The 103,586-nt window shown below is 45.9% G+C and overlaps 5 protein-coding genes and 1 pseudogene across 11 annotated transcripts; 3 read left to right on the top strand and 3 right to left on the bottom strand.

Moving 5' to 3' along the window:
* Positions 1–3,853: 3,853 nt before the first annotated feature.
* Positions 3,854–28,285, bottom strand: LOC111840365 (calcitonin gene-related peptide type 1 receptor-like). 2 transcript variants are annotated; one of them, XM_023805111.2, is made up of 14 exons: positions 27,992–28,285; positions 27,682–27,783; positions 12,391–12,473; positions 12,172–12,316; positions 11,006–11,113; positions 10,524–10,636; positions 10,247–10,338; positions 9,978–10,104; positions 9,553–9,706; positions 8,627–8,687; positions 8,008–8,074; positions 7,493–7,711; positions 6,461–6,502; positions 3,854–5,864 (listed from the first exon to the last, which is right to left on the bottom strand). In XM_023805111.2, the coding sequence occupies exons 3-14, from the start codon at positions 12,439–12,441 to the stop codon at positions 5,622–5,624; spliced, it is 1,422 nt and encodes a 473-aa protein (XP_023660879.1). In that variant the 5' UTR covers positions 12,442–12,473; positions 27,682–27,783; positions 27,992–28,285; the 3' UTR covers positions 3,854–5,621. The 2 variants fall into 2 exon arrangements, with proteins under 2 accessions (XP_023660879.1, XP_023660878.1); XM_023805110.2 differs by having other exon boundaries at positions 27,682–28,285.
* Positions 28,286–30,395: 2,110 nt separating this feature from the next.
* Positions 30,396–36,254, top strand: LOC111840357 (PTB domain-containing engulfment adapter protein 1-like; the record flags this gene model as incomplete). Its single annotated transcript, XM_023805090.2, has 8 exons — positions 30,396–30,557; positions 31,090–31,154; positions 31,281–31,352; positions 31,592–31,693; positions 32,416–32,553; positions 33,364–33,468; positions 35,985–36,074; positions 36,234–36,254. Coding segments are annotated over exons 2-8 (576 nt in total), but the record flags the coding sequence as incomplete, so codon positions are not given.
* On the top strand, positions 34,320–35,299 carry LOC140591730 (uncharacterized; annotated as a pseudogene).
* Positions 36,255–39,244: 2,990 nt separating the features above from the next.
* On the top strand, positions 39,245–46,244 carry tmem106c (transmembrane protein 106C). The gene is made up of 8 exons (XM_023804947.2): positions 39,245–39,405; positions 39,852–40,134; positions 42,742–42,805; positions 42,911–43,070; positions 43,160–43,300; positions 43,469–43,518; positions 44,018–44,071; positions 44,219–46,244. Exons 2-8 carry the CDS (start codon positions 39,921–39,923, stop codon positions 44,337–44,339), a joined length of 804 nt encoding a protein of 267 aa, XP_023660715.2. The 5' UTR covers positions 39,245–39,405; positions 39,852–39,920; the 3' UTR covers positions 44,340–46,244.
* A 1,028-nt stretch (positions 46,245–47,272) lies between these two features.
* tns2a (tensin 2a) lies at positions 47,273–83,723 on the bottom strand. 4 transcript variants are annotated; one of them, XM_023804944.2, is made up of 28 exons: positions 83,144–83,722; positions 68,143–68,248; positions 67,848–67,885; positions 60,074–60,112; positions 59,937–59,978; positions 59,696–59,745; positions 59,007–59,190; positions 58,758–58,808; positions 58,409–58,531; positions 58,145–58,209; positions 57,962–58,045; positions 57,741–57,853; positions 57,147–57,207; positions 56,957–57,032; positions 56,741–56,870; positions 56,563–56,628; positions 55,386–55,502; positions 53,894–55,276; positions 53,530–53,698; positions 52,428–53,365; positions 51,906–52,037; positions 51,729–51,821; positions 51,518–51,595; positions 51,207–51,284; positions 50,944–51,112; positions 50,552–50,620; positions 49,184–49,213; positions 47,273–48,833 (listed from the first exon to the last, which is right to left on the bottom strand). In XM_023804944.2, the coding sequence occupies exons 1-28, from the start codon at positions 83,258–83,260 to the stop codon at positions 48,692–48,694; spliced, it is 4,743 nt and encodes a 1,580-aa protein (XP_023660712.2). In that variant the 5' UTR covers positions 83,261–83,722; the 3' UTR covers positions 47,273–48,691. The 4 variants fall into 4 exon arrangements, with proteins under 4 accessions (XP_023660712.2, XP_072569917.1, XP_072569919.1 ...); XM_072713816.1 differs by having other exon boundaries at positions 51,729–52,037; positions 83,144–83,723; XM_072713818.1 differs by lacking the exon at positions 83,144–83,722 and adding an exon at positions 77,350–77,652 and having other exon boundaries at positions 51,729–52,037.
* Positions 83,724–88,373: 4,650 nt separating this feature from the next.
* On the bottom strand, positions 88,374–99,865 carry eif4ba (eukaryotic translation initiation factor 4Ba). 3 transcript variants are annotated; one of them, XM_023805107.1, is made up of 15 exons: positions 99,734–99,865; positions 96,821–96,958; positions 96,075–96,280; positions 94,016–94,132; positions 93,561–93,615; positions 92,904–93,041; positions 92,698–92,826; positions 92,363–92,533; positions 91,921–92,161; positions 91,513–91,601; positions 91,150–91,399; positions 91,014–91,057; positions 89,863–89,992; positions 89,301–89,373; positions 88,374–88,658 (listed from the first exon to the last, which is right to left on the bottom strand). In XM_023805107.1, exons 1-15 carry the CDS (start codon positions 99,744–99,746, stop codon positions 88,578–88,580), a joined length of 1,875 nt encoding a protein of 624 aa, XP_023660875.1. In that variant the 5' UTR covers positions 99,747–99,865; the 3' UTR covers positions 88,374–88,577. The 3 variants fall into 3 exon arrangements, with proteins under 3 accessions (XP_023660875.1, XP_023660876.1, XP_023660877.1); XM_023805108.1 differs by lacking the exon at positions 89,863–89,992; XM_023805109.1 differs by lacking the exons at positions 89,301–89,373; positions 89,863–89,992.
* Between the last annotated feature and the right edge of the window lie 3,721 nt (positions 99,866–103,586).

The following is a 103,586-nucleotide window of genomic DNA, read 5'->3' as shown; positions in this document are numbered from 1 at the left end:
GACTTATGAACCAAGATGGTGGCATGCAGGTGCTTTGAATCTGAGCTCTTCAATGCTACTCTTTTGTTCTGTAATATCCCTTAATATGGCATCTACAGGCATGCTCCGAATGACATCATCGTATTTGTACAGTGTCAATAAATCTTATCTAAGATTAAGCTTACCACCTAATCCATGTCAGGGAGGACACTTTGAGACAGACTTCCTCTACTTACAAACGAGTTACATTCCGAATGGCCGTTCGTAACTTGAAATGTACATAAGTGGTTATTCAACATCATTTTAAGGGTAATTCTGTAAGATAGTGAGGAGTATAACCATGGAGTGCTTTACATGTAAAAAGAAGAATTTTATATTGAGTGAGATAAAGAACAGAAAACCAGTGAAGGTCATGGAGTATAGAGGTGATGTGTGCTGAAGGTCATGGAGTATAGAGGTGATGTGTGCTGAAGGTGCGATGGATTTAGCTGGGAGACCAATGAACAGGGCCTTACAATAATCTCGATGAGATGCATGAATGAGCATTTCAGCAACCTTGGTACTGAGTAAGGCGTGGAATGTTGCATAGGTGAAAAAAAGCTGTCTCAGATAGAAAGTTTATATGATCTTCAAAGGTGAGAGCAGAATCGAAGATAAGACCAAGGTCACGTATAAGTCATCCAGAGTCCAGCTCCACCCACCGTTTTCATGCTTCCCTGGAGAGTGTCGGCGACCTGCCTCTTCACTTCCAGTGTTTTCTGATCAGTTTATATTCAAACTCCCAAATAAAAGAGATAGTTCCACATGCACCATTTTACTTTACACTTTGTATGAGTTTAGGTATTGGTATTTCACCTACATGAATTTTGCAGAGTGTCGGCCAAATTTAATATAATGTAAACAAGTGGTTTAATATTGCTTGTTTGGGAAGCTACAGGGCCTCTCTGTGTACATCAATTCCCTTAATATATTGTAGGACAAAAGAGATAAGAAACAAATTATTCTTTACCTTAAGTGTGTGGGGTGCCTTTCATCATCAGTTTACCTGCCGTTCTTTCTTATACACCAGTGTCACCCAATCCACTCCTCCAGAACCCACAGGCAGTCCAGGTTTTTGCTTCCTCCCAGCTCCACTGGTACTTGTATATTGTAGTGATGGGCACCAGGAGGTGGAAGCTCACAGCTTTACATCTTCACGGACACTAGGAAGGTATGCCATGTCAATGTGGCAATGTATATCTGCTTGGTCACTATGACTAGACAAAGGACACACATTGTTTTTGTGACTAGGAATGCAGTTCTTGTCATTTACACACAGGGAGTGATGACGTGGGGCTTATGGGGGGGGGGGGGGTGTTAGGTAAATGGGCCATCCATACACTGGATGATATTCTGCCAAATTCAATTGAATATTATTCTTTCTTCTTGAGTCAGTAGTGCTTTGTTTTGCTTTCCCTCTTATTGACCACATTCACGCTTAGCCTCAGTGAACCTCTGTGGCATTGGAAACTTGGGGGCCTGTAACATGAAGCAGGATTTCTTGTGCAGCCAGATAACTTGTCAGATTTAAGGCAGTCTGGGCTAAATGTAAGCGAACAAAGATAAAGTCCATTTCAACTGAGGTACCTTAAATCCGAACAAGTTATCTGGCTAAGAAAGTAATCCTGTGTTGTGATACAGGCCCCTGGTCTGCAATAAACAGATTTTTCTCTGGCTCATCCCCACATCAGGTGATTCTGTTTGCTGAGAGGCCTGTAGTCATTCTCACGTCATTTACACTTAAAGTCCTTGCCATGGCGGCACTCAAAGCCTAGACAGACAAAGATCTCTGATGTTAAAGTGCATTTGCTTTCATACAGTACTGTGCAAAACTATTATCTGTATTTTGTACTCAGAAAATGTGAATTAACATTAGAATATACACTCACCTAAAGGATTATTAGGAACACCATACCAATACGGTGTTTGACCCCCTTTCGCCTTCAGAACTGCCTTAATTCTACATGGCATTGATTTAACAAGGTCCTGAAAGCATTCTTTAAGAAATGTTGGCCCATATTGATAGGATAGCATCTTGCAGTTGATGGAGATTTGTGGGATGCACATCCAGGGCACAAAGCTCCCGTTCCACCACATCCCAAAGATGCTCTATTGGGTTGAGACCTGGTGACTGTGGGGGCCATTTTAGTACAGTGAACTCATTGTCATGTTCAAGAAACCAATTTGAAATGATTCGAGCTTTGTGACATGGTGCATTATCCCGCTGGAAGTAGCCATCAGAGGATGGGTACATGGTTGTCATAAAGGGATGGACATGGTCAGAAACAATGCTCAGGTAGGCCGTGGCATTTAAACGATGCCCAATTGGCACTAAGGGGCCTAAAGTGTGCCAAGAAAACATCCCCCACACCATTACACCACCACCACCAGCATGCACAGTGGTAACAAGGCATAATGGATCCATGTTCTCATTCTGTTTACGCCAAATTCTGACTCTACCATTTGAATGTCTCAACAGAAATCGAGACTCATCAGACCAGGCAACATTTTTCCAGTCTTCAACTGTCCAATTTTGGTGAGCTCGTGCAAATTGTAGCCTCTTTTTCCTATTTGTAGTGGAGATGAGTGGTACCCGGTGGGGTCTTCTGCTGTTGTAGCCCATCCGCCTCAAGGTTGTGCGTGTTGTAGCTTCACAAATGCTTTGCTGCATACCTCGGTTGTAACGAGTGGTTATTTCAGTCAAAGTTGCTCTTCTATCAGCTTGAATCAGTCGGCCCATTCTCCTCTGACCTCTAGCATCAACAAGGCATTTTCGCCCACAGGACTGCCGCATACTGGATGTTTTTCCCTTTGCACACCATTCTTTGTAAACCCTAGAAATGGTTGTGCGTGAAAATCCCAGTAACTGAGCAGATTGTGAAATACTCAGACTGGCCCGTCTGGCACCAACAACCATGCCACGCTCAAAATTGCTTAAATCACCTTCCTTTCCCATTTTGACATTCAGTTTGGAGTTCAGGAGATTGTCTTGACCAGGACCACACCCCTAAATGCATTGAAGCAACTGCCATGTGATTGGTTGATTAGATAATTGCATTAATGAGAAATTGAACAGGTGTTCCTAATAATCCTTTAGGTGAGTGTATGCAAATGACCTATTTGTCCTGTATTTGCGTGCATGTGCATGGTGATGCCAAGCGTGTTGTGTGATGCAGTGGCTTGGAGCCCAAGACCAGCTTTCTTGGGGACAGTAAAGTATACCTTACCTTAAATGAACAGTAACACACACAAAACAGAAATTTAAAAAAGTTGCTGAAATCTTATAGGGTTGCCATGAAGAACACTTTGCTTTTTAAACCTCTCCTCAGGGGCACCCTGGGCATTCAATGTTTTTGTTAAATTTCAGTACCAGCTCATCGAACTTAATTAAACTCAGTGAGGTATTGATTAGGCAAACATGGTGTGCCGGTAGTTGAGTTAATGAATACTTGGGTATAGTGGATGGTTATTGCAAGTCATAGTTTTATACCAACAAAGATAGCCAACAATTTTCCTTGGCAGGACTAAGTCTTCTGCACAGTACTGTATGTGCGTAGGTTATTCTACGCAGTGTATTGATTACCAGGGCAGATATTTGTTGTGCTTTACTGTAAAAACACTGCTTCTACTGTGGTTTCTGTGGGAGTCTTTAGTGTCCCTTTTATCCTGAGAAGTTCCTTAAATCGCCTCTGATTGTAGCCTTGAATCCTTGAGTAAAACTGACTAAAATGCCCGCTTGGGCCCTCTTTACCAGTAATGAAGCTGTGAGAACAATATGCCCCCCCATGTCTTCCTTAATGTGCAAATACTACAAAGGAAAGTCACTTCTAAAAACTTTTCAGGCTTGAACCCTTTTATTAAAAAATCTTCTCCTTGCTGCAGTACAACCTTAAAGTGAAAAAGTATATATGTTATACCATTTTACAGTTATATGAGTTTGAATTGAGTGCATATAATGTTTAAATGCAATTAAAGTCATTATCAACTGGAATGTCTGGGTGTAACATTCTGGAATATTAGATTGATGTTCTCCTATTGCTGATGATTTGTCTAGGCAGTAATTAATTATCATTTATCCACCTGCCCTGCAAGGGTTTATTTTATAACTTGGCACACATACATGGGTATCTACGCTGCTTCTCCAACACAAATTGCTCTGGCTCTTCCTGCAAATGGCCAGTTTCTGCAGAGTCAGTTTTATTGTCCTAACTCTGACACTTTGTGTCGCGTGTTCCTCTTAGACCACTGATAGCTGCCTTTTAGCTTGGTTTAATGCATGGCTCTTTCTCTTTGGGTGAAAAGTCAGTCCCGGGCTGGACACTGGCGCCACCCAGTCATACAGCTCAGATGCTGGCTGTCAAGGCAGCCATCCTCTTCCCCGGCAGTAATATCAGACCACAGTGAGTACCTTCACAGTGGCATGGTCTGTGCATAAAACCCAATGCCAGGCCTTCATGGCTCTTCCCCTCTGTCTGCTTCATCACTGCTCAGATTCGTCGGAATCAGGAATCAGTGGCTAGACAAGCATACACTAGTGGCCAAAATTCTAGCATTTTTGGCATTACGCTTTAAAAATTATTACACAAATATTGGCGGTAATGTTTATAGACAAAGAATGTTACAAATATACACTAGACGATTAAAATAAGTAGCTGGAACAACAGTTCAATAAAGTTCTGCAATCTCTAAAAATTGGAAGTGTTTCCCCAATTTTGTCCACCAGCGTATGTCATGCCTCCTCCTCCCTTGCTATATAAGCCCCCTGATTGGTGGATGAGGAGACTGGTCCACCCCCATTGGATAGGCTTTGAACCTCTTCGGTCATTAAGAACATCACGGAACATCAATTGTAAAAAATAATAATTGAAATCGAATAATATACGCAGGAGTAGCAAATTGGGCATCAAACAGTTCGGGTAGAAAGAGCCAGGTTACACCACACCTCCCCAAAACAGGCTTTTCTGGGATACAGGATGTTGGTGTTACTGCAGTCTGTCTAAGGCTCTGGTGATGCACAGCTTCCTGTCAGAACAACACCCCAGGGAGCAGAGAGACTGGGGGAAAGGGAGGATCTCTACGGAGGCGAGGTGAGGGTGCGAGCGTCTGTATCGCTGAACTACGGAGAGCAGAGCAAAGACCGGACAAACTGCTGTGCCTGCGAGCGTCTGTATCGCTGAACTCCGGAGAGCAGAGCAAAGACCGGACAAAAAGCTGTGCCTGCGAGCGTCTGTATCGCTGAACTCCGGAGAGCAGAGCAAAGACCGGACAAACTGCTGTGCCTGCGAGCGTCTGTATCGCTGAACTCCGGAGAGCAGAGCAAAGACCGGACAAACTGCTGTGCCTGCGAGCGTCTGTATCGCTGAACTCCGGAGAGCAGAGCAAAGACCGGACAAACTGCTGTGCCTGCGAGCGTGGCCTGGCTGATCATCCCATTTCAGTGTGTGCTGCTAAATGTTTGTATCCACCTTCTGTGGACAAACAGAACCTAATGTGATTTAGCATTTGGCAGTGTCATTGTGAGTCACCATCTTGATGTGTGTGTGTGGGGGGGGTGATGCTGCTGGAACTGGCAGTGGTGGGTCGGGGGTGGTGGTGGTGTCTGCTCAGATGACAGACGTCTCCAAGCCCCCCCCCGGGCCCTCCCGGTCGCCGCTGGAGCTGTGGCTGCCGTTGCTCAGCCCGTTGACTTGCGTCTCAGGCCCGGTGGGTTTTAGGCTGATGCTGGCGCGGCTCATCTCAGTAATGGAGGAGTTGGTATGGTAGCTGGAGTGCCAGTCGACTCCCATCAGGCGTCCTCTGCACTGGACCTTATGCCGCCTCCAGTGCCGTTTCAACACCGCCTGCACCTGGTGTGAACAGGATAGGGTTCTGAGCAGAGGGAGGGGTTGAGAGAACCAGAGGCCTTCCTGGGTCACAGCCCCTCTGTGTGCTTCATCACTGCTCAGACTCTTAGGACAGTAGCTAAACAGGCATATGTCATGGCTCCTCCTCCCTTGCTATTCAATCCCCCTGATTGGTGGATGAGAAGACTGGCCCGCCCCCATTGGATAGGCTTTGAAACCTGCCAATTACCCTTTCTGTTCTGTCATTAAGAACATCACAGAGCTCACTACACACCACACTGGCTCACAAAATACATTCCTGAGGGAGAAACATAACATTAGGCACTGCCAGATATCAGGAGGGGGTAGAAATTACTCATCCAGCACATGGCCATGCTGTCAAAGAATCACCCCGCTGCCCCAGTGAAAGGTTCAGGATACATCCAAATGCTTCAAAACACATCCATTCGTAAATAATCCTTTGGTTAAAAGGGGATTTTTTTTTAACCACTGAAAAACAACCACTTCACTGACACAATGTCTGAGCCGCACTTTGGGGCGAGCCCTGTAATGACCCAGAATGCTTTGCTCTTTCCATGATGTATCGCAGCAGTACTAACCTCTCCATTACAAAAACAGAATATGACTGCCACCAAGAAGCCCTGTGAAGAGATGCATATAAAAAGAATGAAATGATTGGGGCACACATTCATAACATATTCAGAGAAATTACATTACATGCATAACCAGTCCAACTGTGTAAGCTAAATGTGGAATTATTGAATGATTGAATAAGTATATACAAATCACATTAAACATGTCAATTATTGAATATTAAAATATTGAACATGTTTACATGTATATTCCTGCTGTGTGTTTATATGTATTTCTATAAAATTCTTCTTCAGTCTTACTGTAACTGAGTTACTGAATCATTGAATTACTATAATATTAGTCCATCCATCTTCCAACTGCTTACCTAGGTCTTGGGATGTAATATTAATAAATCTAATTGATTCAGCATAACATATTTAGGCCCTCATGATCTAGGAAATGGAGCTGAAACATGGGCAGGTGGGTGGATGGATGGATGGATGGATAATGCACTTAGATGCAAGACACTCAGAACACACAGGCAGAAGAAGTGAATACATTTATTTCTGTTACATTTCTGTTACTATTGTTGAGCTGCGCGACCTACTTAATGCACCTTGCTTTAGAAGACAACAAAAAAAGTTTTCAGTATCTGGTCCTTGGGGATACACAGTGCAGGTTTTTGTGGGCTGTCTGGCAAGGGAGGGAGCAGAAATGCAGACTTTCTGTGGGTCCCAGAGGACTGGGACGGGAAACGCCGGGCTAAAGGGCCCTGTCTTTATTCAGTCATCAGCTTTGAGAAGTATGCAGTCATTAAAGGCATCTGACAAGAAGCTGCTGCACATGACATTTACAATAATGGAGCGCAGGTACTAGCAGGAACACCCTCAACATCGCAGCACGCATACACAGCTCAAGTCTGCCTGCTGGGCCTGAGGCCAACAAACACTCCAGGGCAGGAAAGTCAATTGTTGCGGTTTCCGAGCCAAATTCATAACGCAGCAGCACTGCATCACCATAAAGCAAAGCCTCGGGGCGACTGGATGGGGCCGACACACCTGGAAGTGCATGAAGATGTGCATGATGAAGTCGTAGACGACCAGAGCCACGCGGCCCTTAGGTCTCCAGGGTACCAGGACGAACTGCACCCCAAGCAGTGGCACCAGAATGAGGGTGGCTCGCACTGCCTTCATGTAAGCGTTGGACTCGGCACTGTGGGTAACCTTCAGTTTGGTAATAAGGACCCGCACGATATTTAGCAGGAAGAACAGGTTCACCTGGAGGGTGGATGGATCGGAGAACAGAAGGGGAAAGGGGGGAAAAGCAGGGGAATGAGTAATCTTGGCCTTCTTGATTATTCCCTGGTGAAAAAAAATGCATGCATGGAAATTTAATTCTCAGCATGTATATGCAAAGCTGAAAAGACAATAATGACTAAATTAGTCAGGTATTTGTGTATTTGTGAACATGAATTTCAGCTGCTTGCAATTATCTTGCACCACATGTTCAATGTTTTCTTATTTTCAGTCCATTTAAAGAAAGGAAGAATGTTTTATGCAGTTCATGCACTCACCAGCAGGGCGGCGTGAATGGGCCCATGGATGATGTACACCAGGTGGGTGTCTGAGCTGATCCAGCAGCTGGGGGGGAATATCGAAAACACACACACACATACTGCTTGTTTGCATGTACAGGAAACGCTTCTTTTTCTTAAGTGCTGAGGGAGGACTATTTGCACATCCCTAAATATGCTTATCACGGGTGTTTCCATTCCCAGAGAATACGTTCAAGGACACTCTGAATGTACCTAGACCAATGCTTCCCAATCCGATCCTTGGGGACCCACTGACAGTCCACGATTTTGAGGAGCTGGGAGGGAGCGAAATTGTGGACTGTCTGGTAGGGAGCAAAAACAAGGACTGGATTGGGAAACACTGGTCTAGACACTAACCGCTCTAGAGAGTGTACTGGCTTGCATAGCCATCAGTCTACTGCTGTGCGCTTTTATGCTGAAAAGACAGACAGCACCATGTTTGGATGCAAAACTGCAGAACAGCTTTGATGCCACGCCATGGAAACTACAGGGGTGCTCTAAAGAGTGCAGTGAGAAGTGTGCAGTGGTGCGGAATGCTGCGTACGGCCTCAGAGGTGTGCTGACGCATTAAGCGATGCTGTCCAAGCCGGTTCCTTACTTGTCATTGTAGAAGAGCCACCGAGCCACGGCGTGTGTGACAGCAGGGATGATGGGAAAGCCTGGAAGAGTCCAAGTAGGTAGGGGGTGCGTGTTAGCATTAACGTTAGCGGCTCACGTGACCTCGTTCAGCATCCTCAAAGCTGCCTTTTTTCATTCAAGGGCGCCCTTCATGTAAACGTTCGTAATTCGGAACACGCGGTTTTCAGCGAATCGCCTTCAACGTGCAGCTCACAGAATGAGCCGCCCTCCTCGTGAGGTTACTCTCATTGGCATTGCTCTGTGTCAGTGTGTCTGCTCAGCTTGTCAACATAGCTCCCAAACATGACCTATGAAAAGGTCAAGAAAAATTGGCCAGATAAATCAAAATGGCTGCATGTATATGGGCCGAGAGAACTCCATTTTCAAGCTTTATTCTTCTCTCCTTCAGGAGATTAGGCAAGGTAAAAAAATATTCCACTATCCAACTACAAAACTTCATATGACACAATAAAAATTATGATAAATGGTATAAACTTGCTGGTGAAGGTAATTCCATTGAAAAATAAGGATAATAGCTTGGCAAGCCTTAAAGCCTAATTTTATGTTGTTTTAAAATGTGCTTGAGAAGTTTCCTTGAAGTTGCAAAATCAAGCTTCTACACCAGGGCTCTTCAAATCTGGACCTCAATCCCAAATCCAGGCCTGGTTTTCAGTTTTCACAGGTAGCTAGTTTAATAATTACTGATTCTGATTGGCCAGAGGCTTCACACCTGGCTCACAGGTAAAGGAAGGCTGGAAAATCAGCAGGGCTTGGTCATTGAGGACTGATTTGAATAGGTCAGAGGACCAGAGGACAGAAGACTAATTCTTCATCCTAACTGGAACCTGATTAAGTGTTTTGGGGTGGGTGTTTTGGGTAGATTCTGGGCCAGCAGAGCATACTCACCCCATCCCAGGACGTAGTACCAGCCCAATTGCTGCTCCCCAACAAACACGGCCACGATAATAAGGGTGTGCAGGTAGATACCCTCACACAGCATCCAAAAGTAGTTGGTTCCACAGATGTACAGGTTCAGGACAGACAACACTTTGCAGCCTATCTGAAATCGACATATAGACACCACATGGGCAGCGTCCTACACACAATTCCATTTTGTGCTTACATACATTCCTGTGACCGGCTGAAGTTATTCCTGATGAGGGAACAACAGGAGGGCCCTTTCTGAAAATATTTTGATTATGGGCCAGCATTTCCTCACCAAAGTATAAAGGTGAGACAACCACTATTTACTCATATTCCCGAGGGCCGAGCACCTGTCCCTGGGTGCCATAAGCTCTCACGACTGTTCAATGTTTCTCCAGGAGACTTACAGGGTTTCGTTCCACCAGCTGCTGGTTGTTGGCCACAGCGGAGAGCCAGATGACTGTGCAGATGGAGTTCAGGATAAAGGAGAGGAACATGTTCTTGTGGAGTGAGATCCTCTGGCAGCTGAGACTCCTGAGCAAGCACCAGAACCACAGGTAGAATGTAAGCCAAGGCAGGAGACCTCCTACCACTATCAAAGTACATGGACTCGTCACTAGGGGGAACCAAAGAGAAGCCCCTGCACTACACCAACAACACATTAGGGGGCACTTACTTGAAGCAGGAGAAGATACCGAGCGAAATCAGCAAGGACACCACTGAAAGGCCATGGCCCACAATGGCCAGGTAGTACAAGCTGAAAGCAAACTGGAGACAGGGAAACATAGTCATGGCCAGTCACAGCAGGCGTCAGACTTCTACAAGTCTGGAGTCTTTTCTGTAACGTAGATCTTTGATCAACAGCATGCAATAAAATTTGAGGCTTGAGAACAATAAGAAAGTTAGTGGCCGTTATTTACGAATGTCTCTGCAAGTGGGCTTTGCTCAAGTACCTTGAGTTTCTCGTGGATGTAAGCAGAGCACTGGGTGTAGTTCGACCAAATGCGATCGCTTTCTGGGTGACGGAACCACTGGCCGTTGGGGTTGCACACTTTCGTCACCTTTTCTGAAACAAAAACGGAGAAGATTGACCCCTGAATGCACACTGCGTCCAATTCAGCTCATATTTTGGGGATGGTCGCTATCCAGACAGAGGTTGCACGGCACATTCTTGTCTGAGTAGGTGGTTAAACGGGCATGTCTTGCCTTTGCTCTGTGTCTCCTCAGTGCCATGGCAGTTTCCCCGATGGTCCAAAGACACTCTATCAGCCTAACTTCTACATTGCCTGCTGTGTGGCCGTTATGATGGACCAGCACCCTGAGCTAACTGGGACCAGATCCAGACCCACTCAACACAAGTAGTTAAGTATCTGGAAGATGAATGGAGGAACAGAAGCTTATGAAACACATGCATCCATGAAGGTGGGGACCTCACCAGTGGGATCGAAGTCCTGGAAGTACTCGGGACAAAACTGCATTGCTGTCCCCGGGGGGGAGTCGCCCCAGCACAGCCAGCCGTCCCACGTGCGGTTGCAGTAGGGACCTGCAGCAGAGACACATACATGAGGCACGGTGCAGACCTACAGTGGATACAGACACAGTTACTCTGTCACTGCTCTTGGACTGTCAGGGACATCAGTTTGCCGTTAGAAATACAGCTCCAATGGCTGCAAAGTCTCCTGGATCATACGTGCAAAATATTTTTGTGCTAGTCTCATGCTGTGCCTTATTGCTACATTTATAGGTAAGGTAAGGAGATACAGTGTGTTGCTGCACCCACCACATGACAAACCACCTCAGGGATGAGAACCTGACATCTACGCACCCTAATAGTCCAAATGGACAAGTCTGAGGTTTTTTTCCAGTGGCTGGACTGCCAATCCTGGTTAGAGGACCTCCTTATAGGGCTGGATGTAGATTAACATCATACCCAGGACGAAGCAATTGCAGGTTAAGGGCCTTGCTAAAGGGCCCAATGGAGTAGAATGACTCTGGGCATTCATGGGATTTGAACCCACAACCTTCCAGTTACTGGCAATCAGAGCCAACACTCTACACGTGTGCATTTATAGGAGGACTGTATAAAATGAGACAAGCTCCAGAGACCAATGGAGCGCTATATATAAAACTTCAGGATGGAAAATGTGGCCTTGGGAGATTACTGGGAATTTACGGTCCTTGTTTGGGTCCCAGTGGCTTTCTCTGCTGCCCCTTGCAAATATTCCCTATAAACAATGCAAGGAAGTCTGGATGTAGAGCACGCGGGCAGTCAGGAAATACTGCACAAAGCAGCCCCACACAGTGGCTTATTTAACATGCCGTCGTTTCCTACCTCTGTCTTTTTGCTGAGGAGCCCACAACACACACACTCACACCAAAACAGACCGACCACACACACACACACACACACACACACACACTATACTATGAAAAACTCTTAGCCAGCCAAAGAAAAAGTCTAAATGATCTTCATGTTGCAGTAAAACTACAATGTCTGTCAAAGTGTGCCAGCTTAGCCATTTCAAAACCTCCCCATAGGATGTTTTCTTAGCAGTATTCATTATATAGGTGAAAGTTAAATGTAAATGCGATGCCATTCACCATTCTCAGCGTTGGGAGGGTCAGTGATGATCTTCAGGTAGCACTCGAACTGCGCTGACAGGATCTGTCCTCGGGAAACCTTCAGCTCCAAGCCGGTTGGCACCACAAATGACTCCTCTGTCCCCAGGTCATCGCAGCGGCCGTCCTGTGGGAGTTCACAGGTGACCGACCCGCCTGGAACCATCCCAAAGAGGAAACAGGCCAGGGCTTGCTCCTTACCCCGGCAGCCAGCACAAACAGCAGCATCCAAAGAAGCTGTTCCCTCCCCATGGCTCCAGCGGGAGGGTCAGGGCATGGATCAACTGCGGGAAGAGAAAACGGGAAGTGACTCCCTGCACTCATGGGGGGGGGGGGGGATACGGGAGAATCCAACCGGGCAGCTTTTAAGCGCTTTCTGCTGCCTCTCGACAGTCTTTCATAACGAAACGTGCCATGCGTGCTTCATGCTTCTTGCACGGCTGCACGTGTGGCATGTGCTGAAGATTAGGATGCAGTTCCACTTTCCGTCATTCCCCCGTGAATCCAGAGGGCACGAGGCTGACCGCGAAGCAAAATGACGTTCAGGGGTCGGGGAAGGCATTTCAGCGTGCCACTTGAGGCCTTTGCTCTACTTTGGTGCCACTCTGGGGATGGGGGGGGGGCACATGTGCGTTTATAAAGCGCCTGTTTCAGTGTTCCTGTCTGGTGGGTAATTAGCATATGCGTAACTCACTCCCCCGGGTGCTTTTCTTGCTTCTTGGCTCTGTTTGAGAATAAGGCAGAAGCACAAACAGCTCCAGCCCTGAATAGGGGAGCCGGTGGGGGTGAAGAGGGGGAAGAGGGAAGTTCACTGGAGGCTGATGAAAAGTATGGGAAAAAGGCGTGATTTCACTACGGTGGGGGAGGATGCGGTACACTGCAGATAAGAGGAGCGTGGCGGGGAGACACACCGATGGCTCGGTAAGAATTCACTCTCCAAGCCCAGACATCACCTGATCCTGTAGACATGGGGGATCCGGCCAAGACACAGAGACACGCAGTGACTGCGCAGTGCTACACAGCACATACACTTCTGGGCTATGCCTTTCTTTGTGGGAATCCACCACGGTGAAAGAAAATGCAGCTTCCAAAGACGGGTGCAAAATACTTTGGGCTCATTTTCAAACTGGTCCAAGCAGTTTCAGATGAATACAGTGATACATAATCCATAATATTAATGGCCAAAGTTTACAGATTATAAATAGTGTATTATTAATGGTCAATGTCTCATTATTAATGTACCTGAACACTGTGTACATAGATGCATGTATAAGCTGCATGGCCATTTTCATCACATTATTGGCAGGGCATCAGCGCTGCTCAGTTATTTAGACACAAAATAGAACAGTACTGCAAATCTGAAAATATTACAAGCTTGTGGTGTTGGATCCAGCTGGGTTTTGGTCACAGGCCATTTGCAGAGAACCTGGCGACCTCTGCATTAAGGCATTCCAGGTTAAGTTTAGCTTCAACAAAAGCTGCAGATAGTAACTTGGATATAATGCTGAATTTAAAACTCTCCTGTTTTATATTACTGTGTAGCTATCAGATAGCTTAACACTTCCCTTATACATGCATGGTAGTTCAGATAATTGGTATGTTCTACAAGGGGCTAAATGGATGATTAAATGGTACGAGTATCAGGATAAGCAGGCCCTAAATGATCGTCCTAATACGTGCTTTGCTTTCATTTGGACACATCAGAGTCCTTCTTTTTGGCTTTAAAAGACATTAGTGCTGATATTATACAGTGTTGATTTCTTAAATGTGACATTTACATGTTTCAGATCAAACATATTTTAATAAGAGGCAAATATAACCAGAGTAAATACAAAATGCAGTAAAAAAAGTAAAAAAAGAAAAGAAAAGGTAGAATGAAGCACAATGAGGTAGATGCTTGTCTTCATGACTTTTGGCAGCATATTTGCTACTCTGGTGAGCCGTAGGGCCCGCAGAGCTGCAGACCATTAAACTACGGGTATACAGATTATTATAGCTATTTTCAGCTTTCATATTTCTCACCGGTAACCAGTGCAGTGCAGCAAATATCGGAGAAATGTGATTCTGCTTTTGCTCTCCCGTTAGCAGCTGTGCTGCTGCATTTTGGACCAACTGTAGATGAGAGATAGAGGTCTGACTGATTCCAGCATAAAGAGAATTAAAATAATTGAGACGAGAGGAAATAAACACGTGTGACCCTTTCAAAGTCATCAAAGCTCAGAAAGGGCTTGACCTTTGTCAAGAGACTTAACTGGAAAAACGTTCTTCTTGACCACAGAGTTTACATGTTTATCAAGTTTAAAATCACTGTCCATAATTACCCCTAGATTTTTTACAAAAGGCCTGATATGAGGTTTCAAGGTACCCAGGTCCTTATTATATCATGTTTACTAGGGGGGGAAATCACAGTCTTAGTTAGTTCTAGTGAAGGGAATTCTTAATGCTTCAGCATACCAAGACATTTTGGACAATACTATGCTTCCAACTTTGTGGGAACAGTTTGGGGAAGGCCCTTTTCTGTTCCAGCATGACTGTGCCTCAGTGCACAAAGCAAGGTCCATAAAGACAAGGTTGGGTGAGTTTGGTCTGGAAGAACTTCATCGGCCCACACAAAGTCCTGACCTCAACCCCATCAAACACCTTTGGGATGAACTAGAATGGAAATTGTGAGCCAGGCCTTCACGTCAAACATCAGTGTCTGACTTCACAAGTACCCTTCTGGATGAATGGGCAAAAATTCCCACAGACGCACTCCAAAATCCTGTGGAAAGCCTGTTATGAAGCCTGTTTTTCTCAGTACTGCATGTATATCACATGGGTGCATGAGACTATATACTAAGCATGTATAACATGCAATGTTAATATCAATATTGCATGTTATGCACATGCAACTGTCACATCGCAAAGACCAGAGTAGTCAGCTAGGTTGAGACCATCAATAATGCGGAAATATTTTTACTCTGCCATGCGAAACAAAACTTCTAAAGCTTTGCAAATTTGATTGTTGCTTTTCAATATTATCTAGTATATGTTTAAACAAACAAAAAAAGTTTACATGTGCTCTCAGACAATCATGGTCATTTTCATCCTTGCTGTAGAGCTTCACTCATAGAGAGCGTGGTGAGTGAAACGCAAACAAGAACTGGTCACCAAAACACAATCGTCTTCTGCTGTATGGAAATACTTTGGATTCAACAGAGATGATAGCAAAAGCAATTTGTTTGCACTCCTTAATGTCTGTTGGCACGACGGATGGTCATTTCAGGCAGAATTACTAGCCAAATTTCACCAGTTATTATTCGATCAACCCCACCCCGAAACACATTGAGAAATGTGTATGGCAGGGGTGGGCAATCTTATCTGCAAAGGGCCAGTGTGTATGCCCGTTTTTGGATAACCTTTAGGTCAGCTGTTCAAACCCAGATGTGAGGATTCAGCCAATCAGTCCTCTAATTAGTAATAACATTCTGGGCATGCTTTCATCATCACTATGAAACTTTTTTGTGTTGAAGAAAACAGAAGGAAAGCGCTGTCGCAGAATCACATTTCATGCATGCAATGCAGCTATTTTTATTTATTCGTGCTGCATGTATAAGAAGATAGTCCAACATTTTACCAAATATTTCACTTATCTGCAACTGGTACTGAAATGGTACAGTGGAACCCTATATCAGTCTTAAAACTAGGGCTGAACAATATTGGAAATATTAACACTGCAATATTTGAAACCTTTGCAATAAATATCATGATATTTATAAAAACAAAAAGGGAGTAGTTGAAGATTTACCCAAAATAAACTATAGCCATATAGAACTTGTTATTACCTACCAATAGTCTGTCTTTACTGGGCATGTCCGTAGTTCACATTCTGGTCAATTCACGAAAAAGTGTGTACTGGTACACCAGCAATTCACTCATTTAAATTTTTATTAAGAAATTTCACTGAACACGAGCTTCAAGAACATTTTAAAGGACAATCATGAGAACCTAAATGTACATATAAAACTAACAGCAGCAGCAGCAGAAGCGGATTCTCTTATACCTGTTGCTACAAATTTTCCCAAACAGACACAAAGCCAACAAATTACTAGATCATTGCACAATACTTTCTTTGTGGAATCTAAAATATTTCCATACAGTGGGAGACTAATGTCTTCTCATGATCAGTTGTTGGTGGCCTCAGTCATTTTTGAATTTCTCACAAACGCACCATAAGGAGGGAGCAAGGACACAAAATCATTATGATTGGCTCTGAGTGCACGCAGCGCTTGTGCAAAAACAAGGTAAACTTCAGAACAACTATACCGAAAAACTATTACAGAGCAGGTAAACTACAACGAATTATACTGCTGATAAATATTTAACATAGCTCATTAATATGTTTTAAATTTTATTATTTTATACGCATTCTTGAATATTCGACAATGCTGACTCATCCTAGTTGGCACAACTTATAACACCATCACCGACTGGAAAGAATTTATTAGTAGAGTTCTATTTGTTTATTGTTTATTTTGGGTAAATTTTTTACTCATTTTGTGTTTTTGATCCATTTTGTACCTCTATCAGGATTTTGCCCATTTTCATACCGGTGTTGAACTGTTTAGTCCATATTGGGTATTACAGCTTACAGTTATTTGCCCAGTGGTCAGCAGAGTGTACACAGAGCCAGGAGGGAGCCCGTCCGTGACTTTTTAAGGAGGTTTAATTCTGGGTTTGCCTCTTGCATTTCATGGAGGAGGGACTCCGTTGCACGCACACACAAGCACCAGAACACAGACAACAGAGTAACAAACATCATCTCTTGGGCAGTATTGTCCTGTGCGTGTGGTTGAGCCTAAACTTCCTATTGCAAGTAAAATGTTGGCCCACTGCCGAACATGTATAAATGTATTTAGGATATCAATCATATGTAATATGGAAGAAAGCAGACAATTACCTTTGTTTTAATTTGTTATGGTCACAAAAAGTAAAAAAAGAAAGAAAAAAAGGTAGAATGAAGCACAATAAGGTAGATGCTTGTCTTCATGACTTTTGGCAGCATATTTGCTACTCTGGTGAGCCGTAGGGCCCGTAGAGCTGCAGACCATCACACTAGGAGTATACAGATTATTATAGCTATTTTCAGCTTTCATATTTCTCACCGGTAACCAGTGCAGTGCAGCAAATATCGGAGAAATGTGATTCTGCTTTTGCTCTCCCGTTAGCAGCTGTGCTGCTGCATTTTGGACCAACTGTAGATGAGAGATAGAGGTCTGACTGATTCCAGCATAAAGAGAATTTAAATAATTGAGACGAGAGGAAATAAACACGTGTGACCCTTTCAAAGTCATCAAAGCTCAGAAAGGGCTTGACCTTTGTCAAGAGACTTAACTGGAAAAACGTTATTCTTGACCACAGAGTTTACATGCTTATCAAGTTTAAAATCACTGTCCATAATTACCCCTAGATTTTTTACAAAAGGCCTGATATGAGGTTTCAAGGTACCCAGGTCCTTATTATATCATGTTTACTAGGGGGGGAAATCACAGTCTTAGTTAGTTCTAGTGAAGGGAATTCTTAATGCTTCAGCATACCAAGACATTTTGGACAATACTATGCTTCCAACTTTGTGGGAACAGTTTGGGGAAGGCCCTTTTCTGTTCCAGCATGACTGTGCCTCAGTGCACAAAGCAAGGTCCATAAAGACAAGGTTGGGTGAGTTTGGTCTGGAAGAACTTCATCGGCCCACACAAAGTCCTGACCTCAACCCCATCGAACACCTTTGGGATGAACTAGAATGGAGATTGTGAGCCAGGCCTTCACGTCCAACATCAGTGTCTGACTTCATAAATACCCTTCTGGATGAATGGGCAAAAATTCCCACAGACACACTCCAAAATCCTGTGGAAAGCCTGTTATGATGCCTATGTGAAATCTGTTATAACTGCAAAGGGAGGGACCAACTCCATATTGATGCCTTTGGATTCAGAATGGGGTGTTTCCTGTAGATGTAATGGCCAGGTGTCCCAATATTTTTGTCTATATAGTGTATGTAAGGCCATTCCACTAATCTACGCCAGCACGTTTGCCAAGTTTCACCACTGGCAACCCCCCCCCCCCTTCCCCAATCATGTACCACTTACTTTAATGCGTTTTATTTTTTTCTGTACAGTTCAGTACTTGGCCTTTTAGAAACAATAAAAATTTATGTTGAGATTCTACTTTCTTTGTATACCATTAAAATGTGTAATTAAGTTAACATGGCAATATTTGTGATTTGAATATAGGCTAATCAAAGTAATCAATTCATCAAACAGAATTGTGATAAAAAATGCAGTAAATTGTAGGCATGGAATCGATACCTCAATACCTACAATTGAAGCAAACTGGCAACGATTTACACCCCTAATTTACATCAAGTGAGGCTTGGGGATCAATTTCTGAGAACAATTCTCTGGTAAGAATAATGTTCAGCCACTTCCACTCCCCAAGACACACTTGTGGGTGGCCAGTGGAACATGCAAGGAGCATCTACAGAGTTAATAATAATATTAATCCAACATAAACATTCAGTGGTGTAGGAAGGCTTCATTAACTGGTCTACAGTGCACTTTGGCCAAACCTCATCATACAAATTTCATTAAAAAATTTTGTTGATTACCTACATTATAAAAATATTAGTTTTCAAAATATCAGCTGTGATTTGATTGTTGTAAAGTTATTTATAACTGTATACAAAATAATCTAGTATCGCAAGCATGAATCAGTAACTTTATCTCCAGTAGGACAATTTTCTGAAAGCTTTTTTCATAGGTAAACAATCTACTGCTTTTTGTGTGTGGGTGAAGTGCTCCCTCCTGACAGCAATACACATACAGTAGTACTACTACTGTTAATCAGAATAAACAACACAAAACACAACATAACATTAGTTTTAGATAGTTTGGCGCTCTAATGCCTGCCACAGTTATAGAAACGACAGCGGCGCATTAACTGAGCCACAGTAGTAAAATACCGGAGTAATTCTCCTATTTCCTCCTCTGATGAGCGTGAGAGCCTGTGGATCCCTGCCCCATGACAAGCCCAGCTTCAGAGCGAGCCGTCCTGACAGACAAAGGCCATCCTTGGTGTTCCCTGGTCTGTGAGCCCTGTGAGACGATCTGGCAGCATCCTGCAGTTGCTCTCTGGGGTGATCAACTAGGCTCATGTCAGCTTTTCTCACGTTTTTCTATATCCTGCCTTGCAGAGACTGGATGAGAAACTGTTGACTGCTTCAGTTATTAAAAGTATGACATGGTTTAGAAAACCATGTTTACTATTTTAAATGGTGTGTAAGACAGTACGTTTTTGAGATGAAGAACAGTCTCTTCCTTTGAAGTGGAAGCAGGGAGATGGAGAAAAATAAATAAATATATATATATATATATATATATATATATATATATATATATATATATATATATATATATATATATATATATATATATATATATGTTTACATCTTAAAATACCAAGTGTTTAAGAGATTGAAATAGCCTTCTTATAAATGAAAAGATGAGTATTAAATACAAAAACTTCTTAAAACATTTCACATAAGTTATTACTATGACTGTCTTCACCAGTAAAACCCAGGTAAGTAGACTCTACAGTACAATCTTTTAGATAGATAAAAACAGTGTGGCAGTACTGTACAAAACTCTAAAGGTAGATTCTGTCCCATCATCACCTTCCCTTTGCATTAAAGGTGAACTGCATCAATAGGTGCCCAATGCTGAAAAAACCTAAATGATTTTGTATATTTATTTTCTGGAGTACTAGAGCAGTGACTGTGAACCCATGGATCACAACCCAAATGAGTTCTTAAAGGGTCGCGAGGCAGAGTTGGAAATGTAACCATTTTAAAACCAGCAAGCTATTATGCTGATCCACGATCAGATTTCCCAGCCCCAATCTTCGAAGTAACACATATAAATGCGTCTTCGGTCTGCAAATTCTTAGCGCAAAAGTAATGCACACTCAGCCAATCCAAGAAGTTAGTAAGCTTCATTTAAAATTCACTGGTACATCCAACCAGATTTGTTCGATTGGCATTGATTGGCAGAAATAGCAGAGTGCACTGCGTGCTTGATCGTAGCGTTAATTTAAACCTATACTTGATATAGGGTTGCAACTGGGCTGGCATTGTAAAAATTGGATCGCTGTCCAAAAAAGGTATCAATAGGATTTTCCAAAAGGACCACTGTACTAGAGCATCCTTCATCGGTGCGGGATGTTAGTGTAGCTTCATCACAGAGGAGATTACAAGTGAAATTTAACCTACACATTTTTTCGTGTCTCCCATGCTTATTTAGCACAAAAGTCACAGTCTGTTGCGCGGTAGGAAAGCACACATGAAAGGGGCCTGGAATCACAAAAGCTCCCAGTCGACATGGCTCAGGAACTCGGAACCTGGTTCTTGAACTTCGGTGGGAAAGCACCTACAGCGAAGCTGCTCAATTTTGGTGCCATGTATCTTGAAATACAATCAGGTATACATCTTCATCCATATGTTTTTGTGAAGTGGTAATAACTCAAAGTATTTGATGGATCCTATCACATTCATAAGGTCAAGTGCTGTCTGCAGTCACCCTGCCATTTGCTGCCATTTGTCTGCATTTGTTTAAAAATTTGAATATTTGGATCAGTTTCATCGTTACCCATAGAACACCTCTGCCAAGTTTGAAAAGGACCCATCAAATACTTTTTGAGTTATTGTGCTAACAAGATAAGTGTCTGTGGTGGCAGTGGACCAGCCCCAAAACCATATGTAATCTCTGGAAAAGGCGTACAATTATACGATCACTATGGTAGGGGGTATGTAGCTCTGGTCTTTTCATGGGGGGAGAGGGGGTCATACTTTGTTTAGTGCTATATTTCATGGGAATAGTTTTGCCAGCCAGTGTAAATATTTTTATGGAAACCAATCACTGCTTAAAATCACAAGCCCAGATGATTATGAAGTCTTCTCCTCCTAATGTACTTCTATGATTTCAGGGCACCTTACAGTAATTTTTTTCGCTAAATGTATTGTACACTGCTCCAATTCATCAAGAAAGAGCCACTAAATATGTGATGCATTTGGTAGAAAAGACGAGGCATGAAACTGAGAAAAATCAATCTTGAACATCACAAATCTGAAAATGTATTCACTTGGCAACAGTTTGAAAAATAATAACAAAACAGGTATAAAACATACCTTTGTCATCTCATTAAAACTTCTCAAGGTCATTTTAATACCAAGTTAAAAACAGAAAGAAAATACTATACCGATGTATTTTTGGCATCTTGTCGGCTGCACTCATTGTTTTATTACAGCCCAGATTGTCTAGCCTACCGAGCCAGAGGCTGCGATGAGGGTCCTTGTTTTTCAGAGGAGCACCAAGACCCTGCTGAAAGAGGAAGGGGCGGTTTCCACTCTCCGCCTGCGCTTCCACATTCCCAGCAAGCGACTGTTAAAAATAAGCCATTGTTGCCCCAGCACAAAAGCATAGGATTCAAGGACCCGGTGCTTCGCTGTCACAAAGACAGCATTGCTGGCACGCTTTCAGGAAAAACTAATAAACACACGTTCACAACAAAATCACTTTACAGAAATGAAACAAATTCGGTTCAGTTACTCCAGGGCCATATGGAAATTCATGTTCTATACCTAGCAGCAACAGTGAAAGTCTTACATAAATAAACACATCTGCGTCTCTTCTGTAATCTGTGCATTACACAGACGCTGGTTCAAATACAGGAGGTGAACTTGGGCATCCGGCATTTAGTAGCAGTATTGCAGAGTGAATTTTTCACCCCCCATCTGTCTTTCTCTCTCACACAGAGAAACCAAATCATTAAACGGATACTATGCAGACTACTCACTAGCAGCACCTGGACCAGTCCTATTTCCTTTACTTAAGGATGATTCATACATATGTCATTTGGCTCTGAGAAAGGCAACTCTTGTAAAATACTCAGACGTCATGTACGGAGGATGGAAATTGACAGATGAACTGTTACAGAAAAATAACCTCCTCGACTAGGCAAAACAAAACCACAAATTGCCTCTGTGGTTGTTGACGTAAACCTCCCAGTCTCACTATCATTAATCAAAAGACAAGGAAAACGTACATTCAAAAGAGCTTAGCTATAAATGGCTCATTTAATTGTGTAACTTAATCCCGGCTGAGTGTCCAGTGAGTGGTCTGACAGGGGTTGAAGTGGAGGCCGTGTCTAAGGAAAAGGGAAACAGTGAATCACAGATTTCTTTTTTTAAACTTTCATAGTGCTTTGAGCCAATACCCACTCAATTCGCTTTATCCAAAGGAGAAGATGCTGTTTAGTAAGTGGTAAACTTGTAGTAGGGCTGCACAATACTGGAAACATTTCAGATATCATGATGGGAATTTTATTGCGATAAATACTGAGAAATTTAAAAAGCAAAAAAAGGTGAAAATTTATTAAAAATAAACTATAGACAAATAGTACATATTCTCTACCATTAGTCTGTCAATCAAGTCACTGGTGTTCCTGTGAGTTGTACAGACACAAAGCAGTGCCGACAAATTATTTGCTTTTGCTCAATGTAGTCTCTATGAAATCCAGAATATTTCCATACAGCAGAATGTGAATGTCTTTTGATTAACACATGCAGAGCTAATCTCAATGCAGCTGACTATAGTGGTGTTTCGACTGAAAAATTGCACATCACGTCGGCCTAATTTGTAGCAATGCTTTTTCATGTCAACCTGATATCGGCTTTAAGCGAGGTCACATGCCGATGTGGCCAGCGCTGCGTGTTCTCAAAGCAGCGATGTCCCCCGCGCAACCCTGTTTGAACCCCTGTACACATTATCTTGGTACACCCACTGTGCCTGCCCAAAAAAGCGCAGGAGCCGGGGGTCCCAGACCATGCCACGGGTTGCGAAAGAGTCCAGACCATAGCGGCAGAATGTGGCACCTATTAATACACCCCGACAGCTGCAGAAGAGGAGCACCGCGTCCCCTCGGGATGTGCGGCGCACAGCTGCCACCTGCACGTTCACATGATGAGCCATGAAGCACCGACATGAGTTCAGGGAGGCCCCACCGTACTAGACGGGATCTAAAACAAACAGCTAACTGGGGTTAAAACGACACACAATATCCACATGGCATGGATTAAACCAGATGCTGAGGAACTAATCCACGTCCATCACACACTCGCTTTTTACTGGTCTGCCACAGAAAATGTTTAACAACAAAATGCAGCAACAGAAACATTTAAGGTAAAAATGTATAATATTATATCTCTGCTATTATATGCACATTGGCTGTCAGTAAATTATAATGGTCATCTCAGGGAACATTTGATGCTTTTTAATGATTTAGCATTTTACAAGCTGTCAAGATACATACAAAACTATTGCCTTTCGTAAGTATTCATCATTGATTTGCTAATAACCAAATTCTTTGCAGTCTTTGAAATTGATTTGTGTTATTGGGTGTCCCATTATATGATTTTAGTTTATGATCTTATGGTGACGATAGTTGTACTGGGAGAGCTGGTTGAGCCGCATAATACTGGGATGGGTAGGGAAGTGTGGGTATACTGGGGATGGGGTCACTATGAGAGGGAAACAGGCTAAACGCTAAACAGCAAATCTGACATTTTGGGAGGGGACCCTTCCCCCCCCCCCCAATGCACGATGCCCTTGGATAGAGAACCCAATACACAGAAGGCAAAACATAAAACAAATAACAGCCATTTCATGACGATACAGAAATACGTGTCAGATTCAGGTATGACCTGTGCAGGATGAGCATCAGCATCTCATTAGGCACGCCTGAGAGAGAAACAGAATTCTTCAGTTTACATCAGTGTGCACACCTGTACTGGGGGGATCCTGTTTGCATTTCTAATTTCACTGTCTCCCTGATGGTCTGGTACTACAACTGAGGGTCAGGCTTACCAGAATCAACAACAGCTAGTGATGCACCCATCCAATATTCGGATCCGTAACGGCGCAGATCCAGGCCTGTTTGACGGATCGGGTATCGGCCATACGTGACCAATCCACATCCAATACTTACTTATTTAGGTTTTGGCAGCCTCTAAAAAGACAGATTTAACAGGAAATTGGAGTTATCTGTAAAATCAAACAGATTTTAGATGTTTTTGCGTCATTCAGGTTAAATGCTAACACTGCCTCTCACCACTCAGTAAGAACTCAACGTAAGAACATCAGATAATAGGGTGACGATCTGGAAGTATTTTACGTGTCTAACGGCAACTAGTAGCACAGCAATTCGCAATCTTTGTAAAAACAAAGTTTTCAGAGGTGGGAGTAGCGTTTACAATAATTCTGTATGCGCAAAATCCCACTAAACAAAGCACGCGTAATTGTGCGAGACAACACCATTAGTGTGAAAAATGCAATTCATGATTTGGGAGTTGCTGGCTGGGGCTGTTCTGCTCACTTGCTGCAGCTTGATGAGCTGCTATTGCAATGAAGTGTAAGTGACACTGTTGCCAGTAGGAGAAAAATTGTGGGACATTTTAAACATTTGGCACTTGCATATACTCTCTTTGAAAATACTGAAATTGAACTGAAAATGCCTCAAAAACGCTTAAAACAAGATTAACCCTTAAAACAAGTAAGGTTGCTGTTGTTAGGGATGGGCCGATTCACATTTTTTCAGTTCCAATCCGATTCCGATACACAACTTCCCATACGGATACAGTATCTCATACAAGATCTCTTTTTACTTTAATATTTTAATACTTTAGATATTATTCATATTTTCCAACTAGTAAATACAGATTAAAAAAAATAATTAGGCTACCAGAAACATACATAACGTACTGTTCCTCACAGGCAATTTTCAGGAAGTGCCCCAAAACTCTCACTCCCCCATTTTAAGAGAAGTTAGGGCATCCAAGAGCAAAACAATGGAGTCTTATTCTCATCCAAATGTCTCATTGCAAAGCAAACTTGAATCAAGACAAGACAAACGGGAAGTAGACTGCAAGGCCTCTGTCCACTTTCAGTGACTGTCATCAAAGTTGACCAGAGCTGCTGGTTATGAGGTCAGGCTGACGGGGTCATTCCATTTTAATTCGACAAAATGGTCTGTGCATCAACATTTTTGATTTGCATGAAATCTGGCATGTGAATTATACTTCCAGGGCTCAGAAATGGTTTTTTGATACTTTTAATTTTTGAGAATGTATTCCTATGGGCTGTAACTTTCTTATTATTACAGCTACATGCTCGGCTGTAGCTCATTGGGGAGTGCAGTGAGTTCTTTTTCATGGGATAGCTGGAAAAGTGAAATCTGCCTGGCCTGCATGACACTTCTGATAATGGGAACAAAGCTATGGAACATCTGGGTTTGAGGGACCGGTTGTGCCATTTGGAATCTGTACTGAAGCGTCTTTTGTCTGCTTAATTTTCTTCTTAAATTTCTTCTTACTTTAAACTTTCACATGAGTCGAAGTTTCTTCAAAAATGATGACGCCAAAACTATTTTGAAATTTGCCATATTTAAATGGAATGATCTGGTGGTAACCACACATTTGGAACTACGGCCTTCCTTCCGGTCATTCATACCATTGCACCTGGATGCCGGAGGTGGATAGTTTAGGTCCAGAAAGTAAAAATCCAGCAAAAGATCTTGTTTCAACCAACTAGTTGAGTACTCTGTGACTGTTACTCTTTATACTCACCTGGTTAGCTGAAACAAAATCTTGGTCTGGACTTTTAATCTTTGGACCTGAACTATCCATCTCTGCAGCATGCAATTCCCTATCTGTCATTCCAATATTACTGTGTCTTCTCCGCATCACCCTCAAATGCATACCAGTGCACACACCTCAGAATCGTCCAGTCAAACTTCATTCTATAACAACACTTAAGTGGAATTTCTTGGGTTTACCCCATTTAGGCAATACTTGTTTACACAAGTAATACTCCACAGCCGTAGTTTCTTACCTTTCCATAGTATGACTTCATTGAAAACCAGCATGCTTGTTAAGGACAAAAACAAGCAGCATCATTTCTTTTCTCTGCGAACAGGTGTCTGTTGCATGACATCTACTAGTATTGTGTGCCTCCCCCCCCCCATCCCCACCGTGCTCTCCACTCAATGATGTTGTTTATAATATGAGCTCATGATTTGAGGAATACGTGTGACAAAACACTGCATGGCAAGACTCCGCATGCCAGCCATCCATGCAGATTAACCTGCTGGCATCCACTGGAATGAGTGTACCAGTTACACTGAGCACCCCACGTCCATGACGCACCATTTGCTGGGACAAAATCACATTTGCTTCCAGCATTTGGAAGGTAACTCTGATTTACAACTCATTCAAAGGTATATGGTTTATTTCCATTGGAAACTCCCTAGACAATGGTACACAGAGTAGTTGGTTATCTGCCTTGGCCCTTGGTATGTACTACAGGTGTTAGCACCATCTTTCTGCAGTCTCTTATCTGGTTTGGATGGTACTTACCAATCTCCTCTACTTCTGATCTAGGAGCACTGGATACTATTAAGGGTCTTATGTCATCGACATATGAGACACATTTATTTAACAGACCCAGAACACAAAGAGGTTCCACATTCTAAGTACTGGGCCATTTGGAATCACAGTCAAACTCAGCTTTTGCATAAGTATAATATTTTAATTTCTTAGCTACTATGATTTCTGATACAAGTATTTCCTGAGCGTACAATAATTCTGTAGGCGCAAAATTTCTTTCTGCATTCTTATTTTTGTGTGTTCCCTCTAACTGTAACGGTTTAAGTTTAAAACATGCCTTATTGTTTATTTGTTTAGCATCTTTTATACACTGTTTTTGTCTTTTTATTTTCTTTGAAAATCCTATGCCTCATATTCCAACATCTTCCTTTTAACTTGCCCGTATCTATGGCGTACTGAGGGAAACGCTGCCAAATACAAGAGTTTCCCCATCTACTGCTAAAAAGCGTTCCACGTTAACATAATATATAGGAATTAAGCCTGTAGTCCATCAATAACTTAATAGTTTCAGAGTTTCCAACTAATCTCTTTTCTTTACAACTGAGTACATACATTAATATTGACTTGGAGGTTTACACGAGGTAAAGCTCCGTAAAATAAGACTGAAAAGATTTCAGATCATAGAAAATTAACTCGACCCTGCAATTTACACCTCAGACGAACACACAGGTGAACCAGTTTGCAGTGGTTAAAATAAATGTAAGACGAGTGACATGCTATGTACTGATGGTATTGTGGGACTTTAACAATGCATTTAAATAATTCCCACCATATTTAACCTAATGAATACCCTGGCATTTACACGAAACATCGCTTTATATTGACAGGTTTTGTGAAAACTGATTTATAGATTGTTCATCCAGTAAAACTGTTTGCATATTTATTAAAGAAACTGTTTTTCTACCATGAAAGTCATAAACAACTCGAATGTAAGCACAAGGTTTAAAAGCACATTAACCTACCTTAAAATATTTTGGAGTCCGATGACAATTCTTTTGTTTTAACGTCTTCCTTACATTTTTTTATACGGAACTCGAGGCGGTCACCTCCCCGAACCTCCTCTACTAAAGCCGAGGCAGAACAGCCTTTAGTCACAGTTTCTTAAAAAAAAAAAATAGGACTCGCGAAAACGTTACACTCTTCTCAAATTTTCATCCATAACTTTTCCTTCAAAAGATATTTTAAAACCGTGTCATATTTGGGAGAATCGTTTTAAATGCCACGCGCATAAATCGTTGCGCGTGAAGGAAAAAAAAGTATAAATAAGTTCACCTGCAGCGTTTCACTGATTTCAGACGTGCAGAGCCGGACTGAACAGCCCTGCTCTCGTCAGTACCAACACCAGCTCTCCGATATCTAATGCACACCTATTTACTGGATTGCACGATATCCAGACTGTAGCTGCCATGCACGGCTTCGTGACCCTGCTCTGCAGGCGAGGTTAGCGTGTGTTTCTCGTAGGCGGCCAGTTCGCGTCCAGCGGCATCTCGCTCCCGCGAGCACTGACTGCGAACGGACACGCGCTTCGGCGGCGCTCTCAAGCTCGGGCTCATGGTGCCTCCAAGACCGCTTCAATGTACAATCCGAGGCGGGTCTAAGGCGATCATGCTGAAGGCGTGATTTATAGATTGTTCTTCCATTAATACTGTTTAAAAATTTATTAAAGAAATGTGTTCTTCCATGAAAGCCATAAACATCTATTAAAATAAATATTGAAAAACAAATATCAGCACAAGGTTTCCTGTAAATACCACGGTATTGATTAGGTTGAATATGGTGGGAATTATTTAAATGCAAAAAAGTTCCGCATTATCAACAATACATATAATTTCACTCGTTTTACATTTACTTTGACCACTGCAAACTGGTTCACCTGTAAATTACAGTGTCAAGTGAGGTAATTTTATATGTTTTGAAATCTTTTCAGTCTTACGTTATACGGGCTTTTACCTCGTGCAAACCTCCAAGACAAAATTCATGTAGGCCTATGTGTTCAGTCGCAAAGAGAATTAGAGAATAGTTTAACATCATTATTCACTATATATATGTGTATTCGATGGCCTATGGTAATTTGAAAATTGTTATGCGTCATTTTCCAGTGAGGCAGCGTTAAATTACTTCCAATACAACAAACAACCAAGTAAACAAGAAAACAAACCCTTTTTTTTACCCCAAGTTTAATGTTGACATCTCACGACTACTTAAACTGCTCCTTTATGTAATTTCTTATATCTTTTGTGACCGTACAATACTATAACAAAGTCATTTATACTTCTTAAAAACGATCACACATGATAATTTTCATATTTTACTGTAACTTTAACATTTAAGGCAGAAAACATATTGCAACAAAATATTATGACTCGCAGTTGGTATTTATCATGATCCCTATTCTCTTTAAGTACAGAATAAATATTTTTACGGCGTTTTAGGTCGACTGCGATTAGTATGTTTAGTCTTTTACGGATAATGTATTTTTTCCTTCCTGTGGCTGAAGAAAATGCATGTATTCCATCCATATATCTTTCGTTACCGTTAAGCGAAGTGCAGGGCACGTTGGACCTACGTGTAGCTTAATCATGGACAGGAGACACCGTAGACGGAATGGATACATTGATTTTTCGTATTAAATCTGTAATCCATTAGTCCTGCTAGTTATACAGAAATAGTTATACATTATTAGCATCATGCAACAGCCACTGCACGATCATAACATTCCCAGCTGAGTTAAAGAGGGCTGCAAACGTCAATTTAACATAAGTGACCTGTCTTTGCCAAAAGGGTGTGTTTGTGTCTGTGTGTTTAGAGGATTTAGGATATATTTAGATTTTTTTACTTATTTTGTCTAAGGCGACGTACAAACGTGAGCCAAATGGCACATACCTTATCAACTTGGTATAGGTTTGAGGTCAAAAAGGAAAAGAACGCTCCCTGCTGGATATTTAATGTCAACTCATAATATTTATAGTACATACTACAAATGAAAATGAGATAGAAAGTGGTGCAAATTAATGAAGAGATATGTAAGAAATGTATATTTATTAAGATGGATGTATATTTTAGTATATGTGCTGTGCGTAGCTGGACATTGACAGGTAGTATGTTGTAGTTGGTTTAAAACGCTGTGCAGTTGTGTTTTGTGGCTGGGGTAAGTGTGAGCTAACTGGCAGGTGCCATTGTAGTCAGAAATTACTTTTTAGCACACCATAGTATAACAAGCCAGTGAATAACAATGATCCAAGATAGCACCCCATTGAGCAGATGGGCAGAATTGTTCATAATGTTCTCCAATTTTGCCACCATCTTCTACTCTGAAAGTCCTTCAGGGGTCCAAGGCCTCTCTTGAAATAGAGCCACCTTTCCTAATGACTTTGTTCAGTCACATGTGGCAGTCACATGCTGGTTCAACTGATCTTGCCCAGGAGATAACAGTATAGAGAAGCACATTGGTTTGTGTGGTGTGGTAAAACATCTTCATACTTGCTACATATGTTATTAGTCCCACCCAGACCATTTCCTTCCCCTGAATGGTGATCATACTTCTTACTGTGCATAACCCATGGAATACGTGTGTGTAAAAAGGTCTTCACACTGCATAACCTCATGTCATCACACCAAAGCAAACTCATCACGATACATGTGTAATTATATTCACAGATTATTTCCGCACAATGTTTCAGTACAGTTCATGGGTAATCAAATTCCAGATTTGCACGTACTTGATTATATGCGTCCGACACAAGGTTACTCATTAACTTTTGTAGACTTTAGTCTACACTTAAGAGAGAAAGGACATCACACAGAAATACAAGACTTACTTCACAAATAGATTTTTAAGGTAAGAAATTTTTAAGTAAAATTGTGTAAAATAATCCAAAAGATAACAGTAGGCCTACGTCGGTAATGATGATGTGGACCAACTTGACCATACAATATATATTTAATCAATAGAACTCCACATTTTGTAGTGACAAAACTAGAAAATCAAAATCAGCATCTGGAAATAGTCTCCTGAAGGGTGTTTTATCTGGTATAACAAATGTTGGATTCAAGCTCTTAAACGTTGAAATCTATATAACTGAATGACCTACCATTAAAGATCAATTACTCTATGCCTGAATGAAATATATTTGAATAGAACTACATAGGCCATGTAGTCTGAAGCACGCAAAGCACTGCATGGGGTGAAAGTGACAGTTCAGCTCATCCTAGACTAGAGTGTGTCCGTAGCCAGAAACATCATTTTAGTGCTACTAGTATATAGACCACTATGCCAAGTAATTAAATACTCAAATAATTAAAATTTCCAGAAATATTGTATATTCACCTCTGCCCACAGATTTATAGCCTAAGCATAAACCTAATTTCAGATCGACACGGGTGAAAGATGAACGACATTTATGAGAATGACAATGACATTTCATTCCCAGTCAAGGTAAGCTGCCAGTTTCCTCCTGAAGGACAGAAAGTTTCTTAAATGACACTGTAACTGACTGCTCCCAATCCTTACTGAGTCATAACTCCTCCATAACTGTGTGTAACAATATGCGATCAATTACAGTTTGTCGGCCGCATAGAAGTTGTTCGACCAGTGGGATTACAACTTGTAAGTGAGGCACTGGCCAGTTTGAAGGTAAAATAACATTATCTTTGTGAAAGCTGAACTTCATAACTGTAAGGTTCACGTTGTAAATAAAGTAGTATTTTGATTCATATTCTGCATTTAAATTATGATTACATAAGCTAGTGATGTTACATTCATCTTTCAGCTTGAGAATAGAATATTTATAAAATTATTAGTAAACTGCAAAATATATGCAAAATATACTTCCTGAAAAGAAGTACTTTTTGTGTCGCCTAATGTCTTCATAGAACTCAGATCACGTTACAAGCTCAGAGGGAAAGGGGAAGAAAAGCAAAGTTTCACTGTTTCTGTCCATGAATGGAATCGATATTCTGGAACATGATACAAAGGTAAGACTGGAACTAATGAAAGGAATAAAACTGAATTGATGCACTTTGTTGCCAACCAGAGACTAAGCATCCAACCATTGTGGTAACACTTTACTTGACGGGGCACAAATCATATAGTATTATACTATTAATTTTATATTAATTAACCACAAACTAAGTCTTAGTTACATACCGATCTAATGTTAATTCATCATTTATGAATTGTGATACTCATCTCATGTTTGTTCATCATTAATGAATAGTGACGCATCTTTTATCTCAAGGAGTGACTATATTTGTTCATGATTTGTTCATAGTTTGTGCTTCAGAAGTAACTGAGTCATCACTAAGTTCTTGTGCCCTGTCAAGTGGAGTGTTACCAATTTGCAAACACAGACCAATTTAATTGCTTAAATAGGGCCAGTGTTTCATGTGTTTAACCGAAACAAAAACAATATCTATGTAGAACAACCAGCAGATACTGTAGCAGATATAGCAGCTGATGTTTAATTTTGTGTGAGTGAAAATTCTGCAAGTTGTCAATTGCTATGTATAAAGTAAGACTAAGTGAAAAGGATTTATATGTTAAAATTTAATACATCATTGTAATTTGTGTCCCATTATGAAAATTAATTCCACTCAATTTTTCCATCTCACCTCTTTTCCTTCAATCCTCTTCATTTTTCTATCCTCTTCTCTGGCCTGTCCATTTTTTTGCACACTCTACCCTACCCCCAACCCAGTTTATGCTGTACACCTGTCCACTGTTCTTAGTCTCATTCTGTGCCGTTCACCCGACTCTGCCCAACCACTTTGGCTTTGTGGCCCAGCATCCTGCCTCTGACGCCTACTACTGCTACCTGTTTCGGAGCAAGAAGTTTGTGAGTGAAACCACAAAAGAAAAGCTCTCTCCCTGTTGGGGAAGGAAGCAAATGCTCACGTCAGAAACACCCCTGGGTCCTTTATCTTGGCACTTATACCGAGGCAATGAAGTACATAAAAGCAAGCTTAATAAGGTCTAGATAAGTCTAAATTAATGTGAGAGAAGATTGATGTTTTGGAAAAGAATTCAGGTGAGGTGAGGTCATGTTGGGGAGCATGCGCTGGTGCAGCGCGTTGCCACACCCACGACACGACGAAACACCTCGGTATTCCAGACGGTGACCCCCCCAGGCTGACACACAGTCCAGTTCCACCCTCCAGAAGTGCCTATCTATCTGCCACAGCCAGGTGTTACGTGGGCGTCTCCTTGGCCTGGTCCAGCCGCTGAGGTCCTCAGCAGTGAGGATCCTGCGAGCCGGATCACCCTCAGGGAAACGCGCCACATGGCCATAGTGCCGTAACTGACGCTCCCTCACAATGCAGGTAATGTGCCTCATTTGAGACTCCCTGGGCGACAGCTCGTTCAACACAAAGAGACACAGTACCAAAGGAGTCCAGTCTTCATCTCAGGTCACTGGATAGCATCCATACCTCAAGACAGGGAGCACCAGTATCAATTATCTATATGCTATCTGCATAAATAACGTTTAGAAATGACTATGTTACTACTGAGCTGTGTTACCAAATCTAAAGCTTTCTGACCAAAAGACGAAAGTGCGCCGAAGGTTAGTGAAGAACTTGTGAGAACAACAGTTCTGTTGATTCCCCCCCCACTTCTCTTGCATACATCCTTCCTCTATGGTTTTCAGTCTCACCTGCTGGTGTCACTCATTGGTGATGCCTTTCATGCTTCCAAGAGGGATGAGAACATCGGTCGCAACAGGGACCTGGTGGTGGAAGCTCTCCGTCACAGGGTATGCTGTACGGGGCACGTCCTCACCTGCAAAGCACTCGAGGCACATGCACCTACAAGTGCCTCTTGACAGATCCATGTAAAATGAGGATGTCCACCCATCCATTTACTATCAATGACCAATTATGCAATTAGAATTCTTTAAGAGTTCATCCACAATAGGAATTTGATGTTGTTGATGGTATGTTATTCATTATACTCTCCTCGTCAGATTTACACGTTCTTAATGTTCTTGACCAGTGTTTCTCAACCCAGGCCTTGGGACTCCCTAGATCAAGGGTCACCAACATGGTGCCCGAGGGCACCAGGATGCCCCCAAGGACCACATGAGTCGCCCGCGGACCTGTTCTAAAAATAGCACAACTCACCAGTGAGCAGCGTTTAATTTAAGTTTAATTTTATCCTATTGCTATTCTTCTCACATTTCTTATCACATTTGCATTTATATACAGTGCATTCAGAAAGTATTCAGGCCCCTTTCAATTTTTAACCATTTGTCATGTTGTAGCTTCATGCTAAAATTATGTAAATTCATTTTTGTTCCACATGAATCTACACTCAGTACCCCATAATTATAGCACAAACACAGAATTATAGAATTTTTCTGCAAATTTATTAAAAAAGAAAAACTGAAATATGAAATGGACGTAAGTATTCAGACGCTTTGCTGTGACACTGACATATTTAACTCAGGTGCCGTCCATTTCTCTTGATCATCTTTGAGATGGTTTTACACCTTGACTGGAGTCAAGCTGTGTTAAATGAAATTGATTGGACATGATTTGGAAAGGCACACACCTATTCATAAAAGGCCTCACAGCTCACAGTGCATATCAGAGCACAAACTAAGCCATGAGGTCGAAGGAACTGCCCGAAGAGCTCAGAGACAGGATTGTGGCAAGGCACAGATCTGGACAAGGCTGCAAAAAAAATTCTGCTGCAGTTAATGTTCCCAAGAGCACAGTGGTCTCCATAATCCTTAAATGGAAGAAGTTTGAGACAATCAGGACTCTTCCTCAAGCTGGCTGCCCGGCCAACCTGAGCAATCAGGGGAGAAGAGCCTTGGTGCGAGATGTAACCAAGAAGCCAAAGATCACTCTGGCTGAGTTCCAGAGATCCTTAGTGGAAATGGGAGAAAGTTCCAGAAGTACAACCATCACTGCAGCCCTTCACCAATCTGGGCTTTATGGCAGAGTGGCCCAGCGGAAGCCAATCCTTAGTGCAAGACACATGGAAGCCTGCATAGAGTTTGAAAAAAAAAAAACATCTAAAGGACTCCCAGACTGTGAGAAATAAGATTCTCTGGTCTGACGAAACCAAGATTGAACTCTTAGGCTTTAATTGTAAGCGGTATGTGCGGAGGAAACCAGGCCCTGCTCATCACCTGCCCAATACCATCCCCACAGTGAAGCACGGAGGTGGCAGCATCATGCAGTGGGGGTGTTTTGCAGCTGCAGGGACTGGGCGACTGGTCGCAGTTGAAGGAAAGATGAACGTGGTGAAGTACAGAGAGATCCTGGATGAAAACCTAGTCCAGAGTGCTCAGGACCTCAGACTGGGCCAAAGGTTCACCTTCTAACTGGACAATGACCCTAAACACACAGCCAAAACAATACAGGAGTGGCTTATCAACAACTCTGTGAATGTCCTTCAATGGCCCAGCCAGAGCCCTGACTGAAACCCAACTGAACACCTATGGAGAAACCTGAAAATGGCTGTACAGCAGAGTTCCCCATCAAAATTGACAGAGCTGTGGAGGATTTGCAAAGAATCGTGGCAGAAAATCCCCAAATCCAGGTGTGGAAAAACTTGTTGCATCATTCCCAAGAAGACTCATGGCTGTATTCGCTCAAAAAGGTGCTTCTACTAAGTACTGAGCAAAGGGTCTGAATAATTACATCCATTTGATATTTCAGTTTTCCTTTTTTAATAAATTTGCAAAAAATTCTATAATTCTGTGTTTGTGCTGTCATTATGGGGTACTGAGTGTAGATTCATGAGGAACAAAAATTCATTTACATAATTTTAGCATGAAGCGACAACATGACAAATTGTTAAAAATTTAAGGGGTCTGAATACTTTCTGAATGCACTGTAGATTTGAAAATACAATATCTAAAAAAAGCATTTAAAACGTGTTTATTATACTGAGCAAATTTGTTATTTAAGAAGAGTGTATCAAACTGGTAGCCCTTTGTATGGCTCAGTACCTGTGAAGTAGCTCTCAGTTTCAAAAAGGTCGGTGACCCCTGCCCTAGACAGTCCACGTTGCCCAGCCCCCGACCACCCCCCCCCAGTTCCCTGCCTATGTTGGGGTCCCAGAAGACTGGGTTAAGGAACACTGTTCTTGATGACTGTGTAAGGCCTTCACAGTTGTGCTGTCAAGAATATTCATGAAAATTAAGCCACTTATCACACTAGTGTGGTTCCTCCTATGTACTACAGTGTCGTCTTAGTTCTGGTGGTACTGGTTTCCGCCCATTGCAAGGGCTCGTAACTCTACTCCTCATGCTTTTAGAATAAGACACTGCTTAAGGAGAATGCAGAGCTCAAGAGGAGAATTGCTGCACTCACCCAGGAGGAGGAATTGAATGAGGACTCACTTGGGGTGAGTGTCTTCACTGATGCATTAAATGCATGGTATTGGCACGTCCGGCACCTGACAAATCAGAATCCTTGACATATGTCTGTGCTCTGTGCAGTCAGCATTCCATCAGAAATACGATACTGTTTCCTATTCTTAAGTCTTCTACTTTCTAACTCTCAGGAAGGAGATGTGGATGTCATCAATGTCATCAGAGATAAAGTATTTTCAGAAGCTGGATCTAAAACCCCTGGTAGGTGTATATGGAACACATGTAAAAATCCAACATACATTCAAACACCATCTACACCTGTATAATACCTGCCATTATTTTCCAATACACTGCTAAGGTGTAATTCTGTATTCAATGAAGGAATGATGTTAAAGAATATTTGTGATATTAATAATGTAACTACTGTGTTTTTTTTAGTAGTCAGATTTCAAGCTGCAAGTGACAGAATGCCTTTGCTCAAAAAAACATGAAGTCAGAGTGTTGAATCTTCCTGGAGTATAACACAGGATGGGGAACACACACTGTGCGAAAGATCTCAACCCACAACTGAAGTATATGTGTAATAAAATTATCATGAGAGCTTGTAACAGGTACACGGGGTATGATGTTAATTGAATTCAAATTGGTAGAGGAATTTTACTATTTTGCTTTGCATTTTATTCTGTTTTCTGGTAAATTTTGTTTCAGTAATTTGTGAACATTCATTTTGGTGAAAACTACATTGATTTTGAGATAATTGACATTGTACTGTTTACCTCATTTGTGTATTTAAAAGTACTGCTAATCTGATGGGTGTTTCGGCTGCATGTGACCTTTGACACATACTACTACTGACTATCTATGTTTCTTGCTCATCACTGTACCCACTTCTCCATGATAACCTAACAAATGTTCATTTTAAATTGTAGGCAATAGTGACTCTGTAGTATAAGTCTAGTCTTACCAGGAATAACTGGCAAATTTTCTGGTAATGCATATTTTCTTGGCATAACATTAGTTTAATGTAATTTATCAGAAACAAATAAAAATACATGTAAAACAATTTAAAAATAAGAAACTGTCATTAATAAAAAATATTAATAAAAATACCAATTCATATTTTTGGCATTTGATATAAAGGCAATGTCATCTGCGTCAACCCATTATTTCAAACTTGATTTAGTACTGAAACTGGCATCTTTTCTCATGACTAGATATCAGGAGGTTAAGTTTCATAATACACAACTTTGCAAAATTAGCTAACAGACTTCAACCAAAACCAAACTCACCCACAGTTTTTATGCTGGGGTTAATGCCAGAGGAAATTTGGAACTCCAGAGTTATTGAGTCAACAGAGTGTTGGCGACTTTTACACAGTTTGCGCCTCAGCGCTTGGCAACCCCTCTCTGTTACTTTACATGGTCTGCCACTTTGGGGCTGAGTTTCTGATGTTCCCAAACACTCATGAGTTTGTACACTACTCTGGTAAAAATAAAAAATACCTGGTTTTAAAAGTACCTAAGCAATAAATACTATACATTCAAGTCTGTGGAAAATGAAAGATCAATATAAGGGCCAGATTTAATAATGAATTACAAACATTTTGGTACTTTGAGACCTCTTATAAATGGTGAATGAACCAAACCCTCGTCCACCACTACAGAAAAAGGCTGACCCCAAAAGCGGAGCCAGAAAACTTAACATGGGCAGAAAATCAGGCGGGCCAGTCCCATAACAATTTGTAATTATATCTTTGTGGGGACTCTCCATTCATTTCTATGGGGAAAACTCTAATCCCAACATGACAACCTTAACCCCTACCCAGCCCTAACGATAACCATAAGTAACCAAACAAAATATGAGATTTTTGGCATTTTGACTTTTTTGATTGCATTCACAGATCTTTGTGGGGACTTGAAAAATGGTCCCCACAATGTCAAAAAAACAGGTAATATATCTAATCCACACACACACACACACACACACAGAGATATAAAATCAGTTTTTAAATGACCTGTGCCATTACCAAGATGAATGGATCAAAAAGAAAAAATGTATTTGCTTCACAACAGATCATTTCCTCTGATTACTCTAACCATGCACACACATACACCATATGGACAGAAGTATTGGGTACACCTCTTAATCACTGAATTCAGGTATTTTATTCAGACCCAATACCAAAGGTGTATAAAATCAAGCACCTAGCCATGCAGTAAGATTTACAAACACTTGTGGGAGAATGTATGGTACTGTCATAGAATGCCAGCCTGCACAGAACCCTGACCTCAACCCCATCAAACACCTTTGAAATGAACTAGGTTGGAGACTGTGAGCCAGACCTTCATGTCCAACATCAGTGCCTGACCTCACAAATGCTTTTCTGGATGATTGGGCAAAAATTCCCACAGATGCACTCCAACATCTTGTGATGTTGTGGAAAGCCTTCACAGAGGAATGGCAGCTGTTATAGCTGCAAAGGACCAACTCCATATTATGCCCATGGATATAGAATGGAGTGTCACAAAAGTTAATGTTATGCAAAATAATAATAATAATCATCATCATCAGAATGATAGATAGATAGATAGATAGATAGATAGATAGATAGATAGATAGATAGAAGATGGATGGATGATATAGAATTGCGCAAGAATTGTGAGACTACAGATCTCGATTCTCAGTGAAAAAAAATGTTGATTCTTATTAGACTAGAATCGTGTAGACTGCATGCAATAATATTAATAATAATAATATGGCAGAGTAACGGTGGTCGAACAGAATGTATAGTATTTGGCTCAGCAATGTGGCGAAGTGAAACCTGAAGTTGAAACAACTTAAAATACTCAACGTTCAAATTCGGAAAAACTACTTAAGTACAATAACAAAGTATCCGTATTTTCCTGTACATAAATTACTCCATCAATTAAAATGCAATACAACTAGTGTGAGGAATAACTTGAACTACATTCTACAACGTTGCTAAAGAATATATGAAAACATTTGAATATTCATTTCCCATATTTGCATGGAGAACTACATCAGGACATGTTTATTTCAGTCAAATTAGTTCTAATAAGTGCGAAGAATTTCTGCTCGCAGAGACCTCCGTTTTGGTCCCTTAAAACCCCTGCACGCGGACATTACGGGCCCCGCGTCGTGCCTGTGATTGTACCACGTGGCCAGGGACCCGGAAGTGACCGATATAAGCGACTGATATAAGTGGCGTTAGAAGTGTGATGTTATGAGACGGAGTGGGGAAGTGAAAGCCGGGTTGATCTCGGCGTGTGCGTGTCCAGCTGTGTCCAGGAGCCTGTGCGGACGGCTGGACGGTCACTGGAGACATTTATAAATACTAAGCAGGTCTGGATTATGTCTAATCACATGTAATTGTTATATACTATAATAGTACGTTTCGCGGGGTGTGACTAGCCCCTTAGCTAAAGGCATTAAATAGTTCGCGCCGGAAGGTTTTTGGCTGTACTTTAAATATATTCTTAGAAGCTGTAATAGAGATGTGATTTCGGGTGTTTTTCTAGAAATTAGCTAGCGCACTGGTTATTCTCTGAACGCAGAAAACGTTTTTTTTCTTATTAAAACTTGATGCGCGGATCACGAGTAAACAACTTTTGCCTTTACTTGTTTGATAGTTATCTTTTTTTGCAGTAGTCGTGAATAGACTTTGCATTAATAGACATTGTTTGTGTTGATTCTCTAATATAGCTTTTGAACAGCAAGCTTGAGTAGTGTTTTGTTATTTCTCGGCAACCATGTGTGTTTTTTTTCCCTTCTACTGTTTTCACCGCCAGCTGCGCACCGGCGTGTCGCCTTGTCACCGCCTGTCTGCCAGGGGCTACCTGCCATCGACCCGCCGGCCCATGGGTGCACAGTGGTCCCTAAGTGCCGGCACCCTGTTGCCTCTTCCCAAAAGTGGGCAGAGGGGGCAGCAGGGGAGCGAGTGGGAGGATGACAATGACTCTCTGGATGGTCGGGATAGGCAGGAGGACATTGCGCAGTTCCCTTATGTTGAATTCACTGGCCGGGACAGCATCACCTGCCCCACCTGTCAGGGCACTGGCCGGATCCCCTCAGGTGAGTCTGCCCTGGGGGAATGAAGTGGCTTTCTGTAATGTAACATTATCCTTAAGGTATTTATTAACAGTGACATATTCAACCTGAGAACTGGTAATTTGTCCTACAGATGGCAATTTCTAAATTTAAAAAGTTTCGATACATTTTAAAATAACCAATGTCTTGGGACGCTGGCTGTGGCCGGCCTGCTGGTCACCAAGGTCGAACGTCAAAAATGTGTATAACTTAATTTTCGCTGTTTGTTGTTGATATAACTACAATTAGTGTAGGATGATAACTTCTTACTGAAGTTGAGTGCGAATTTTAAAAACGTTTTAGTATTAATTTCACCTGTGTTTGGCTTCAAGACCATTCTTAATTTTTAGAGATTCTTTCTGAGTTTGGCCCTTTTCCACTACTAGCACTTCTTTGCTGGAAATTTTAGGAGCACCAGCACAAAATTTAGGCACACCACTTAAATTGACATTCAATACAAGAAACATTTTTTGACTGTATTTCTGATAAATGTTATACAACTTGCAGGAATAACATTTTGATGTAACTTTTTTTTTTTTCCTTTAAAATAAAGGAACCCTGTTCCTTTAAGAGGGGAAAATCATTAAGTTAAATGGTGCTTCTTAAAACAAACACCAAATGCAAAATTTACAAGGATAAACATAAGATATGTGGCTGGCCGCTATACCATCAGTGCATCTGTCCCTACATAGATTGTACTTCAGGCTGTTGTTGAGCTTTATGAGTGATTCATGGCGTACTTCCCCACCGACATTCAGGAGCCTGGTTCCTGGTTCCGAGTTCCTGAGTCGTCTTGACTTCTGTAGCTCCTGGCCGCTTTCATGTGGATGATGAACACGTTGTTTTATTGGTCATATTAGTTACTGGGTGGATCGATTTGCGATCATAATGGGCACCGGCTTTTATTTACACAACCCACAACATGTGTATAATTCATTATTAAATTTGGTCCGCAGATCAATTTTTAATATTCCACAGAATAAAAAACAATGTAACGTTATTCGGCTAATAGATTGCGAAATATGGAGACGCAAGCAAAAACCTGTTCCTTAATGTATTAAATATAATTGAGGTATAAAATAATTCAGTTTGTTTAGTTTTTGCTCCACCAGTTCTCTTTTTTTTTTTTTTTTTTTTTCCCCTGCACTTCTTAGCGATGGTGTTTCTGGTCAACCAATCAGCAAGCTATCTTTGTAAGCCCCACCCCAGTAGTACCTCTTGTGGTGGGAACATGACAGAAGTTTCTGGTTCCAGAAAAAAGTTCCTGTGGTGGGAAAGTGCATTACACACACAGACTCACCAATTCTCATTCAGACTGTTTCATGTGGTATATGACAGTAGTTAAAAAACAATGGCAGGTATATTTGCAGGTTGCACTGGTGTGGTTAGAGTTCAGTCACCGCTGTCTCTAAAAATGGTTGCAAAGTGTGAATAAATGGTTGCAGTCTGTAGCCCTGTATAGTATATGTATATATTAAAACCTATTTTTTATATTTGCATTCCAAGTAGATGTCGAGACCAATGGAAAAACACATTTTCAGACAAGAGTTTTGAAGGATTTTATTCTAAACCAATTATAAATGTGTGTGTTGTTTATATACACACACACACTAGATAACATTGAAACAAGGAACAATCATTAAAATTGCAAACCTTTTTGAATTTCGTTTCCTATGATTGACCAAAGATGTTTTTTCCGCAACTTGCTGATGATTTAAAGTGAAGCTTGCAAACTAGTGTGGTCCTTGCGATGTGACCGGTGCATATGCATGAAATGCCATGTCAATATTAGCATTGTACACCATGCAAGACTGTCGGGGGGGCACAGTGGTGCAGCAGGTGGGGCTGTCTACCACCCCTGCCCCCCCCCCCCGTGTGTGTGTGGCTTTTCAGCGGAGTCTCCAGTTTCCTTCCACTGTCCAGATGTATGTAACTGAAATGAACAGGGGAGCCTTAATTGATTGTGTGACTGAGTGTGACCCTGCAATATTTCATTGGTTCCTGCCTCGCGCCAATTGCATTTATTATTATATCATATTATATTTTACCTTTTAATTGTATTGTATATAAATGATTACTCAATGAATCACCTGATTAATCAGTGGATTACTCGATTATTGATATAGTCCGTAGTGACAGCCTTAATTATCTAATTTTTCAATATATGTTTCTAACTATCTAATAAAATCTTTGATACTACACCTACTGTACATGTACCTCACTATACCTATACCTAAATTACACTAACTACTAACCTGTCTAATACTATTGAATTTCAAATGTTAATAATCGCCAAGCTACTTGGTCAATCCAACAACGCCACAAACAACCAATCACATTCGATTTTTCCAGGTTGTTCCCCCGCCCCCTCCTTCGGGGAGATGGCATGCTGGTCACATAACTGATGTGTTGTCGAGACTAATTTGTCCTGGGTGACGAAATTGCCTATCCATTCGTCCTCCTTGCCAGCAGCTGAATGGTAGCTGAAGGCCGCCTGTGCAGAATACGACTCTGTTCTGCTTATTGCTGTGCTTATTGCTGTGCTTATTGCTGTGCTTCTGGCTCCTTAATGATGCATCACTACTTCTCCAGGGCAAGTGAATGAACTGGTGGCTTTGATCCCCTACTCTGACCAGAGGCTGCAGCCCCAGAGAACGTAAGCCAAACCCGCTCGTCTGTCTCCGGTGGCCTCTCACTATCCAGTGTAATGAAAGATTACGACGTTGGTTTGGGAATGATGGCGTAAGGGGCGTTTCTGCAGGAAGCAGTACGTGGTCCTGTCCGTAGTGCTCTGTCTGCTGGCTTCCTCGCTGGTGGCGTTCTTCCTCTTCCCGCGCTCCGTGCTCGTGGTGGACGATGGGATACGAATGGTGACCGTGCACTTCGACCGCAACAACAGCGAAATGCTCATCAATATGACGGTAGGTTGACCGAGAGCTTTTTATTTTTTCATTTTTTTTTTTAATTTACGAACCTCGCCTAACCCCCCCCCCCCCCAACCTTTCCCCAGAGCACATTGAACTTCACCAACTCTAACTTCTTCACGGTGCTGGTGGACAGCGTTAACTGCCAGGTGCTCTACATGAAGACGGTCGTCGGCACTCGACAATTGGACAATGTCATCCATATTCAGCCCCTCAGCCAAAGACAGGTGAGGAAGGTGCTCTGCTTAAGGGTGGATTTCACAGCCCTCTACCATTTGAGGTTCAAACCTCATATGCATCTTTGGGGGCCTTTTTATATTGAACTGCAATGTCGCTGATTTTACGTCAGTGATTTGTGAAGTAAAGTGTGTATTGCAATCTGACCTGCCTTTCAGGTGAACTTCACTGTCAGTATGGAGATCAGTGGAAGCCTCTCCTATGTTTAGTAAGTGCTGCCTTTTGATATTTTTATTTTTTTTTGTCTCTTCCAGATTTTCAAGATCGTTTATTAATATAGAGCAGTGTTTTTCAATCTGGTCCTCGGACGCACAGTCCGGTCCAGTTTTTGCTCCATCTCAGGTCCCTACCGGGAGCAAGAATGTGGATTGTCTGGCAGGGAGCTTGGAGGGATCAAAACATGGACTGGCTTTTTGTTCCTAAGGACCGGATTGGGAAACACTGATAGTCCATGACCTTATTTTGTTTTTTTTTTCCTATAATATTTAAAAGAAAGTTTCATTGGTAAAATTGTATGGAAGCATGTGCAATATACACATCACACCTGAATATTTTTCTCTGTACATTTCATGTTTATCAAGAATTTTGCACACCTGAAAAAAATGTGAATGATAATATTCTGGAATATGCATTGAATACGTGTAAAGGAGCAATTCCTGGTAAGTTAGGCCTCCTGATCCTGAGCCCTGCTCTCATTTGCCTTCCAGTGCCTTCTGTACCATGCCCAGCATCAAGGTCCATAACATCGTGGTGTTAATGCAGTAAGTTCTTGTTTCTGCCACCTGCAGGATATGTAAACCCTGTGTTGGTCTCTGAAGTCCACGTGATGCGCCTCACCTTCCCTCTGCGTTCGTCCCTGGCTCTGGTTAATCCTCCCGCTTCTCATTTGCCTGTCCCCCTCTTCATAGGACCTCGGTGAAGACCTCCTATATGGTGCGCACCGCCCAGAATACCATGGAGGCCTACCACTACATTGACTGTGGCTCTAACTCCACCGTTCACCAGCCTTCCGTGTCCCGGGGTCATTGAGGTGCTGCCCTCACAGCCCGCCTCCGTGGGGGGGCCGGTGTTGTGGGACAGGCATTCACCCTGTATCACTCATCCCGTCTCATCTCTTTATGGTCTCAAAGCTTCAGTTTGCAGTTTGACAGGTACCAGTGACATAGATCTGCTGTAGATATAGATCTCCTCTTTGGTTACTACTGTAACAGTGGTGGCTGCCCTGTAATCATTTTACTAATGGCTTTTACGAACATCTCGTCCATAGACGAATCCTCTGTAGCACTTGCACAATTTGAGCTTGTCAGTATCGATATTTGGGATGTTGTAGTGGGGGTGAGGTCTGTTTCTCTCCTTTTTTGATCAGGGTGGTAACACTACATAGAGTTGAGTGAAATCACTGTAGCAGGTCAGGCCTGTGTGATGATCTCACACACGGGCCACGGTAACGCTTGGATTGTCTTGTCTGCTTGTTAGGTCAATCCTCCTCACAGCAAAGCTGTTACATCTCATTTACATTATGGGGGGATATTTATTTATTATTCACTGCTGATTTGTGTTCAGTCTCAGGGATATTAATGGTAACATCAGATATTTACCCAAGATCAAAGCGCTTATTTTGAGGGAGGCATTTATCACTATTAATACTGATTTCCATACTTTACCTAGATTTGGAAATGATTTGAAATTTTGCTTCTGTCTACGCATGACAAATTCCTGTTCCTGATAATCTGCTTTGGGTACCCCTTTTGAAAAAGTGCTTATATAAAGTTGTAATTGATCGAATTGAATCAACTCGTATGTATGGGTTTTCAAGCATGCAAAGTTCCTTGAACCCTGCAAAATACAGAAATGGCATTGAATTAACTTGCACAGTGATGTACAAATACTGTGCATGAACTCTTCCAGCAGACTTAATGTCTGTACCAGTCAGCTTTCTCACAAGGACTGTCCCATGTTGAAATTTATATCTGTAGCAGCTGTCTATAGCCCATTCACAGCTTTGGCACAGTAAGTCCGGCCACTTTCCACCTTTTAGATGTGGTTTTACCCAATTTGGGGAAGGAATGTACAGCAGGAATGGCACGGAAACCAAAAAACCTTGGTAACTCCGAGCAGTTGAGTCTCCATCCTTGGTGTGTTCCAGATGTGTGTTCTGGCTCGTTAATAATGCAAAACACACAAGACGGATGTGTTTGTGATTTGCGTTGTCTTACCCAAAAAGAAGTCTCATGTTGATCCCATGATCAATATGTAATGGGGAGAGCTGTTTGTGGAGAAGCAGATTCCTCAGGAGGGTAAGAATGATTTCACATTTTATTACTTGTGGAAGGATGATTACAGAAAGGTGTGCTAGATTAGATGTTAGTTGGGTTGTCTGATTTGATTGCACATGGTTTTTCCATCATAGCTGGCTTGACATGGAAGTTGTGCATTGGAATGGACAATTTTCCCCTCACGGCCTCCAGGTGTTTCCTTGGTTTCCATTTGCTTTGGTTGGAAAGGATGTACTTAATTTTCGCTGATTTAAACTGACTTTTTATGCTGTGTATATACAGGTTTAGCTAACAATCCTGTGGGGTGAAAACTCGGCCTTGGCATTTAAAGTTCCAGGTTTAAACGGGTTAAACTTCCGTTTTTTCTGAGATCAGGGGTCACTGGTGAAACTGCTGAAATGTTGAGGTCGTCTGTCAGGCCCACATGCCCGGCTCCCCTTTCTCTGCCCTACGCTCTGTTTAACATGGCAGGCTGCTTTGGCTGGGAATCTGGAGCCTGAATTATTATTATTTTTTTTTTTTACTGCTATTCCTTTGCTTGGAAAAGGCCTGTTTCTATTTCTCATTCTGACATGCAGTGAATTCCACATGTAAGTGGGTTTGTTTCCAATTAATAAAGTTTTTAAAAAATAAAAAATGTTTCTGGAAAAACACACAATGTTCAATATGTGAAAGCAAACATAGTCCCAGGGGGCTGCGTGACTCTCCGATTACATATTTAAATGTGAAGGAGTCTATGAACCTCTGTCAGTGTTGTGACTGCACGTCTGTCACTTCACCTCTAGGTTTGAGGTGTTTAGGTCCGTCTGAACCTCTGGCAGTGCTGTGACTCTGCACAGCTGTCGCTTCACCTCTAGGCTTGAGGTGTTTAGGTCCGTCTGAACCTCTGGCAGTGCTGTGACTCTGCACATCTGTCGCTTCACCTCTAGGCTTGAGGTGTTTAGGTCCGTCTGAACCTCTGGCAGTGCTGTGACTCTGCACGTCTGTCGCTTCACCTCTAGGCTTGAGGTGTTTAGGTCCTGTTGCTGCTGTGTTTGTGCAGTGTGCGACATGGTGAAAACATGCCTGGGTTTCTACTGGGTGTGCCAGGGTCTAAATCGTCCTTGCTGTGTTGTCCTCTGTGTTGTGGCTCACAACTAATCCAGGGTGTTTCTTGCCCGTTTTCCTGTGCTGCCTGGGACAGACCCTAGGCTCACTGTAAGCAGGTGATACATACATACATGCATACAAATACAGCTCTGGAAGAAATTGAGACACAGCAAAAGCTTTATGGGACTTCAGTCCTGCTTCTAGGAGCCTGAAACACACTGTCCTAGCAGGGCACTTCACACCTGCACTTAATGTTTCCCATTCCTTCTGAAGGTCACTTGATGTCATCCTCCGATTCATGAGAAACTGTCGGATAAGTTAATGGTCATCTCTGGCATTAGAATCTCGCTTTCTCCCTTTACATGGCTGGTTTCTGGTTGTTCCCAGTGTCTCCTGCTTCACATTATTCTTGTGTACTGCAGTCTTAGAAACTTTGAGCCTGGAAGCAGTCTTCCTCACAGTGTAGCCTTCTGACATCAGATCCACAATTTAAATCCTGGTTTAAAATGCAGATTTGTTTAAATATATAGAGTGGTCTCTTAATTTTTTCCAGAGCTGTGTCATATTTATGTATAATAGATGACATGATAATGCATGTAAATAAGGAATTGTTTATTTGATACAAAACTTATTTATATTCTTTATTTAATGCATACATTGGTGTTTTAAAAAATAGCATATAATATAAATTCATTTCTTTTTATAAATGTTTCCTTTTTTTTTTATTATTTCTTACATACTCAAGGCAGCTGTATTTAGAAAATATATTACTACATACAAAGGTCAATAAGAAAGAAAAAACAGACCACAATATATTAAAGCTGTTACACATTTTTCTTAATCTGTCTTATAAAAACACTAAACAACAAAACATCCCATTTATGCAAAACACACGGAAGCTTGTAACAAAATGACCAATACAAGGTTTGTAATCGAAAAACACGAGAGCTCTTTAAGCTTCTTTGGTCAGGGCCTTTGGCAGGTTTCTCCTATGTCTTTGTCTATTTTTGACTAAAGTTCAGTTTGCAAATGCCTGCGCTGTGATGGCAGCGGGGAAATCAATTAACCACAATCTGCATGTGACATTACCGCAATATCAAGAACCACAGTTGTGCTGTGATTGGCTCCTGCATGCAGACACATACAGCTGATTGGACAGCAGCCACGGATTGGCATTTGACAGGACGCTTGCCACCCAAAGCTGGGCTCTCTGGGCACGAAGCCGCAGAGGGCTTAGAAAAGGCTGAGTCTTCATGAGTCTCCCAGGGCACGTTGCCCAAATGGCTCTGAGCAACCGCTAGTCCCTCTGGGAGCTCCCTGGTGATGTAATCGGTCCCTAAACCACCCCCCGTGTCATCATCACGTCCCCTACGATACCAGAAATACACTCACGTACATTCACAGCTACCTTCTGTAACAGTCATCTACTTCAGGACGCCATTCTCAGGAACGCTTGGCCTGGATCCTAAATAATCTGTCGTACGCTGGATTTGTTTGTTTACCTCCAGAAATGATAGCATAACCATTCTGTTAATTACTTACAGGATGCCACCAAACCCATGCCGTGTTCTCCTGATATCACTCAAAATAACACCTGTAATGGTTTACAGCTGACTGACATGGCAGATAATGCTGATAAGTGTGTTGAAAGACAGCCCTGCTATCAGCTATGGGTCTCTCCAGTCACACAGCCTCAGTCACATTCTTACTCCCTCAAACCAGAAGCACATAGATATTTTTTTTGCCCTTTTCCTAAACAAGTTTATTTATTGGTATGTGATTATTACCTAGTTTCACTTTTATATAAAACATGAAAGGAAAAATATGTGAATACAAAGGAGGACAAACAGTGAATAAATAGTGAATAAATTTGCCTGATAACATCCTATAAGGACACTGACAAGGATTGTGGCAAAGGAAGAAAAAAAAAACAAGAGAAGCAATAAAAATGGTGCATCTCTTGACGGGGATTTCCTGAGCCAGTCTGCCACCCGCCCCCCCCTTGCCCCCAGGCCACTATCTACGTTGTGACCCCAGCATGACCTTGTTGATGAAGTTGACGATGGCGACGGCGGGCTGTTCGGGGTCTAGCTCCGCAAACAGGTGGCACACGTTCTCTGACACGCTTCCCTGCTTTTTTGCAACGAAGCCAAATACCCTGGAAGAGGGAGGAGAAGAGGCAGGGAAGTAAGGAGGGAAGGTAGGCCGGGGTGCGAGAAACGAGAACGACAGAGTGGTGTCAACAATCCCCAAGACCACTATCTGTGGACACCCAAATCACCAGGCCATGGTGAGAGAATGAGGAGAGGCTGGATCCTGCTTAAACTCAGAAGATGTGGCTGTCACAAAAAGAGCCAGAATATGTGAGGCAGAGGAGGGAGGAGCAGAACGCAAAGCATGCTGGTTACCAGGCAGCTGCCTCTGGGTGCACACTCACGTAGAAGAGGCCACACAAGCAGAGCACAGTGCACACAGAGACACACACAGGACAAGCCAGCGAGCACTTACTTGGATGTTGTGCTGTCAGAGTTAGTCCACCTAAAGCACGAGAAGACAAAGACGTCCTCAGAACCACGCACACACACATGGATGGGAACTCCGACATCACGTTACAGCCCGTGATGGAGGCATGCAGCCGCACTCAAAAGCCACTATCAGACAACAATGCTCGCACAACACCATCCAATCAGGGTTCACATTGCACACACTGACGTGACACCATCCAATCAGGATTCATGTTGTACCCATTGACATAACACCATCCAATCAGGCACCACAGAAAAAAAGAGTCATACAAAGCTATCCAATCAGGGCTCATGCCAGCCTTTGCATGATCTGCCATTAGTTGTAAACAGTCAATAAAAGCAATGAGTTAATGCAGTAAGATCAGTTGGGTAAAAAACTTCTGATTTTGAAGTTCTTGCTGCGATTTTCTATCCAAAAGGTGAGGAATCCACAACTCAACTGGACTGTGCACAACTGTCGCCATTCCCCACCCCCCAGTCGACAACCTTTACCGTCTCCACCAGAACTGTCACTTAACTGGTTTGTCCCTTATTGAATTATAAAATGCTGTGTCCCATTTTGAAGCCATACAAGACGTGGTGTGGGCGGGTGGCTTCCCCCATTTCTCCAGATTGAAAGTGGCAGCCCTAGTCCCCTGCCCCAGTCTACGGGGGGGGGGGGGGGGCGCTGCCCAAGTTAGCGTGCCCCGGGGGGCAGTCCTGCTGGCACATGCTAACCTGAATAACCAGAATCTGCACACGGCCTAGTTGGTCTGGTCCTGCAGCCCCTGCATTTCACACCGACTGGGTGCAGCACAGCTTATGACTGTTCAAATTATAACCCAAATCAGCATTTCAGTAGATGAAAAATAGGGAAGTCCAGAGGAAGTCGAAATGCTTCATTGGCAACATTTATGCCCTTGACACTACCGAGAATAGATGTGTGTGTGTGTGTGTGTGTGTGTGTGTGTGCGCGCGTGGGCGGGTTTACCTATCCTTATGGGGACACAATGTCCCCATAACGTGATAAATATCCATTTTTTTTCCCTTATGGGCACCAGTTTCCTGGTCCCCATAAGGGAAAACTCTATTTTATAAAAATTGGTGACTGCTATGAAAAAACTAAAAATGCAAAAACACTTGTATTTTGTTAGGTTACTTATGGTTATGGTTAGGGCAGGGTAGGGGTTAAGGTTGTCATAGTTAGCATTAGCATTTTTCCCATTGAAATGAATGAGCGGTCCCCATAAGGATATGTTTACCCTACGTATGTGTGTGTGTGTGTGTGTGTGTGTGTGTGCGTGTGTGTGTGTGTGTGTGTGGCTGGGGTACATGGGGCTCTCTGGGACAGGGGTTTTGCTCCACTGCCCACCTCCTGTCCTGGGGGTCCACACTGCTGTAGGTCACGCTATTGACAGGATAGTGTCTCCTGAAAAATACTCTGTAAAGAGAGTGAGAGAGAGAGACAGAAAGAGAGAGACAGACAGAGAGAGAGAGAGCTAGCATTACCTGAGAGGTCATTAAGTGCATAGAGCACCTGTGTTATACACATGTTGTAAGGACTCGGGTTGCTGAGGGTAAGACACTGCATTAAACTGAGGCTGGCACTGCCACTGCATTAAATCACTGTATAGTACTAATAAAGTTTCCAGTGTTTGAACCTCATCCCCTCTGTGACATTAAGCATAAACAGCAGAGCTGTACACACGCTATGCACTATGTGGCATTAACGTGACATTAACATGCTGGAGCCGGCAGCCTCACCTGCGCTGGCTGTCTGTCAGGGTGATGCCCTGGGAAGACACTTTGAAGTGCACTACGGTGGCGGAGGGCCGCGGATCCTGGGACATGGTGGCCCCGGTGGCTTTGGCGATGGCCTGGGGCCCCGTCAGCGACTCGGTCTCCACGGAGTTTAGGTAGAGCACGTTGCAGGCTGGGGGTGCGATGGACAAGCGCACGGTGACTTTCACTGGGGCCTACAGCCGCACGCCCAGGACAGTGCTGCCCAGATGGGCTGCAGCTCTCACCTGCTCCCTGTTTCAGCAGATCAGCTGCTGTGCTCATGTTGCTGGTCGTCTGCACCTCCTGGATTTCACCGACGAGCTCTGCAGCACCGAGACACACACCCATTATGCCTACAGTTAACTAAACAAAATGCAAGTTTTGGCATTTTTAGTTTTTCGATTGCGGTTACCGATCTTAATAAAATTGAGCTTCCCCATGTGGGGACAGAAAAAAATGGTCCCCACAACGTCACAATAACAGGAGCTCCACACATCTTACAGTGTACACATTCGGCGTGTGGCTCATGCAGTGGTTTGAGGATGCAGTGGATCACCTTTCTCAGGGATGCGCAGGGTGCAGGGCAGCGACATGGGGGTGATGGAGTGCTGATACACCAGGGCTGACAGGCTCCCTGCGGCACACAACACACATCAGGGACACTGCATGGAATCTGCATGCCTGCCTGAGAGAAGCTACAGAGCCACCTCTAAGTTTGGCCTCACAAACTCGCCGAGGAGAAACAGCACGGTTAACGCAGATCTCACCAAAGTAGGGCTCGTTCTGGCAGCCCTTGATCTTCACCCCCCGGGAACCGGTCTCAATCAGGAAATGCCTGACCAGCTGCTCCAGAGGGTCACCTGCCAATGACAGGGGAGGTTGACAGTCACATGGAGAAGCGTTCCAGAAACATCCCTGCCCGACATTACCCAGCCACAGCGTACCTTTGCTGCCGTGGTTGCTGGTGTTGGGGGGCGGGGTGGCCACTTTCAGCGCCAGGCCGTAGGCTCCCTGGAAGGAGTTGCTGTCGCGGATGAGGAAAGAGCCGGGTTCCTTTTCCTTCAGCACGGCAATTGCTACCCAGACCGGAGTGAAAGAAAAGGAGGAATGAAATCACTGTTCACTTCCGGTTTAAGACAATGCCTGAAATCCAACAGGTTATATAATAGGCAGCAAATAAAAAGAAAAGCTGAAGAACTTCATAGTTCAGAAGAACACCAGGGAGAGAGATGAGGTAGGTCTCCAAAACTCTAATATTCTTTGGTACTCGTATTTTTCTATTGGAAGAACCCTAATCCTAACAATGACGACTTTAAGCCCTACCCAGCCCTAATCTTAAACATAAGTAACCAAACAAATTACAAGACATTTAATTTTTTTTTTATTTAAGTCATATAATATAGACATAATCCAAGCACACACACATGCACTCCTGATCGGTCTTTGTCCTGCTTTGCGTGTGTTACCTTGGTCCCTGGAGATGCCGGGCTTATACCAGAACCGGGAGCTGTCCTGGACAAACTTGACGCTCACGCGATTCTCTGCTTCACTGGTGGACACGGGCAGCCCGTCAGCTACTCCTGCAGGCGGCGCCACCTCCCCAACTAATGGAGAGAAGGTGACATGGTGTGGAGCGCCCGAAGTGGGCGGCTGGGCCCCAGAGGTACTGCAGGAGGTCCTCAGGGTGGAGAACCTGCTGTCGGACGAGGCCGGCAGGGCGGAGACCCGGCGCTTCTCGGGTAGCGGGGGCTGGGCGGGGCCGGGGGCCAGGGGAATGGTGACGGCCGTGTAGCCCGTGTACGGCACGGCCGGGATGCAGGCTGGGTAGTAGCTGTTAGACAGGGGGAAGGTGGGCGTACACTGGCCTTCCGGAGGCGGTGAGGAGGAACAGGGCTGCAGGTGCCCAGTGGTGTCGGCCCCCAGCATCAGTTTCCGGCTCATGGTGGCAAAACCAGGCACAGGAGGCTCGCTGGAGGGGGGGCGCTGAGGGGACGAGGGAGCCGAGCTTTGGCTGGAGCCGGGCCTGGGGGAGCCTGAGGGAGGACTGGGGCCCGATGGGCTGGCCTGGGCTGCCTGGCAGTGCTGTGTCGGTGAACTCGGTGGATGGATGGAACCCAGAGAGCTCTGGGGAGTAGCCTGGACAGTCGGGGGAGGCGCAGTGGTCTGGCTGGGGGAGCTGCAGGGAGGAGCGACGCAGGGCTCAGCAGGTGGCTGGGGCTCCACGGGAGGGGCGGGGGCGGGCCGCTGCTCCAGGCTCGCATTGCAGGGTGGTGGGCTTTGCTGTGGCCCCTCAGGGGGGCCGGGGGGCACTTGGGGGGGAGCCGCTGTCGCATGTTGGCGAGGGGACGGCACAGGGGCGGCACTGTCCTCTGTCACACACAGGTCTGTCTCCCTGAGGCTGGGGCTGCAACAGTCAAAGCAGAGAGGAGAAGCACTGAGGAAGACGGACACCTCACCTCTGCACACTACGAATGGGGGCTTAACCACCCATAATTTACATACTAGTTACATAAAGTATGATTTCATTTTGTCAGAAATATTGATAACGGACAAAAAAGGCATATGTACCTCTGCTGTATGCACAAAGGACTGCTCGTGTGGACAGGGGTAGGTGCCTCAGAGAGGTCAGAGGTCATGGAGCAAATGGCTGGCGGCTCTCGGTGCGGTCGCCTCAGGGAACCCTGGGAAATGTGGTCCCGCCAGACCAGGCCATCCACCATGCCTCCCGGGGCCTCCACTGCAGAGAAACGAGAGGTGGAGCTTGAGAAGCTGGGGGTCCCCAGTGCTATTTCTACATACAAGCATATTCATGTGGTGAAGATCCATCCATGGAAAAGGGCAAACACAGTGAGCGGGTGCCAGATAAAAACACGCATGTGTGAATGTCCTCCCATCTCAGATACAATTAAAGGTAGCATGCTGGTCAACTCACCTGTCTGCCTTTCTGGGGGGCCGTCGGGGGAGGTGGTGCTGTGGGAGCAGGTGGAGATGCTCGCTGTGGGCGGGGGCAACGGCGAGGTGGACTCTGACTGGTAGCCGGAAGCGTAGCCCCGGCTCTCGGAGGGAGACGGCTGGTAGGGAGAGCAGGGGCAGGCCTGGCGGGGGGTCTGGTAGCCACTGCTGCTGCTGCTGTACTTCAGCTCTGGGTGGGTGTGGCCATGGCCATGTGGGTGGCCATGGGAACGAGAAGACTCGGGGTAGGCGGGGTGGCCTGAAGGCAGCGGGTCGAAGGTGAAAGCTTGCAAGTCGTGGCCTTGGGGCGAGTGCCGAGGGCCGTAAGGGGGCATGGCAGATCTGCGGTGCCAGTATTCGGCCTCTCTGTCACGCTCCCACTGGATCTCTGCCTCCCGGTCCCATTGCAGTGGCACCTCCCGGGCCCGCCTCAACCCCGCCTCCCTGTGCAGCCCCGCCTCCCTGTGCAGCTCCGCCTCCCGCCCCCAGGGCAGTGTGTGGAAGGCGCTGACGGCGGCCGCAGACTCGTCCCTGCGGCAGCAGCAGTCCCGGCATGGGCATCCCGGGGAAGGCACGGGGTCCAGCATGAGCAGCTCACGGTAGGGACTGGCAGTCCCTGGGGGGTACGGCCCAAAGTCATCACCCCGGCATAGAAGCCGGCCAGGAGGAGGGAGGGTGTGGCTATGGGGGGGCAGGTCCTGCACCGGGTAAGGGCACAGGTGCCGGGCAAGGCCCTCGGGGAATGGCCGGTGCAGATAGTGTGGGGGACCCGGCGGGCGCTCCCACAGCAGGTCAGGAGGGGGCAGCACTTGATGAGAATGGCTGTTGTGGTGCTGGTAGACCTCCACCAGGGGCGGGGCCATTCCGGCCAGGGACGAGGAGCCAGGGTGGGACGGGTGCCCATTGGACATGCCGGTGCGCTCCAGGCAGCAGCCATTGGCTAATGGGAGGGGCCTCTGACAGCTGGGTTCAGGGCAGCGCTGGGAGCGGTAGCCCACCCGGCAGGAGCAGGAGCGGCCCAGGCGCACGGGCACCACCGTTGCTGGGGGGGTGTCCCCATCGTCCAAGATGGCGGTCTCCCTCTCCCGCTCCCGGCCCCCCTCAATGCCCCCCAGTAGGCGGTCGAGGTCCTCGCGCTCCTGCCGCGTGGGGGGAGGGGCCCGCGCCAGCTCGTCCGGATGCTCCGTAGGGGCGGTCGAGCGGCCAGAGTCAGAGCTGAGGGACATCAGTTGGCTGTGCTTCTCCTCGCTAATGCCCAGGGGGCTCCCGTTGGTGGAGGTCAGCGAGCCTGAGCCTGGCCCCCTGCGCTTCTTCACCTGGGCATACAGGCTGCCGTCCAGGGGTCCACGAGTGTGCCCGATGTCTGAAAGGCAGGGGGGGATTCGGGGGTCACCGGCTGGAAGTACCCCGAGGCTGTGGTAATGAGAGCTGAGCCCCGAAGCAGGCCGGCTTGGCTGCGCGGAGCCACGTACCTTCCAGGCTGCCCTGGTGGTGCTGGTTCAGGTTCTCGTAGGAGTCCCAGCGGACCACAGGGTCATTCGTGTTGTAGTCCACAGTGACCGCAGGGTCATTCCGCTGGTATTCGCGGCCTGCCAGGCACACAGACACACGCATGCAGAATGAGTTCAACTGGTCCTCAGGGGACTGGGGAGGGACCAACTACCATGACCGTGAAAAGATGTCGTTGGGACGGCAACCAGGAATTACCTGGACGACAACAAATTGTTATATTCACACTTTGGAAATAAATGTACATTTTTATTATTACACTAGACTACTTGCTGCTCCCACACCAGCAACCTGAATCTCTAACATCTCGCCCTGGCTCTGAACTGTAAATTCCCCAAGTTCCCATAATACATTTCACCGACCAGATACTGGCTGCTACCGAGAGGCGAAGGCTGGCGATGAAAAAAATAGAAACTTTATTGTAGAATATTCAGAAAATCATCTCGCGCCCCATAGACTGAGAATCACTGAACTGTACAGTGTTTTTGGCAAGACTGAAAAACATCCAGAGAATATGTTTAGAAGACAGACAGCTGTGTGAAGATGGCTTCTGCATCCTCCCTTTATGTTCTCCTACAGATGCTGCTTCAGTTTTGGAGTGATTTGTCTGAGGTATATCAGCTATAGATTGACATCCATATAATGTTTTTGTGAAGTGGTAATAAGATCCAAATAGAGTAAATAGAGTAATAAGATTGAACAGAATTATCCTGTTCAGTGGGTCAAGCATCTTCTGCAGTTACCCTGCATAGTTTCATGTTATCATGTGATCAAGTGTCTGAAGCTGCCCTTCTTTTTGCTGTCACTATGTGATGTTGCTTCAGTCATGGTGCGTTTTGTCTAAAAATTCGATCAGCATCAATTGGTCATGCATACAAAGCTGCTGCACAGTTTGAAAAAGATCCATCACATACTTTATGAGTTAACGGGCTAAAGGGGTTAAGTGTCAGAAACAGTGATTTTCTTTGCTGTCACTTTGCTTCAATTTTGGGGCGATCTGTTTCAAAATTTGATCAGTTGCATTTTGTCCGCCAGACAATGTGTCTGCAAAGTTTGAAAAAGATCTATCAAATTACTTTCTGAGCCCAAAACCATACGTAATACCCGTCTGGGGACTACAATGAAGTAGCAGAACCGCACCTTTGATCTTCTCAGGTCCAGAGGAGAACACAAACTCCACGGTAGCATCAGGGGGAAATCTGTCATCTTTAGAGAGAAGATGCAAGTAAGCTTTTCCAGAAGGGAGATGCAACTAGAACAATTTCATTTCATTGGGAAAGTCTTTGTTTTTATTCTCCCTTCCCCCCCACTGGGATACCAGTGCAGGCTTTGTCCAGCTCCCCCTTGCCAAACCACAGCTGAGCCCCATGGATGGTGCAGGTGTGGAACTGCAGCCGGAAAACGGTTTCCCTCTCTGCACCGTGGGAATGACGGTGGTAGCACTTCACCTGGAGGAGGGGGGCAGACAAGGAGCAGGATGAGGGGGCTTCACAAGGGCCTGCTGGTGACGTTCAAGATGGGCGTTCCCACTCACCATGATGTCGCCTTTCAGCAGCAGTGCCGGCTCGATGGTCACGCACAGCCTCCGGCCTCCAGAACCCTGTAGGTCGCTGCGGACAGTGAGCAAACGCATGCAGTTACACCTCGATTCAGCCAGTATGGGCTGGTCTGGCACACAGCCGCCATAAGGGGGGGGGGGGAGTCATGGTTTGTACTGTGCTTACTAGATCCCTGAGGTGTAGACCAGCTGCATGGACTGATAGATCTTGAGGAAGGGGAAGTAACCTGAATGGGTGAGCAAAAAAGAGAGAGAGAGGGGGAGATGGAGTGAGACGGAGATAGAGGCATGGGGAGGCGGAGCTGTGAAGGACAGGAATGTGCTGACGGTTCCTCTCCTCCTCACTTGGTTCTGATTAAAGATAACGAAGAGGAGGCTGTGACACAAAGTCCAACTATTCATGGAGGCGGCACGTGTCAGACACAAACAGAGGGTGTTTCTCAATATGCATACTTGGCCCTCCATCGTCCATCACCGAAGCCCAGGTCCAATTCTCAAGTACAGAACTACAGAGGATGGCAAAAAGGCCAGGACGTTGTTCTTGCCCCGCTCCAAATATCAAGGATATATCGGGTGCACCCTCACCGAATGAGACCAATCCCATGACTCACTGCGTACCCAGGTTCGTTCTTGGAAGGCAAGCTAGCAAGACCGGTCCTGCCAAGAGCACGAGTACGACCTTTGCGTTCTTGGTATTGAGAAACACCCAGAGACTCCCAGAGACACACATGCAGCATGCAGAGATGCCACGAGGCTGTACCTCCTCCAGCCTGGAAGTTGGGCAGGGTGGGGATAAGGACCTGGTGCAGGAACAGGGGGCTGCTGTTCATCTTAATGGCCCCAGACAGAAGTCCCCCAAAGTAATAGATATACCTAGAGACGGTAGACAGAAGGAACAACAGTAAGGCGGAAGAACAAAACCAGGGGCCAGTCTGCAGGTTCAGCTACACTGAGAACACACAAGGATCTGGGTGCTGATACCTGTTCTGGGATGGCTGCAGCGAGGGTGACACCTTGTCCTCGCAGAACTTCCTCATGGCCAGCGTGCTTAACGCCTGGTCAGCTCTGAGCAGATGACAAACACACGGCAAGGTGTGAGCAGTGTGCCTGCAGAGGACACCCAACAGCATTGGAAGAGCGATCCCCATTGGGGGTGGGGGTTACCCGGCAGAGATCTTGCTGTAGTGCATGTAAGCCGCGATGATCACACCCGTCTTGCCCTTGTTCCCCTGAGAAAGAGGAGATGGATTTACGTCTCCACTGGTCACAGTGAACGCTGGAGACGCCTATCATGTATTTACAGCCATGTTTGTCTGACAGCAGCTTAAAAAAACACCTGTGGAGCCTGATGCTGATACAAATGCGGCAGAACGGTCTGACACAAAAGGGGGCCAACGGTCATCCCCGCGAGACCCGCCGGGCCCTGACCTTGCAGTGCAGGACAACCACATGCTGGGGGTTGGAGGTCAGCCAGGTCTCCATGGCTTTGCACATGGCACAGATTTTGTCCAAGGGAGGGGCATGAAGGTCAGGCCAGCCAAAATCGTGGACCTGGATGATCACAGAGGGGTAGATTAGCCCAATAACACTTGAGGTATTTGTATATTCCCTGATGTATTCCGCTGTGTGACACTGAGCAGCAAGTGGTGAGAGGATGGCTGAGAATGAAGCAGACACAGACAGGTGGCGTACAGATGATGAATGCGTATGGCAAACTACAATAAGACGGCGGGACACATGCAAGGGCGAAGGCGAGCCGACGGGAAGGAATGCGCACCTTCGGATTGAGCCGCGTGATGTCATGCCGTCGCTCGGACAAGTTGAGGAGCTGGTGGGGGGAGGGGGGAACAGTAAAAAAAAAATCACTGGATCACTGGACAGCTCAGGTGACCAAGACAACAAAGACATTCCACCTTCACAGCTCTTAGATCCAGACTCCTCATAGAACTTAACTACACAGAACTGCTTTGTGTCACTGCAGCCCACTGCAGCTTGCCACTTGTGGAGATATCAAACGAACGCTAACCAGAAACTTGTCCTGATGCTTGGACTTCAGCATGGCAGCCACCTCCTTCAGGTTGGCCCGGTAGCGCTGTTCCTCCAGCAGAGGGGGAAAGAAGACAGAGATGATCCTCTCTGTGATGTAGGTCAGGTCGAAGTCGTAGTGCCTCTCCATGACGCGATCCATCACACGGTCCACGCTGAAGCTCCTAGACCGCAGGCCAAGGGAGAAAAGGCTGTCAGGGCCAACGGCCCACCAGCAAGGAATGGGCCCCCAATTCTCCTGTCCCACCGTGCCTTCATCCAGCTGGGGTGAATCATGTGACCCAGGCACCGGGGTTAAGTTGTGTCAGATGGGTGAACTTCTGAAGGAAGCGATGCAATAACATGCTTCATTATCTAGGCTCTGGGTCTTAAGGAATCTGGATTCCTAAGATCTGACACAGAGCTAAGCCTGAGATAACAAAGTCCTGCTACAGAGGATGGTTAAGAGGGAATCAGGTCCATCAGAGAGAAGATCTGGTCCATCAGAGAGAGGGGTTTCCTCGCCACTCCACCCAGGGGCAGATAGACAACACGGAATGATGTCAACAAACATAAATTAAAGTTAAATTTTTGACAATGAAAAACAACACTTCCAAACTTCATTCCAAAAGAGGAGGGGGAATAACCAGTAGAGGGTGATGCTGAGACAGAAGAGAAGAACGTCGCTACCTGGGAAGGGTACTCCGCTGTTTGGTGTAGGTCAGAGACTTTGTAGAGCCCTATGGGCAAAGGCAGGAGTAATGCTTCAATAGTTTAGACACCTGACCACACAATTATATGCAGGCACAAAGTGCTTATTTACTGAAAGTTTAAGAACAGTGTCACAATTCGGACTCTGGGGCAATGGGCATTTAGCCAGCTGGTCTTGTAATAAAAAAGAGAGAACAGAGATGGGGGGGGGGCAGCTCACCAGGTGCTGGATGTGCCTGGAAGGAGCCGTCCCTCTCCTCTGCTGCAGGCGACAAAGGGGGACAAACTGCTTGCCAGGGTGACTCTAACACAGCAGAAAACCAACATGGAGGCAACAAGGATGCGAGTGATACTCACCAGGTCAGAGGTGGGAGCAGGGATGCAGGAGGAAGTCACCTAAGACAGAAATAAAACACGCCTTCAAATTCTCCATTTGCCCCCCGACCCCTCCGTCAGCACCTTCCAAAAGCACGAGACTCTGATGTCACCTGCCCCTTGCACATTGTGTGGCTTGAAGCTCATTGCTGCCTCTCATTATGCAGCTTGGAGCCCATCGCTGCCTCACATTATGGAGTTTGAAGGTCATCACTGCCTCACATTATGGAGCTTGAAGCTCATTGCAGCCTCACATTATGGAGTTTGAAGCTCATCACTGCCTCACATTATGGAGTTTGAAGCTCATTGCTGCCTCACATCGTGCGGCTTGGAGCCCATCGCCGCAATACATAGTGCGGCCTGGAACCCATCACTGCCTCACACTGTGTGGCCTGGAACCCATCACTGCCTCACACTGTGTGGCCTGGATCCCATTACTGCCTCACATTGTGCAGCTTGGAGCTCATCGCCGCCTTACGTTATGTGGCTTGAAGGCCATAGCTGCCTCACATTGTTTACATTGCCCCACATGCCTGTCTCACTGAAAGCAGATGCAGATTAGCCAGAACCCTACTTTCGCCCCCCTTCCCAAAATTTCGAGGTATGGCACTCAGCTGTGCGTAAACACGGGCCAAGCCAAGCCAGCAATGCACCCAGGCATCTGACCTCTGATCTCTGACCCCTTCTCACAAAGGAACGAGGCGGTATGGCATCCCCCCAACCCCTCCAGCCCCCCCATACACTCTGTTGCATTGAGTATGCCTGCCTTACAGTAGTATACAGATTTTTTACTTTCTGTCAGCATTCTAACGCCTGTTTGGAGTGTTTAGCCAGAGGAAAGGGCAGTGATTTGTATGTCTTATAGTATGAAGCAGGAAAGTTGCTGAAGTTGGTGGGTGTGGGGCCTAGGTGGGTCCCCTCTTACTCATACACAAAGTGCCAAAACAAAAGAAAAGTCCGGTTTCTCACAGTCCTGACCTCACAGGACCAGGACAGGCAGCACTGCAATGCAGGGCCACACAGCTCAGCAGCAAGCTCAGTAATGTTTTGTTTATTGAATACTAGACATATGGGATAAGGATAAGGGAGACACATTTCACAGACGCAGAGAAGCACTGCACCCCGCACTGCACCTCATCACCCCTCCCGCTGTGAGTCTGGCTTACAGAGGCACAGCGCTTGTTTCCATTTACATGATATTCTGGTTGTTCATTTCAGCAGCTGCCAAACTTATAATGTTGCATAAACTAGGAGAAGGAAAAAAAAAAGTCTGAATGCACCATTCAGTAAAAGCCAACCCCAGAGCTGGGGGGGGGTCAGACCAGGAGCAAAGGGGAGGTGGCTCCGGAGGGGCGAGCGCATTCGCTCCTTTTCTCCGCTGCTGTCCTGCTCTCCCTCTCAGGCTCCCTCCCCTCTACCCCCCCCAGCAAGGGGGCCTGCGGTGGGGGGGCACAACGCCAGAACAAACACACCAAATTCCATCTCCTGGACCAGCGCTTACGCACACTTCCTGCCAGCACCCCCCCAACCCTTTTCCCCCTCACCAGTCCACCATGACACCCTCCCCCCATTTCCCGAACACAGAAACTGAACCCAAAGCTCTGTTACCACGGCCCCCAACGTTAATTCAGAGGCTAACCTCTGCAGCCCAGCGTCAGACTGTGGGCTGCATGGCATACCTCCCTTGGTGTGCAGACAGTGAAACATTACATGCATGTGGGGATTACAGTACCCCCCCCTCCCCTCCATATGAAACCACCAGCCATGACTGTCAAAATCTGATCTCACTGGCAGAGTCATGGGAGACGGGCTTCTCCAACCACATCAAGGGCCCAGAGGCAAGGAGAGCGCGACAGAAAGGGCAGGAAGGAAGAGAGCCAGACAGGCAGAACGGCGGGCATGGAGAACTCTGTACGCTCTCATGTGACCGTGATATGATTAGGGTGATACTGCAAGGCCTGGCTATGGAAGGAATAGGGTGGGTTTGTGTGTGCGCGGGGGGGGGGGGGGAGCGGTCAAACAGCAGCCTGATGAAGAACTGCAGAATGGAGCGAGATATAGGAAGGAAGAGGCAGACAGCGGAAGACAGGAAGGGGGGGGGGGGGGGAGGAGGTGGCACGGACGAGCTGGGACACCATAGCCTGGCAATTTGGGGGAGGGGGATCTAGGCCATGGGTGTTTACTCCCGGCAGAGTCGGCCTTCCTGTTCCTGTAAACAACGTCATTAGTGAGATAAGTGTGGAGGGATCTAGGAGGAGTACATCCGCTGAGGGGCCATGACAAATCGCCCATCCCCCCCCCCCCATATGAACACCCACATAAGCCTGTTTAAGCTCTAGTACATCCAGTGAGGCAGCTAGCCTGCAAAGTGTGTGCGTGTACAGGCAGACAGTCCCCCGTCCCTCAGCTGCGTGGCTGGGCTGTCCCCCCCAAAAGGAGGGCGTGCAGGTCTCTGTGCGGGTCTCTGTGCGGGTCTCTGTGCTCGCCTGTCCATGCCTGATCTCTGCAGTGTCGGAGCATCGGCTACCCATAATGCCACAGGCAGTGCGGGGCTGCTGCTGTGAATGAGTCCCCAGGCTCTGGGTGTGTGGTGATTCATCTGAACCAGGCTGACCATCTGCTTCTGACCATCTGCTTCTGCTCAGGCCTTCATCAGAAACTAATTGAGGGCGTAAAACAAGCTGTTAAACACTAAACGGCCAATATTGCACAAGCGTTTGCTTTTGGCTCTCTGGGCTGCATGTCACCTGGCTCTGCTGCCCCAAAGGCTCAGCGTTCCGTTTCCAGAAGGCCCCCATCGCTGTGGGCCCCTGCCCCTCTGACGCGCGTACCACTTTATTACGTTACTTTACTGACTCGCTCAGCCAGAGTTTATCTGAGGCGACTTGTGTTTATGCTGTTTCCATGCTTACGGGTGGACCGGGAACTGAACGCATTGGTCTTCCTACATGGGGGCTATAACCTTAGAAATGTTGGGCGCACAGTTTGAGAGGCAGTCATACTCCCCAGCACCAGCTCTCATCTGGGTGGTGACACTCTATGGATTGGCCTAAGCAACTCCGTCTGGAGATCACAGCGCTAGAACAATGACCAAAGCTGCCAGCGTACTGCAATGAAAAGATGGGGGTTAGTGACGGGGGGTGTAGAGAGCGTGCAGAGGGGGGTTGGCATGCAGAGAGGACCTGCATGTTACTTTCCCTCAGTCTTGACGAAAAACAGATTCAAATCAACAGCAGAGAGTGTGACAGAAATACCAATGCACAGACAGCGAGAGTATGACATGAACAGCAGCGCAAAGACAGCAGAGAGTATGACATGAACAGCAGCGCAAAGACAGCAGAGAGTATGACATGAACAGCAGCGCAAAGACAGCAGAGAGTATGACATGAACAGCAGCGCAAAGACAGCAGAGAGTATGACAGGAATACTGAAACAAAGACAGCAGAGAGTATGACATGAACAGCAGCGCAAAGACAGCAGAGAGTATGACAGGAATACTGAAACAAAGACAGCAGAGAGTATGAAAGGAATACTGAAACAAAGACAGCAGAGAGTATGACATGAACAGCAGCGCAAAGACAGCAGAGAGTATGACAGGAATACTGAAACAAAGACAGCAGAGAGTATGACAGGAATACTGAAACAAAGACAGCAGAGAGTATGACAGAAAAACTGAGAGCATGACAGGAGCACTGATGCAAAGACAGCAGCTTTAGGACAGCAATGCACAGGAGCAGCGCCTTTGAGAGCCGCTGGAATGTCATCCAATCACAACCAGCACCCATCAATACAACCCTAGCAGGAGAAGCAACTGCTTGTGGAGCCTGATAAAAATAAACCCTGGAAAGAGTTACCCCTGCATGCGAGCCTAGGCGTGACCCCCAGGGCGTCCCTTACGAGCGCGGGCTCACCCTGCAGTCTCTTTGCTGCCCTTTCTCTTTCTACGAGTCCTTCCTCCCCTTCTTTCCTAACCATCAGTCCATGGAGATGGCTCTGGACAGGCACAGAACATGCAAGCTGAATTGCACCACCCCGCCCCGCCCCCAGACAGACGAAACAGCTAGACCACCAGGTGTCAGTCAATTCTCTAACATAACAGAGATGCCAGGCAGTCTTACCCTAACCCTGTGATCCCCAGGTACCCACAGCCAATCACAAAGCACTCTCCACTCTCACCTGAGGAAGCCACGGCCAGTACCCCAGGTAGATGGGCTACAGCTGCCCTGCTCAAGACGTCAAGATGTGAGGGGTCCCTCTATGAGGGAGGGGAGGGGGGCTGCGGCCTCGCTGTGATCCCAGCGCCGCACTCTGGCTCCCTGCTCTTACTGTACAGCCTCACTCTGCCCCCAGCTCCCACCCACTGCCCTGTCACAAAGCTACTCTTCCAAAAGCTCCCCCCCACCCCCGGGACAGTCCACACCCTATGTAGCCCCCTCCTCCAACATGCCAACACCAGACAGAGCCAGCTGTCGCCTCGTAGATTCAGAGGCAGATCAGTGCCACACGCTACCGGCCTCCCCGTGGCTGTCTTTGTTCACAGTGCCCCAATTACCCCGGAGCCCACTAAGATAACGGCGACAGCGCCATCGCAGAGCGGTTACCACAGGAACGCTGGGGGCGCTTATTCTGGGAAAGAGTTTCTCTGGAAAGAGTCTGCGGGGGCTGGCTCAGTATGTCAGCAGCTCGGGGGGGGGCTGTGTCTAGCTGCGTTCAGGAAAACCCATGGGCCCCATCCCCCTTCAGCCCCCCCCCCCCACCACCACCTGCACCATGAGGGCAAAACAAGCAAGAGTACAGAGGCTCCCCCATCGCCCCTAGACAGACTCACACACCAGCACACATCCAGCCGCCCTGCTGCCTGAGGAGTGAGCTCACAGACGCCTTTATGTTACAGACACACCAGCACACATCCAGCCGCCCTGCTGCCTGAGGAGTGAGCTCACAGACGCCTTTATGTTACAGACACACCAGCACACATCCAGCCGCCCTGCTGCCTGAGGAGTGAGCTCACAGACGCCTTTATGTTACAGACACACCAGCACACATCCAGGGCTGTGGAGTCGGTAGATAAATGCTCCGACTCCGACTCCTCAGTTTCTAAATCTTCCGACTCCGACTCCTCTGTATGTATATACTATGCTAATGTATTTTCTACATCCATTGAAGGAAAGGAAGGCAACATACATGTCATTTCACCACAGAACTACTGGCTAGGAAGCCAACACTCTACTATAATGCCAGATTAAAGACAAACACAATGAAAACAAGGTTTCAAGGGTAGCGCATAGTGAAGGGGAGCCGACGGAGCTGAGAACACACCAGATGATTTTTCAGGCGTTTGACGCGTGATGACTCGTTGAACGGCCGAAAAATCGGCAGTGCATCTGTAAATGTATGCGGGGCTTTAGGCTAGGTTCACAGTTCCCTGTAACAGTGGAACACGACACAATGGAAAGCGGTGTCGCACCTTACCTGTGCATTACATCCCATATAGTGACGCATACAGTCAATGAAAAGCATGCTTCATGGTTACTTGACATGTTCTTTTTGTGGTAACATTATGCACTGCATGCATTGGGCTTTATTCTTACAGCAGAGAAGTAGTTCATTATGACTGTTTGTGAATTGGGACATTTCAACTTGCTTTTTTAATTCCCATTTAAATTTAGTAGGAGTCGGAGTCGGAGTCGGTTAACTTTTTGCCGACTCCGACTCCAGGTACCCAAAATTGTCTCCGACTCCGACTCCTCGACTCCGACTCCGACTCCACAGCCCTGCACACATCCAGCCTCCCTGCTGCCTGAGGAGTGAGCTCACAGACGCCTTTATGTTACAGACCCCAGTCTGGGACCCGGCGCCGCGCTCACGGATCTGGCAAACAAACACATCTCCCATTCGAGCCTGAAAACAGTCCCTGCCGACCCCCCCGGCAGACAGCTGTAGCCGGCCGCCGTGCCTCCTCCCCGCTGAGTGGGGACCGGGGGGACATTTGGAGTGTGCGCCGCCATTAGAGGCCCCAGCCCGTCTGCTGTCGGCAAGCTTCCCGAAACTAAATTCGCCCATTAAAAAAGAGATACTTGGGAGTTCTGGTTGCCATGACGGCAGCGGAACTGCTTGTGTGTGTTGTGGATGTCATTACGGGGTCCTCTGGGGGGAGAATGCAGGGTGGGTGCATACCAGTACATCCTCTCTCTCTCTCTCTCTCTTTCTCTCTCCTCCGCTCCCCAGAACAAGCAGGTCACTGGTACGTAGTTGTTTTGGCCATGAGTGTCTCTCGAGGAGACAGTGGTATTCATGTTGACAGGTGGGGGTCACGTTTGGGCGATAGGCCTGATCAGACAGGCCCAGAAAGTCAGACCCAATCGGTCAGTCAGGGCCCAGTCAGTCAGGCCTGCTCAGTCAGACAGGCCTGCTCAGTTAGTCCTGGATAGTCAGGCCCAGACAGTCAGAACCGATAAGTCAGGCCTGATCAGACAGGCACAGAAAGTCAGACCCAATCGGTCAGTCAGGGCCCAGTCAGTCAGGCCTGCTCAGTCAGGCAGGCCTGCTCAGTTAGGCCTGATCAGGCAGGCTCATGAAGCGTACAGGAAATTCAGTGCTGCACTAAGGACCTTAACATGGCTGCACAGCTGGCTCTCTCCTCCTCCGTCTGCGATGCTGTATTCCCCCTGCACCTCTCTCTCTTTTGCTTTCTGTCATTCCCAGCTGGTAATAATTACTCCCATCCTTGGTGCACAGCTGGGTGTGGTGATTCATAGGGGAGGCTCAAATTCATCACATGAGGCTTTTGGACCAAGGCATCAGGATGAGGGTGGGGGAGGGGGGCTGCTGCTGGGGGTCGGGGTGGGGGGTGGCATATGTTTCAGAGCAGCATTTCCCCATCCATTCTTCTGTCAGTCTTGGTAGGAGTTTCGTGTTCAGCGTAGCCCAGTCCACTCCAGCTGTAGGGGCATGCTTGTCTTATGGCAGAGGTATGACATGCAGCTGCTGGACCTTAACATAAGCCACCCCCGCCCCCCCCCAAGGCATGATGCAATCTCAAGCTGGGAAAAGTCCAGGTTCAGTTCAACATCCTCTCGCTCAATGATCTGTGGCTTCAATACAGCAAGAAACCAAGGACAATAAATAACAGTGAGACAGAGAGAAATGGGATCCTGTTGACGGAGCTGCAGCCACGTGTCACACAGCAGTAAGAAATGCTCCCGGGTACGGCGATGAGAAACGCTCCCGGGTACGGCGATGAGAAACGCTCCAGTTTATGGTAGTGAGAAATGCTCTCGGGTACGACAGTGAGAGACGCTCCAGTTTATGGTAGTGAGAAATGCTCTCGGGTACGACAGTGAGAAACGCTCCAGTTTATGGTAGTGAGAAGTGCTCTCGGGTACGACAGTGAGAAACGCTCCTGGGTACAGCAGTGAGAAATGCTCTCGGGTACGACAGTGAGAAACGCTCCAGTTTATGGTAGTGAGAAATGCTCTCGGGTATGACAGTGAGAAACGCTCCAGTTTATGGTAGTGAGAAACGCTCCTGGGTACAGCAGTGAGAAATGCTCCGGTGCACGGTGGTGAGATACGCTCTGGTGTATGGTAACTGTCTGTCAACATGCTACAAAAAAAAATGTTGCCCATGACTCGTCCATGTTTGCATTTTTTCCTGGAGGCCGGGCTGCAGGATGTTGACCCAGCAACTGCAGAGAGACATTCTGCCCCACCCCCCCCCCCACCCCAGAACATGTGTGTGGTGCAATAACCCTTACCTTAACTTCACATTTCTTGTGAGTGGCTGTTTTGCACACTGTGGGGAGACAATGGGAGAGAGGGACAGGCCATTAATGACTGATTGTCAGCCAGACCCAGATATGTAGGTAGGGGCCGACCTGCTAAGCCCAAGAGATCAATGTAACGTGGGGGAGTTTGTGCGGTGACTGGTGTTTACAGTGATGCTCAGTTTAGACTGGGATAAATTAAGAGGTTAGCTATGAGGAGTGGGCTGTGAGCTGCAGCTGGGTATGAGACAGGAAGTGAGGCATCCAGCCTGATGGGGGCGCTCACCTCTGCAGAAGGAGCCCAGGCTGTCGATGGTCTGCCTGCATACCCCACATTGGCGTTTCTTCTTGAAAGTCTTCTCTTTGAAGATGTGCGCCTCCCCCTTTCCCACCTGGAGACACAGGAAGGAGCAGATATGCTGAGAAATCTCCGGCAACCACAAACACACAGGTTTATAATTATCTTTGTGGGGACTCTCCATTCACTTCTATGGGGAAAACTCTAATTCCAATATGACGACCTTAACCCCTACCCAGCCCTAACCTTAACCATAAGTAACCAAACTAAATACAAGAGTTTTGGCATTTTTTTTATTACATTCACATATCTTTGTGGGGACCTGCAAAATGGTCCTCAAAATGTAAAAAAAAAACAGGTTGGTCCCCACAATGTAATATAAAACATTATCCCCACAGACACACACACAAAGATTAGGTATCTATATCTTTGAGGGGACTCTCTTCATTTCTCTAGGTATACCCCTAATTCCAACTATTGGCACTTTTTCGCTGCCACAGGAACTGAGCTGTACCTGACCCGTTCCACAAACTGACGGTTTTCCATCATAACGTATGCGAGCTGTACCCATCCTGAACCTGTGCTGACAAAGCCCTGCTAAAGTGTGTGTAAACTGAGCTGGTTGCATCGCCGCCATCTGATTCATTGAAATGCATGGAGATTCCAGTCGTCCTAATGCAAGAATTATCTTAAGGAAAAAAGGGCATATTCTGTATATTATACATTATTAGGAGTAAGACACGTTGTGATGTATTGATGCATTCCGATAACTCAAAACTTCCTGCTTCCTACTTAAAAAAGCATTACAGCAGGGTTTCCAACTATCACGCATCTGGCGTGACTCTCACTCAAGAAATGTCACGGCAAATCTGTACTTCTGCATTATAAACCTAAATTTAGCTACATGAAAAGCACTGGGGCAGTTTGCAAACCCTACAGACTAATTACGAGGTAATAAAACTGTTATATGCATGTAAATGCATGTGCATGTGTGTGCAGACTTGTCTCGAATTGGAAAGCTTACTCCATCCAGCTTACCAAAGCTGGCAACCCTGCTACAGCTGAATGGAACAGATTCGTAACGCAAATTCCGCTAGCGATTGATGCTAACATAATGTGGCGATTCACACAGATGTGGGCAAAACCCTAATCCCAACAATGACAACCTTAACCCCTACCCAGTATTAACTTTAACCATAAGTTAACCAAACAAAATACAAGACTTTTGGCATTTTTAGTTTTTTTGATTACAGTCAGATTTTTATAAAACTGGATTTCCCCTTGTGGGGACCAAAAAATGAAAAACGTCAAAATAACAGGTTTATTTATGTATACCTGGACCACACACACACACAATTACACAGATACACACACACAAACACAGACACACACAAACACAGATACACACAAACACAGACACACACAAACACAGATAGACACACACACAGCTTGGATTCCAGGCTAATTAAGCAGCTGGTCGCCCTCTGTCTCCCACGTCTCCAGTGAGTCATGGGAAATGGTAGACAGGCTCACAGACACAGATGAGCTGCCATAACACTGGGGACCCCTCAGCCACCCTCTGACATAGTCAGTCCCTTGGCTCGGCGCAGGATCCTGAAAGGCTGCAGATCAGCAGCAGACACAGAGGAGACACAGCTGCCTCTCTCAGCCATTAAAAGGGCAGCACAGTGAGGCTGTAGCGATGGCGTCGTAATCTGTTACAGCTCCATGGACACCAGAGCCCCAAAATGACAAAGCCGGTCTCCCTGTACTCCGCTAGGTATCTGCACAGCTCTCTGAGCGTACATGTATCTGTGTGCCACAGGACACCACACACAACAAACATCATGCTGCACACAACAAATACAGCACACACCACACCGCACTGCACACCACACTGCACATACAGCACACAGCACATACAGCACACCACACACCGCACTGCACACCACACTGCACATACAGCACACAGCACACCGCACAGCAAATACAGCACACAGCACAGCACATACAGCACACCGCACAGCACACCGCACAGCACATCACACACCGCACTGCACATACAGCACACAGCACACCGCACAGCACATACAGCACACTGCACACCACACTTCTGTGGCAGCTCCCCAAAGATGGGCGCCTCTTCCACTCTCTGGCACCAGCACTGGGAGGTATTTGCACAGCTGGCATTCTGGTGCCCACCCCCATCAGAAAATGTCTTGGTTGGCATTGCAACATGAGCCAGCACCAACATTGTGCTATGGGGACACCCAGGCTGTCCCACGCTGCCGTTTCACACCCCTCTTATTCCTACTCACAATCAAACCCACTAAGGGGCCAGAGGGCGCGTCTCTGAAGAGTCCAGCAGTAAATCTGAATTAGTAAGCAGATCTGAGGACAGTATGTTTTGCACAAAGTCAGGCGCATAAAATGGAGCAAATTTGCATTTTTCCATGGCTATAGCAAGTGCGTCAGTGTACAGCACTACTTAGAGAGCACCAGTGCCAGGGTAACAGCTGCCAAGGTGAGGAAGAGAAAGAGCCCAAGGCACGTGTGCACACGCAGTCACACACACACACACACACACACAGACACACACACACACACACACAGACTGGCAGAAACTCTCCCCTGCACAATCCAATCAGGGCATAACAGTTAGCAGTAGCGTCTCCGGAAAGAACCCCCCCGCCCCCCGCCATGCATACAGACCTGAGCAAATTTGCTCAGAGTAATTAAGTGCCAGCCTTGACACACACCTACCTGCCAGCCAGTGTTGAGGGATGGGAGGGGCAGCTAGCTCACCTCATGGGACATTCGCCATCTCTTTATAAAAAGGTCAAGGAAGGAATGAGGCACCCCTGAGAGAGCGCTCCTCCTTTGAGGTGAGCTGTCAACATGTGAGCTAAATTATTCTGGCATGTGGCACCAAGCAGGGGGTGGGAGGGGGTGCTGGGGGCCACAGGCAGGTGTGTGTGAGGAGGGGCTTATGGGGGGCAGAGAGACATGGCTGCCAATGAACAGAGTGAAAGCACAAAGGAAATAAAGCACCCTGACAACAGTGACAAGCCAGTCCCCCGCAGCGCTGGCTCTCAGAATCCTCCACTGTGCATCATTCTGATTGGCTGAGCAGAAACAGCAGCTCCTCGCGTGGCGTCCGCTTGGCAGAGCCCCTATGGCAGGCGGGAACCATCATGACTTTCTTTCCTTCATCTGATTTCCCCTCCCTTCTGCGTTCTGTCCTTCGCTCATTCTGCTTCAGCAACAGCGCGTGTTGTGTGTGCTGTGTGTGTTATGCGGCGTGATGTGTACTGTGTGTGCTGTGTGTGTTATGTGGCGTGATGTGTACTGTGTGTGCTGTGTGTGTTATGTGGCGTGATGTGTACTGTGTGTGCTGTGTGTGTTATGTGGCGTGATGTGTACTGTGTGTGCTGTGTGCGTTATGCGGCGTGATGTGTACTGTGTGTGCTGTGTGCGTTATGCGGCGTGATGTGTACTGTGTGTGCTGTGTGTTATGCGGCGTGATGTGTACTGTGTGTGCTGTGTGCGTTATGCGGCGTGATGTGTACTGTGTGTGCTGTGTGCGTTATGCGGCGTGATGTGTACTGTGTGTGCTGTGTGTGTTATGTGGCGTGATGTGTACTGTGTGTGCTGTGTGTGTTATGCGGCGTGATGTGTACTGTGTGTGCTGTGTGTGTTATGTGGCGTGATGTGTACTGTGTGTGCTGCGTGTGTTATGCGGCGTGATGTGTACTGTGTGTGCTGTGTGTGTTATGCGGCGTGATGTGTACTGTGTGTGTTATACGGCGTGATGTGTACTGTGTGTGCTGTGTGTGTTATACGGCGTGATGTGTACTGTGTGTGCTGTGTGTGTTATACGGCGTGATGTGTACTGTGTGTACTGTATGTGCCTTGCCTGTCTGACAAGCATGACAGCATGGCCCCAACCTCGGGGGCCTTTCTCACTAGCATGCCGGCACAGTCATGATCTCAGGGACCCATCTCACCAGCACCATGGCACAGCCAAACTGCAGCCTCACCTGACACAGGCTGGACAGGGCTGAACCAGAAAGCAGAGGAGTCCTGGTGGTCTGGTGTGCTCCAACAGCTCTACACACCATCCCAAAAAGAGCACATGTGGACACGTGTGGGCGATGTGCGACGCCGCCACGTCGATCCACCCCGCAGCCTGCTGGCGTGGTCTCTCTCCACGCGTGTCCACCAGACACAAGAGCCGCCTGTTCTCTTAGTTTAGCTGCCGACGCCCCAGTGCTCAATGGGCTGTTTTGAATGAGGGTGCTGCTCCCGTTTTCTGTGCCCCCAAGGTAGAGAACAAGAGAGGTATTGAAGGGCGGAGCCACTGGAGTGGAACTCCCTGCAGCCCCGTGCCACCATCTACGCCTCCCCCCCAGCACCAACCAGACACAGCCAATCTGGAAAAAAATGCCCACCCTGTGCTGGAATGAAACAGAGCTCTGTGTCTCTGAAGGTGCACTGCTGATAAGTGATGGAACCCCCCCCCCCCCCCGCCTGGAACAGCACTGGAGGAGAACCTCAGGAGGTTAGGGTTAGGATTAGGATCTGCGGGTTTGCCTGCAGGGCCAGCTGAGGAGCGGACTGACACAAACCACACTGGGCCCTTTAAGGGTCCATGGCAGTGGCTGAGAGGAAGGCCTGACTGTGTCGGCATGCCTTCCTGTGTGTGTGTGTGAGACTCTGTATCTGAGGGAACTCCCAGCTCCCCAGCTTCCACAGTAGCCCAGTCTGTCCCAAACGGGCAGGACAGCCCAGCAGAGAACAGAGCCGCCCTGTTCCCGCAGTGAGTTCAGCACTGCAGCACTCTGTCACGGCCCCTTCCTGTTAACCCCCATGGCTCCGCGCATCCCAGCTGCCCACCCTTACCCTGCCATCGCCTGCAGCCCGGCCGGGCGTGTTTCCTTCAATATGGATGCCAGTTCCCTGTCAATGAACAAGGGCTCCTCTGGCTGGCAGTGCAGGCCTGGTGAGGTTCCCAGAGCACAGCACTGCGTACAAGCGGAGGGTGGGCGCACACCCCAGAGAACAGCCCCCACCCAAAACTACACAGCAAAAAGCTATCAGAGGCGAGCCCTGTTACCACATTAAAATAGGAAGGAAGTTGACAATGCTAACATGCTTCCAATTACAATGGCACTTCCTACCAAACCGCCTGCAGGGCCACTTTTTAGTCAGTCCTGAAATAGAATTCTGATGAAGAGATTCCCATAAAATACATGCGGATATCTTTAGCATTTCCTCAAGATACATTACTAGATCCTCTGAGTATCACAGTAATACCAGTAGTATGATACTAACAGTGATATCAGAGTAATACCAGTAGTATGATACTAACAGTGATATCGGAGTAACAGCAGAAGTATGACACTAACAGTGATATCAGAGTAATACCAGTAGTATGATACTAACAGTGATATCAGAGTAACAGCAGAAGTATGACACTAACAGTGATATCACAGTAATACCAGTAGTATGACACTAACAGTGATATCACAGTAATACCAGTAGTATGATACTAACAGTGATATCACAGTAATACCAGTAGTATGACACTAACAGTGATATCACAGTAATACCAGTAGTATGATACTAACAGTGATATCAGAGTAATACCAGTAGTATGATACTAACAGTGATATCACAGTAATACCAGTAGTATGACACTAACAGTGATATCACAGTAATACCAGTAGTATGATACTAACAGTGATATCACAGTAATACCAGTAGTATGACAATAACAGTGATATCACAGTAACAGCAGAAGTATGATACTACCAGTGATATCACAGTAACAGCAGAAATATGACACTAACAGTGATATCACAGTAATAGCAGTATTATGATACTAACAGTGGTAATAGCAGTATTATGATACTAACAGTGATATCACAGTAATAGCAGTAGTATGATACTAACAGTGATATCACACTAATTGCAGTAGTATGATACTAACAATGTTATCACAGTAATAGCAGTAGTATGACACTAACAGTTATATCACAGTAAAGGATCATGTGTAATACAGTGGAGACCCAGTGTGACAGCTCCTGCACACTGTGGTGTATATGCCCTCCTAGGCCCTCCACCATTCCCTCGCTCTTTCCCTCTCTTTTTCCCCTCGCTCTTTCCCTCTCTTTTTCCCCTCGCTCTTTCCCTCTCTTTTCCCCCTCGCTCTTTCCCTCTCTTTTTCCCCCTCGCTCTTTCCCTCTCTTTTTCCCCTCGCTCTTTCCCTCTCTTTTTCCCCTCGTTCTTTCCCTCGCTCTTTCCCTCGCTCTTTCCCTCTCTCACACCGTTTCCCAGGCAGTTGCTCTTATATCCTGTCGCTTTCCTGAAGCTCCCTTCTAGCCAAAACTGCACTGGGACCCGAACTGCTTCGTATCCAGAGAGGCCTCACGGAGAGGGTTAGGGTTATGTGCTGACACACACACACGCACACACAGGCACACAGACACACACACAAACACACGCACGGACGCACACACAGGCACACACGCAAACACACACGTCCCAAGGGACAGTCAGCAGCAGCCAAGGCTGCAAATGCCTTGTGTTAAAATGGCCATGTCACACAGTTTGGACCACCATTAAGGAGCTCTTAAACAGAAACAGCTCACTTAAACACATTTCCCAAGATGACAAATGCATCGCACTAAATTATATTATGTAATACTCAAGCCCACAGTATCCAGCACAGCAAAGCACAGAGGACTTTTGACAGAGTATCTCTATACTGCGAAAACCAACACCACACACCACCTCTAACCTATACCACTACTAACATATACCACTGCTAACCTATACCACTACTAACATATACCACTGCTAACCTATATCACTACTAACATATACCACAGCTAACCTATACCACTGCTAACATATACCACTGCTAACATATACCACTGCTGACCAGATTGAAACACATGGTGAAATGATGGATCAACAGTGCAGGGCACATCTGAGAAACAGCATCTCTGTTTCAGTCCTGGGGGGCCAACAGGAGCTGAGAAACAACAAAAAATCTGCCCTGACCACGCTCCCCCTCCCCAGAACCAGCAGCCAACGTACAAACACTGCTACAGTGACTCTTGGGGCCCCATTATCAAGTTTAATAATTTAATTTTAAAATCTCAGTATATTCACTTTCTTGGACGGCCGTGGATAACCGGAACCCTTCACATCCTTATCGTTTGCTGCAGACCCTTTCCCTCGGCTTGCAGTTTTCCCGTGACGCCCCCCCCCCCCCTCTTAGATAGCGGCTTCCTGGAGTTTGGCCACCAGTGCTTACTAGCTGAACCGGGCACCTCTCCTTCTCTGTCAGTGTCCCCCCCTCTCTCATTCTTAATATGCCAGCATGTTTAAGGGCTAAAGGATGATGGGAAGTGCATCCATAAAAGAGGCTGCTGGGGAGGTTCTGTGTGGCACAGTGATGTCCAAGGAGGACAGGCGAAAGGCACCTTAAAACCATAGGTGCACAGGCATTAGACTGGGAGTTTTTCAAAGCTCAGTATTTACCCATTATGAGAATAGATATCCCCCCACATTCAAAAGATCCCCATAAAAAGAAAGGTGTGTAAAATGTCAGAGAATCCAGGTGATGGGAAATACCTTTCCTAGGAAGGAGAGGGACCTCAGCCACTCTACCCATGATGTCATCACCTTACCAACAGTCACGCCGCTTCTTAATCAAACACCACCCAATGAAAAACATACAGCACTGCAAGTGGTTTGCTCTGAAAAAACATGAAACATCCAAAGTCTGCTTTCCTAGCTGATAGCTTTATGTCTCTGGCCAAATGCATCGATTCTCCAGATGCTAGGATAAGTAAAAATAAACACAGGAGCGAGCTGATAATAGCGGGAACCTCTGGACACAGGTCATTCAAAGTTTATATTTTATTTTTCCGCACGAGCTCTGTATTGGTCTTACTTGGGAAACTGGCAGCGTATAACGTTAAACTTTCACTCCTATTTTTTTTTCATATTCTTAGATGTGTTTGGGTTGTATCTTGTAAAGCACGTGCAATTATTTGAATTGGATATATAGAGGGACCACGAAACACGCCAACGGTTACCTTTTAATTTGGGTCTACTTCTTTTTAAAGGTAAAAAAATAAAGAAAGATGAATTGCACGGTATATTAAGTGGAGAGATTTTGGCTATTAGGCTACTAAATGGACGTGGATCGGGAAATCTGAAATGTCCACATTACATTACCCAGAAGACGAGGAGTGAACAGTAAATATATTACATATAAAGATCACAGCAGCCATTACTCGCGAAAAGTAAGGTGGGGACAAATTAACACAGAAAAGTTTGGGATGGGAGACGGAGGGGAAAGGGTGGGTGTGTTTGTGTGTGTGCAGGGGGGGGGGGGTCATATGACTCATTCTGTCCTCATTCACTGTGTGCTGTAGTCTACGCATTTTCTGGACAGTTTCAGTCTGATGTCGCTTTAAATTGTGTCGCCTTCGGCCAGCCTATTTAACTTAAAAATATTTATTACTGGTCGATAAAACATCGAAACAAAGTTGCAATAATATGTGATGATCTGAAATGCAAACAAAACCAGGAGCATGGACGCGCTGCTATAATGCTGACAAGATAAATCGGCTACCAACAAACAGAAGAGTGTAAATCGCACATTTTCACTATCAGACTTGATAACCTTCTGCAGTGATGGGGTATGGTGTTAGGAGAGTTTGGTTAAAACTTCACCACCATGACTTTAGGGAAATTGGAAAAGCCTCCCGAGACAATGTACATGTAATCACCCCACATCAATATGAAGTATACGAGTCCATATAAATACGAACTCCAGAAAATGCAGATCGGAAATAATGATGGATGTTGCACAGCGTTACATGACGCAGATCAGCTGGTCCCACATGTCCCCCATGTTCCCCGTGGGAAGCGTGGCGCAGTAAAAAGAGCCCGCAAATTACTCAAAGGATGCTTGTCCCAGCTAATTCACCGGCTGCGGAAAATCCATTAAGCCAGGTGAAATTCACCTTCAGAAACCGAGATCGAAGAAAATACAACTTGTCATGGAACCAAAACATTTTTCCTTATAGAATAATACCGCATGTTAATCATTAACAACCTTTAAATACACACGACATTCAGAAATCTACATATTTAGCAACAATATATTCTTACCTTACTCATGTCTTCGCTGTGAATAATCCACTTAATTCGGCCGCCTCGTTAAAAACTTTTTTTTTTTTACATTCCCGAAGTCTGAGGAATGAGCCGCGATGATGCGCGTCACCCAAACGGCTTGTTTTGCAAAGCCTCCCTCGGCTTGGCAGGCGGGGCCAAGCTGGGCTAAGGAGCAGGAGGAATGGTTTTACTGGGAATTAACCCAATAATCGGCTAGATTCAGGAAAAGTGGGCGGGCCGAAACGCAGAATTCCATGGACGGGAGCGGGCTTCCTTACAATATTTGCTTTCTATTGGAGTAAAGTGGAAAGTGGGCTGTGACTTTTTTGACACCGAGATTAGTTCTTAGAAGATGCAGTTTCTCTCAGGTTAGATGGTCGGATACGTAAGGCGCTATACTATAGAAAGGACTTAGACGTCCAATGCGCAACTTGCCGGCATGCCGGCACAAGAAAAAAATAATGTGAATATATATTTTATTTTTAATGGTATGTTCAATTAGGCTTATATGTACGTGTATATCTTTACGTGTTTCCTGATGCGAAATGTATGTCCTTGCAAGTTTTCATCCCTGCCTTGCAGCATGTAAAACGAAGCCTCTGGATACGATATAATTGTATTTTCTATTCCTCATTTTTGAAGATTTCGAAGCCGCGATTGAAGCATCGAGCTCCCCAGCTGTGTCATTTGACTGGGATATTTTACACTGTCAGTCTCGTTGCACGCCGCATTACCTCCCCAGCTGAAGCGTAATGCTGACGCCTATCGCTTAAAATGAGAAGCGCAGTCGAGTTGAATTTGAGGATCATGTGTTTTGTGCCCGATATACGAAGTAATATTTCAGTACTTCATGTCAATGTCATTTTAATGTTAATGAATCGCAGCGAAGGGCTCAGCCACCAAGAAATCCATTCTAAATGGATTTAGAATATTTTTAAGGGGGCTGAGACAAAAAAAGGGTGGAATAAGCCTGAATACCGTCTGTAATCACCTATCATAACAATGTGATAATAAAATAGTCCTTAAATACCATTATTAAAGGGTACGAACTATTAAAAAACACATTTTATTGTTAATTTCAAATATATAACCATTATCAGGGCTGGTCGAATGTGGCACTTTTGGTGAACTTCACCGCGGACCACAAAATAAATTCACTAACAATAGGAGTAAAGGAAACGTATCGTATATTGTTTAATAGTGTATTATAATGCAACAAATAACATAAGCAACAAGTATATAACAAAAGAAATAAGTAGGCTACTTATAATAATAATAATAATAATTATTATTATTATTATATAAATAATAAATCTGAAATAGCAGGTGCATATTTCCTATATTCCCATTAACATTACTTGCATTAATTTTGATGCACCAAAGGGAGAATAGCATGATAGAAGATTATTAAAAGAGTTTAATTGCTTTACTGAATATACAGATTCTAAAACCTTTTTAAATGGTACGTATTGCAACTGTCATGACCTGCTCGTCCAATCCTCCTGTGTGCCACACTTCATTACCTCGTGTTACTTCCCGATTGTAATCACCTGTTGCCTGTTCTGTTCAGCCTGTCCTGTGTATTTAGTCCGCGTCTGAGTTAGTTTCCCAAGATCCGTCATTGATGTTTGTCGCTGTCTGCCCTGTCCGTGCCAATAAACCCCTATTCCTGACTTCACGGCTTCGCTGCCTTCCTGCCCGCTGGACGAACGTAACAGCAACATGTTTGCATATGTAATTAATTTCCAAGGTGTGTGATTAATCGCGATAAAAAAAATCATACTTTAACGGCTCTATTAACAATCTTTGGTGAAACCAATTTCATGTATTATTAATAACTTTTAAACTGTTCCAGAGCTTGTCTGGGAAATCCCATTAAAGGTACCAACCATCTGTGATTTATTTATTAGCAAATGGTTTATAGAGTATTTGTCCTGCAAGAAGCGGCTTTTTTTTGTGTCATACAGCAAAATTTAAAAGTAGGCTTAACTGAACTGGATATCAAGAACTTCAGAAAGAGTAATTTGTATTGACATTCATAACTTGGGATAGAGTAAGGCACTTGGACAATGATGAATCAGAATAGAGCAATTCTCAGAAAGTGAGTACTACTTCCAAGTACCAAACAGATCCAGCTGCTACAGCACATGACACTGAAGCAAAGCTGCTCTACAGAGTGGTGACCTGGAAAATCACTACAGCTTTTAAATTAAGCTCTACAGGTGCATAGTCCCTTCACAAACATTAGAATAACACTCTGGAGGCCTATTTTAGAAAACAAGCCCTCAAAATTTAGATGAGGTCAAAATGCCATGAGAGAGAGTCCTACCAAATAAACACACCAGTACAGGCAGACTGTTACGTCACTATCATGTGCTCTTGATGGCAAAACATTTAGAATAATTTTAAAGTTCTTTTTGTAGAAGGATTCATTCTTGGAAAAAGTAAAGTTGCAAAATGTGGGATTGCTGAAGAAATACTTTCATTTACTTTTAGTTATGGTTGTTTACTGTGCTTGGAAATCAGGACAAAAAGGTAATGTGCTTCTGTTCAGGGCTCAAGCAAGGCGGAGTGAAGCTATTCAGACCACAAAGACACAGTCAGTACTGGCCATATGTGATCACATGTAGACGCATTCACAAACAAAAAAATCATTCTTTTCACAAATGCTGCGAGTACCTCATGTACATGTGAAAAGGCAGAAATAGAAGAAAATTCCAAAACAACACATAATCACATAATTCAGTCCAGCCATAAAAACCTAAACACATTGGAATTTCCGGCTCATATTAAAACGTGGGGATCTGGGACGTTTATTTGTCTGTGACTTTTTCTTTTTTTTAAGTTGTACCATGGCATTTGGAGGGGGGGGACAAGGGCCTTGGGAAAGGTTAAGAAAATATAGGGGTTGCAGGGAGGATGGGATGAGTGTGTATGTGTGTGTGGGGGAAGATATTGTAAAGCTGTCAATCACACAAGAAGCTATGAAAGCCTGTGAGCCCATTGAGGTTATGAGAAAGAGGGCGGAAACTTATGGAAGGACAGAGCAAACGGAAAGGGAGAGACTATTTGGCGTGGGGGCGGGGGGGGGACGCAGTTCAGAGAGCTGCTTAGTGCTTGGCCATGGAAACGCAAGACGAGAAGATGAAAAGGTCTAAGGAGAGAGAGAAGATGGTGTTGGGGAAGTGAGCAAACCTGCGTGATAGCAATGTGAGGAAGAGGAGGGAGCAAAGAAAATGGAAGACTGGAAAAGAAGGAACGAAAGATGGAGGAGGGGTGTTGACTTAGGAATGATGGAGAGTGAGCTAAGAGCCAAAGTTTGATAAGGTACAGCTGTAGAGAGAGGAAACGGAGCAAGGAAGAGGGAGAGGAAAGAATATGGAAGCACATGGTGGGTTAGGGGCATGGGGAGCCATTCAGGGGAGCTTCTGCGCCTTGGGTCTCCTGACATGCATATTACATGAGCAGTTAATAAAATGCTGAATCATATCCCTTCCAAAGTCCAGCTCATTTCCTATCCACATAATGCATTAACCATGGAGCAGAGTGAAAACATCGTACCAAAGCGGGGAAAAGAAGTACGAGTCAAGGGACAAAATTCCTCAGCCCATTTTTGGTAAGTTTGCTTGTTGGATGAGACTCTGCCCTGGGACTCTGCTTATTACACTGCTGCTGGGATGCCACTCTAACCCAGAAAAAGAAAAATTAGGACTGATGGGTGAGTAACTGGTAATTGTTGAGTTAGCACGTGATAGCACCTTTATGGACAGAAAGAACAGGGCACAGGAAACGTGTGTTGACCATTTCCTTTTTTCCTGAAACACAAATGGCTGTTTTACAGACTAAGGTAAGTCTAAAGCAGGGTTGTGTCTTTAAAGCTGACATGCAAGTTCACATTAAATAGTTTGGGCAAAACAGCCAGGTGCTCAGACACCCCCAGCCATGTCCCCAGCACGCGCCTGCTTCACCACTATGACTGCACCCCCCTTTTCCATCCAAGCAGCACATCTGAGTGCGTGAAGGTGTCCGCAGCAGGTGTCATGCCGTCTCCGGCACACTGGGAGTGCTGCTGGCGTGACGCCCCGGCGGGTCACGGTCACAGGAAGCAAGGAAGTGCGTCAACCCATAGAAATCCACTGCATGCTCTCAGGAAGTAGTATGCAAGCTGGAAGCAGGCGTGCACTGGGAGGAGCTCACTGTGGCAGTGTGGGATGGCGACTCAGCCGTCTGCACTGAGATGAAGAGCGCCGCCCTAGTGCCACTTCATCATCTCACACAATATCTCCTCACACCTTCCTCAAGCTCAGTGCACTCAGGGTAGTGATCACTGATCCACATGCAATTCTGAGCACAAAGCAAAACACACGTGCACACATGCACACACACACACACACACATGTCGGGTAAACATATCCTTATGGGGACCACTCATTCATTTCTATGGGAAAAATGCTAACGCTAACTATGACAACCTTAACCCCTACCCAGCCCTAACCATAACCATAAGTAACCTAACAAAAAACAACATTTTTAGTTTTTTCATAGCAGTCACCAATTTTTATAAAATAGAGTTTTCCCTTATGGGGACCAGGAAACCGGTCCCAATAAGGGGAAAAAAAAACAGATTTTTATCACGTTATGGGGACATTGTGTCCTCATGAGGATAGGTAAACCCGCTCACACACACACACGGAGACAGTCAATCATTTTTGCTTTTTCCTCAAATGCGTCAAACATATGATAGAGCACAATGCTGGTCACAGATCTACGGCATACTTAAACACTAGATCAGCCACACAGATCTACGGCATAATTAAACACTAGATCAGATGGTCTTAGCCACATGCCCCCCACCCCCACCCCCGCCCCCAAAAAACAAAAAAAACACCAGCAGGTGACAAGCATCAAAAACAATTTTCGACATCATTAGCCTATGTAAGACTTTTCCAGACCTTATTATTCATAAATGAAGTTCACATTTATGTTAATTATAAGTCATTAACGAGTGTCACATGAAGTTTTGCACATGTATCCTTTATTCTGACCCTGACCGTTTCTGTCAGTTTCGTTTTATCACTTTGGGGAAAGTTTCAGCAGCATGGGCCAATTATTTTCTCGAATGGCGTTTTCTCTCATTATCCCTGAACGTCATGCATTTTGCAGCATGAGGAACAGAGGGAGTGCGGTGCTGAAGCAGATACAACGCTACTGTTATGACAGGGCTCTTGGCAAAATACACTTCTGCGCTTTTGGATGTGGAACAGAGTACTAAAAAAATTACAACGCAACAAAGGGTCACATTACAGTGCTTACAAAAGATCACATGTTGGCAAGACTCACCAAGCCACACTCCTGCTTATGCCTCTTAAAGGTTATCACTAAAGTGCTGGCCTCACTGTTTCATACTATGCTACGGTGATGCAGCGATCCCTTTTGCTGCTTTTTGATACGATTTGCTGTCTCTCTCAGTTCATATGGGAGACATAAAGTGTGAGGCAGAGACTATCTGAGCTCAGCCCCAAGCGCTTCAATGTCAACAATGCAGCTGCCACATGTGGTCCAGCATTCCCACACTTCCCGTCATGAGAGGAAGCGCCGTGCCCGCAATCCCAAACACACAGGCACTCATACACATGCACTCGCACACTCACGCACTCACACACTCACGCACGCACGCACGCATGCACGCATGCACGCACACAATCACAACTGTTTTCAGTTGGCTGACAGTGGTGGCAGGCACCAAATAAAGAGAGTAAGCTAACTTTTGTCTGTGGGGCTGATTCCCTACCTTGGTCAGCCGCATCTTGCTGTCCGTCTGCTGCAGTCCCCCCCGCTTTGGCGGCCTCTCGGGCGTCACGGCAACTGCCTCGTCCTCGCAGCAGTCCGTGCTCAGGGCACAACCCATAGAGGACGGGAGGCTGTGCGCCCTGGCGGGCTGGCTGGCTGGTTGGGGCTGGCTGAGGCTCGCTGGGCTCCCTCTCCCTCACGGTCCCCCCGCTTTCTCCTCCCCAGCGCTCTCTCAGGCAGCTGTTTTTGTCAGCAAGGCCCTTCCCCTTTTCCTGGCTCCCGGTCAGACTCACAGGCTGCTCACACACTCACATAGAGACATTCACAGCCATTGTAGGAATCCTGTGCTTGTCTTTCTCATGCTTATATTCTTCGTAAATATTATTGCTGCCCCTCACCCCAAAAACATTATATTCTTCCCTCTTCACCCCCACAATGTCTCTATGACTGGCTTCCCCTCATCATTGGGATATTCACCCCCCCAAACTCTCTATTGCACCACTGCAGCAGGCAAATCTAAATAAATAAATCCAATGTTTTAAATAAACAAAGCAACTTTTATATTTACAGCCACCCCCCCCCCTCCCCCCTTACTCATCATTAGGCATGAGAGCCCCCCCCCCCCCCATCTGAGGCCTGAGTCATGCATCCTTCCACCTCACAATGCAAAAATATACGGTCATTCTCAGTGTTGTGCGTTTCAAGTTCAGAAAATACAAATCCAGTTTCTACAAACCAGTTGAGCATAAAGAGTCACAGTCACAGAGTATTTCACGCTGTGGTAGAAATAAAATCTTGGTCTGGATTTGTAGCTTCTGGACCTGAAATGCCCAACACTGGTCTTCCTGGCCAGCGCCGCCAGTCGCTTCTGCTGGGACGCTCCTTGGGCTCGACCGCATGCTGGCGGGATGCAAGGCTCCCAGCTCCTTCTGATTTCAATTTCACAAATGCGCAGGGTGAAACTCTGCCCCTTTTAAGGGGAATTCCTGTTCAGTATCCAACACCCTCTGTCAGTCTCCTTCCCCCACGATACACACCCCCCTCTCCAATCCTGGTCATAAGCTGCTAGCACATTTTGTTTTTATAGGATTGTTGGTCCCTGGCCTACACTCTCAGGTATTCACCCCCCCCACACACACAAACACAGACTGCCAGCCCTGGTCCTAGATCCTACAGCCTGTTTACATCTACTGTCGAGAGTTTTACAATCCACCCCAGCTCCAAAGACAGCAGAAGTGTGTCCCTCCCTGCCGCTTCCCTTCTGCGGGAATTCTGCAGCAGCCCTGGGCACCACTGACTAACCCAGCCCCCACCATGCCGGCGCCGAGCAGAGAGCCACGGGTCGGCCCTGCAGCCAAGTCGCCAGTGAGACCCCATTTAGGAGGGACACACCGTGTGCATAGGGGCTTCAGCCAAGGTTCTGCCTCCAGGAGGCCATGGCAGAAGGGGGGGGGGGCGGCTGGAGAGGAGACGCTTAACCTCCAGGTCAAACACCCCCCACCACCCGAACCCCAGCTGTTATGGGACTGGGAAAGGAAGCTATGTTTAGAACTGAGATCTGGGCATTTTCTGTTTAAATACAAAAGAAGGGGGGGGGTCATTGCAGTCACCTAACTGAGGACAGAGAGCAACTTGAAATGGAGTGGAGGAGATGAAGGAGAGAAGGGATGTGGACAGAGAAATCAAGAAGGAATGCTTAAGGAGTGATAAAATAGGGAAAGTAAAACAAAGGGGTCCTATGAGTCCAAATAAGGGGGGAGGGGGGGAGAGAGAGGGAAGGAAGGAGAGCAAAGAGGAGGAAAGAGAGACAGAAAGTGATTCAGGGGGGCTGGGGAGAGATCCAAGGCGCCTAAACGAACTGGATACGAACTGAATATGAACCGAAGAGATGAAGCGACAAAGAATCCATTCAAAAGGTCTGAAGTGATCATCATAGCAAAGAAATGTCCCAAATGTACCAAACCAAAAATGACGATGCTGTGGGAAAAGGCCAGTGAAATGGGGCCAGAATCCAACATATACATTTCTCTGATCACAGCTGGGAAAATGTTTTTTAAAGAACATTTGAAAGTAATTGTTAAATGTGGGAAGAGTCTGGGTTAAACAGACAGCATGAGACATCCTGAACTGTGTAGTTACGTGTGCCACTACTGGATTGGTCATAATCACACTACGTCCTTATGCCATTAGAGTAGCATTACTGATTGTGAACAACACCCCCTGCTGGAATATCACGGGAAAGGTTTCAAAACACATTGTCAGGAAATAAACACGCCTGAATCTAGCAATTGCGAGTCACATACCAGGGGGTGTGGCATTTCATTGCCACACATTGCTGCTGGAATTTCCCAAAAAACACTATATAGTTTGCCCTTAATTTAACACTTGTGGTTTTAGCCAGTGGCAAAGGACAAACAATTCTGAACTGAGGGCAGGGTGTGGGCACATTTTCAAACCATATAATCAAAGATGTACTAAATTTACTAGAGAGAAAAATGCAGTGAACTTATGGTGTCATTTTTAGCTTCTTTAGCTATTTTTAATTGGAGACCAAAACAATTTTTTTTTAAACATCACCGTATAAAAAAAAAATGAGACCCAAGCTGTCTGGAAGGTTCCAGGACACACTCCTTTCCTGTTTTGGCGGCAGCAGCTGACATTTTGCCTTTCTTCTAAAGGCCGAAGTTCCATTTTGTTTGGGAGATTATTGGGAGGGGGTGGGGGACACACAGGCAGCTGCCTATGTTTATAAGGGCCGGAAGTGTTAATGAGTTTAGCCAAGAATAGGAACCGCCATTAAATCAATGCCAAACAAGCGATGGGGCTGCAGCCCCTGGGGCTGTCAGCACTCAGGACAAATGTTTATTATTCTCAGACTCCAGGACAGAAAAGCCGGAAGCAGAACCGGGAATATTAATAGCCACAGAAAAACAGCAGTAGTGGAAATGGAGGTAGAGGCTCAGAGAAGGTCCGGTGCCATGTGGGGGACATATTTTATAACTATTTGCATTACAAAAAAAAATGCAATTACCAAATAACTTTGTAAAATTGGAGGTCAATGCAATGCATTTTTATGTGACCTGGGGTGGTGGACCCTAGTGCATTCAGCACCATGAGACGTCCTTTTTATTTTTTTTTGATGAACCTCTGAATCTCTTAATCGGTCATTAGAAAACAGATCACCTTACCTAAGCGGTCTTCAAAATATATGAAAGTTCAAGTAAAAAAAAAAAAGTGGCAAGGCTTTGTGAAGAAACCTAAATGAAACAAAGAAAACCAAAACACACGAGCCTCGAATGTCTCTTGGACCAGACCAATGTGAGCAATTTTGAGCCCTAGTTTTAGAGATTTGCAGTCTGCTTGAGCACTAAAGCAATAGATCGACCAAAGTAAACCTTCCTACTCAGAACAAAGGTCATCGGAGGTTTACAAAAACACAGTGAGTGTTGAGAATCATCACAAAGGTTGAGTATTACAAAGGGGCTAAAATCATATGGCTTCAAAGCAGTTGCATAAACATTGACTCTTAGGAAACCTTGACTTTAAGATGCTAAATCCCCTTTCAAAGCCCATCTAACACCTTTCTGAAGCTTAGTTCCCACTGAACTGAATGGATCTCCGGACCCATGTCCTACCATCGCTGGAGCTGGAAACAGACTATGTGGGAGACAGAGCTGGATGCTGGGAAAATGTTAACAAAGTCGTGACCCACCACATCTGCAGCCGTCTCAGACTCCTCCTCAGGAACGCTGGGTTCTGGCGACCTCTCTGGAGTCGCACAGAGCAGCCTGTTTCCCATCATGCCCCATGACAAAAGCTCCACTGAGTCCAAAGAGGTCTCTCGTCTTAACGATCATGTCAGAGGTCAAAGTTCATGATACAAGCAGCTGACAGCTAGAGAGCATGGGGTGGGCTGCTTAGGGAAGAGACAGGAAGTCTCCATTCTATCCTTCACACAAACTCCTTGAAGACGAGACCCCCTCATTTTGGCTTCCTTCCAGCCGACACACGAGGTTGCAAGTAATTTTTAATAGGAAAAAAAACATTTGATTTACAATCAAAACACATGAAAAACCTTGCCCCGGAATAACAGGAAAAAAAAACTAAACCTTGCATTTAATACATTTTTCATTTTGAGTGCATGTTAGTGGATAAGCACATTCTCTCCATTTGTTGTTTTTGAGCACACAAGTCAAAAATGGCTCCCAAAAACGAAAGGCAAGGGGGAAGAAAGGACAAGAGGAAGATTTTGGAGAATATCACTCCCAGGGTTTAAAGCAGGGGTCAGTTTCTGAGGCCTGATAGCATCATGGTTCTCCTGAATGGCAGAGCACGTACTAGGTGTGGAGCGCCATGCACCTTCTGGATCACTGCATAATGAGCTGACGTTCCGCTAAGCAGACTCCCACCTCCCACCTACTTAAAAGCAGCATTACCTTTCCACATGGAACCAAGGACATTGTTCTTCAGCTAAATGTCAGGCCGTCTTACATCACATGGAATCTTAAGAGTCCAGCACAGTGCAAAAATTTGGACGTGACCACCCCCCACCACCCAAGTATGAAACAGCTCAGCAGAGGTGAAACATTCCTAAAGCATTAAAGAGTAAAATTGTGTCACTTGAAGGGTCATTCTGAATCTTCGAGTTTGCGAAAGAACTTTCAAAGGAAAAAAAAAAAAAAAAAAAGTGTTTTTCCACCTGGCAAGAGGCCACGGCACCAAGAAGCCAGGCAACAGACGACCCAGCACAGCATACAACTGGGAACGCTGTCCGCATAGCCGTGCCTGCGTATGTCCTACTGGGAACGCTGTCCGCATAGCCGTGCCTGCGTATGTCCTACTGGGAACGCCGTCCGCATAGCCATGCCTGCGTATGTCCTACTGGGAACGCTGTCCGCATAGCCATGCCTGCCTCAGAATAGCCCCCACCCTCCCCGTCACTCGAAATACTAAAAAAATAAAAACTCCGAGTCGACACAATGGCCGACACTGCCCAGGAACTTACCATGTTTGCTAAAACCCGACGCAGATCACTTACTGCTTGGCGAACTGGTGTCTGTAACCATGAAAAGATGATCAAATTTGACTCAAGCGAAACAGCTCATGTGCTGCTGAAACCCAGTGGCTGGGGTGGGGGGGGGGGGGGGCACTCCATACAAAGCATGGACTGAGCAAACCTGCCACCCCCGTTTCACACTAACAAATGCTAAAAAGTGGAGCTGAAGCCATGATTTAATCTTTTTTCCCCACTTTTTATTTATTATAATTATTTATTCAATTTCCATTTCCTTATTCCCATTTTAAAACAAGTCCAGTATTGTACTATGTTTAGGTCCAGTCCGGCTGAGCTGGGTCTGGTGCGCCTCCCGGTGTGAAGATCGGATCTGTTTCTCGGACTTCTTTAATTCATTCTTCTCATTTTCCTCCTTCTCCTCCTACTCCACGCCATCCTCTGCCTCGTCGCCTTGGTCGCCGTCCATTAGCAGCGCTGCATACTTACTGGCGGAGCTGAATTTCTGTGGACCAGAATTAGCAAGTCTGAAGCCAGGGAGCGACAAGGGGGATTTCGAAGGCCCAACAGCCGCAGCCAGCATGGGGCAGGCGGGCGGTCAGGTCTGCAAAAGCCAGGTGTGCAGCCCATCACCAAACATACGGCTGCAAATGGTCATTGGTAGTCATGAAAAATGTAGATACCACCGTGTGTCTGCATGTACTGACATGATATAATCATAGTCAGCCTGTATGGTACTACGAGTAAGAAACTCACCAAGAAACTCTGGTACCAACCTGATAAAATTTAACAAGCAGGAAATTTGCCAGAAATTCCATAAAGATCTACTACAATTTATAACAAGTCATCTTTGACGTGACTTCACAGTGGTGCTTATTGTTTCAAACAGACCGAGACACTCCTCAAAAGGATCGAAAGTTCCCCGTTTGCTGATGAAGCGGCAGTAAACTGCATCGTTTCAGCTCCGTTCCCTTCGTGATGGGCATCAGGTTCACATTGAGGTTGATGATCTGACTGATTTGTAAATATTTACAGAACGCTAATTATGCACCAGCCCTTCCAGCAGTGTCACAATGCTTAACGACCACAGCAAGCAAGTGTGCTGAGCGTGAGAGGCCTGAGGGGGGCGCTGTGCTGAGACACTCACAGGGCTGGGGGATTCCTCGTATCTCTTTGGCTCTGGCACAGGTCTGCAGTCTCGCTCTCTTCTACCATCCTTTCTGTAATCAATGCAACAAGGAAGTCAAACGTGCTTCATTGGGTATAACACCCACCACTCAAGCCACTGAAAGCAGTTAGGGCTCCGAGGACGGACAAACCAGCACTTAGGGTGACCCGGGGTCATGAGAAACAAGCTGCGATGTTAATACTTAAACGGGAAGCCCTGATTTACAAGTGAACACAGGACACCAGAGAATCAAGAGGACTTATGCAGGGTCCCTAAACTCTGCCAGTCTTCTGAGTGGAGCTGAAACGCTCTCATGTGTCACCTGAGACCAAATACAGAGCTTCTGACCAATACTCCCTGGTGGCTGCCAATGTCTTCCACATGACACCAATTAATACTAAAGGGAGTGATTTCAGACATGCAAAAGTACAAGGAACCAAGGAGGACACGACTATCTGCAGCTCAAGGAAATGCTGCTGAGCTCAGAGCCTAGAGGCTGGTGGTGCTGAGGGACCCTGCACTGTCACCCATGAAGGCTGACCTGTCTGGCTCCTTTCTGCGGTCTCGGCTGGCAGCATCTCCTCTGCCCCTGCCCGCCCCAGGGACGGAGGCGCCCCCCCGGCCCCGTGAAGGGCCCCGGTCCCGGTGCACACCCTCCACCTTGTTCTCATCTGCAAGAAGAGCACTGTGCTAAGGAAGGGTGGCATGGTGCAACCAACCGCACAGGACTCTGGGTCTTAACCCTAAATAGCAGCCATCATGAACTCCTCAGGGCTATCCATCAGCTGAACAGTAAACGAACAGCCACATGGGATTTTCCAACACTCGGGAAGCAGACCAAGCTTTAAAAGGTACCCGAGCAAGAAAGTGGGTAGAGGGCGAAAGGAAAGGAACGTGCGATTCCCTCAGCATCAAGGGATGCCCTTTTCTTGCCCACTAAGGGCCACCCAGGACTGGCCATCCTGCACTCTTCACCGACCCAGACACATTGTTCCAAATGTCTCTGTGCTTCACATGCCAGGACGATTCCACACAAGTGAGACGTCACATGCTGGGCAAACAGTGGTGTGGCAATTCCACATGGGCAAAGGAGGCGTAGAGGAGGAGAACGCCAAGGAACACCAGGGGCCCAGCGGCCAAAGAGGCTTAGAACGGAGGTCTATCAACGTCTACGATGCTCTCCCGCATCCTCAACCCTTCCATCCGAGAGCCAACAACCAGCCCACCAAACATGACGGTGACCCTCTCAACAGGTCCCAATATCACAGTGGTCATTCATCAAGCGGAATATCCATCAGCGCCTTGCGATTTACAAAGGCCCTCCCTTCCTCTACAGATAAAGCTTCAGTGGCTGGATCAGTCACATGTACTGGTTCCTCTGACTGCTGTGTATTTCCACACGTGTGGCGAGGCCTCAGTTTCCCCTAATACCCATTTAAAGGCTCTGTCTGGTAATTCAAGGCCACACCCACAGCTCCACACAAGTGACGCTGCTCAAATTCAAGCTATATAAAGCCCATCCATTCACAAGAGTGCTGCAGGGAATGACCTACAGTCTTAGGCAGGCAGAACCCAGAGCCCCTGGGAGGGAAGGGGGCTCTGAGACACAGCTGCCTATACTGGTAATGCCGGGCACCAGTACGCTCACTCTAACCATAGAGGGGGCTGAAGGCCCAGGCAGTCCGTCCTTACCTTTGCTGCGCTGAGAGGGCTTCTCATCCACTGAGCCTGAGGAGCTGAAACAGACACACATATCAGACAAAGAAGCAGGAAGAACCAGCAAAGAAAACTCAGGTTCTAGCAGTGAGGACTTCATTTTTCACTTTACCTGGGCAGCTTCGGGGGCCCCAGGCTGCTGGGGGAGGTGGGGGAGCGGCCTTCCTGCTCGCTGGAGCTGCCACCTCCCACGGCACTGCGCTTCGCCCAGGCGTTCTCCTTGGGGGGTGGGGCCGGTACCACCTTCAGGGGCAGGGCTTCGTGCCTGGGGGGAGCTCGGCTCCCCGGAGAGGGGGGGTCCTCCTCGCGGCCGCTGAACACCTCGTTCTCCACGGCTCGTTCACTCTCCCTGCGTCGGGAGTCTGCAGCAAAGAGGTTCCATCAGCAGGTTAGCTGGTCTAAAGCCACCTTAGAGGAACCAACGACCTACCGGCCGGACTCCGACCTGGGAGCGGCAGAACAGAGCAGCCCTTACCTCTACCCGAGGTGCTGCCGGGCTGCGAGGACTCGCTGCCAGTGCGTGATCGCTCCGCGGGCTGCTCCTCGTTCCGCCAGCTCGGGTGCCTGGGGGGGGGGATAGGGGGGAGACACAGGGAGAGGGTGAGCTCAGCCGCAGTTGCAGGAGTGAAGGCAGCCCCGGGCCCCATCAGCAGGGGTGTCACAGCTGCCAAGACGCTTGAAATATGTAATGAACCGCAACCGAAACAGCTGGTAAGTATGCAGAGACAAAAACGGTTCCTTGACCCACGCGAAATCTCTGCCTGTCCTGGTCGAGGCCTGGCCTCCTCACACCAGTCAGAGGAGAGCACGCGCAGGCCAGCCTAACTCAGTGGCTCACTCCGGAGCGGGGGCTCTGCCGGCTCCGCCGCCCGTCGCCGCTCACCTCTCCCGGGGCTTGCGCTCTGGTGCCCTGCCCTTATCCTCCTCCAGTTGCCTCTGCAGCTTCTCCTGCTCCTTCTTCAGCCTCTCCTCCACCTCCCGCTCCTTGGCGGCCGTGTCCACCGGCTTGGCCGCGCCAAAGATGGAGGCGGCACGACCCGTCGGGGCTGAGGGAGCCCCACCCTGGTCCTCTTCCTTGGGCACACTGCGGGGTTTCAGGTTCAGCTTGGGCCTCTGGAGGGGACCTGGGTTAGACGGGTGGGGTGGGTCAAAGCCATTGGCCACACAAAGCTGGCTCCTGCCTTTTAGTTCAGTGTGTCCAGGTTCACTTGTCTACTCAAAAGCATGATGCAAGCAGTCTGTCTTAGAGGTCACAAAAGCTACTATCCAGTGGCGGTCTGGAGAGGCAGTGGCCCAGCACACCATAACTCCCATCGAACACCCACCTCTCTCCTCACGCCTATCATCCCGCCTTTCGTACCGGTCTTCACGGTCACCATATCGATCGCCATAGCGATCGCTGCTGCCCCGGAACCCGGATTCATCGCGCCGGTCGTCGTAGTCGCGTCGGAAACCACTGCCAAAGGGTCGACGCCCACCACTGCGGGAGTCGTAACCTGCATATGAGGTTATGGGAGAGATTCAAACTGAAAGGCGTTGCTGTGATTTATCTGTCGTTACGCATCAGAATGGAATTTCTGAAGAAATGGCATCCTGTCGGACATAGATCCCGGATCCTGTAAGTCATTCCCATAAAGGCTCTAGTCCAACTTCGACTAACCTCTGTCAAAGTCTCTGCGGTCGCGGTCATCGTAGCGGTCACGGAACCGGTCCCTGCCGCCATCATAGCGATCGCCATCTCTCCGGGGTCCGTCGCGGAAGCGGTCCGACTCGTAGCGGTCGCGTGACCCTGGAAGGAGACGCAGCCAATCAGAAGAGCCTGAGCCTCCGTCATATGGCGTTTTATCGGAATGAGTGGATCCTCACGTTCACCGAAGGCATCGTCCCGCCGTGGACCGTCGTCGCTATCGCTGGCAGGCCGCGCTCGCCAGTCGGAGTCTGTCTTGTCGGGGCCACCGTCCCCCCGGTTCCTGTCGCGCCCAGACATGGAGCGGTCATCTCTCTCTATGGGAAGAGCAGTGGTGAGTCAGCGCCCAAGAGGAAATGAAATACTGTCCCAGAATGAGCACGACTAGGGGCAAACAGATTGATCACACCAACTGGACACAGGAAAGTGAGTCAGAACTACTGGGTGGCCAAATACAAATTACATTTTCTTTTTTTCCCAATGTTTGTTTTCAGACTTCATTTAGGGGTTTAATTATGCTTGTATCGTAAAATCCTTAATTGAGAGTGTACTGGTCTATACCAGGTCCTTAGGTAACTGCTGATAATTAGTCTAATTGTGTGTGTTTTCCAGTAGCTTACAACAATACGAAACAAGGCTGAGACTTGCAGTCCTAATATTATCACTTATTTCTGGCATTTAAATCTGCAAGGCATAGAGTCTGACCTAATCAGCAGATTCCCTGTGACACACTTCATCTGAACTGTGGGTGGGCAAGAATAGATGTAAAAGTACTCAAAGGGGAGGATAGTATGCAAATTAACGGAGACATGCGGGGGGGGTTGCTGCAGCCATACCTTTCTCATTAGACTGGTCTGCAATGTCCACACGGATCCTTCTGTTACCTAGGTTCTATAATGTGACCAGACAAGAGCTCATGAATTCCCCTTACAGAAGAATGAGTTGACATGATTCTTTAAATCGATCAATAAAGAATGACTAAAGGCTGCCATCTAGTGGTTGCTGATAAGTGGTGTTTCTCATACAAGCGCCAATCAACTATCATGTGGCTATCATGTGTCTCCAGTAATGCTCCACGAAAGGAGTTGAAGCAAAACTAGCGCGCACACATGGAAGTAACTGCAGACAAGTATACATAAGCAAAATGTAGATTTTGCCCTCCTAATTCTGGGCTTTACCTATTCTACCGCAGGAGGGTAAGATGCGTGAAAAACAACCAAAACCCCTCAGGTAGCACAGAGGACGACATAGCATTCGTGTTTTTCCTCAAAGGGCCCCTGAAGCGGCTCACCTCCTCGTTGAGGCTCAGGGCCTGCAGGAGCGACTCCACATCGTCAAACTCAGCGTAGCCGAAGCCCTTAAGTCTCTCAGGGTTGTTAGGCTCCCTGGGGAGACGCACAGCACTGATCTGCAGGGGGGGGGGGGGGGGCAGCCAATGATCAACAGTCACAAACAGGCGTCCTATGCAGGCTGAGGATTTGCCCCATATCACAACAGAGGTGGAAAGTTCAGGCTCAGAAAGCACAAATCCAGACCAAGATTTTGTTTCAACCTGCCAGTTGAGCTTAAAGAGTCCCAGACTGTTGGTTGGCTGGAACAAAATCCTGGTCTGGATTTGTATTCTCTGGACTTGAAATCTCCACCTGTTTCACACATAAACGATCAGAGCAGTTCAATGATTAAAAAAAATGCATCTCTGATGTACATATGTATCAGTTTTGTGTGTATAAATGTATGGGATATAGCAGTACTTGTGTACAGTTCGGCACGTCGTTCTGAGTCTGGTAAGCACAATGAAACGAAAAAGTAAATTGCGGAATCTAAACTCACAAGCAGATGTTCAGCATTGAAAACATTATACTAAATATTCGCTGTGAGTCTTATGGCAAATGCTGGCTACAGTCAGCCGTAATCGGTGGTTTGGGATCATTTTGGTTTAGTGGTTTTTGGAGTAGAGGATAAGACCAAGACTGTCAGCTCTGATATACCAAAATCTAATATGTGGCTGGAAAGATACCCAAAGATACCCTAACTGATGTGAGACATCATCATCCGCGCGTCTGTGCGACCAGAGTAAACCAGAAACAGCCTGTGCAAGTTAGTTTCCCTGTGGCATCTAGGGTGTTTTTACCAGGAAATTCAGATCAGATTTAAAAAATAACTTAGGCTATAGGGGTGTTCATCACTACAGACATGTGACCATACTGAGTAGTAGAGAAAATTGGATTTAGTTCATAATTCATTTTTTTTAATGTATATTTGTTTTTCAATGTGCAAAAAAGCATTTCTTAGGTGTTGCTATTCAGACACATCAAGACACACTAACTTTGATTTACAATTGTTCCAAATTGAATATCTTTACAGTTTTAATAAATTTCAAAAGTTTTTTCTCTCCGCTGTATCCAAGGTTTGTATCAAACTATTAGTTTTATGTGCTGTTTCAGTCCTTTATATATACACATACAATATAAAATTTGTAAATATTATTATAGGTCACAGGTCTTCTCTTCATGTTGATCTTTGAGGAGGTTGGCATGTAACCTCATGCTGCTCCGAGTTAAATTCAGTTCAGCCCTAAAGACCAGGAGAAAACCCTATCTGCACCACACAGCAGAAATGATAGGTGAGGCTGCACAGCAAGCCCTAAGACGTTTAACACGAAGAACTAGACAGCTGCCTCTCCTAAACCCAGCAGCCATTCACACTTTGTGACTTTCGTCCGCTGTCTTCAACCACTGCCGTACAGCTCTGTAAATAAGCCATTTCAGTTCAAATTTATTTATGGTGATGGATGTTAAGTAGCAAGCAATTACAGACTTGCTAATTGAGGGCTCGTAGGAATTTCACTTACCCAAAAATTTTCTGAGGGCAGAAGGAAAAATTATTGGTTCAGAAAGATAACCAACCAGATTGTAGATGACCTGGGTCTAAGCAACAAGAGTAGGGGGGACCAAGACATCTGAATGGTTGGTGCGGCCCCCTGTAATTGCTTGGACCCGCCTCCTCTACAATCCGATTGGTTCCGATAGATAACCAATCATTTTTCTTTCTGCCCTCAGAACATTTTTGGGTAAGTAAAACTCCCATGAGCTAACTGAGGTCTTTTCTAAACTCCTGTGGGCTGCTAGCCAGTGGATGCCAGCATGGCATCACGTGACCTGCAGCGTGCAATGATTCCACTGCAGAGGGACAGTGGGTCCTTTGGGTCAAAGGAGGCTTGCAGGAGGTGACGGAAAACAGAGTTCAGTATATTTAAGAAAATTTAAAAAGGATATAAATGAGAGAAAAGAGGCTTCCTTTACAGGAGAGAAAGAAGTGGTCAAAGAAATGCAACTGAGGGTGACACTCACACTGAGACCTCGGAAAAAGTCCTTGATTGAATCCTCTGTGACATCATATGGGAGGTTCCCTAAAAAGGCTGTATAGGGGGGGCTGCGGGGGAGCCGCGTGCGATCCACGTTGGGTTCACGGGCAGCCCGGGGGGCCGTGGGTAAGAGGGAGCGGTCGATGGGGGGGGCCCGGTACACATCATCCTCTGTGTGCCAGGAGGTGGAGACTGGAAAAGATGAACAACATCAAATGCGGCACTCTGACGGCAATCTCACAGAGCAGAGGACATGGAAAGGGCTCTTCAGAGTCTTATCAAAACAGACCATTTAATTAGAGCCTCTGAACATCTTCGGTCTGTTGGATCACATTTTCACAGGGTACATAGGATGTCTGACAAAGTAGCATTATTCAATCACTTCTTAAGTTGTATGTGCTCTCAATTAATATCAGCATAATACAAATTAATGAACAGGAGGAACTAATCAATGAACTACACGCACAACAATGTGTTTGCCGAAGGAACTGAAAGCACACGACCGATCGACTGGATTTGAGTATAAGGTATCATGCTGGTTATGCTCAGCGGTATTTACTAAACTCATATTTCATACTTAACATACTCCAGTTATTTTGGCCTTAGTAGGCTTAATGGATCAGCTGGATTAAAAACCAAGACGCACAGCAGACCCCTGCGAAAGCACTGTGACACAGAGATTAGGCACAGAGCGGTAGAGATGAGCTGAGCGATGCGGCCGGCTGCTCTCACCATCCCCTTCCAGGTCGTCGGTCTCATCCGCCCAGCTGGTGGGTTTGGTGGGGTAGCTCACGGGTGCATTGCCACCACTGTCCTCGGCAAGGAAGTCGGTCAGGGTCAGGGTCTTCCCTTTCTTATTCTTCTTCTTAGCTACACACCAGAAATAAAAAAAAACGTTACAACTAATAGCCATGACTTAGAAAAGACTTCAGTAGAGATGCTCCTCTACTTAAGAACTTTCAGACACGCGAACGAAGAGGACTGTAAGTCCGAATTGTGTTCGTTGGGCTCCCGTTTCCTGTCCGCAACATCAATTTGCTTTCTGCGCGCCAATTCCGCCTAGTACAACTTCAGGCCGCTACTCCCGCCGCGCAGCAGTGTAGCGTGCGTACTCTCAGCATCCTAGTTCTTAGTACTTGCGTATACTCTTAAAATGATCTTGAATAACGATTCACGAACATTTCAAGTTGCGAACGGCCGTTCGGAACGTATCTCGTTCGTAAGTAGAGGAGCGTCTGTACTGGTACATAAGGGCAAATCCCATCAAAAGGGCAGCCGCAGTTTCCGTTTGGAATGAAATCCTCAGACTGAGTGTGAGTGATCGATTTTAGGAAACCTCAAACTGAATGCTACAGTCAATTTTTACAATGCTTCACTCATTGACAAGGGGACTCCAACCATTCCGAATCAAGCTAAAGACATGACAACTCTCGTGCATTTAATGCTGCCACAATGATCAAGACATTTAATATTAAATAGCAATAAAGTATAAGGTTGCTGGGAGGGGAGAAAAAAAACGTGTATAACTATATGAACCTAGTAGACAGCCTGAATAATGCTGTGGTCAATAGAAGCACAAGCTGTCCTGTCTGGTTTTGTGGATGTGACATTTCAGCTCACACCTCCCAAGCAACAGATACAGCCAAATTCACCAAAACTGCTGAAATCTCATGTATGAATTTCACATTTTACTGGCTCAGGAAGAACTTGAACAGAAGTAGGTATTGATAACTAAGTGCTGAAATCAGCTTACAAGCTAATCTGCAGTGGTTTCTTTTCAGGTGGATATGGATTGCCCCCCCATTTCATTTTTACATGTAGAAGAGTATTTTTAAGGTTAAACAACCCAATCATGAAAATTTTAATCAAACTTTGTTCGCACATCATTCCTTTTTAGCTGAGTATGCAAAGGATTTAATTTATTTGCAGATGCAACCCGAAAGGCACTCAAAGATCATTCAAACCGCCAAGAGAAGCTACAGATCCTCAGAGAGTGGACGCTAAATAAACAAACACAGTACACGGACTGCCCCAGTAACTAAAACATGTACCGTAATCACATGCGTTTCAGAATGATATTGCCCTGACAGATCAGAACAAAGAGAGCCTCGGAACCACCGCGGGAAAACCCTGATGTCAGAACATTTTTCCAAAGGGAACATCGCTTGTTTGTGTTTATAGATCTGCGTTAGAACCGAAAGCTACAAAGCGAACGATTTAACGTACACTGATAACACAAATACATGGAATTGAACACTAACAACGGAAAAGAACACAAATTAGTACAGACACGTGCACGCTCTGAACTACATATCGGACTAAATAAAAATTTAAGACCTGGTAACAAAACCACACCAGTCTTCTTAAAAGTTTATGAGCAATGACTACACGATATTGCGTATGGAGAGCTGGACTGAGAACCCTTGAACAAAAGCAAGCAACCAGACGTGTTACACAGCCCGCTTCAAACGAGTCCAGCTAGCATTCCGTACGGCATTGAATCACCGAAAAACACGTCGGCGCCGAGCCAGCACACACCCCCAACCACCAAGGTGATCCCGCCCGCACCATGTTTTACAATCATCTCCACCAAACGCACCATCTTGGTGAACAGGGCACTTCGGCGCTGTTTCACAAGACGTCAGTAGACCTGCTTGGCGCGTTTAACAAACATGTCAGCGACTGGGGTAACCGAGTTAAGCCAGCTAACAGACATGTAAAATGAGCACGTGCAATGCGTATAAGCGGGAAGTGCATCCGAACTAAAGTCGGCCTTATCCACTTAGCTATAACTTAGACGTAGTACTGGTGAGTTACCGCACACGATTCGTCCCCTGACCTCACAATAAGCCAGGCGTAACTTCACAACAGTTTCATTTTCATTGTTTCGGGAGTCGGATATTCAGCGCACGGAGCCGCTTCACTGACAGCACGGCACCACAAGCCGCCTCGCCGCACACGCCAAGGCCCGGCCCAGCCCGGATATCCCCGAAGTGCTAGTACACTAATGTCGGGTTGGGTGACTAACGACGGGCCGCACGGACTCGGCGTACGCCGCGCTCCCCCCGCACGGCTCGCCCCGCGCTGTCCGACCCTCCCTTTAAACTTTCGCGTCCCCAGACCTACGGGGGAGCACGTGGGGAGCTCGAGAACAGCCGCGCGGCGCGCCGCCCCTCCCTCCGTTCCCCGCCGCGCCTGCGCTTCGCCGTGCCGCCGAGCGGCTGATAATCGCTGAACAAAACGTGGCAGAGTCTACGCGCTCCCGACGCGGCGGCTGCCTGAGCCGCCGCCTCGGCCACACGCGCTCTGAAAGCGACATCCTATCCCGCAGAGGGCCATCGGCGCCATGATATTTCAGCGTTGCATACTACCCGTACGACATGTCGCAGCTCCGCGAACAGTATCTGGCATAGCACTGTAGATTCAACCCCTCGCCTGCCCCTCGTCTCCTCTGCGTCAATTCTCGGACACCAAGCGGGTTTTCAACCCACTCCGTGCACAAAAAATACGAACAATGCTGTCACGCCAGTACTAAGACGCTAATATTAAATTGTCGGGCCCCGATAAATCATGTCGCGACAACAACCGCATATTCTTCTCATATTATCCACACCGGCCCAGCCCGCCTCCCCACATAAACCTCACCTGACGCCGCCATGATGGAGAGTGAGTCTGCGTCGAAGTGTCCCGGATGCAGGCGTCACATGCTTATCGTCGGGACCGCGCATCAGTGCTCCCGAGGACGTATATCAGCAGGTCTTGGCGCTTAAAATGTTGGAAGCTTTGTTTAAGGTTTTTCTTGAATATTTGGAAATTAACTTAGTATTTTAATAAAAAAAATAAACATTATTATTATTATTATATATGTAGTAGTAATACTACTACTACTACTACTAATAATAATAATAATAATAACAACAGCTACACAGAAAAAAGGGTACCAGTTTGTACCTTGACTTGTCACTGGGGCTGTACCCTCAAGGGCCTGCCAATTGTTCCTGTAGCTTTGCATTCCTGCTCTGCTCATCTAATCCATACTCCTCCTACACCCACCAACCTGTACAATTTCTAGAAGTACTGGATGGATCAACTGGAAATGTGAAAGCCAATAAATGTGCTTTTACCCAAATACTGTGAGTGCTAACTGTTACACTTAACTCTGACACTACATCTATTCATTTATTACACATTCATCTTATATGCCAATTTTCACCTTGTCTTTCCCACCAGTTACCAGTGCTTAGGCCTACCTGTATTTCTTTATGTATGCCTTAATGTTCATGTCTTAGATTGTCATTTATATAATTCATATTTTTACATTCTGTTTATTTCCCATTTGCACCATGACCAACATTTTCCATGACATACCGCTAAGAACTGTAACAGATACGCTAATGGTATATACCCAGCCATGGTATATACCACAAACTATTTATATGTTTGTTTGTTTTTGTGGGCACGGTGTATTAAATCGTGCACAGAATTTAGTTCCTACAAAATACTATATCAGGCTCATATATTTCTTAAACTGCATGTAGACATGATTTATTTATTAAGAGTCCAAAGCACGTAGTGCATTGGAACCTTATTGTTTTTCTTTTTATATTTCTAGCTGTGGAATTTATTTTCGATGAAGCAATGAAACGTAATCTTTTGGTTGTTTGTTTTTTGCCTAAAATCACGTGACTGCAAAGCCGGAAGCTGAAGTGAAGCCCACAAATACTATGAGTTTTTCAGTAGTAAATTTATTCACTTAAAGCTTTGTAAAAAAGCATAATACATCTCGGTATCCAATTTAGACTTTTTATGCTAGATCTGGCACTTGTCAATTCTGCCAATTCTATGGCAGAAATTAGGTGTCATGGTCATCTAATTCTGAATACTATTCACGATAAAAACCATTATATGCATAGGCCTACATCTTTGTGCCTGTATCTTTATAAAAAATCATAATATGTAGGGATGTGCATCTTCATCAATGAGGCGATGCAATACACATCTCATTGCATTGCCAACGACCCAATGCATTAAAGATATGTATGAAGCAACTACTATTGCAATATGTTACAATTCACCCCTATTGCGATGCAGTGCGATTTGACACAATATGGCACAATGCATCCCTGGACACGCTTTCAACTCGCACAAGACTTGGCCGAGAGACTTGGCCACTGACAGTGGAGTGGAGAACTGGAGATGAGGGAGCGCACTTGAGAAACAGTTTAGAGAGGAGGGATCAGTCTGAGTATAAAATTATTAGTCAAAAAATATTGGTCAGATTTCTAAATAATAAAGTCATAGCATCTCTACTAATAATTATATATGAATGTAACCCTGGCTGTGCGCTGCTTCCTGCTCCAGTGGATGGGGCAGGCCAGGTACAAAAATGTTCCTCAGAAGGGGGTTGTGGGAATGACAGCTTTGCATTCCCCAGACAACCCCGTCACCTGCCCTGCCCTCCTAATCCATACCCACACTGACTCACTCACCGAAATAACTCCCGTTGTGACACTGCGCTGTTTTGGTATGTTGGTGATGTGACGTGGGATGGTGAGGAAGGTGCAGCTTCTGCAGTCACAGTCTGACTGGCTTATGTGCTACAAAAGGACGTGCTGCTAACTTTCCCATAGCAGGTACCTCATCTTCTCGAGATGTGTGTGTATGTGTGTGTGTGTGAGCTGTCCCCATAAAGATATGTTTACCCGACATGCATATGTGTGTGTGTGAGCTGTCCCCATAAAGATATGTTTACCCGACATGCATATGTGTGTGTGTGTGTGTGCGTGTGTGTATACGTGCAGACCGACAGATGACAGCAGACGGTTTTAACCAAACGTGCTCTTTAATGCAGTCCTGAGAAGGACCACACTCAAGTAATAGTGACAGGGGAAGGTGACACACGGTAAGATAATTACACAATGGCATGTCAGGATCACACTTATGACACAGGTAAAGGTACATGCAACACTAGGGAAACACAACACAAATATTATCACTAACAACAACAATTACACAAAGGGGCTATTTACAAGCACTTGTGAGCATGCTGGGATATTCAAAGCCTGCCGGCACTACAATGCACCTCCCCCCGAAGGTCAGCTGTCCTGGCAACCAGCACTCCCAGTCCCCACCTCCATTCTGGGACAAGGCTCCTCGGTCCCGTGGCAGCCACCAGTGCACCATCTCCAAAGGGGGGCAGGGGGGGCGGGCGGCCACTCACGAGTGCTGGTGAGGCTAGCGCACACTGGCATCGCAGGTTCCCCTTGGCCACCGACTCTTCCCTTTACCTGGCCTGGTGGGAGCCTGCTGCCCCTCCGGCTCCCTGGATCGGGAGGCCTCGCACTGCCGCTCTTTGCCGGCCATCTCCTCCAGCAGCTGCAGCACTTCTCTGCCAGCCAAGCCTCCAGAGCGCACTCGAACTCCTCCACTTTCATGCACTCCTGCGCAAGCGTGACCTAGCAGTTGCGACACGCTTCCAAGCGGTCATGCAGCGTGGCCTCCGCCTCCTGCTTCTGGAGGTTTTCCACAGTGCTCTGCCCTTCCACCATGTTCTGCCACATCCGCTCCCTGTCTTGCTCGATCTGCATCTGCTGCCCCTCCAGATCACTGTGCCCCTGAGCCATCCGAGCTTCCAGCGTGTGGCATGCTTCCTCATCATTGAGGAGATTAGGGTTCAGTAGAATCAGATTAGTAGTTCACTTTGCTGTCAGAGTGTTCACCCTCAGGGGCGTAGCACCAAATTCTGGGCCCTATGCACAAACAGTGCCCATGCCCCCCTCCCCCTCAAAAAAAAAACAAAAAACAGCCTAATCACACAAGACTTCACTGGAATTTGGTTTTATTTGTAGAATGATTAAAAGCTATGACAGGATGTCACCAAAGGTAGCCTAACATCATAGGCCTGCATGAAAATTGAACACTTTTGAAACGGTGAAACGGTTTCACCGCTGCATTGTTCAAATTACCATGCAAATGCGATTTCAATACGCGGAAGTACGGCTGTTTACAATGTGAATAGCGATCTTCACGCGAAGGCGGTACTACACGCCCCCCATGCAGGTAAAACAAATAAAGGTGACATGGTTTACTTTTTGTCGATTTAACCTAATTTTAAAAACTTTAAATAACTCCGAAAATGGACATCTTGGAAAGAAGACAGATTACAGATTTAGCCAGCGTTTTTTCCCATGATTCTACACAAACATTTCAGTGAGATATAAACTGAAATAGACAAGAAAGATGCGCGGCATCGTCGAACCTAGGGGGTTAAGCAAAAAAAAAAAATTTGACTTATCTAGACTAAATCTATGTGTAATTTCGCGGTGGTATTGAAGTGTTTAATAATAATAGTTCATCTAATGTAGGCTATTTGCTTTCACATTTGGGCTCACCTTTCTTGGGGGAAAAGTTTGTAAGCAGTTGCTTTCCCTCATTTTTTTTTTGTTTCTTTCCTGCCTCACTTTTCTTTCCTGAAAACCGGATTTAGCTTTCTTTGGCA

Source organism: Paramormyrops kingsleyae, chromosome 6 (assembly GCF_048594095.1).
Source record: "Paramormyrops kingsleyae isolate MSU_618 chromosome 6, PKINGS_0.4, whole genome shotgun sequence".
Lineage (NCBI taxonomy): Eukaryota > Metazoa > Chordata > Actinopteri > Osteoglossiformes > Mormyridae > Paramormyrops > Paramormyrops kingsleyae.
The sequence above is the reverse complement of the archived record's forward strand: the minus strand, read 5'-3'. Positions and strand labels throughout refer to the sequence as shown.

Bases quoted from the DNA above. Each gene is read 5' to 3' on its own strand.
- LOC111840365 (XM_023805110.2), bottom strand. From the start codon at position 12,441: ATGGGGAGGGAACAGCTTCTTTGGATGCTGCTGTTTGTGCTGGCTGCC. The intron at 11,114-12,171 runs GTGAATGGCATC...TCTCTGCTGCAG, and splicing joins CCCTCCCAACGCTGAGAATG to GTCCCTACTGCAACCGCACG. The intron at 9,707-9,977 runs GTAAGTCTCCTG...TGTCGATTTCAG, and splicing joins AGCTGGTGGAACGAAACCCT to ATAGGCTGCAAAGTGTTGTC.
- tns2a (XM_072713816.1), bottom strand. From the start codon at position 83,260: ATGGGTTGTGCCCTGAGCACGGACTGCTGCGAGGACGAGGCAGTTGCC. The intron at 55,503-56,562 runs GTGCGGTTCTGC...TGTGCCTGGCAG, and splicing joins TGGACCTGAGAAGATCAAAG to GCCGCGAATACCAGCGGAAT. The intron at 53,699-53,893 runs GTGAGTTGACCA...GTTTCTCTGCAG, and splicing joins CCCCCCAGAAAGGCAGACAG to TGGAGGCCCCGGGAGGCATG.
- tmem106c (XM_023804947.2), top strand. From the start codon at position 39,921: ATGGGTGCACAGTGGTCCCTAAGTGCCGGCACCCTGTTGCCTCTTCCC. The intron at 40,135-42,741 runs GTGAGTCTGCCC...CTACTTCTCCAG, and splicing joins CACTGGCCGGATCCCCTCAG to GGCAAGTGAATGAACTGGTG. The intron at 43,071-43,159 runs GTAGGTTGACCG...ACCTTTCCCCAG, and splicing joins AAATGCTCATCAATATGACG to AGCACATTGAACTTCACCAA.
- eif4ba (XM_023805107.1), bottom strand. The intron at 92,534-92,697 runs GTTAGTCGAAGT...CCTCATATGCAG, and splicing joins CCGCAGAGACTTTGACAGAG to GTTACGACTCCCGCAGTGGT. The intron at 91,602-91,920 runs GTGAGCGGCGAC...CCCCCCCCCCAG, and splicing joins GAGCGCAAGCCCCGGGAGAG to GCACCCGAGCTGGCGGAACG.